Raw genomic sequence first — 144,179 nt, forward strand, 5'->3', positions numbered from 1 at the left:
TCAAGAACCCCTCACAATCACCACGATCGGAGCCGGAGACAATCACCACCCTCTGCTCGACGATCCTTGCTACTCCAAGCCGTCTAGGTGGCGGCAACCACCAAGAGTAACAAGCGAATCCCGCAGCGAAACATGAACACCAAGTGCCTCTAGATGCAATCACTCAAGCAATGCACTTGGATCACTCCCAATCTCACTATGATGATGAATCAATGATGGAGATGAGTGGGAGGGCTTTGGCTAAGCTCACAAGGTTGCTATGTTAATGTAAAATGGCCAAGAGAGTGAGCTTGAGCCGGCCATGGGGCTTAAATAGAAGCCCCCATGAAATAGAGCCGTTGTACCCCTTCACTGGGCACTGATCGGGCTAACCGGACGCTCCGGCCGAACTGACCGGACGCTGCCCTCAGCGTTCGATCGCCCGATGGCGGCCACGTGTCACCTACGTTCAACTATGAATGTTTGATCTTAACGGTTGAAACATTGACCGGATGCTTCGACAGACCTGACCGAATGCTGGACCCTCAGCGTCCGATCGTTTCCAGTAAGGGTCCAAATCCTATTTTTGCCGACCGGACACGTTCGGTCAAGCTTGATCGGACATAGCCCAGCGTCCGGTGCTCAACCCTAACCACAGTGCCGTCTGACAGCTCGATCGGACGCAGCCTTTCAGCATCCGGTCGCTGAGTGACCCAGCGTCCGGTCAGTAGACCGACGCCAGCATCATTGCGACCAACTCCATTTCACTTCTAACTTCTTCACCCTTGTTCAAATGTGCCAACCACCAAGTGTATCACCTTGTGCACATGTGTTAGCATATTTTCACAAACATTTTCAAGAGTGTTAGCACTCCACTAGATCCTAAATGCATATGCAATGAGTTAGAGCATCTAGTGGCACTTTGATAACCGCATTCCGATACGAGTTTCACCCCTCTTAATAGTACGGCTATCAAACCTAAATGTGATCACATTCTCTAAGTGTCTTGATCACCAAAACAAAATAGCTCCTACAAGTTATATCTTTGCCTTGAGCTTTTTGTTTCTCTCTTTCTTCTTTTCAAGTTTAAGCCCTTGATCATCACCATGCCATCACCTTTGTCATGCTATGATCTTCATTAGCTTCTCCACTAGAAGTGTGCTACCTATCTCATGATTACTTGATAAACTAGGTTAGCACTTAGGGTTTCATCAATTCACCAAAACCAAACGAGAGCTTTCAATCTCCCCCTTTTTGGTAATTGATGACAACCCTTTCACAAAGATATGAATTGAAATTCAATTGAATCCATGTTGCTTGCCCAAGCATATTTACCATTTGTAAAAGGATATGGACAAGTTTCATGAACCTTAAATGGTAGCAATTGCTCCCCCTACATATGTGCTAATAGTTTGGATTGTAGCTTGCACATATGCTTGGATAGGAAATATAGGAGTCAATGTCTACCAAATGATGCTAAGGTATAAAAGATGGACCTTTGAAGCATGATACCAATCGGAGTGCACCATTATACCGTCCTTAGCATCATGGTTAGCTTGATACAATTTGGAAACAACATTTTGGAAAAATAAATCACTATATAACCTATGCATGCTAGTTTTTCATTTCATCATTCAATCCTACAACTAGCATACACCACACAAGCATGGATATCAAAATTTAAAACTTGTGCCATGCAAGCAAACATATGAAATGCACATTCAAATGCACCATACAAGTTCATGAGCTTGCTCCCCCTACTTGTGTGCTCAAAATTTTAATTGGTTTCTTTCCTTTGTCATATCTCTCCCCCTATGTCATATATCAAGTATATCTTTATGTTTCTCTCCCTTTATGATATTTCTCCCCCTTTTTCACTATTTCTACTACTATCTTTGTTTCTCTCCCCCTTTGTCATCAATGACCACAAAGGTTCTAAAAATAGATAGTATTACTTGTAGGGTTGAGATTATCAATGTCAATCAATGGGGTGAGGATCTTTTTCCCAAATTTGGTCCAATCTAGATTATGTGCCAAAGATATTTAACTCGGTTTGATCCAAGGACAAGCTTCTTCACATCTCCAAATAAGAGTTATCTTATACCATGTTGAGTTAAACACTTAGAGCTCATATTCTAGATTAAACACTAGGTTTACCAGCCCATAAACATGTCATATGCTACCACTAGATCAAGTCAAGCATAGAAGCAATAGTGATACCATATAGACATCAAAATCATTTGATTTTCATGAATGAGCTTAATAAATAGAACCACTTGAAAGGTCCTAATAAAATTGAAAATGTGACTAGATGCACTAATCATGTCCTTAGCAAAGATGTATGTCATGCCAATCAACTTTTACCTTGGATTGCTCGAAGGAGAGGCATGTCATATAAGTGGGGGGTGCATCAACACATATTTGAGAAGTCCAATATGTTCAACTCATTCCTTAGCTTGCAAAACCTTTTCTCATCCAATGGCTTGGTGAATATGTCGGCAAGTTGATCTTCGGTGCCTACACTCTCAATGCAAATGTCTCCTTTTTGTTGGTGATCTCTTATGAAATGGTGGCGGACATCAATGTGCTTTGTTCTTGCATGTTGAACTGGATTGTTGGTCAACTTGATTGCACTCTCATTGTCACATAGCAATGACACTTTCTTGAACTTGATTCCAAAGTCACTCAAAGTGGCCTTCATCCAAAGTACTTGTGCACAACAACTACCGACGGATATGTATTCAGCTTCTACAATTGATAATGCAACACTATTTTGCTTCTTTGATGACCATGAAACAAGTGATCTTCCCAACAATTGACATGTGCCTGATGTGCTCTTCCTTTCAACCTTGCATCCCGCATAGTCCGAGTCAGAGTAACCAACTAGCTCAAACTTTGCTCCTTTGGGATACCACAATCCAACATTTTGTGTATGCTTCAAGTACCTCAAAATCCTTTTTGTAGCTTTCAAATGACTTTCTCTCAGTGAGGCTTGAAATCTTGCACACATGCATACACTAAACATGACATCCGGCCTTGATGCAGTCACATAGAGTAGGCTTCCAATCATAGACTGATACAACTTTTGATCCACCATGTTTCCACTTGCATCACTATCCAAGTTGCCATTTGTTCCCATTGGTGTGCTAATGGCTTTACTTTCACTCATGTCAAACTTCTTGATCATGTCCTTGATATACTTTCCTTGACTTACAAATGTACCATGTTTCAATTGCTTGATTTGAAGACCAAGCAAGTAACTCAATTCTCCAATCATGGACATCTCAAACTCATTAGCCATCATCTTTCCAAACTCATCACAAAAGTCTTGATTGGTTGATCCAAATATGATATCATCAACATAGATTTGCAACACAAATAGATCTTTTCCAATCTTCTTGATGAAAAGAGTGGTGTCAACCTTGCCCATTGTGAACCCTTTAGAGAGTAGGAAATCCCTCAATCTCTCATACCATGCTCTAGGTGCTTGCTTCAAACCATACAAAGCCTTCTTCAACTTGTACACATGGTTGAGCTTCTTGTCATCTTCAAAACCAGGAGGTTGCTCAACATATACTTCTTCATTGATGTAGCCATTGAGAAATGCACTCTTAACATCCATTTGATAGAGCTTGATGTTGTGGGCACAAGCATAGGCTAGCAAGATTCTAATTGCTTCCAATCTAGCAACCGGGGCATATGTTTCTCCAAAGTCAAGACCTTCAACTTGTGTATAGCCTTGTGCTACCAATCTTGCTTTGTTCCTTACAACTATCCCATCTTGATCTTGCTTGTTTCTAAAGACCCATTTGGTTCTAATCACATTGTGTCCCTTTGGTCTTTCTACCAATTCCCATACTTGATTTCTTGTGAAGTTATTCAATTCTTCATGCATAGCATTCACCCAATCAACATCCTTCAGGGCTTCATCTATCTTCTTTGGTTCAATGGATGGCACAAATGAGAAGTGTTCATAAAATGATGCCAATCTTGATCCTGTTTGCACACCTCTTGAAATATCACCAATGATTGTATCCAAAGGATGATCTCTTGCAATACTTGTTGGTTGGAGCAATGGAACTTGATAGCTTGCACTTGCTAGATCATTGGGTCAAGATGATGTACTAGCCACTTGCTCTTGTTCATTATCATGAGAGTCACTTGCACTAGCTTGATTTGTATCATCTTGCTCATTTGAGTTAGAGAGTACTTACACTTGATCATCTTCATCATCATTTACTTGCCTAGGCCTCAATTCACCAATATCCATGTTCTTCATGGCATTTGAAAGTTGAATGCCTCTAACATCTTCCAAGTTTTCATTCTCTACTTGTGAACCCTTGGTTTCATCAAATTCAACATCATGAACTTCCTCAAGAGTACCACTATCCAAATTCCATACTCTATATGCTTTGCTTGTAGTGGAATAGCCAAGTAGGAATCCTTCATCACATTTCTTGTCAAACTTGCCCAATCTTGTGCCTTTCTTCAAGATATAGCATTTGCAACCAAAGACCCAAAAATATGCAATGTTGGGATTTCTACCATTCAAGAGCTCATATGGTGTCTTCTCTTTCAATGGGTGACAATAGAGGCGGTTGCTACAATAGCATGCCGTGTTGATAGCTTCGGCCCAAAAAGATTGACTCACATGGTACTCACTAAGCATAGACCTTGCCATATCAATGAGTGTTCTATTCTTTCTCTCAACAAGGCCATTGATTGAGGTGTGTACTTGGCCGAGAATTGATGTCTAATTCCAAATTCATCACATAACTCATCAATTCTAGTGTTCTTGAACTCACTACCATTATCACTTCTAACTCTCTTGATGGTTGTTTCAAACTCATTGTGAGTGCCCTTGACAAATGATTTGAATGTTGCAAACACATCACTTTTGTCCACTAGAAAGAATACCCATGTGTATCTAGTGTAATCATCCACTATCACAAAGCCATATTTGTTACCATCGATGCTAGTGTATTGTGTTGGCCCAAACAAATCCATGTGCAATAACTCAAATGATGTACTAGTGCTCATCATGCTTTTCTTAGGATGGGTGTTTCCAACTTGTTTGCCGGCTTGATAAGAGCTACAAAGCTTATCCTTTTCAAACACAACATCTTTCAAGCCTTTAACTAAGTCATGCTTAACCAATCTATTCAATTGTTTCATTCCAACATGACCAAGCCTTCTATGCCATAACCAACCCATGCTAGACTTAGTGAACAAGCATGTAGATAATCTAGCTTCACTAGCATTGAAATCAACCAAGTATAGATTCTCATATCTAAAGCCTTTGAAGATCAAGTTAGAGCCATCTACACTTGTGATTTCTACATCATCTACCCCAAATATGCATTTGAATCCAAGATCACACAATTGAGCCATGGATAGCAAATTGAAGTTCAAGCTCTCTACTAGCAACACATTGGATATGCTCATGTCATTGGATATTGCAATCTTACCAAGTCCTTTGACCTTACCTTTGCCATTGTCACCAAATGTGATACTATCATAACCATCATTGCCATTGGTGTTGATTGAGTTGAACATTCTTGCATCACCGGTCAAGTGTTGAGTACACCCACTATCAAGAACCCAATGCCTTCCTCCGGTTTTGTAATTGACCTACAAAAGAAGATCAATTCTTTTTAGGTACCCAAACTTGCTTGGGTCCTTGAAGGTTAGTCACTAGGCTCTTTGGCACCCAATTGGCTTTCTTCTTCGAGCCCATCCATGGTTTGCTAATGAACTTAGCCTTTACACCATTTGTACCCTTAATAAGCATATATGAAGAATTAAGCTTAATGGAGGATACATTAGCATTTTTGCTTTTGTTGGTGCATTCTTGCTCTTTATGACTGTAACACCTCTGGTGTTTTGACCTAATACTAAAATTTGACATGTCATCATGTGCATTGCAAAGCATTCATATAGTATAAAGTTTTGAATGCATTCACTAAATAAGGTTTATTTCATAATGTTGTTATTTCATGTGATGTGTTTCAAAAACCCTAAATACAGATCATGACCACAAGGGTCAAATTTCATGTGTTCATGTGAGGCCATGTGTCATTTGACTCAAATAACCCTAATGGGCCATGTTACTGGTCAAAAATCAAAATCTAAGTGAAAGGATGACAAATCAAATTTGAATTCATATTCAAATTATAAAAGTCCTTTTTGCCCCTTTTTACTAATTCAAAATCCATGAGGAATTTGGGGTTGAGGCAAAAAGCAAAATTGGAAATTAATTTATATGGATCAACTTTGGTATTCAAAGTTTTTCAAGTTTACATACAAAATTTGGAGTAATTTTGGAATGATTCAAATCTTTAAATGTACCCCAAATGTGAAATTCAAAATGAGGGTAGAATTTGAAAAAGTTTCTTAAACCAAAGTTGTAGTACTTGAAAAGTTGAGCAACTTTCATTTTTGGAGATTTTCAACTTCTTTAGAAAATTTCTGAGTAATTTGAGATATGAATGTAGTGGCAGTTCTGTAATTATTTCAAAATTTCACCTCCACCTCACTGTTTGCCGCCGGCGCCACGCGGAGTTCACCGCCGATCGGTTTTCACCGCTTTCACGCGCAGTGACACGCCCAAACCTCCGTGGCGAGTTCGCCCGTGTGATGTCATCACCGTACGCCCTCAAGCTTGCTATAAATAGGAGTACATCGTCGTCAATCGGAGTTTTCTCGTCGACTGTTCGCCGCCGGTGACCTTGCTGCGATCGCCCAATTCATCCTCGTCGGACCACCTCAAGCCAATTGCGTTGGCCGGCAGCTCCGCCTTGCCCTGCCGCTCATTCCTGACCTGCTCGCCTCGCTTCTAGCCGATCGGCACCACCGTGCGAAGGCATCTTCTTCGGAGCCGGCCGAAGCTCCGCCGCGACTGCCTCACTGTGGCCAGGCTACTCCAGACTATCTCCGACTGCACCAAGCCCATCATCGTAATCCCGGTGAGCTCCTGAGCATGTTGCTCACTTTTCCTTTGACTCTACTGCACCGTAGCCCTAGTTACAACGATCACCGTCGGGTCCGAGCCGCCATGGCCGGCGTCGAGTTCCATCCGGTGTACCCTTTTCTGTTCTGAGGCTCGGGAAAGATGCGTGACTTTGTGTAGATCTTGTAGGAGCAATCCGTATCGTCGGAGAGTCACCATCGGCGCGTTTTGCTGGCCGGAACTGGCCGCGCCACCGTGCGGCTTCGTTGTGTCGCTGACAGCGGGCCCAGGCTGTCAGTGGAGCTGAGGAAGAAGAACAGTACTGATTTTTGTTTTCTGATTTTGAATAGTGCAGCAATTTGGCAATTTTGTAGGAATTTATTTACACATCCAAAAATTCTGAAAATTTGTGGGTAGCTTCTGTGCATGTTCTAGTATGATTTAAAAATTTGAAACATAGAATTTGAATATAGTTTTAATGTTCAAATATTTGGTCCTTTAATTGAAAAATGCAATTTCCATGATTTTTGTAGGTCACTATATAACTCCAAAAATTATGAAATTTATTTTGGTACACTAATTTATCATGAGGAAGCTTACATAAAAATTTGAGCTTAATTGGACAAAGTTTATTTTATGACTAATGTAGACTTACTTATTTAATTAATTATTCATTTAATCAATGTTTAATCAATTAAGATTGTTTGACTTTAGAATTGTTTGTTGACCTTGGGTCATTAAATTATAATGATCCTTAGTATCTTAATTAGTATTTGAACTAATATCTAATCTATAATTAGTAAATCTTAATGACATTTCATGTGATAACAAAAGTCATTAATACGTTAACTCGTCGAAACCCTAAGTGTTGATTAGTGTTGGATCTTGTTTTGGTCATGTTTTGTGACTAGTAGGGTTCTAAGATCCATTATGTCAAGTCACATGTGTGATTCTTAATGATAGGGTTACAGGTTGGTTTTGTTGGCTTGCAACTGTACCGCGAAATAAAATCGTTTGCGGGTGTTGTTTTTACATTTCATGTGCCGTGAAAGCATCATGTTTACATTATCATCATGTTAAAGCATATGTTATCATTTCGTGTAGAACCCGAGAACGAAACAATTCTAGTTGAGCAAGTTCTGGAAGAATCCCCGGTTGTCACGGGATTCGATAATTGTGGTACTGAACCGGAATTTGAGATCGTCAACGAAGGCAAGCCCCGGTTTATGCATTAAGCCATTACCTTGTTACTTTGAAAAGTTTATCACCTATGTTACTTATTGCATTAAGTTGATCGATTCAAATATTACCTACTTGATGCATTACCTACCTTGTTACTCGTTTACCATCCTTGAAGATGTTTTCATTTATAAAGGCGTAGATTGCTTAGTATGCTTTATGGTAGGCTTTCAAAGTAAAAGTTTTGATACAATCAAAGATGGCATACTGGCCGAAGAAAGAAAGAAGGTTGAATGAACTAGAGACTAGTCGGGTGACTTATCTTGAATTGTGGGTAATGTTGCCGACTATGTCGCTTAAAGGCCACTCATTGTGGATCTTTTGAACGAGACACTTTGTAGTACTGGTCACATACTCTGGTAAGCCTACTTCGATTAATCCGATACTAAGATGAATGCCCGTGCACTGGGAGTGGAGAGATGGCGGGAGTAGCGTGTACCCTCGTGGCTGGAATGTGGCCGGATTTGAGGTGTGCTGTGCTCTCGGGTGGCGTGGAGACGGCTTAGTATAGGAGGATCCAGTAGCGAGGTTGATATATGCAAGATTAAGTTCTACATATGTTGTGTGATAAGGAATCCCCAGCTGGGACTTGAATCAATTCGAATTGCCGGTGCTCCACGGATATGGAGACTCGATTCATTACAGAAGCAATGTAGTACTGGTGAATTACTAAAATATGAGAATAAGAATGGAATGAGAAGGAATGGAATATGAGAAAGGTACATTTAGTTTGAAATAATGAACAAAAGGTACTTAGTGGTAAAACTCGAAAATAGAATGAAGAATAGTAAGCTTTTGGCAAAGAACTTTTGAATCTTGCTACATCCTTACCTTGTCCCAAACCCCTGCATTTCTAAAGTCTTACACCCCGTTACGTCGGGTTAGTCTTGTTGAGTACTTTTGAACTCAGGGTTTGTTAACCCTTGTTGCAGGTGAGTCGCATGCGCAGGCTTGTTTTGGTCCCTGCTGCATGTCTGTGTTTGAAGTCAATGACGATGAGGAGTGATGAATGGCCTTTGGACAAGGCACTAGTTTGTTTGATAAATAAAGTTAATGTAATATTATCCCGCTACTATGGTTGTATGACACTTATGGTATTGTAACTTTGAAAACAACTGGTTTGTAATAATGTTATCTTAAGACTTCCGCTATCTTTTACTCTGGTATATATTTGAATAAACTGTTGTAATCTGTAATGACTATGATTGGGATCCTATTTGAAAAGAGAAACGTGGATGATTCGGGTTTCCCGAGGACACCCGACAGACCTGTTGAGTTGTTGGGAACTCGTGTACGCTATCTGAGGTCTGTTAAGACAACGGTAGGTGCATGTGGGCCCGATTCCTTAGGAGGTTCTGCCACAGCTGGTATCAGAGAAGTTCCCATCTAAGATCATTGTAGGTTACTTTGGAAAACCTTCAAAATGATTTGGATCAATGAAAGTAAACATGATATTTTGAAAGTTCAATTTCTTTCTTCTTACCTATGATCTAGCCTCAATCCTGTCTTATTTGAAAGTTTGTGGCGGATAATATGATTAGGTTTGTCCTATGTATTATGAAAATCTAGTGCTTATGATTATATCAATCTTTTGTACTTAGATTCGTAAGATCGATTCATGCATCATGCTTGAGCACTTTGCATAATAATTCCCCTTAATAGTGGTTGGGTAAGTAATGTCAATCCCATTCTTGCTAACCTCTGTTATCCTCAAGCTATTCTTATAGTTCTACCCTAAATTCTTCAGGCTATGGCAAAGACCAAGAAAACTGCACGCAAGTCCACTGGACCTCATGGAGTCCCTCGTCACCAATGGGCACCAAGAAATCACGAGCTTGGTGAAGGAAGTTCCAAGAACCCAGAAGAGGAAGGATCTTCAAGCAACCCCGCCAACGTCGAGAACCTTAACAAGGAGCTCAACACTCTTCGTCGAGCTCATGCCAAAGACCAAGAAGAGTTGGCGGAAATGCAAAGGGGTATCACCATGACCATGGAGCTACGGAATGAAGCCTGGACACGAGAAGATGCGGCCAATGAACACGTCAATGAGTTGGAGTTCTATGTAGAGGACCTGGAGATGGACAATGCCATCCTTCATGAAAATGTCCATATGCTGTATGCTCAACTTCATCCTCCTCATGGGGATGGTGAAGTTACCGATGAAGAAATGATTGTAGCTCCAGGAGAAGTCGAGAATGAAGAAGAGGAGGAGGACCCTGAGGAGTTAGTGTACTTCTCAGATGAAGATGAGGTTTCGTCTGATACGGGCACGGATGCCGAAGACTGAAAACTTGGAGTAGTAGTAGTTCCTTTACTGCTTTCCTAGAGAACCAGGGTTGTCTTGTGGGATACAAGACATGCAATTTAAATAAGAACCCTTTGTAGCATGCAACCTTTTAAAAGCTTTCAATAAAGAATAATGTAAGTAAATGTGTTTCTCTAACAGATGCCTCGTCCTATCACCCGAACTGGTGCTAGTGGCTCGCATGATGATGATGAGTGCCCAAATCCTCCACCAATGCCCTCGACTATGGCAGATGCCATAGCTGCACTCGTCAACGCAACGGCAGAGAATGCCAGGCTGTTAAGGGAGTTGGCGTAGAACCAGCAGGCACCATACCCTAATCGTGGCCGTCGTAATAATAGAAACGACGAGTCAACCTATGTGGATTTTACTGACACACGTCCGCCTGTGTTCTCAAAGGCAGACGAACCTTTAGAAGCTGATGATTGGCTTAGGACAATAGAGCAAAAGTTCGAGCTAATCCACTGTACTGAGGTTCAAAAACCAAGGTTTGCGGCACAGCAACTCCGAGGAGCTGCTGGTGCTTGGTGGGCAAATTTGGTAGCAGTACAGCCCGTTGGTCACCAAATCAACTGGAGGGAGTTCAAGGATGCCTTCAGGGCACATTATATTCCGGATGGTGTGATGACCATGAAGCTGGAAGAGTTCTTGGCTCTTAAGCAAGGGGAGCACCCGGTGATGCATTATGTTGGGCGTTTCAACCACCTGTCTCAGTATGCTATTGAGTATGTCATTACGGACAGGAAGAAAAAGAATCATTTTCTTCAAGGCTTCAACACTAAACTTCAGACAATGATGGCAGCCTGTGGTAATGCAACTTACCATGAAACAATCAACATTGCTATCGCTTTGGAAGAAAATTACCGCCGACACAAGGAGGCGAAGAAGAAGAAAATATTTGCTTCCGGATCATCAAGTGGCAAGCGTCAGAAGATAGTATACCATCCTCAGAATCATGGCCGTACGCCATTCCGCCCACAACAAGGCCAAAGCAGGCAGCAAATCTTCATTCGCCCTGCAACTAATACACCTTATACACATCAGGCACCACAGCAGCAGAACAATACAAATAATGCAAACCGCAATGCTACTCCCCAGAATCACAATTTTCCATGCTATAATTGTGGTAAACCCGGCATTTTTCCTGAGAATGTCCGTATCCTAGGAAGAACAATCCTGATGCAACCAAAGCCCCTGTTAATCAAGCTCAAAATCAGTACAAGGGCAATGCTCAGAACCATCAAAAGGGTCCGGCTGAGAAGAAAACTGGAAGGGTATTCTATACGCAAGTGGAATCTATTCTAGAAGGAGAACCAGTTATGATGGGTATGTTCCCCATTGCTAAGCATCCTGCAATTACCTTATTTGATTCTGGTGCATCCCATACATTCATCAATCGTACATTTGTTGTGAAGCATGGGATAGCTATTGGGGAAACAAAAGAACCCTATCATATACAGTCGCCTGGGGGACGAATCTGTATGAGGGAGGTAGTTCAGCGGGTACCTATTGATTTGGGAGGTTATGAGTTCCCTACCAATATGCTAATATTAAAGGATCAAGATATAGATGTGATCCTTGGTATGAACTGGCTAACTCAACACGGGGCTATCATAGATGTCCTACATAGAACAATAAGGGTAAATGCACCTGACAGCAAAACCCAACTTCTTATCCAACTTCCTTTTCCTAAGAGTACAGTGGAGACAGTTTGTGCAACTATTGTTGAAGGAGCCGAGGAAATTTTAGTGGTATGTGAGTTTACGGATGTCTTTCCTGATGACTTGCCTGGTCTGCCACCAGACCGAGACGTAGAGTTCAGAATTGATCTAAAACCAGGGACAGCACCAGTGTCCAGAAGAGCATATAGGATGCCACCGAAAGAATTAGCAGAATTAAAAATGCAACTACAAGAGTTGTTAGACAAGGGTTTCATTCAACCCAGTTCATCACCTTGGGGATGTCCTGCTATTTTCGTGAAGAAGAAGGACCAAACCTTAAGGTTATGTGTTGACTATAGGCCATTAAATGAAGTCACCATCAAGAACAAATATCCCTTACCCCGAATTGATTTACTTTTTGATCAACTTGCGGGAGCTAAGGTATTCTCAAAGATAGACTTAAGATCAGGCTACCACCAGATTAAGATCAGACATGAAGATGTGCCAAAGACAGCGTTTACTACCCGATATGGACTATATGAGTATTTAGTCATGTCTTTTGGGCTGACCAATGCCCCGGCTCATTTTATGTACCTGATGAACTCAGTTTTCATGCCTGAGTTGGATAAGTTTGTCATGGTGTTTATTGATGACATTCTTATCTACTCTAAGAGCAAAGAGGAACATGCGGAACATCTCCGTATTGTTCTACAAAGATTAAGAGATCACCAACTATATGCCAAATTCAGCAAATGTGCATTTTGGTTGGAGGAAGTACAATTTCTGGGTCATGTGCTATCTGTTAAAGGTATAGCTGTTGATCCGAGCAAGGTAGAAGAAGTCCTTAATTGGAAAGCACCTACAACTGTTCATCAAGTTCGTAGCTTTCTGGGGTTGGCAGGGTATTACCGTCGGTTTATCCCTGACTTCTCCAGAATTGTGAAGCCAATTACTGGACTATTGAAAAATCAAACAAAGTTTGTATGGTCAACCGAATGTGAAGAGGCCTTTCAGACATTGAAGAAGTTGTTGACAACTGCACCAGTATTAGCACAACCTGATATCGAGAGGCCATTTGATATCTATTGTGATGCATCTGGAATTGGTATTGGCTGTGTTCTTATGCAAGAAGGCAGAGTCATAGCATATGCTTCTAGACAACTCAAGAAGCACGAAGAACATTATCCCACTCATGATCTTGAATTAGCTGCTGTTGTCCATTCACTCAAGATTTGGCGACATTATTTATTGGGCAATATATGTCATATCTATACGGATCACAAGAGTCTGAAATACATCTTCACTCAGTCAGAACTGAATATGAGGCAAAGGAGATGGTTAGAACTTATCAAAGATTATGACTTAGAAGTGCATTATCATCCGGGCAAGGCTAATGTGGTTGCCGATGCCCTGAGTCGCAAGAGTCATTGTCATTGCCTAATTGTAGAACCTATGCAGCGAACATTGTGTCAAGTGATGGAGCATCTGAATTTACAAATCATAGAACAAGGTTCCCTGTCCAATATTGTAGTTGAGTCCACTATCAAAGATCAGATCATTGCTGCTCAACAGAAAAGTAAGGGCATAGCCCATATTAAGGATAAAGTCAGATCTGGAAAACCAACATGTTTCAAGATTGATGAATCAGATGTCGTATGGTTCAAGGATAGGTTGGTAATACCCAAAAATCCGGAGCTGCGAAAGCAGATTCTCGATGAAGCTCATTCTACAAGATACTCCATTCATCCGGGTAGCAACAAAATGTATCATGATCTGAGAAAGAGATATTGGTGGACCAAAATGAAAATAGAAATAGCTCAATATGTGGCCAAGTGTGATGTTTGCCAGAGAGTCAAAGCAGTTCATATGAAGACTACAGGTCCATTACATTCGTTGCCAGTTCCATCTTGGAAGTGGGAAGATATTTGTATGGACTTTATCGTGGGATTGCCTAGGACATCTGCAGGCTACAATTCAATATGGGTTATTGTTGATCGTCTAACCAAGATAGCTCATTTCTTACCAGTCAGAGATAAATATCGAGTGGAGCAGTATGCAAAGCTTTATCTTGATAGAATTTTCAGTCTGCATGGGGCACCCAAGACCATTGTCTCTGACAGAGGATCATTGTTCATATCCAAGTTTTGGAAAAGTTTACATGAGTCTTTAGGAACTAAACTTATCCGTAGTTCTGCTTATCATCCACAAACAGACGGACAGACTAAAAGGGTAAATCAAATTCTTGAAGATATGTTAAGAGCATGTGTTCTTTCCTTTGGTACTAAATGGGATGAATGCCTTCCCTTAGCTGAATTCTCATATAACAACAGCCATCAAGAGAGCATTAAAATGGCACCGTTCGAAGCACTGTATGGCCGTAGGTGCCAAACACCTTTAAATTGGTCAGAAGCTGGAGAACATTGGTTCTTTGGATCGGATGTGGTCAAGGAAGCTGAAGAGAAAGTTAAACTCATATAAGCCAATATGAAGGTAGCTCAATCCAGACAGAAAAGCTATGCTGATAAGAGGAGACGACCGCTAGAATTCAAAGTGGGAGATTATGTCTACCTCAAGGTATCACCGATGAAAGGAGTTCATCGTTTTGGGATTCGGGGAAAGTTGGCGCCCCGTTATGTCGGTCCTTTTCAGATCCAACAACGATGTGGACCAGTCGCCTATCGCGTCAAACTACCAGATCACATGTCAGCGGTGCGTGATATCTTTCATGTATCTTAGTTAAAGAAGTGTCTTCAAGTACCTGACCAGGAAATCGACTTTGGTGGTGTAGAACTAGAACCTGATTTGACTTATGCCGAGTACCCCATTAGAGTCTTAGATCAGAAAGGTCGAGTCACTCGGAGACGTACGATCAAGTTCTACAAAGTACAATGGAATCAACACACTGAAGATGAAGCTACTTGGGAGTCCGAGGATTACTTAGAAGAGAATTTTCCTAACTTCTTCGCTTCTATCTAGTTGCAATACCTTGTCTATATTGTAACTTGTCTCATTTGTCAGCAGAATGGAAAAACCCCCTCGCTCGCCTTTTTGAATAAAGTTCTAAAGTGTTAGCTTGACACATTTCCTTTTCCATTACTTAGCCTTAAGTTTTAAATCTCGGGACGAGATTTCTTTAAGGGGGAAGGGTTGTAACACCTCTGGTGTTTTGACCTAATACTAAAATTTGACATGTCATCATGTGCATTGCAAAGCATTCATATAGTATAAAGTTTTGAATGCATTCACTAAATAAGGTTTATTTCATAATGTTGTTATTTCATGTGATGTGTTTCAAAAACCCTCAATATAGATCATGACCACAAGGGTCAAATTTCATGTGTTCATGTGAGGCCATGTGTCATTTGACTCAAATAACCCTAATGGGCCATGTTACTGGTCAAAAATCAAAATCTAAGTGAAAGGAAGACAAATCAAATTTGAATTCATATTCAAATTATAAAAGTCCTTTTTGCCCCTTTTTACTAATTCAAAATCCATGAGGAATTTGGGGTTGAGGCAAAAAGCAAAATTGGAAATTAATTTATATGGATCAACTTTGGTATTCAAAGTTTTTCAAGTTTACATACAAAATTTGGAGTAATTTTGGAATGATTCAAATCTTTAAATGTACCCCAAATCTGAAATTCAAAATGGGGGCAGAATTTGAAAAAGTTTCTTAAACCAAAGTTGTAGTACTTGAAAAGTTGAGCAACTTTCATTTTTGGAGATTTTCAACTTCTTTAGAAAATTTCTGAGTAATTTGAGATATGAATGCAGTGGCAGTTCTGTAATTATTTCAAAATTTCACCTCCACCTCACTATTTGCCGCCGGCGCCACGCGGAGTTCACCGCCGATCGGTTTTCACCGCTTTCACGCGCAGTGACACGCCCAAACCTCCGTGGCGAGTTCGCCCGTGTGCTGTCATCACCGTACGCCCTCAAGCTTGCTATAAATAGGAGTACATCGTCGTCAATCGGAGTTTTCCCGTCGACTGTTCGCCGCCGGTGACCTTGCTGCGATCGCCCAATTCATCCTCGTCGGACCACCTCAAGCCAATTGCGTTGGCCGGCAGCTCCGCCTTGCCCTGCCGCTCATTCCTGACCTGCTTGCCTCGCTTCTAGCCGATCGGCACCACCGCGTGAAGGCATCTTCTTCGGAGCCGGCCGAAGCTCCGCCGCGACTGCCTCACTATGGCTAGGCTACTCCAGACTATCTCCGACTGCACCAAGCCCATCATCGTAATCCCGGTGAGCTCCTGAGCATGTTGCTCACTTTTCCTTTGACTCTACTGCACCGTAGCCCTAGTTACAACGATCACCGTCGGGTCCGAGCCGCCATGGCCGGCGTCGAGTTCCATCCGGTGTACCCTTTTCTGTTCTGAGGCTCGGGAAAGATGCGCGACTTTGTGTAGATCATGTAGGAGCAATCCGTATCGTCGGAGAGTCACCACCGGCGCGTTTTGCTGGCCGGAACTGGCCGCGCCACCGTGCGGCTTCGTTGTGTCGCTGACAGCGGGCCCAGGCTGTCAGTGAAGCTGAGGAAGAAGAACAGTACTGATTTTTGTTTTCTGATTTTGAATAGTGCAGCAATTTGGCAATTTTGTAGGAATTTATTTACACATCCAAAAATTCTGAAAATTTGTGGGTAGCTTCTGTGCATGTTCTAGTATGATTTAAAAATTTGAAACATAGAATTTGAATATAGTTTTAATGTTCAAATATTTGGTCCTTTAATTGAAAAATGCAATTTCCATGATTTTTGTAGGTCACTATATAACTCCAAAAATTATGAAATTTATTTTGGTACACTAATTTATCATGAGGAAGCTTACATAAAAATTTGAGCTTAATTGGACAAAGTTTATTTTATGACTAATGTAGACTTACTTATTTAATTAATTATTCATTTAATCAATGTTTAATCAATTAAGATTGTTTGACTTTAGAATTGTTTGTTGACCTTGGGTCATTAAATTATAATGATCCTTAGTAGCTTAATGAGTATTTGAACTAATATCTAATCTATAATTAGTAAATCTTAATGACATTTCATGTGATAACAAAAGTCATTAATACGTTAACTCGTCGAAACCCTAAGTGTTGATTAGTGTTGGATCTTGTTTTGGTCATGTTTTGTGACTAGTAGGGTTCTAAGATCCATTATGTCAAGTCACATGTGTGATTCTTAATGATAGGGTTACAGGTTGGTTTTGTTGGCTTGCAACTGTACCGCGAAATAAAATCGTTTGTGGGTGTTGTTTTTACATTTCATGTGCCGTGAAAGCATCATGTTTACATTATCATCATGTTAAAGCATATGTTATCATTTCGTGTAGAACCTGAGAACGAAACGATTCTAGTTGAGCAAGTTCTGGAAGAATCCCCGGTTGTCACGGGATTCGATAATTGTGGTACTGAACCGGAATTTGAGATCGTCAACGAAGGCAAGCCCCGGTTTATGCATTAAGCCATTACCTTGTTACTTTGAAAAGTTTATCACCTATGTTACTTATTGCATTAAGTTGATCGATTCAAATATTACCTACTTGATGCATTACCTACCTTGTTACTCGTTTACCATCCTTGAAGATGTTTTCATTTATAAAGGCGTAGATTGCTTAGTATGCTTTATGGTAGGCTTTCAAAGTAAAAGTTTTGATACAATCAAAGATGGCATACTGGCCGAAGAAAGAAAGAAGGTTGAATGAACTAGAGACTAGTCGGGTGACTTATCTTGAATTGTGGGTAATGTTGCCGACTATGTCGCTTAAAGGCCACTCATTGTGGATCTTCTGAACGAGACACTTTGTAGTACTGGTCACATACTCCGGTAAGCCTACTTCGGCTAATCCGATACTAAGACAAATGCCCGTGCACTGGGAGTGGAGAGATGGCGGGAGTAGCGTGTACCCTCGTGGCTGGAATGTGGCCGGATTTGAGGTATGCTGTGCTCTCGGGTGGCGTAGAGACGGCTTAGTATAGGAGGATCCAGTAGCGAGGTTGATATATGCAAGATTAAGTTCTACATATGTCGTGTGATAAGGAATCCCCAGCTGGGACTTGAATCAATTCGAATTGCCGGTGCTCCACGGATATGGAGACTCGATTCATTACAGAAGCAATGTAGTACTGGTGAATTACTAAAATATGAGAATAAGAATAGAATGAGAAGGAATGGAATATGAGAAAGGTACATTTAGTTTGAAATAATGAACAAAAGGTACTTAGTGGTAAAACTTGAAAATAGAATGAAGAATAGTAAGCTTTTGGCAAAGAACTTTTGAATCTTGCTACATCCTTACCTTGTCCCAAACCCCTGCATTTCTAAAGTCTTACACCCCGTTACGTCGGGTTAGTCTTGTTGAGTACTTTTGAACTCAGGGTTTGTTAACCCTTGTTGCAGGTGAGTCGCATGCGCAGGCTTGTTTTGGTCCCTGCTGCATGTCTGTGTTTGAAGTCAATGACGATGAGGAGTGATGAATGGCCTTTGGACAAGGCACTAGTTTGTTTGATAAATAAAGTTAATGTAATATTATCCCGCTACTATGGTTGTATGACACTTATGGTATTGTAACTTTGAAAACAACTGGTTTGTAATAATGTTATCTTAAGACTTCCGCTATCTTTTACTCTGGTATATATTTGAATAAACTGTTGTAATCTGCAATGACTATGATTGGGATCCTGTTTGAAAAGAGAAACGTGGATGATTCGGGTTTCCCGAGGACACCCGACAGACCTGTTGAGTTGTTGGGAACTCATGTACGCTATCCGAGGTCTGTTAAGACAACGGTAGGTGCATGTGGGCCTGATTCCTTAGGAGGTTCTGCCACAATGACCAACTTGCTTGCAACTAGTGCAAAACCGACCATTGTTCTTCACAAAACTAGTCTTGTGAGGAGCAAAGGCCGCCTTGCCTTTCTTGGGGGTATAGCCCAATCCCTCTTTGTAGAGAGAAGCTCTTTGGCTACCCAAGCACATAAGCAAGCGGTCCTCACCACCATAGGCCTTAGCCAAAGTGTGAGTGAGCTTGTTAACCTCCTTCTTGAGATTCTCATTCTCAACCATTAGTGAGATATCACAAGTGAGACCATCACTACTAGATGAGGTAGAAGTGGAAATGCTACAAGAAGGATTAGTAGGAGGAACAATGATAGGCATAGATAGTGATGTATCAATTAAATCACAAGTTAAACCTACATTGCAAGTTTCAACATGCTTCTTTTTAGTTTGCTCATCAAGCAAAGAGGAATGAGCTTTTTCAAGCTTCTTGTGAGCCTTGCCAAGCTTCTCATGGGCATCCTCTAGCCTCTCATGAGATGCGTTGAGCTCATCAAAGGCTTTCTTAAGGGCTTTTATCTCCTTACGCAAGCTTTTGCATTCCCTTCTCTTGATGTCAAAGTGTTCTCTAGCATCTTTTAGCATGTCAAATAATTCATCCTTAGTAGGTTCATCATTATCACTATCACTATCATTTTCATGATCACTTTCATTATCATGTTCCTCATCACTTCCATCATTACAAGATTGTACCTTTGTGGCCTTAGCCATGAAGCATGATGGAGAGTCGAAGAGAGAAGGCTTCTCATTGATTGCAATGCTAGCAAGAACCTTCTTCATGGTGATCTTGTGATCATCACTACCATCATCATCATCACTTGAGGAAGCATCACTATCCCAAGTGACCACATATGAACCACCCTTCTTCTTCTTGAATGCCATCTTGTCCTTCTTCTCTTTCTTTTCCTTCTTGTCCTTCTTGTTCTTCTTGTTGTCATCATCATTGTCGCTATTGTATGGGCATTGAGCAACAAGATGATGTTTGCTTCCACACTTGAAATATCTTCTTGACTCTTCCTTGTTCTTAGATGAAGACTTCTTTCTTCTTGCATGGTAGCCCTTCTTCACCATGAACTTGCCAAATCTATTGACAAAGAGAGCCATCTTCTCATCGTCATCATCATCCCATGAATCATCATCTTCACTTGATGTTTCTTGCTTGGCTTTTCCCTTGGATGATGTGGCTTTGAATGCCATACTCTTCTTCTTGTCATCTTCTTCTCATCTTTCTTCTCCCTCTTTTCTTCCTTCTCATCATCATCTCTATAAGCATCATCGGTCATAATATCTCCCAAGATTTGGTTTGGTGTCATTGTGTTCAAACCAGTCCTCACTAGTAAGGTGACCAACATGCCAAATCTTGTGGGCAAACATCTCAAGAACTTATTGGAGAAGTCCTTGTCCTCTATCTTCTCACCAAGTGCTTTGAGATCATTGACAATCACTTCCATCCGATGGAACATGTCCGGCACACTCTCATCTTCCTTCATCTTGAAGCTTGCAAACTTCTCTTTGAGAATATATGCCTTTGCACCCTTCACGGCTTGAGTGCCCTCAAATGATTCTTCCAATTTCTTCCAAGCTTCATGAGCCATCTCAATATTCTTGATTTGCTCAAATGTTCTCACATCAATTGCATCATGAATGGCACTTAGAGCAATGTCATTATTTTGGAGAAGCACTTCTTCAGCGGCGGTGGGTTTTTCTGGATCCTCAATCTCAATTTTGGTTTCTACCACCTTCCACACCTTTCTATTGATTGACTTGATATGTGTGGTCATCTTTGACTTCCAATAAGAATAATTTGAGCCATCAAATTGGGGTGGCTTCTTGGTGTTGTTGATTTGAGCCATTTTAACACCGAAGGTTGTTAAGCCTCAAATAACGGTGACCTCGGCTCTAATACCACTTGAAAGGTCCTAATGGCTAGAGGGGGGGTGAATAGCCTAATAAAAATTTCTATAACAACACTCAACAAAAGGGTTAGACAATTATGAGGCGAAGCAAGTGTTGCGCTAGCCTACTCAAAATACAAGCCACCTACCACAATTCTAGTTTAGATAGTGTCTATCCACACAATAGCAAAGACATTACCCTATGTTAGTGTGCTCTCAAAGTCTAACTAAAGAGCCACACCAACCAAGCAAACAAGCTCTCACAACTAGTTACACTAAAGAGCTTGACAACTAGTTTGCGGTAATGTTAAGAGAGTGATCAAGAAGGTTATACCATCGTATAGAGGAAGGAGCCAATCAATCACAAGAGAGAATTACAATGGAGACCAATCACCTCGGAATCAAATGATGAACACAATGATTTTTACCGAGGTTCACTTGCTTGCCGGCAAGCTACTCCTCGTTGTGGCGATTCACTCACTTGGTGGTTCACGCGCTAATTGGCTTCACACGCCAAACCCTCAATAGGGTGCCGCACAACCAACACAAGATGAGGATCACACAAGCCACGAGCAATCCACTAGAGTACCTTTTGGCGCTCCACCGGGGAAAGGTCAAGAACCCCTCACAATCACCACGATCGGAGCCAGAGACAATCACCACCCTCTACTTGATGATCCTCGCTGCTCCAAGCCATCTAGGTGGCGGAAACCACCAAGAGTAACAAGCGAATCTCGCAGCGAAACATGAACACCAAGTGCCTCTAGATGCAATCACTCAAGCAATGCACTTGGATCACTCCCAATCTCACTATGATGATGAATCAATGATGGAGATGAGTGGGAGGGCTTTGGCTAAGCTCACAAGGTTGCTATGTTAATGTAAAATGGCCAAGAGAGAGAGCTTGAGCCGGCCATGGGGCTTAAATAGAAGCCCCCATGAAATAGAGCCGTTGTACCCCTTCACTGGGCACTGATCGGGCTGACCGAACGCTCCGATCGAACTGACCGGACGCTGCCCCTCAGTGTTCGGTCGCCCGATGGTGGCCACGTGTCACCTGCGTTCAACTGTGAATGTTTGATCTTAACGGTCAAAACATTGACCGGATGCTCTGACAGACCTGACCGGACGCTGGACCCTCAGCGTCCGGTCATTTCCAGTAAGGGTCCAAATCCTATTTTTGCCAACCGGACACGTCCGGTGCTCAACCCTAACCATAGTGCTATCTGATAGCTCGACCGGACGCAGCCTTTCAGTGTCCGGTCGCTGAGTGACCCAGCGTCCGATCAGTAGACCAATGCCAGCATCATTGCAACCAACTCCATTTCACTTCTAACTTCTTCACCCTTGTTCAAATGTGCCAACCACCAAGTGTATCACCTTGTGCACATGTGTTAGCATATTTTCACAAACATTTTCAAGGGTGTTAGCACTCCACTAGATCCTAAATGCATATGCAATGAGTTAGAGCATCTAGTGGCACTTTGATAACCGCATTCTGATACGAGTTTCACCCCTCTTAACAGTACGGCTATCAAACCTAAATGTGATCACATTCTCTAAGTGTCTTGATCACCAAAACAAAATAGCTCCTACAAGTTATATCTTTGCCTTGAGCTTTTTGTTTCTCTCTTTCTTCTTTTCAAGTTTAAGCCCTTGATCATCACCATGCCATCACCTTTGTCATGCTATGATCTTCATTAGCTTCTCCACTTGAAGTGTGCTACCTATCTCATGATTACTTGATAAACTAGGTTAGCACTTAGGGTTTCATCAATTCACCAAAACCAAACTAGAGCTTTCACCCTTGCGTATTTCTAGCTCCAATGTAGGATCTGTCACCAACTCTACTGCATTAGTGACGAAACCCAAGTTTAGTTGTTTAAGTTTAGCACACAACTCACTTGACATAGATGCCACTTGCACCTCATTGGCGTAACTCTTCTTGCTAAGAGCATTGGCAACAATGTTCACCTTTCCAAGATGATAGTGTACTACCAGATCATAATCCTTAATCAACTCCAACCATCGACGTTGTCTCATGTTTAGATCTGTCTGAGTGAAAATGTACTTCAAACTCTTGTGATCAGTATAGATATCACTCTTATGTCTGATAAGATAGTGCCTCCATATTTTCAGAGCATGAACCACTGCTGCTAACTCCAAATCATAGTAGGATAGTTTAGCTCATGCTTTCTCAACTATCAGGATGCATAGGCAACTAGTCCTCCTTGCATAAGAACACATCTGAGGCCTTGACGAGATGCATCACAATAGATAGAAAAGTTCTTGCTCAAATCTGGCAAAACCAATATTGGGGCTGTAGTCAATCTTTTCTTAAATTCCTCAAAGTTAGCCAGACACTTCTCGAACCACACAAACTTAGCATTTTTCTCCAACAGAGCTATCATAGGCTTGGCAAGTTTAGAAAACCTTCTATGAACCTTCTATAGTATCCAGCCAATCCCAAGAAACTACGAATCTCTCCCACATCGATCGATGGCTTCCAGTTCAACACATCTCTCACCTTGCTTGGATCTACTGCTATTCCACCATTAGAGACAACATGGCCTAGGAAAAGAAACTTCCTTCAACCAAAACTCACACTTGCATCGCTTAGCGTACAACTTGTGTTCCTTGAGCTTCTGCAAGACCAACCTTAGATGTTTAGCATGTTCTTCTTCCGTCTTGGAGAATACCAATATATCATCGATAAATAGCACCACAAATTTATCCAAAAACTCCATGAACACCTTATTCATCAAGTACATAAAGTATGTAGGTGCATTGGTCAATCCAAAGGACATAATGGTGTACTCATACAAATCATACCTCATAGTAAAAGCTATCTTGGGTATGTCAGTTGCACGAATCTTCAACTGATGATAACTAGAATGAAGATCAATCTTAGAGAAAACACAAGCACCTCTCAACTGATCAAACAAGTCATCAATTCTAGGTAGCGGGTATTTGTTCTTGATAGTAACCTCATTTAGTGACCGATAATCAACACACAACCTCAGGGTATCATCCTTCTTGTCAACAAATATAACCGGTGCTCCCCAAGGTGACAAACTAGGACGAATGAAACCTTTCTCCTGTAACTCCTTTATTTGTTTCTTAAGTTCCCCTAGTTCATTAACCCCCATTCTATATGGACGCTTAGCTATAGGTGCAGTTCTAGGTAATAATTCAATAATAAAATCAATGTCACAGTCAGGTGGCATACCTAGCCAGTCATCAGGGAATACATCCGGAAACTCATCCACTAGTGGGTCCTTGTTGGCGCTATCATCAAGCTGGTTCACTGTGGCTGTCGGCTGCTTCTACACTACAACATCGACACTGATTCTATCCCCATTCGGTGCGGTCACAACAACTACCTTCTCCTGATACTGAATTACTGCCTAGTTCTGCTTCATCTAATCCATACCTAGAATCACATTAATGCTAGATGTTCTCAACACAATGGGGCTCACTTTGAACTCTACCCTCCTTAAAGATAGACTAGTTGAAAGACAATGATAAGAAGCTTGCATATTACCTCCTAGTGAGTTTACTAGTATAGGATTTTTCATGGCACATAAGGGTATGCTATGCATTCTAACAAATGCTTGTGATATGAAAGAATGCGAAGCTCCAGAATAAAAAAGAACAATGACAGGAGTGGAATGGACATCAAACGTACCGAGCATGACTTCTGGTTCTCCAAGCGCCTATAACACCCTGGTATTAAGCATGCATTTGGCATTGGCATTGCATGAGCACAAGCATCATTGAGCATTCATGAGCATGAGCATGTCAAATTTTATCTTCACTACCTTGCTTGTATCGCATGTGATGCCTCTTAAATTTATACCTAGGCTAGGGATTACATGTGATCAATGTGTGAAATGCTTGTGGGACCCTAGGAGTACCTTTAACATGTTTAGAGTGTCATATGGAACAACTTTGGTATTCATGACTTAGACCCAATTGGCCTCTAAGTCATGATTATAGTGTAAGCTATCATTTTCAAGTTGCATGTTTGACCTAAGTTGAACTATACCCTAGAGACTTTGCATGGCTGTGCACCCTAAAGAAAAGTTGTAGAAATCAACTAGGGTAACAACTTTTATTTTTGGGTCATGGTCTAATTTAGCTCCTAACTTGCTCTAAAACCATGCATAATTAGCAAGAAAATACTGTTCTAGCACTTTGAAAATTTTCTAAGTCTAGGAGTGATTTACAATTTCAATGTACCCGTGTTTGATGTGCTGTAGTTTGAAAATTAGGCTGATCCAGACCAAACTCATTTAAGCAAAGTTGGAGTACTCATGAAGCTCTACAACTTTGATTATTACGGTTTTCTCTAAATCACACTGGTTTGAGAGATAGAGAGTGAGGAAGAGGCGGTTTTAGTCCAACTGAAATGGCATTAGCCGATTCAAATCGGGCCAGTGGTGGCCGACCGTCATCAGGCCATGCTTGCCATCTGGTAGCCGTACACCAGCGCGGGCCCCACCAGTCTGGCTGGGGAGGTCTTCAACACCACCACGACGTGCCCGTCTGCTCTCTCGCTCATTTCCTCTCCCTCGCTCGCTCTCGCATCCGCAAAGGCGACGCCGAGCTCGCCATCGCCGTCGCAAGCTCCACCATCGTGTAGCGCCACCATCGCCACACCATTTTCCAATCGAGCATGCCAATAGCTCCGCCTTGCTCTGTGCTTCAATCGCCACCCCTTTGCCAAAGTCCTTCAAGTCTAGGTATGGGCGCATTGCCATTTCCACCATCGGTGGTCTCGCTGGAGTGCTGCTGAGCTCCAAGCTCATCGTGGCCAATGCAAGCTCGAGCCTTTTCATGATTTCTCTCACTCATCTTGTCACCTATATAGGTCATAGGAACTCACGCCGGTGACCATTTTGAAGCTACCGCCCTAACGGCTCCGGAACACGGCCACGCATTGCTGTGCCATCACCGCCGCCGCGGCATGCACGTGGGCAGATGTCACCGCCGCCTCACCGAAACCCTAACCCACCCTAGATAGCTTCATTAGGATTCTACAAAGCCATAGCGCACCTCACCAGAGCATGTGATGGCCAAAGAATGTCGGCGTACCGTTGCGCTACCTCCGCCGTCCGCCATTGCCACCGGTGAGCCATCTCCGGTGAACCCTAGGTCGCGTCGTCACCACTAACCGACGCGGCTTGATGAGGGGAACATGTTGGTGTCACCATCATCACCAGTGATCTTGCTGCCGGCAAGATAGGGCTAGCCGGAGCGCCTCCCCTGCCCCGGTATCACTGACCAACTGGTCCCAGCTGTTAGCGGCTGTAGTTTAGGTTTTCTTTTTATTCTTTTCATGAAATGCTTGTGAACTTCAAAAATTCATAAGTATAGTTGTAGATGTCCATTTTGGGTGAACAAAATTTTGTTGAGTTCATCATGAAGTGTACTATTTGATAAAAATATGAAACCTACTGTTTGGGATGTTTTTCTAGGAGAATTAAATGGAGCTAAATAAGTGCTTTTAAATTGTTTTCAATCTTGTAAAATGTATAACTTGAGCTAGGAAAGTGATAAAATTGTAAGTCCAATTTTGTTGATCTTGTGTTGCATTGCTCTAGTTAGGAAAAATGTTGAACTTGTAGTAAACTTGATTGGAGTAGGGTCTTTCTATTTATCTTTTAATAAATGGTGTTTTCTGAGGAAATTCATAAGGATAAAAATAAGTAACATATTTCCATGCAAATTTTTGTACAATGTTAATGGGTTTTAGGGAAGCTAAGAAAAATATGAAATCTATTGTTTGACACTTTTCACTAGGCTAAACTATTTTTGCTAAATAAGCCTATGTAAATTGTCATTTTTGTAGAGATGTTTATACTTATCTAAATGGCATGAAATTTGTATAGTAGACTTTTGGGGTCATATGTACGCTACTATAATTTTGTCAGAATTTATGGTACACTTTTGAGATATTTTCCTTATTTCACCTTTGTGTCCAAATAAATTAATAAAGGCATTTAAATAATTTATTTGGGCTTGATCATCATGTTTTCTAGAGTGTGTATGATGCCTATGAAATGTTGGTATCTTTGGTTGTACCCAAATTTGATTGCTTGTATGCAGTGAAATATTAATTGCTCTATAATTCAATTTTAGTTACTGTTTGGACAGTTTTGGTTGTTAAGTAAATTGCATGGGTAAGGTGGTGTTTTCTGTGAATCTTGTAAATAACAAAGTTGTAGACAACTTACTTATATTGCTTGTGTCAAAGTTTCATGGCAATAGGCTAAATGGTTTAGGAGTTATGGCTGTTAGAAGTTGGTCTCCCGAAATGCTTACTCTATGGAATTTCTGGATAGATCTGAGAAATTGTCTTGTTTGACTAGGATAGATGTTGAATCAACTTTTAGTGATTAAATTAAAGTTGTAGGAAATTTTATAAACTTTCCAGAAAGTCCAAGATCATAGCATTTGGTTGAGTAGAACTCCAGTTATGATCTAAACTTGTAGCTGTTGTGTTGTGGTCCAGAAATGGACTTAGTGTGGATTCTTGAAATTTCTAGAGAAGAGATATGCACCTACTCAGTAAATAAGAATTCAACTTTGTTATCATCCTAATGACCTAATATGATAGTCATCATTTAACCATGCACATTATCATGTCATACCATCCATGACCCTTCTTATGCATTCATGATTCTCACTTTTTGCATGTGCATGCAATAGGTGCGGCGGAAGAAATCACTGTGTTGGAGTACGAGGCCGATCCCTAGGAAGAGCATCAGGAAGTGCAGCAATAGGAGGCCCCAAGAGAAGGTGAGCCCGATGGCAAATAGTTGCCCGAGTGTCCTGATCATCAGCCCTCAACCTTTGTGAAAGGCAAGCCCCGGAGCATTCTAAGCCTCCTATGTTTTCAAACTATCAACTTGAGTCCTTTTATGTTGATGCATTAAGTACTAGGAGTTGATTGGAACCACTTGCTGCATATATCTTCTTTGTCCAGATATATATATCTTGAATCCTATGTAGGTTCAGGATCGAATATATGCTTAGCCATGCTTAGTCGGTAGAAGTCGGATGATTACCTGTCACTTGCATGATATAGGCTGATAACTAATCACGGTTGGCTATATTTGTTAGCGTGGAAATAACCATGTGTCAATGAATAGAGGAGACCGAGTGAGATCATGATAGAGAAGCAACAAGGCATGGAGGTCTTGGGTGCCTATCTATACCCATCTGTGTCGATTAAGGACCAATTTGCTATACGTCCTCATGTCATGTTGAACGCATGACTAGCACTTAGCTGGCCAGATCCGATGATACGACCATGAAGCCGAGTAATTCAATTTAGGCCGGGCCCTGATAAGTGGAAGTGCGCACACTGGAGGCAGTAAGGATGTACGGAGAGCCAATGGTGTGAGTCCAAGGGTGGGTTTGAGTCCTGATCTTCCTACCAGATTGGTAGAATCTCTGAGGGTGTGGCGCTGATCAGACCCATGACTGTATCTGAATTGTACCAAAGGTGACCTGAGGCTACCTTCGTGGGGTGTGCCTCAGTTTGTGTTAGGAATAAATTCCCTAGCTAGGTAGGAATCGATTCGAATCGCCGTCTCTATCGGATAATGAGAACTTGACTGAGCAGCGGCAACGTAGAAGCACTAATTGAAACTTGGTGGTTATGATGATGCTCAAATTATTATATCGGATATGGTTAATAATGCTTGTTAGCTTAATCTAGTGATTGCTCTAGTACAGGTGCTAATCTAGAGATGCTTAATTGAATACATATTCAAATTTATGCTAGAGGTACTAAATCTCCAAGTTATGTTACTTAAGCTGTTATGCAAAATGTTGTCAATCTAACTCCACCTTTAAAGCCTTGCATACTCCTTGGAGTCTTATTATTTTGGTTTATCACGGGTAAGTCTAGCTGAGTATATTCTCGTACTCAGGGTTTATTCCCATTTGTTGTAGATGATGTGATGTACCATGGTTACTGCAAGCATTGCATAACCCCTGCAGTTGATGGACAGTAAGACCAAGGGCATGGTCATTCTATATCATCTCATCTATGTGCTTTTGTTGGAGATGATCTTAAATTGGCTATGTATTTGAACTATCTTGATGTTGTTTCAAAACTATGTTGCTTCCGCTACTTCTAAATTTGGGTTGTAATAACTTTGTTGAGACTCCGATGTATGAGAACTATTTGTGAACCTGTTGTAACATGTGACTAGTTGTGTTGAACCATGTACGATCTTGGTTTGTACGTTGGTTTGTTTTAGATCCTTCATGATTTCATCAGACTACCGAGTTTATATGGGCTCAAGTATGACGGTTGATTGCTTTGGTGATTGCTATTGTACTTGTGCTCTTATAAATTGGACGGTTCTGTTATAGCATGATCTCTATAGACACATGATTCACCTTTCCCATGTTGGGTGCTGGCTTCTGAGGCGTTCCTTTTGGATTACTGTGCTGACCCTGAAGTGTTAGCTGATTCTGCTTCCTAGGGCAATGGTTGGCATAATGCCCAACTTCTCCACAATGATAGCATACATTGGGGGTGCTAGGTGCATTGGTCTTCATGGGAGTGTTGTTAGGTGCTCCCTATCATGGTGTCTGCTGGTCACTCTACTACTGGGGACGTTGATTGCCATTCTGCTGCTGGTATGGTGGACACTGCTGGTTTGGGTTGCGATTCCATTGATTAGGGGGTCCTTGGTACCTCTACTAGAAGCTTTGCTAAAGGTTGGTGCATGACCGAGTATTACTCCTAGAGGCCTATCCCTGAAGCCTCCTCTTCTTAGCCTCCATCTCTTTGCGCTTATTATCAATAACAATATCGCAATTCACCAGCGTCTGGAAATTAGGGTATGTATTGGATATAAGCTAGAGCTGCAGACCATCATACAGACCCTTGAGAAAATGGCATTGCTTATCAGCATCATTAGCCACCTCATTCGGAGCATAGCGTGACAACTGAGCGAATTTGTCATGATACTCAGCTACAGACATAGACCCCTATTTCAAAGCTCTGAATTCCTCCTGCTTCAGCTCTATTAATCCTTCAGGTATGTGGTAGGATCTGAAATTCTCTCTAAACTCCTGCCAGGTGATAGGAGGAGCATTAGTGGGATGTCCATACTCAAATGCCTCCCACCAGTCTTGAGCTTCTCCCTAGATTTGTCCTGACACGTACAACACCTTCTGTTGGTCGTCGCACTGCGCTATGTTGAGATGCTTTTCCACTACACGAAGCTAATCATCTGCTTTGTCAGATACCATAAAAAGGGGTACCCTAAGCAAGAACCAAAAAAATTGCTTAGACCTTATAAATATCGAAGCCAAGTGACAACCATGAGGCCTTGGCCGATTCTCCAATTCATCCGAGGCCCACGCCGCAAGGCCTTGGATGAAGTATCGATTCTCTGCTTCGCCCAAGGCCCCGCCCGTAAGGCCTCGGACGAAGTACCGATTCTCCGTCTCGCCCGAGGCCGGCTCGGCAATGACCCCATCACCGTTGCCTCAACTGACTTCTATAATGAAACGTCATGTCCAATTAATGCACCCAACCACTCCCGCTACGTTAGCCGCACGTCGGTGCAGTACAGCAGGGTGGCCGACGGGACGGGGGTCACATCGCGCCATGTAGTCTGGGACAAGACGGGGCAGGGGTTACCGGCCGCTGTGCTCACCCCTGTGCCCCTGCTAACACCCATGCTGCACTATGCTACCTAATCCTAGCCCCGAGGACAATGCGGCATGGGGAGTCAAGTCTGGGTCACTGTAGCCTCAGAATCAGTGTATAGGACCAACTGCTCCCTCTAAGCCTCGGCAATCCGCTTCAGGGTCTCGGTAGCCTCAGGATTCACGCCCGCCGAGCCCCCCACGATGGCTCAGCCTTGGCACCAACTGAGCCTCGGCTCTTTACACTATCAACACACAGCGACCGGCACGCCGTCGGCCATGCCCTGCATCAAGCTATCACTGGAGCTCCCACGTCGCACAAGATCGGGTGTGACCGGCACGTCCCTCCAGTGCATCAAGGACAAACCACTTCGTTGACCATGCCGTCATAGTGGCAAGCTATAGGGCTTAGACATGCCACCTCCACTCATAGGACGCCGTGTAGCGAACACATGTATCACCCCTGTCTCCCCTTCAACTATAAAAGGGAGAGACCGAGGCCATTTTTAGGGAGAGGAAGACAGATGAACAGATAGACGCATACACGAGCTCACGGGTTCACGAACTCACGCATAGGCTCATGTAGATTCAGACACACACGCTCCCCCGCTGCTTGAGATCAACATCTCAAGTAACCCACACCGCTCCACGCAGAGACCTGGGACTAGCTCCCTCTCTCGCCTAGCTTGTAACCCCCTACTACAAGCACTTCGGTGCAAGGAACATAAGATCGGTCTCTCAGACTAGACATAGGGCATCAATTGCCTGAACCAGTATAAACCTTGTGTCTCTTTGCATCAGCATCCGGGATTAGGGGCACGCAGTACAAATTCACTAGTTGGTTGAGGACCCCCCGGTCCAAAACACCGACAATTGGCGCGCCAGGTAGGGGGCTACTGCGTGTTAGCATAATCATCCCAACAAGTTCCGGATGGCAGACCCCATACGCCCACTATGTCTCAGCACAGTGATCTAGTTTGGGAGCCTAGAGTTCATGTCTCTAGGATGTGAGTATGATATGGTACTCCTCACGCCCAGAGCCCCACCGACCGATGATGACATCACGCACCAGTAGCCCAGGCACAGGTGGCGCCCGGGTCGCCGCTCTCGTCACGCTCGCCAGGCACGACATGGGCAGGACCACCCTGACACCCTACGAGCTTAGGGCAACACACCGCACTCTGTCAGCATCCCACACCCGGCTGTTGCTATAGAGTCCCTGGTTGGGGACCTATCCAGCTTAAGCCTGGGCAAGGGAGAGACGCCAGTGGTGCGCAGCAATGACCCGCCATCAAGCTCCGCCCCACCACCTCTTGAGGAGCCAACTCCGGTGGAGCGGGGCCCAGCGATGGCACCATCCCTGTACCCCTTTGGGTTGAGAAATGCCACCGCCGCCTTCGCTTCTGCCTATGCTTCCGCCCATGCGGAGCCCTTAGGACGCCACCAATGTTTCACCCTCGACCTCTTCGCCACAACCTCGGCCCACACCCACACTGACTCCTCGAAGGAGGACGACGCGTGGGCTGGAGCAGACTTCTCTAGGCTTTGCGACCCTGAAGCTATGCGCCACTTCTTGGCCACGAGTGACTACTGCTTTGGCTACTCCGACTCTAACGATGAAGGCACTTACGACCCCACTCGTGAGTGCTTCTACGTCAAGCTCGGGATGCCAAGAGCGGGCAATGAGGACAAAGGGGCAGGCAATCGCTCCCCGCCCCGCGAAGGGGTGGGTGATGCCACACCTCCACTCGTCGAGCCCCAGGTAGCACGGAACGAGAACCCCGCCCCTGAGGAACTTCGATGCCTAGACCTAGAGCAGCTCCGTGAGCTTCAGGCCAAGGTCGAACAGGACCGACTCCTCCTACAGCAGCTTTGAGACACTCTCGAGCGGGAGCAGTGAGGTTGCGGTGATGGTGGAGGAGCTCGGCGGAGGGCTCGCGACGTCCACCGCCGCATCAACAACAACGAAGGGGGCGACCAACCCCCTATCTTCAATCGTGTTAGCCAGAACATAACGGCAGCGGCGATGCTAGTCCGAGCGATGCCCGAGCCCTCTACCACGGAGGGGCGATGGATCCACGGCGAGCTCCGGGATCTCCTCGAGATTGCCGCGGTACAGCAGGCCGAAAGTTCCACCTCTCAATGGTGCGGAGGCGCCTCGGAACTACCCACGGCACCGCATCGGTAGGATAGAGAGGCCTCGGTTCGTCCCGAACTCGCTCGGGCACCAACAGCCAATAGGGCCCCCTCAATGCACGACCAACTCGGCGGCCGATACGAGGCACAAGGCGACCACGATGTTGTCAGCAGGCGACGGCGCCAGGACAACGATGGGCCAGCCCAAGGCTACCACCCGCACCGAGGTGGTCGCTATGACAGTGGGGAGGACCGCAGCCCTTCTCCTGGGCCACCTAGCCCTCAAGTCTTCAGCAGGGCCATCCGCGGCGCTCACTTCTTGACTTGGTTTCGGCAACTAGCCAATCTCACGAAGTACAGCGGTGAGACCAACCCCGAGCTGTGGCTGGCCGATTACCGTTTGGCTTGTTAGCTAGGCGGCGTGGACGATGACCTGCTCATCATCCACAACCTCCCCTTGTTCCTGTCAGACTCGGCGCGAGCCTAGCTCGAACACCTCCCTCCCTCGTAGATCCACAACTAGTGCAAATAGTGCAGAATTACATAATTTATTACATCGCTGCATTGGCGGAATCAAAAGTAGCATTCATTTAGAATAGCTTGAAGATAAGATCGCCAAACTCGAGCGTAGGCACGAACCCCTCAACCGTCAAACTCCTCGGAGCTATACTCCTCAGCAGAACCTGTGTGCCAAAATTTATCAGTACGATTTGTACTGGCCACTCCCACCCTATGAGCATTGCTTTGTGGAATTTGGATGCAAGTTGGATATATTCAAAAGGAACCTATAAGGCTGGGGTTTCCTATGTATTAGCATACCAAGAGTTTGATAATAATTGATCAAGTTTTAGCACCATTCCCACACCCATTCCACCCCATTCCCTTCTAGAGTCAGGTTTCGATCCTGGGATCGATACACCACCTTCTCCATATCATCACCATACCATCGCTCAGTCGATAGGCCAACTCCCTCTTGGCACTGTCTCATGGCCAGTAGCCCCTGGCTACGACCGACACTCTCTTACAGGGGAAGAAGAGAAAGACTCATCTCGCTATCTAGTTTAAGCGAAACCTAGGAAAGGTCCATAGCCGACAAGTCGGCACATGTATCGATCGATCAACCATACACTCTGCAGAGGTTTTACGTAACCACAAGATCTGCCTTCTTCGCTGATCGTCGTCAATTGGGCTGATTCTGGCCGCTTGCTAGCCTAGGATAATGCCACTCTACCATTCAGCCCTGGTACACCCCAAGTCTAGTCTGGGGCGGCTGAAACTGTGAGTCATGAGCTAGGTCCACAAGGTCTCCATGAAGTCTCGGAAGGGTGTGGGGGAGATCCTCTGCGCCCCATACCTCCTTACACTATCCGCTATCAACCTAGCAGTAGTGGCAATATCCTACCAAGTAGTCCGGCCGTCCCGCACCATATAGGGTGAGTGGTACGTAAGGCTTCCCAGTGAATCTGAGTACTAGTAAGTCCTTAGGTATGACCAAGCTAGAATGTCTTCATCAGGGTTTCCATTTACCATGCCACCACAGCACCTCCACCTTGGGCTCCTCCCATCACAGGTTCACACCCAGGGCCACCTCATATACCATTTACCCACCACAGGTATCCATTCCAGGGGTGCCCAGGTAGCACCCCATGGCAAGACTTGCCCTAGGCTCGTCGTATACTCCAACTTGGTCGACACAACCCTCACCCTCCACACACCCAAGTCACACACGCAGCACTCTCCCCATAGTCCAGATAACACCGGTTCCCACCACGCATTAATGTAGTATAAGCGTAGTAGAAGTATAAGCAATGAAATATATCAGCAAGCGTGTGTCTAGCCTAATAACAGAGTATGTAGGGGTAAGGTTGCGTCAAGGTAAACACCATGAAATAAGCATACTACCATGCAAGTCCTATCATAGTGTGAATATAACAGTAAAGTAAAGCAATAGTAGTTCTATATTAGCCATGCGTAATAGGTGCTACGAGGTTGGGTGGGATGTGGCACCTTCAGTGTAGTCATCTCCGTTTTCCTCACGGTACTCACGATCCTCATCCATCTGGTTCTCCTCCGAGTCTACAACGATCGCATTATAGTCGCGTTAGTGACGTCTATAGAATAGCACAAAGGAGCAATGAAAATTCAAAAGAGCCAAATGCACTCAAACATGGGTTCATTGCGTAAAGCTCGATTTTAGATGAATTTTGGTCCTAGTTTTGTATTTTTCTGAGGTCGTATGAATTAGTTATGAATTTCCAAAGTTTAAATCATCTATGAAAATGGAAAAAGGCTGAATTAATCCTGGGCTGACACGTGTCACACTGTGACTGGTCCATGTGGCATGCTGACGTCAGTATGACATCAACATGATGTCATCATCTCGGTTCCGAGCTGACAGGTGGGGTCCCGCTGACGTTAGCATGACGTCACTCAATGACAAGTGGGTCCATCGGCTCTATGTCGCTGATTTGTGGGCCCGGTCAATCGGTCAACGTTGATCGATCAACGGTCAATATAGGTTGGGCCTTGACTGGGCTAGTTGGGCCTAGATTTGGGTTGGGCTTGGCCCACCATGTGGCGCATGCTGGTGCGGCTACATCATCTTACTAGGCCACTAACGGGCCGTGGTCCACGGGCACAGGTGAGGCGTGGTTCATGGTGAACCCGCATGCGTTGGTCCATAGACCACAGAGCCAGTCTATGAAGAACTTGGTCCACTGACACCTTTCCAGGGCCCGGTTCACGTGCATGACATGGTCGTGGTCAAAGCTCGGTGGAGCTGCTCGGGATGTGGTCGACGTGGTCATGGTCGGTGCTCGGTGGAGCTACTCGGGACGTGGTTGGTGTGGTCATGGTCGGTGCTCGGCGGAGCTGCTCGGGACGTGGTCGGCGTGGTCATGGTCGGAGCTCGGCGGAGCTGCTCGGGATGTGGTCGGCATGGTCATGGTCGGTGCCCGGCGGAGCTGCTCGGGACATGGTCGACGAGGGGGAAAATCCCCTACTCTTCCCCGACGGGGCTCCCGCCGCCGGTGAGGTCACCGGCGAGCCTTACCCGCGGCGCTGGTGTTCAATTAAGGTAGGCAAAGGCGTCGCCAAGCCTCAGTGAATGCAGCGGTGGGGTCAAGGTAGCGGCTGGGGCTTCCTAGGGTCCCGGCCATGGTGAACGGCGGTGTGGGTTCATCGGCGTGCATGGACAGGGCTGCGGTGGTAGTGAGAGCCTAGTTGGAGGAGCGTGTGAGCTCCACGGTGCTTCTATGGCCATGGTGGGCGTGTTGAGGGAGCTCCTGGTGCTCCCAGTGGCTCCGGCCATGGTGGTGGGGGCAAAACAGAGGCGGTGGCGCTCTGACAAGGTGTAGTGCGGCAACGCAGGGCTCTGGTGGGCTTCTTCCTCGGCTAAGGTGAGCGCGGTGTGTCTCTCATCATGGTGGAACCAGTCGGGTGTCAACATTGCCTTTACCACAACGTAGAAGATGTGGTGGTCTCACCATGGTTGTGCTCTCGGCCATGGTGAGCGTGCCCATGTATGTGCGCTCCTGCTCTGATGGACAACATCATGGCTGGGGTCCTCCTTTTGGCTGATGGCAGCGCGCATGGCGCGTCCTAGGTCTCGGCAAGTGTGGCCATGGCGGTCTCCCTAGCTAACCAGTTGGGCTAGGCTAGAGCTCGAAGCTTCAGTAAGGTTTCGATCATGGCGGTGCACGTTCCATTTGGCTAGGGAGGTGGTCTTAGCAAGATGGCTCACCACAGGGTTTGTGGCGGTAGGATGGCGGTGCAGTGGTGAGGTGAGGCCATGATGAGGCAATGTAGAGCCGTGCCGAGCAGCTACATCGCTATAGCTGATCGAGGCGGCGCTCCTAGTTCCGGCGAGGTCCTCTCCACAGCGGCTTCCTTCTCCACCTTGCTTCTCCCTCCTCTCTCCCTCTCGGCTTGACGTTGTGTGGTGCTGTGCCACCAGCGGTGGCGGCGAACGGGCTGAAGGTTAGGGCTCACGGACGTTGGCTTTTATAGCCGAGCTCCAAGGGCTCCAATGGCGGACGGTGAACGGGCGGTGGTGATATGTGCGGCGCATCCGACGGCTCTCGTGTGGTAGCATAAGTGCGGCGCAAGGGGTTGCGTGGGTGCGGCGCCAAGGGAACAAGGTCATGCAATTTGCGTGACCCTGGGCCCACGCCTGCTCTGCGGTCGGGGCTCAGTCGGGAGGATAGGCTGGCGTGGGGAGGAAGAAGACCCTATTGCTAGGGTGGCTGACGTGTGGGGTCCGGTTGGCAGCTTGTCCTGTTGCGGCGGCGTGCGGTGCGTGACGTCTGATGGGCGGGTCCGGCTCATCAGCGGCTTGTGCGCGTGTGGGTGGCAGGGTGCTGCTGGGCTGGCTTCGTGGGCCACGTGCATGAGAGGGAGGGCAGGCGGGCTGGCTAGCTGGGTCGATCAAGGCAGGCTGGGCTGCTGCTGCTCCCTCTTCTTTCCTTTCTCTTTTTCTTATTCTTTTTCTATTTCATTTGTTGCCAATTTGGTTAGGGTTTATCATAAATATTAAGTAAGTTAGTTAAACATCACATAAGGCAAAAGAATCCAAATCACAAGTGGGTCTAAGGATGCATGCATGATTTATTTATTTAGGAATTTAATTACACATGTGGCATAAAACCAAACTATGCTTATGATTTTAACCTAGTTGGGTCACATCCAATCCAAAACTAGGGTTGGGCTTCTACATGTGTCACTCAGCATCACATAGGGCTAAAACAAAAATTTTGTAGTTGGGATTTTTGGGTTGTTACAGTCCTACCCCTTAACAGAATCTCGTCCCCGAGATTAAAGCGTAACGTACTCTTCGAAGAGATAAGGATATTGTAGCCTGAGGTTAGACTCTTTCTCCCATGTTGCTTCTCTCTCAGTGTGATTGCTCCATTGGATCTTGCACATAGGAATAGTTTTGCTTCGGGTCTCTTTGGTATCTCTGCCCAGAATTCTGATAGGATGTTCTTTATACTCAAGTGTATCTTGAATGTCAAGTGTATCAGTTGGAACTACTTCATCGAGCACTCTCAAGCACTTATGTAGCTGTGAGACATGGAATACGGGATGCACACCCGCCAATTCCTCAGGTAGCTCAAGTTTGTAAGCGAGTTTTCCAATCCTCTTGCAAATCTTGTATGGGCCAACAAATCTAGGGGCTAGCTTTCCTTTCACATGGAATCTGACAGTTCCACGTAGCGGGGATACCTTGAGATAGACGAAGTCTCCCACATTGAACTCAAGTTCTCTTCTTCTTTTGTCAGCATAGCTCTTGTATCGACTTTGAGCAATCCTCAAATTCTCCTTCACTTGAGCAACTCCTTCTGCATCTTGGATCTTAGCAGAATTGAAGAATGATCTTTCACCCGGTTGAGACCACATCAAAGGTGTCTTACAAGGTCTGCCATACAAAGCTTCAAATGGCGACATCTTGATACTGGCTTGGTAGCTGTTGTCGTAAGAGAACTCTGCATAGGGTAGGCATTTCTCCCAATCAGAGCCATAATTTAGTACACTAGCGCGAAGCATGTCTTTTAAGATCTGATTTACTCGTTCAGTCTATCCATCCGTCTATGGGTGATAAGCGGTACTGAAATCAAGTTTGGTTCCAATGGACTTGTGTAGAGCTTCCTAGAATTGGGACACAAACTGAGGACCACGATCAGATACAATACTAGAGGGAGCTCCATGCAGTCTGAGAATATGCTCAACATATAGATCTGCTAATTTTTCGGCATCAGTCTTGGTCTTAACTGGTACAAAGTGAGCAATCTTGGTCAAACAATCAACAATCACCCAGATGGAATCATTGCCTTTCTATGATCGGGGCAATCCAACTATGAAATCCATAGATATGCTCTCCTATTTCCACTCAGGAACATCAAGAGGCTTTAGCAAACCTGTAGGCCTTTGATGTTCAGCCTTGACTCTATTACAGGTGTCACACCATGCCACATGTCCTGCAATGTCTGTCTTCATGCCTTTCCACCAAAAGTGTTTCTTCAAGTCTTGATACATCTTTGAACCCCTAGGGTGAATACAGTACTTGGAATTGTGAGCTTCTGACAGAATTTCCTCTCGTAGCACTAGGTCAGATGGAACATAGATTCTGTTCTTGAACCAGATGGTTCCTTATTCATCTTCATGGTGGTTGGTCTTGTAGCCTAGTTTCATCAGACCACGGAGATATTCGATCTCTTCATAATTTTTATGAGCTTGACGGATACGATCTGTGAGATCATACTGTATGCGGAGCTCATTCAACAAGTCATGCGGTAGTATCTCAAGTTGGAAATCTTCAATCTCTTCCTTGAGCTTAGGTGGTACAGATTCAGTGATCAAAGTGTGACAGTAACTCTTGCGACTGAGAGCATCTACGACTACATTAGCTTTTCCCGGATGATAGTGAATTTATAGGTCATAGCCTTGATCAATTGTAGCCATCGGCGTTGTCTCATATTCAGATCTTCCTGAGTGAAAAAGTACTTCAAGCTCTTGTGATCCGTATAGATATCACACTTGTTGCCTATCAAGTAGTGTCTCCAAATCTTCAAGGCATGCACAACTACTGCTAACTCAAGATCATGAGTTGGGTAACAGTTCTTGTGTTCTTTCAACTATCAAGACGCATATGCTATCACTCTTCCTTCTTGCATCAGTACACAACCAAGTCCTTGATGGGATGCATCACAATAGACCACGAAATCTTTGCTGATATCAGGCAATGCTAGCATAGGAGTTGTGGTAAGCTTCTGTTTCAATTCCTAGAAGCTTTGTTTGCACTCGGGCGTCCATTCAAACTCCTTAGTCTTCTTCAAAAGGTTGGTCATTGGACGGGCTATCTTGGAGAAGTTCTCGATGAATCAGCGATAATATCTAGCCAATCCTAAGAAACTTCTGACTTATGTCTCATTACGGGGTTGATCCCACTCTTTCACAGCTTCAATCTTGGCTAGGTCAACTATGACACCTTCAGCTGATAGTACATGGCCTAGGAAGGCAACTTCCTGTAGCCAAAATTCACACTTGCTAAACTTTGCGTAGAGCTGATGTTGGGCTAGTTTCTCAAGCACCGTTCTCAGATGATGTTCGTGTTCTTCGGCGGTGGGTGAATAGACAAGGATGTCATCAATGAATACTACCACGAACTTATCCAGTTCATTCATGAAAACCTTATTCATCATGTTCATAAAGTATGCTGGAGCATTCGTGAGTCCAAAGGACACCATGGTGAACTCAAACTGCCCATACCTAGTCACGAAAGCTGTCTTTGGGATGTCACTCTCTCGAATCTTCATCTGATGATAGCTAGATCTGAGATCAATCTTGGAGAAATACTTGGCACCTCGAAGCTGGTCAAGCAGATCATCGATTCTTGGTAGAGGGTACTTGTTCTTGATGGTGACTGCGTTTAAGTTCCGGTAATCAATGCACATTCTCATTGAGCCATCCTTCTTCTTAACAAACAGAACAGGGGATCCCTAGGGTGAGGCACTGGGTCTGATATATCCCTTCGAGATGAGCTCATCAAGCTGTTTCTTGAGCTCAGCTAGTTCATCAACTGACAAGTGATAGGGTCTCTTGGCAATAGGTCCTGTTCCCGGCAAAAGATCAATGATGAACTCTACATCATGGTCTGGTGGCATACCCAATAATTCTTAAGGGAATACATCAGGATAGTCTGACCACAGGCACATCATGAACTATCTTCTCCTCTTTCTATGATTCTAAACTGGCTTTAAGGGCACACAGGATAGAGGTGGACTTTTCGGACTGGGGTTCACATCTAATGACTTGGCCTGATGGGTGGGTCACTTGGACATATCTAGGTGAACATGATATGATACCTTGGTGAATGGTTAACCAATCCATACCTAAGATGACATCTTGGTTTGTGGAAGGTAACAGGGTTAGGTCGGCTTTAAAGATAAGACCCTCAATGGTAAGACTCACTCCCTTACAGATGTGGGTGCATTTTAGGTCTCCTAAAGGTGAGCTGGTGATGATAGGCTTTCCACGTGGGGTTATAGGCAGGTCATGCTCTCGTGCAAACTTGGATGATATGTAAGAACAAGTTTCTCTAGAGTCAAATAGAACTGATGCAGTATTGCCATTAACTAAAAACATACCATACACCACGTCAGGGGCAGCCTGTGCTTCCTCGGCGTCCAGATGGTTGAGACGTCCACGGGTAGCTAATCCCTTGAACTGAGACTTCTAAGTAGCTGAGTTCTGTGGGCACTCAGTGGCTTTGTGACCCGGTTGGCCACAAGCAAAGCAGGTGAAAGGCGCACCGCCTGTAGGGGTTGGCGCGGGTGCCTTCCAGTTTCTAGTGCTTGGTGCAGGGCAGTTCTGTGCTGGGCGTTCATTCGCTGAGCGGGGACGGTTGACACGGTCCTGAGTGTTGCGGTCCTGAGCATAATGGTCCCAGGTGTAATGATCCTAAGCAGGGCAGGAGTATTTGGTGGTGTAGCCTCCACCACCCCTACTCGATCTAGGGTTGTCATCCCTGTTGTGGCAAGAGCGTTCCCTGGGTGGTGCATCTCTGTGGAACCTCTTGCGATCACATCCACAGAAGGACTCCTCAGGCTTACGCTTCCTCTCCCTGTACTCCTCTCCAGCTTCAGCATAGTCCTTCTCGATCTAAATGTAGCGATCCACCAGCGCACGCAGCGTGCTACTCTCAATACCGCCAAACTTTAGCTTGATGTGCGGGTTAAGTCCCTTGCGGTAATAGTATAGCTTCTCCTTCTCAGAGTTCACAACATAGGAAGGTGCATAGCGCAGAAGGTTGGTGAAATGAGTAGTGTACTCAGTCACCCTGTCCTTTCCCATCTTAATGTTGTAGAACTCCTCAGCTTTGGCCTCCATGATACCCTTGGGAATATGATACTCAGTGAATGCTTTGGCGAACTCATCCCTCGAGATGTTGGCAGGGTCCTCATGGGAATCACTGAAACTGTCCCACCAAGTGCGTGCTGCACTGGTGAGCTAGTGTGTAGTAGCTCCAACACACTCATCGTTAGTGAAGGTGGTGAGGTCGAGCTTCTTTTCCACCTCCTTGAGCCAGTCATCGGCTATAAGCGGGTCAGGGTCGATGCCATCATAGGTAGGTGGCCTTAGCTTTAGAAATCCTTCTAGCTTCCTTTGGAAGTCATTCTGCTGACCTCCCTGGTGACGGTTTGCTCCATTAACAAGAGCTGCAAGAAGTTGGGTCTGTTGTGCCATCACTTCTGCCAGGTTCGGTGGTGGTGGTGGCGGAATGTTCTCCTCAGGCGGCGAGGTATTCTCCAGGTTGAAGGGTATCCCTCCACGTCCACGGTCACAGCCACGGCCACAGTTGTTGCCACCATGCCCCCCATTTGGTTCGACTGGTTCAGGGGTGGGCACACGTGCACGGTTCATTAGGCGATCAGATCGGCGGTTCGGCATCTGCAATATGGATCATAGGAATTTTAGTGTTGGTGCCATAAGTGCTTATAATTTAGTATGATTACATGATTTTGATGATTTAAAGAAAAACATTTATTCTATCCAACACTCATTACAAAGAAGCAATAAGGTCCATAAAATGCAATAAGATCCAAAACATTCATTACATGGGTTTTGTTTCATAGCATCATCTCCAGTAGCTACACTTGAAGACTCATGAGAATCGTACTACGCATAGTGTCTCATATTACATCTCATAAGGGTACATCATGGGGTACAACCTATGGAAGCCACTGACACAACTTATGACCACGCAGGGTCATCTACTCTAGCTCGTACACCGCAGCTGGAATACGACTGTTCTCGATCTCGATCTCCTCGTCAAACTTGTGAAGTTGGGACACGTACTTCAAGGCCTCGGTGAGCTCCTTAGTAGGCTTAACTCTAGGTAGGGTAGGGTCGGCGTCTAGGTTGAGGTGAGTCGGGGCTAACTCAAACTCCTCTATCCTAGGCTTCGTCTTGCTATGAATCTCCTTGGGTAGCTGATCCCACATACCCTTCATCTCCCTGAGGCGCTTCCTATTAGACTTCTGCCAAGCCTGCCATGTCCTCTCACACTTGTCCTATAGATACTCGTTCTGCCTGAGTGCCTCGATTAGGTGACCCTAGTTGTGAATGGCCTTCTTCCTGAACTCCTCTAGATCCTGAGTCATGGTCTTGTTCCAAGATTGGATTTTCAGCATATCAATCCCCTTGGACCTTTCTTTGTCTCCTCTGCGGTTGAACTCAGCCTTCTTGTCGTCCAACTCTCTCTGCAACTCCAAGACCTTGTTGTCAAGGTAGCAGTTCCTATTGCATAGGTTGGTGGCTTTGTCCTATAAGTCTGCGACCTCGGTTCTATGGACTTCTTCACGACGGTTGAGCTCATCCTGTAGCTTGGCAACTGTCTCAAGTAGACTAGCTCACTCCTGTGCTCCCTATGAGTCTGGCTCCTGGTACTCCCATAGAAGGGCCTGGTCCTGACGTCTCCTCTGCTCTAGCTGGGTCACATACCTGTCCTGCTCTAGTAGGTGGATAGCCGAGACACGAAGGCATCTATCCTCCTCGGCAAAGATAACTCTGCCAGCTGCGAAACTCTGCTCACTAGGGGTAAGGCTAAGGTCGAGGGCCTGGGGAAGTAGATGGAACTCTATCGTCTTCAGGTGCTTGTAGTGGTCCCTCATCACTCTGCGAAGTGCCTTGTGTGAGATAGCTTGCAGTCCCTCCTCGACTGTGTCCTCTATAGTCATCTCGGTGAAAGCTAGGACAGAAGGTAAGGTAGTGCTAGCTGGGAACTCGACTGAGGTGACGATTGGTCCTTCAATTCCTCCTTCCTGAGCTAGCTTCCCGGTGCAGGTGACCTTGAGAAGCTCGTTAGGGACTCCTAACGTGATGAGAACTTGGTAGAGGGTTTGTGCAAAACCCCCGAGCTCATGTAGGTCGAAGGTAAGCTTGGCGTGGTCCAGAGGTAGCGGTCCTAGAGGCGGCCATTCAATGTTCGTTGCCATACGCATGTTTTAAGGAAGAGGTGTTAGCAGGTCAATAATAGATAAGCCTTGCATAAAAGTAAATGCAGGGTCGGTATATAACCGAAAGAAGGGCTGGTCACATCCTATTCTATCGTCCATTTCTGAGGGTTTTGTCCTATGGTCAAGTATGGCTCTAATACCAACTGAAGCGACCTAATTTTTGCGAAGGGAAATCCACAGAGTCAAAGTGTAATATGACAGATGTAGATCATATTACCCAAATTCCAGTCGAATACCACATCCATACAATGATAATATCAGAGTACAAATAGTGTGGAATTACATAATTTATTACATCGCCGCATTGGCGGAATCAAAAGTAGCATTCATTCAGAACAGCTTGAAGATAAGATCACCAAACTCGAGCGTAGGCATGAACCCCTCAACCGTCAAACTCCTCGGAGCTATACTCCTCAGCAGAACCTGTGTGCCAAAATTTATCAGTACAATTTGTACTGGCCACTCCCACCCTATGAGCATTGCTTTGTGGAATTTGGAAGCAAGTTGGATATATTCTATCGCAGAACCGACCAATTTATAAGAATACAAGTACAATGGCAATCCGTAAGCGGTCGTACTGTCATACTTGAACCCATATAAACCCGGTAGTCCGTCGAGTACCACGACGGGTCTCGATAAATGATTTACAACAACCAAGATCGTACAGGATTCAACATACATGCCACATATTACATAAAGTTCATAGATACTTTTCATCATCAGAGTACGAATAAAAGTTATTACAAACCTGAGTTTGATAAATAAAGCGGAAGCAAATAAGTTCGAAGATAAAGTTTCCAACATAGTTTGATACAGTGCCAAGCCAGATCACGGTCCACAAAAGCAAAGATAGGAATTACTAAAGAAGCCTGCCCAAGGCTTACTCCTCATCCACGGTGGGATAGAAGCAACTCTTGCAATACCCATGATACACAGTGCCATCTGCAACAATGGGAAAATAAACCCTGAGTACGAGAAGGTACTCAGCTAGACTTACCCGTCATGAACCAGAAATAAAATGACTCCAAGGATTATGCAAGGCTGTATAAGTGGACGTAACTTGACAACATTTTGCGTAAAAGCAATTGAGTCATGGTACAGTTACAATTTCTTTATCAAGTTAACTATAACTATCCATTTCTAGATTAGCAACTATCCTGTGCCAAACATGTGGTATATCATTTAGAAGCATACAATAGTAACCATAGCAGGTATTGGAATTCCATTTTCATCCGAACCATCATGTTTCATACACAGTTACTACGATGTTGGAGCTAGCCAAGTTTCTCACTATCCGGGAGAGACGGCGAATTCGAATCGATTTCAACCAGCTGGGAATTTATTCCTAACACAAACCCAGGTCTACCAGCCATGATAGCCTTAGGTCACCTTTGGTACAACTCCGGTACACATTTCACGGGTCCGTACTGCGCCACACAATCTGGAACACCAGATGCTAGGATGCTCAGGCCAAGCCTGCCCTTGGGCTCAGTCTGATCGTTCCCCGGAAGGAGCGCACAATAGAATGATTCCCGGCCTGAGTTGAATTACTCGGCTTCGCGGTCGGAACGAGTTATCCAGCCAGCTAAGTGAGAGGCATGCGTTCAATCTTGTCAGAAGTTCCAACAATGGTACGGTCCTTGATCGATACAGACGGGGATAGATCCACACCCAAGACCTCCATGTCTTGTTGCTTCTCTATCGACCTCCCATCCGGTCTTGATTTACTTTTACCTCATGGTTCTGTTCCACGATGGCAGATATAGCCAACCGTGCTCCGGTATCCACCTATATCTCGCAGGTGATAGGACATCACCTGACTTCTACCAGTCTAAGCATGACTAAGCATTTATTCGATCCTAGACCTATACCGGTTAAAGGTGCAATATCTGGACAAGGAATGTACATGCATCAAGTGGTTTCATTCAACTCTTATAACCTAATGCATCAATCATAAATACGTAAGTAAACATTCGTAAATTACTGGGAGACTTATAATGCTCCGGGGCTTGCCTCGCAGAAAGGAAGTAGGGCGGTGGTCAGGACACTCCGGAAGCTCTTCAGGGTTCTGCTCCACGCCTTCGGGAGCCGCGGCTTGCAGATCCTCCTGCTGGTTCCCTTCCTCTGCTTCTTCGAATTCCAGCAACGTGATCTCTTCCTCCGATCCTAGATGCATGAGTATGGCATAAGTATTACGAATGCATATATGTTAACAAGTGCATCATGTTTATTGAGTAGGTGCATATCTCTTCTCGATTATTACTTAACTACTCCTACCATGCATCGACCATGCCACAAACAGTAGCTACTTGTTTCACTCATAACTGGAGTTCTACTAATCCAAAAATAGTGATCCTGGACTTTCTGAAAGCTTATCAAATTCTCTACAACTTTGTTATTAACCATTTTTACAGTACACATCAGTTTCAACATGCAACTCATCAAACTCTAGAATCAGTCCGGAAACTATTTAATATGCAACATAAAGTAATAATACTTCTACTTCATGTAATCATTCAAAATTTGACAACATAGAATCTACCAACAGTTTAAGCATACTAAATACATTTAATATAATATAATGATGAAGCCCAAACTATTTATTTAATTGCCTTTATTATTTTATTTAGATATCTAGGTTAAATAATAAACATATATTAGATATACTTCATAAATTCTCAAAAATTTACAGTGCCTTACTAATGCTATCAAAGGACTACTATAAAAATTTCATGTCATTTTACTAAGTAGAACATTCTATACAAAAATGACAAGGAAGCAAGGCTTGAAATAGCATAAATGGAAAATCCTATTGAAAAGTGTCAAGCAACAGATTTCCTATTTTTCTTAACATCCATATGGTACTAGGATTACCTCCAACAAATTTCATGAATTTTGGACTCATAAGTAATTTATAAAAATTCATGCAAGGATTGACTATTCATAAAAGAAAAATCTATAACTATAAATCTACCCATGCACTAGTCCTCAAATTTTTACCAGAGTTCATATATGACAAGAATAGCTTACCACAAAAATTTCATAATTTTTGGAGCATAGGAACTCTAGATATAAAATAAACAAATTTGAATGCATTCAAAAGCACATTTCAAATCCCTATTTAAATCTCCAAAACTTTCTACTGTAAATGTTAAAAACATATTTTTCCTAAATACTACACTTCCTAAGGAACACTACAAAATTTATTTCACAAATTTAGGGTCTACCAAACTGAAGATACAAAAATAACAAAACACATGTGAATCTGCATTCAAACTGAACTGGATTTGAAACATGGAGTCGCTGACACGTGGGACCCACTGGTCAGCGAGACACAGCAGAGCACGGCGGCGCTGCACGACTGACGCGGCTAGAACTCTACGGCGGTGAGTTCGCCAGCGGTGACATCTTCACCAGACCTTCTACTCGACCTAGCGAATCTACTGAGCCACTTGGTCGCCCCTATTGACGGAGCTAAGTACGGTGGCGACGTTCATGGCGGCACGGCGGGGCTGGACTATGGCGGTACGCCGATGGGGGCTACGGTGGCTCGAATGAATGCTGCGCCGAGCATCACCGAGCTGCGGCGGAGCTATCTAGTGCCCTAACGCGGCCTGGGGTGGACGGTGGCGACGTGGCCACGGAGACGGGGCTCACGGCGGAACTCCGGCGAGCTCGCATGCGTTGCGGTGGCTTACCAAGCGCTGTCAGCGAGCACGGGAGGAGGCAGTGCGCTGCTGGGGTGGTGGTGGAGCTATGGCGGTGGTGATGGAGTGGCTAGACGTGAGCTGGCGCACGGTTATGGCAACAGCGGAGCTACGGGAGCTCGGCTGCTGCTGCGGCCAGGAAGAGAGGCCGGAAAAGCGAAGTGAGGGTGTAGGATGGCTCGGGCAGACGCTGGCGGGGTTAAGGCCGCGCCCAGGCACGTCGTGGCCTGCGCGATCAGGGCGTTGGCGACGCGCAGCCGTCGCCGCGGACACACGGCGCGCGTGCTCTGCCGCCGGTCGGCCACTGTGCCGGTTGATTCTGTTAGTTCAGACGCGATAGGAGCAGCCTGACGACGAGTTTCGCAAACGATTTTACCGAAAATCCGTGGCTCCATTGTGCAAACATCCTAAACCGAATTTGTAGACCTATGTACCAGCTACAATACTTGTTCAAGGCACTTGTTCTAATTCGCAACAGAAACAGAGAAAAATCGTGCTCAAGGTTGGCCTATCAGGCTGTCAGGGTTCATGACTTAGCAAAATTTGCTAAGTGTTGAAATCAGTGATTTGATGATTTTTGAAATCCAAATTCACACATGTTAGGAGCTGAATCAGTCAAAGACCCAAAAATCAAAGTTGTTCCTTATGTCAAACACTACAACATTGCTTTAGTGAACTCCTCCATGCAAGGTCTCTAGCACCTAGTTCAACTTTAGTCAAACATGTCACTTTGAAATCATGATACATACTCAAACCATGACTAAATGACCAAACTAGCCCTAGCCCTAAATACCAAAGTTGTTCATAATGATATCCTAAGCATGTTCAAGCAATTTGCAAGGTCATTCAATCATTTTATGTAGTAGTCACTCATAGAGTTAGTTAGTGCAATCACATGAAACATGCCTTAAAGGCTTGATTTAGAAAAGTGACTTTCATGAACAATGTTCTAATTGCTAACCCAAGTGTGGTTACATGTTTTTGTGACTCACTTCTACCAAGTACATGTTTTCATTCATGATCATTTGCAGATACACATGGAGACATGAAATAACGAGAAAGATTGCATATGATAATGAAACATGCGATAACAAGTAAATGTTGCAAATGTTTCAATCGTAAATGCTTGTTTATGAATGCGTGATGATCATGCTCATGTTATGCAAGTCAAGTTATGCAAGGCTAACACCCGAGGTGTTACAGCCCCTCCCCCTTATAAAAATCTCGTCCTGAGATTTGCAAGACCTACCATTCTTGGAAAAAAGGCGGGATAAACTTCTCGTAGATAATCTTCTCTTTCCCACGTAGCATCTTGTTCACTATGATTGTTCCACACCACCTTATAAGAACTTAATAATCTTACTCCTTGTCACTCTCTCCATCTCTTCTACTACTCGAATTGGCTTTTCTTCATAGGTCAAATCCGATTGAAGCTGCACGTTGGTGGGTGCAATAGCTTCTTCAGGTACTCGAAGACATTTCTTTAACTGAGAAACATGGAACACATCAAAGATTGCACTCATCTCTGGTGGAAGTTGTAACTTATACGCAACCTTCCCTTTTCGTTCCAAAATTTTGTATGGCCCTACATATCTTGGTGAAAGCTTCTTTTTCATCCCAAATCTTTTCACACCTTTCATGGGTGATACTCTCAAGTATACATAGTCACCCACTTCAAAAGTTAGTGGTCTTCTTCTTCTGTCGGCATAACTCTTTTGTCTTGATTGAGCTGCCTTCATATGTTGTTGGATGATACGTACTTGCTCTTCGGCTTCATTGACAAAATCAATACCAAAGTATCTCCTTTCACCGGGCTCAATCCAATTCAATGGAGTTCTGCACTTTCTGCCATACAAGGCTTCAAATGGAGCCATTTTGATACTCGCTTGATAACTGTTGTTATAGGAGAATTCAGCTAAAGGTAACCATTTCTCCCATGAACCTTTTGAAGATATAACACAAGCTCTAAGTAAGCCTTCTAGGATTTGGTTCACTCGCTCTGTCTGTCCTGAAGTTTGCGGATGATAAGCTGAACTTCTGATTAGCTTGGTTCCCAAAGCCTGGTGTAAGTGCTCCCAGAAACGAGCTATGAACTGTGGTCCTCGATCTGAGATTATGGTCCTGGGTACTCCATGCAGTCTCACGATCTGGGAAACATATAACTCAGAGTATTTCCCCACATGATATGTTGTGTGAACTGGTACAAAATGTGCTGACTTGGTGAGACGATCAACAATAACCCATATTGAATCATGACCTTGTGGCATCGTTGGAAGGCCTGTGATAAAATCCATGCTGATTTCCTCCCATTTCCATCCTGGAATAGGCAATGGCTGAAGTAATCCAGCAGTTTTCATATGGATAGCTTTTACTCTACTGCAGTTATCACACCTAGCAACATAGGCTGCGATCTCTTTCTTCATCTTAGTCCACCAAAAACGGGTTCTTAAATCTTGATACATTTTACTACTACCCAGATGGATAGACAATTTGGATGAGTGAGCTTCTTCTAAAATTTGATTCCTTAGCTCACGGTCTTTTGGTACCACTAGTCGGTCCTCAAACCATAATACACCTCTTTCAGTCCAATCTAAAATGTTTGGTTTCTTGCTCTTAGCATTTTTCTCTTGATGTGACTTATTCCTACATCTGTCTGCTGTAGCTCTATGATTTTGCTCTCAAGTGAACAACTGATTGTGATATTGTGTAGTACAGCAGGATGTAACAAGTTGAATCCATCTTCCAACAATGCTTCCACAGTGTTGCAATGGGACTTCCGACTAAGTGCATCGGCTACTACATTTGCTTTACCCGGATGGTAATGCACTTCTAAATTATAGTCCTTAATCAATTCTAACCATCTTCGTTGTCTCATGTTCAGTTCTGGCTGGGTAAAGATATACTTGAGACTTTTGTGGTCAGTATAGATATGACATACATTGCCCAACAAGTAATGTCTCCATATCTTTAATGCATGAACAACGGCTGCAAGTTCCAAATCATGTGTAGGGTAGTTGACTTCATGTTTTCTCAATTGCCGAGAGGCATATGCAATTACTCTCCCTTCTTGCATAAGCACACATCCCAAACCTATTCCTGATGCATCACAAAATACATCAAACGGCTTTTCAATGTCTGGTTGTGCTAACACAGGTGCTGTAGTCAACAAAGTTCTGAGGGTGTGAAAAGCTGCTTCACATTCTGGTGTCCATTTGTACTTCTCATCTTTCTGAAGTAGTCTGGTCATAGGCTTAGCTATCTTTGAGAAATCTGGAATAAACCGACGATAGTATCCTGCTAACCCTAGAAAACTCTGAACTTCATGAACCGAAGTTGGGGCTTTCCAATCCATGACCTCTTGTACTTTGGATGGGTCTACTGAGATTCCATCTCTTGATAAAATGTGACCTAAGAAAGGTACTTTGCTCATCCAAAATTCACATTTGCTAAACTTGGCATATAGCTTATGCTCCCTCAGTCTGGATAGGACAATCCTCAGATGCTCCTCATGATCTGACTCATTTTCTGAATAAATCAATATGTCGTCGATAAACACGACCACGAACTTATCAAGTTCGGGCATGAATACCGAGTTCATTAGGTACATGAAATAGGCTGGAGCATTTGTTAGTCCGAAAGACATAACCAAATACTCGTATAAGCCGTACCTAGTAGAGAAAGCAGTTTTAGGTATATCCTCCGGTCTGATCTTTATCTGATGGTAACCTGATCTCAAGTCAATTTTGGAGAATACCTTTGCCTTCGCTAGCTGATCGAACAAGATGTCTATGCGGGGCAACGGATATTTGTTCTTGATGGTCACCGCATTGAGTGGTCTGTAATCTACACACATTCTCAGTGACTTATCCTTCTTTTTCACAAACAAGGCTGGACATCCCCACGGAGATGAGCTAGGTTGGATAAGACCCTTGTCCAATAGATCTTGCAATTGAACCTTAAGTTCCGCTAACTCATTGGGTGGCATTCTATATGGCCTTCTGGATATGGGTGCGGTACCTGGCACTAATTCGATCTTAAATTCCATGTCCCTATCCGGTGGTAGACCTGGTAATTCCTCTGGAAATACATCCGAAAACTCACAAACCACGGGGATATCACATATTGTGGTGGTTTGGATAGCACAGGCTAAATGTTGGGGTTCGAAATCGTGGGAGAGTGGGACTAGAAAAGCATTCCCTCCCGTGGGTTCTCTCAACATGATAGTACGGGTGCTAGTGTCAATAAGAGCACCATGATACTTCATCCAATTCATGCCTAAGATTACACTTATCGACAACCCCGGCAATATTATCAAATCTGTGGTGTACTCCCTCCCTTGTATCGAGATGAGTACTATTTTTGACTATCTTTTTGGTAGTAACAGTTCCCCCTGCTGAACTTATGTTAAAACCCCCTTTGCTTACTTCAATTATTTCTTGATCATGTCTAGATGCAAATGCTTGACTCATAAATGAATGAGAAGCTCCCGAATCAAATAAAACAACAGCGGGATGCTTGTTGACGAGAAACATACCAGCCGTGACAACTTCTCCGGCGGGCACTTCCTCCATAGTGGTATAATGCACTTGTCCCTGATGTGCCCTGGCATTCGCCTGCCTCTGATTGTTCTAATTTGGGTTGCCATTCCTCTTGGGGTGGGGGCACTCCTTGGACCAATGACCCAGTTGGTTGCAGTTGAAACATGGTTGATTACTTCTGAATCCGGTGGAGCTGTCCTGATTGCCATTTCCTTTTGGTAAGGCAATAGTGAATGCCTTACGGAATGGTTTATGTGGCCTATTATTCTGAGCTTTCGGTGGTGGAGGCCTAAACTTGGGTGCAGGTGGACGGAATTGTGGTCTAGCTATGATAGGTGCTTTTGACTAGAAGGACCCGGATGCACCGGCCTCATATGTCCTTTTGCGACCTTTAGCAACTGCATGCATGTTGTTGTGGTTTTCTTGGGTCAAGGCATCACTAATAAACTCATTGTACGTGGCACATCGAGAATTTGCCATCAGTCTTCATCAGTTTAGTACCCAAACCTCGCTTGAAACTCTCTATCTTTTTCTCCTCGGTATCCATGAAACTGGGAGCATATCTTGACAAGTTGTTGAATGCGTGCATATATTCTATGAGTGACTTTGTTCCCTGAGTGAGCCTCATAAATTTGGCTGCTTTCATGTGCATCAGGCCTGGGGGAATATGGTGTCCCCTAAAAGCCAGCTTGAATTGTTCCCAGGTCACTCACGCATCAGCAGGCAGGGATGACAGGAAATGTGTCCACCAGATCCCTGCTGGTCCTTGCAATTGATGAGAAGCATACTCTGCTTTAGATGCTCCGTGACCCTCAACAGACGGAATTTCTACTCAATGGTATTCAGCCACTCATCGGCCTGCAGTGGTTCCTCAGCCACCTTGAAGATCGGAGGCTTTGTGTCCAGAAACTCCTTGAATGTACTGTGCTGATTTGGCTCGGCCCCTGGTTGATGTGGGTGGCCACGAGCAGTGTTTTGCGCGATAAGGCGCAAAGCTTCTTCCATTGTCCTCTGGCTCCCCAAGAACTGGGTAAAGAATTCCTGAGCAGATGGCGGCGGTGGGGGTGGCAAGTCATCCTGGTTGCTATCCTGGCTGCCACCAGCTCCAGCATGGGTGCGCGTCATCTGCCAAGTTGCAACAATAAGCGATTATTGGTGGATGTCAAGAGATTGCAGATGAATTAGGTACTCATGCCAAACTGAAATTACTGGAGAAAATTCCCAAAAGCACAATAAAAATAGAGGCATAACAATTCATTCTCGCAACATGACATCACCAATTTGACCACTTATCGCGCTCATAACGCATGCAATTTAAATCGTAATTATCGACAAAGGACTGGAATTGCACTGATGTTCATCCAAACGTGCGATTAACATTACATGATAGTCTGGTTACTAATGCCAAATTCGAACTACAGGTCCATTACATGAATAAAGGTGATACATTAGTCCTTCCACTAAGTGCTAAGCGATCTAATCCTCCTCATGATCACTATCGAGGTCAGACGCAGAATCATCTCCTTCCTCAGGTTCTACTTCTTCTTCAGGCTCCACTTCTTCTTCTTCCTCGTACCCTTCTAGATCCATTTCTACGGCTCCAGGTGGGACATAAGGGTGGAGCTGAATTGTTTAGTAGATGAACCTCTTCATGCAGATTATCGTTGTATTCTTCCGCATTGGCCAGCTGCTGTCCCAGCTCAAACTGTCGAGCTCTCAGGACATCTTCCCTGGACCAAGCTGCATTTCGCTGGTGAGTTAACCGAGTCATCTCTTCAGTGAGCCTCTCAATCTCGGTGTTGTGCTCCCTCTGAAGTTGACGTCGATCCTCATGGGCATGACCAAGAGCACCAGACACACGTCTGAGGCTACCTTCAACTCCATCTAACACTCTCATCATTGCGAACATGGCGCTCATGGCAGGGTTATCACTGTTCTGCCCTTCTGCTGCACCAATCTCCAAAGATCTTCCTCTTGCCTGCTGCCATGAGTCAGTGGAGGGGTTACCTCTTGGAAAGACTCCAACCAAAGCGGCTGCCAGCTCTTGAGGAAAACGATCCATGATATTCCTCAAGATCCCAAAGGCTGCCCTGCCAGCTGCTTCTTCAGCAGTCCTGCCAGTTGACTCATAACACCAGCCTGTCCACTCAGAATCGTCACCTCGGGATGAACAACGGCCTCCACAGTAACTAAGAGACCTTCTCCCAACCGCTCATTCGCCCTAGAAGTAGCGGGGTTCCATTCCATCAGGATAGCCTACATAGCTGAGCACTCTCCACAAGAGTGTAGGCATCCCAAACTCTCCAAGGAACGTGTGACGTTGACGGGTACGTGGAGCAAGCTGACGGCTAGGAGCTCTGCCTCCGGTGGACTTGCGAGCAGTCTGCTTGGTGCGTGCCATCTGCACCATTAACATGTACCCTTGGTGAGACAATGCCATAATGGATAAGAGTTACATAACCGAGTAAGAATTTTATAAGGGGAGGAACAATGTAATTATATGAATGGTAATTTAACATGATGCATGCTCGTGCCGTATGTCCTCACAAACTTAGGAAAAATTTGTTTCTAACGGTAGACACGGTGGCATACATACGTTCTCTCATAAATAGCGTAACTAGTCGAGCTACACGTTTCGTTGTTAGTGTACCTGCATAAAATTTCATTTCAGCCCTAAACCCATAATGAAATATGCAGAATGTAATTGTAAATACTTTCATATATGTATACCCATACATATACTTCTATATCAATCTACCCGACAATAATTTAAACCCACAATTAAATACGTACCATATACACATGCAAGCATGCATACATAGCCGTACCACAGCTAACTCTTCCCGACCGCACGCTCACATCTTGCGGTCATACACTCATCTTACCTTGGCGTAGAGGCATTTGATCCATACATTACCACTCAAGTGAATGGCATCCATACCATAGCACGCCGTATGGACGACGAAGTAAAAACCCCCATTGTTAGTACTTAAATAGCCACCTAATAGTCCTTAATTTGGGCATAAGGAAAGTGATCATTGGCACACTTTAGATTTCAAATACCTATTATATAACTAATAGTTGCTAGAGAAGGGTTTTTGAAAACAAAAACTTTTGTTTTAAATACACTTGTGACAATTAATGTTGAATCTTGCTCTAATACCAGCTGTCGCAGAACCGACCAATTTATAAGAATACAAGTACAATGGCAATCCGCAAGCGGTCGCACTGTCATACTTGAACCCATATAAACCCGGTAGTCCGTCGAGTACCACGACGGGTCTCGATAAATGATTTACAACAACCAAGATCGTACAGGATTCAACATACATGCCACATATTACATAAAGTTCACAGATACTTTTCATCATCAGAGTATGAATAAAAGTTATTACAAACCGAGTTTGATAAATAAAGCGGAAGCAAATAAGTTCGAAGATAAAGTTTCCAACATAGTTTGATACAGTGCCAAGCCAGATCACGGTCCACAAAAGCAAAGATAGGAATTACTAAAGAAGCCTGCCCAAGGCTTACTCCTCATCCACGGCGGGATAGAAGCAACTCTTGCAATACCCATGATACACAGTGCCATCTGCAACAATGGGAAAATAAACCCTGAGTACGAGAAGGTACTCAGCTAGACTTACCCATCATGAACCAGAAATAAAATGACTCCAAGGATTATGCAAGGCTGTATAAGTGGACGTAACTTGACAACATTTTGCGTAAAAGCAATTGAGTCATGGTACAGTTACAATTTCTTTATCAAGTTAACTATAACTATCCATTTCTAGATTAGCAACTATCCTGTGCCAAACATGTGGTATATCATTTAGAAGCATACAATAGTAACCATAGCAGGTACTTGTAATTCCATTTTCATCCGAACCATCATGTTTCATAACATAGTTACTACGATGTTGGAGCTAGCCAAGTTTCTCACTATCCGGGAGAGACGGCGATTCGAATCGATTTCAACCAGCTGGGAATTTATTCCTAACACAAACCTAGGTCTACCAGCCACGATAGCCTTAGGTCACCTTTGGTACAACTTCGGTACACATTTCGCGGGTCCGTACTGCGCCGCACAATCTGGAACACCAGATGCTAGGATGCTTAGGCCAAGCCTGCCCTTGGGCTCAGTCTGATCGTTCCCCGGAAGGAGCGCACAACAGAACGATTCCTGGTCTGAGTTGAATTACTCGGCTTCGCGGTCGGAACGAGTTATCCGGCTAGCTAAGTGAGAGGCATGCGTTCAATCTTGTCAGAAGTTCCAACAATGGTACGGTCCTTGATCGACACAGACGGGGATAGATCCACACCCAAGACCTCCATGTCTTGTTGCTTCTCTATCGACCTCCCGTCCGGTCTTGATTTACTTTTACCTCATGGTTCTGTTCCACGATGGCAGATATAGCCAACCGTGCTCCGATATCCACCTATATCTCATAGGTGATAGGACATCACCCGACTTCTACCGGTCTAAGCATGGCTAAGCATTTATTCGATCCTGGACCTATACTGGTTAAAGGTGCAATATCTGGACAAGGAATGTACATGCATCAAGTGGTTTCATTCAACTCTTATAACCTAATGCATCAATCATAAATACGTAAGTAAACATTCGTAAATTACTGGGAGACTTATAATGCTCTGGGGCTTGCCTCGTAGAAAGGAAGTAGGGCGGTGGTCAGGACACTCCGGAAGCTCTTCAGGGTTCTGCTCCACGCCTTCGGCAGCTGCGGCTTGCGGATCCTCCTGCTGGTTCCCTTCCTCTGCTTCTTTGAATTCTAGCAACGTGATCTCTTCCTCCGATCCTAGATGCATGAGTATGGCATAAGTATTACGAATGCATATATGTTAACAAGTGCATCATGTTTATTGAGTAGGTGCATATCTCTTCTCGATTATTACTTAACTACTCCTACCATGCATCGACAATGCCACAAACAGTAGCTACTTGCTTCACTCATAACTGGAGTTCTACTAATCCAAAAACAGTGATCCTGGACTTTCTGGAAAGCTTATCAAATTCTCTACAACTTTGTTATTAACTATTTTTACAGTACACATCAGTTTCAACATGCAACTCATCAAACTCTAGAATCAGTCCGGAAACTATTTAATATGCAACATAAAGTAATAATACTTCTACTTCATGTAATCATTCAAAATTTGACAACATAGAATCTACCAACAGTTTAAGCATACTAAATACATTTAATATAATATAATGATGAAGCCCAAACTATTTATTTAATTGCCTTTATTATTTTATTTAGATATCTAGGTTAAATAATAAACATATATTAGATATACTTCATAAATTCTCAAAAATTTACAGTGCCTTACTAATGCTATCAAAAGACTACTAAATAAATTTCATGTCATTTTACTAAGTAGAACATTCTATACAAAAATGACAAGGAAGCAAGGCTTGAAATAGCATAAATGGAAAATCCTATTGAAAAGTGTCAAGCAACAGATTTCCTATTTTTCTTAACATCCATATGGTACTAGGATTACCTCCAACAAATTTCATGAATTTTGGACTCATAAGTAATTTATAAAAATTCATGCAAGGATTGACTATTCATAAAAGAAAAATCTATAACTATAAATCTACCCATGCACTAGTCCTCAAATTTTTACCAGAGTTCATATATGACAATAATAGCTTACCACAAAAAATTCATAATTTTTGAAGCACAGGAACTCTAGATATAAAATAAACAAATTTGAATGCATTCAAAAGCACATTTCAAATCCCTATTTAAATCTCCAAAACTTTCTTCTGTAAATGTTAAAAACATATTTTTCCTAAATACTACACTTCCTAAGGAACACTACAAAATTTATTTCACAAATTTAGGGTCTACCAAACTGAAGATACAAAAATAACAAAACACATGTGAATCTGCATTCAAACTGAACTAGATTTGAAACATGGAGTCGCTAACAAAACACATGTGAATCTGCTACGGTGGCTCGAATGAACGCTGCGCCGAGCATCACTGAGCTGCGGCGGAGCTATCTAGCGCCCTAACACGGCCTGGGGTGGACGGTGGCGACGTGGCCACGGAGACGGGGCTCACGGCGGAACTCCGACGAGCTCGCATGCGTTGCGGTGGCTTACCAAGCGCTGTCAGCGGGCATGGGAGGAGGCAGTACGCTACTGGGGTGGTGGTGGAGCTATGGCGGTGGTGATGGAGTGGCTAGACGCGAGCTGGCGCACGGTTATGGCGACGGCAGAGCTGCGGGAGCTCGGCTGCTGCTGCGGCGAGGAAGAGAGGCCAGAAAAGCGAAGTGAGGGTGCGGGATGGCTTGGGTAGACACTGGCGGGGTTAAGGCCGCGCCCAGGCGCGTCGTGGCCTGCGCGATCAGGGCATTGGCGACATGCGGCCGTCGCCGCGGACACGCGGCGCGCGTGCTCTGCCGCCGGTCGGCCACTGTGCCGGTTGATTCAGTTAGTTCAGACGCGATAGGAGCAGCCTGACGACGAGTTTCACAAATGATTTTACCGAAAATCCGTGGCTCCGTTGTGCAAACATCCTAAACCGAATTTGTAGACCTATGTACCAGCTACAATACTTGTTCAAGGCACTTGTTCTAATTCGCAACAGAAACAGAGAAAAATCGTGCTCAAGGTTGGCCTGTCAGGCTGTCAGGGTTCATGACTTAGCAAAATTTGCTAAGTGTTGAAATCAGTGATTTGATGATTTTTGAAATCCAAATTCACACATGTTAGGAGCTGAATCAGTCAAAGACCCAAAAATCAAAGTTGTTCCTTATGTCAAACACTACAACATTGCTTTAGTGAACTCCTCCATGCAAGGTCTCTAGCACCTAGTTCAACTTTAGTCAAACATGTCACTTTGAAATCATGATACATACTCAAACCATGACTAAATGACCAAACTAGCCCTAGCCCTAAATACCAAAGTTGTTCATAATGATATCCTAAGCATGTTCAAGCAATTTGCAAGGTCATTCAATCATTTTATGTAGTAGTCACTCATAGAGTTAGTTAGTGCAATCACATGAAACATGCCTTAAAGGCTTGATTTAGAAAAGTGACTTTCATGAACAATGTTCTAATTGCTAACCCAAGTGTGGTTACATGTTTTTGTGACTCACTTCTACCAAGTACATATTTTCATTCATGATCATTTGCAGATACACATGGAGACATGAAATAACGAGAAAGATTGCATATGATAATGAAACATGCGATAACAAGTAAATGTTGCAAATGTTTCAATTGTAAATGCTTGTTTATGAATGCGTGATGATCATGCTCATGTTATGCAAGGCTAACACCCGAGGTGTTACATATTCAAAAGGAACCTATAAGGCTGGGGTTTCCTATGTATTAGCATATCAAGAGTTTGATAATAGTTGATCAAGTTTTAACACCATTCCCACACCCATTCCACCCCATTCCCTTCTAGAGCCAGGTTTCGATCCTAGGATCGATACACCACCTTCTCCATATCATCACCATACCATCGCTCAGCAATGAAGATGGCCGCCTGCGAAACGAACGGGCGACAAAATCGGGGAAGTTTCCCTCAAATCTGGCACAGTTAATCCAGATCTGATTTAACCGCCCATGCGCCCACCTTTTCCTCATTAATCGCACTCACAGTTATGTCCCATCCGCTGACACCGTGTCGCATCCGACCATAGAAACGGCAGGCGCCGTTCCGTCTCCCCGAGAAACAGCCTCAAAAAGCGCGCCCGCCGTTGTCAGCCAATGGGAAGGGAATATTCTCCACCCGATTCCTTTCAGGCTAAGGAACTGGGCGCCAAGCCCGTTATGGTCTAGGGGTTCGAAGGCTGGGCCCCTGAAGGTCTCAATAGCTCCCCTAGGACAATAGAGTCAGGGATGACTGTGGGCAAGCCCGTACATGGCTGAGGCCCGAGCAAGCGATTGCTCGGGATGCCCTAAGTTGTGTCCGAGACCGGTAGGGAAGTCTCTGAATAGGATCCCACCGTAGGGAGGCGCCGAGCCCCTAGGGCCAATCAAATGGCCCTAGGACCCACTGGAGAAGCCCTCTGGTACTTTTGGAGTGCGTCCCTGGACCACTAGCCGACCCCTATTGAATGGGGCATGGGCCTCCACTCGGACTTACCCGATAACAGCTCACCGGAAGTGTCACCGCTCGCGCCCACCGAGGGTAGCCTGGCACTCTCTACCCCTCCATGCGAATGAAAAGGATGCGTGAGGGTCATACAAAAAGCCAGGGGAACTCCTGATTGCCCTCTCGCTCTGTGCGGAGGCTCGGGGGCTCTTCCTACAACCAAGCCGAGACCCAGCGACCTAGGCTCGCACTCGAGGGCTCGGTAAACCACCCCTCCTTCTGAACAAAAAGGATGCGTGAGGGTCACACAAAAAGTTAGGGGAACTCCTGATCGCCCTCTCACTCTATGCGGAGGCTCGGGGGCTCTTCCTGCAACCAAGCCAAGACCCAGCGACCTAGGCTCACACTCGAGGGCTTGGCAAACCACCCCTCCTTCCGAACGAAAAGGATGCGTGAGGGTCACACAAAAGGCTAGGGGAACTCCTGATCGCCCTCTCGCTCTGTGCGGAGGCTCGGGGGCTCTTCCTGCAAACCTAGCCGAGACAAAGTGACCAAGGCTCGCACTTGAGGGCTCAGCAAACAACCCCTCCTTCTGAACAAAAAGGATGCGTGAGGGTCGCACAAAAAGCCAGGGGAACTCCTGATCGCCCTCTCGCTCCGTGCGGAGGCTCAGGGGCTCTTCCTGCAACCAAGCCGAGACCTAGCGACCTAGGCTCACACTCGAGGGCTCAGCAAACAACCCCTCCTTCTAAACAAAAAGGATGCACGAGGGTCGCACAAAAAGCCAGGGGAACTCCTGATCGCCCTCTTGCTCCAAGTCAAAGACCAGTTGTGGTAGAACCTCCTAAATTATAGGGCCCACATGCACTTGTCACTGTCCGATGACCTTTGACAACTATGCATATGTTCCTGGTAACTTAAGAAGTCTATCGGGTGTCCTCGAGGAACCCCGAATCATCCATGATTTCCGAGCAGGATCACATTATAGAGTCATTGCAGTATTACAACATTTATTCAAATTTATACATCAGAGTAAAAAAACAGCGAAAGTCTTACAATAACATAGTTTACAAGCCATTTGTTTTTAAACCATACAACTAAGTTCGGTAATTAATAAAAAATGTAGTAGTGGAGTGGCATTATAACGTAATACAAAACACACAATAGAACTGTCCTGCCCAAGGACCACACATTTACTTCTCATCGTCAGATCGAACAATAGTCATGTAGCATGATCCAAAACAGATCTGCTCATGAGGCTCACCTGCAACAAGGGTCAATGAACCCTGAGTACAAAAGTACTCAACAAGACTTAACCGAAATAAGAATTAATAATATGCAGGAATGCAGGCTCAGGGATTCAAGGTATGGCTTTAGCAATAATCAAGGTTATTTTGCGTAAAAGCTCTTTAAGAAAATTCTTTAATTCGACATTTAAAACTTCATAAAATCATATACAAAGATGACATGATCCGTATTGAGATCATGAAACTTCATATCCAACGTCTTCTCAAATTTCAGTTATTAAACTACGATGATGAACAGAGAAGTGAGTCTCCATAACCGAGGAGCAACGACGATTCAAACCGATTAAAACCCCAGCTAGGAATTCCAGACCACACGACATATGCAGGTCCCCGACCTACATATATCAACCTACTCTTGGATCCTCTGAAACAAGAACGGGTCCGCGCCACCCGAGAATACAGTACTCCACCAATCCAGCCCATTGCCACGTGGGTACACGCTATTCCCGCCATCTCTCCACTCCCAGTGTGCGAGTAGCCATTCTCGAAATAGAATAGCCAAGTTAAGGCTTACCAGAGTATGTGGTTAGTACTACAAAGTCTCACCACACATAGTTCAACAACGGACGGACCTTAATCGACACAGGCGGAAAGAACCCACTCACAAGACTTCCATGTCTTGTGGCTCACACACACCGAGTCCGCCCGGTCTTGATTTATTACTCCACATTCCCATATCACATGATAACATAAGTAACCATGGTTCCATTTAAAACTTGCAGATGACAGGTAATCACCCAACTTTCATCGTTCTAAGCATAGCTAAGCATAACTAGGCATATACGAATTAAAACTGGTAATAGGGTAAATATGGAAAAACAAGGTTGGTAATGCACCAATTCGGTTTGCACTCAACTCCTAATCACTTAATGCAATAAAGAGAAGCAAAAGCGAAATCAATTTGTAAAACACAAGGTAGGTTTTAATGCATCCAGGGCTTGCCTTCGTTGACGGAAAAGTCCGGTTCTTGCGACGTTCCACAAGTATTCGATCCGACCTCAACAGATGGATTAACCTCCTCCGCGACTTGATTAACTACCACGTGTTCACCTTTGTTCACTACACGTAGTAACAATGCCATGTTTAACATGATGCGGAACACGAAACATGATGCTCGATGATGGATGCAAAAATTAACAATTCGAATACAACTTTCCTTCGCGGTACAGTTGCAAGTCAAACTAACTAAATCTTTTCGCAACACCTAAATCAATTGCCAAGGATCATTACCAACTAATGACCCAAGGTCATCACTCAATCCAAAATTCAATCAAAACCTAAATCATAAAAGATTACTATTTGCTTTTATGAATTAATTATTTAATTCAAAATTATGAAATAAATCAACTTATTCTAATTGATCTCGACATTTTTTTAAATGTTCATTACATGATAAGTAAGTGGCAAAACAAATTTTATAATTTTTGGACAATTAAATAAGCCTAGAAAAATCGTGGAAATCCATTTATTAATAAATTGAGCAATTTTCCTCACATTCAAAAAGTGCTGAAAAATAACATTTCATATTTTTATTAAATAATATACATCACAGAGAGGTCACAAAAAATTTTCATAATTTTTGGAGCTCTAAATAAATCTATACAAAAATAACAAATTACATCACTATTCATTCAAATCTGAAAATATAAAAATTCCATTTGAACGCTGAGTCACTGACATCGGGCCCCACCTGTCATCCCTAACCTCCAGCTCTGACCGTGACGACGACGGCGCTGACCGACGCTAACTCACCGACGGCGAGTCTAACGGCGACGGCCAAAGTACCAAATCACTCGCAACAACAAGGCGCATCGATTGGAGACACTAGCTAACTCAATCACGGCACGATTCGAGGCTTGCGCCGGCCATGGCGGACGCGGTGACACGGCAGTGCTACGCCAGCAAAACAAGGCCGGTAGAGGTCAAACAAAAGACACGAGAAGGTTCAGCAGCTCACCACGATCACGTTGGAGCAAAGAACGAGACTGGAGAAGCTACGGTGACGTGGGTCGACGTTGACAGCGGTCACGACGAAGCAGACTTCGTCGACGGTGGTGTTTTGGCGACTGTATTGGGCAAAACGATAAATCAACGAGGTATTTAGCACCACGGCATCGAGACAAAGCCGTAGGTACACCAATCAAGGGCAACGGCTCACCGGAGGGCTCTGGCCACGATGACACGCCCGCGGCGGTGAGGTTGCCGGCCGCGAGGAAGAAAGACATGGACAGTGGGTTCTTGGCAATTTCAGGCGACCAAGGTTAGCTAGCTAGGTTCGCAATGAAGAGACGGAGCTGGGACAGCCTTTACCAAGATGGCAACGGTGCTAGGTCGACGACGAGAGCTCGACGGAGCTGCGGTGGTGGCGACTGGAAAACAGAGCAAGGGAGCGGGGGCAAACGGCGATGGCCAAGGCTAAATAGCGCAGCTCAGAAGCGCAAGGAAGCCACGCAGGAGACTTGTCCGCGCTAGTGCGAAGCCGAGGACGTCCACACGCATGCCTGGAAGTGAACCGAAGGTCGCCGGGAATGTAGCTTAGATGGTGAACACTGTTCACAGTAATTATAGAATTGCCATTCATTTTAAATTCCAAATTACTCCCAAATTTGTATAACAACTCAAAAATCTCCAAAAATAAAAGTTGTTCAAAATTCAAAGTTCTACAACTTTGCTTTTATAACCACCCCCTAATTCGGTCTACATTTTGAAATGCAAATTTGAATTCAAATAGTGGACATTTAAAGAGTTTTGCCTTTTCAATTTACTTCAATTTTTTCATAACAACTTTGAAAACTCCAAAAACAAACTTTGTACAACTCAACAAGCTCTACACTTTTGCTTTTGGGCTCAAACCCAAAATGTGCTTAGATTTTGAAATGGGTTTTCAGGGTAGAATTTAAATGCTGAAAATCAGGGTTTTTCTTGAAAAATCAAATCTAAACCAAATTTTGAACTTGATTTAAACAATACAATTCAACACATACCACATAAATGTAAACTTGTTTTAGTGAATGTATATCAAAGTTTGCAATATGACCAAATGCCTTGCAATGCATATGATGACATGTCATGTTTTTAATATTTAAACACCCGGGGTGTTACAATCCTTCGCCCTAAAAGAAATCTCGCCCCGAGATTCAAAGCCATAGGGTAAGTAATGGAAAAGGAAATGTGTCAGTCCAAAAACATCCAAAACTTGTCCATAAAATAGCTGAGGTCCCTTTACAAAACACAACTTGTACAACCGAGCTCAACTAACATTACTCTATTCTATATTGACGCTAGAAACTCTAGAAATTTTTCTAATAAGTAATCTTCTGATTCCCAAGTAGCTTCTTCTTCTGAATGTTGATTCCATTGTATCTTGTAGAACTTGATTGTCCTTCTTCAAGTAACACGATCTTTCTGATCCAAAACTCGGATAGGATATTCGAAATAAGTCAGATCTGGTTCAAGTTCCACTCCTTCGACCTCAACATTCTGCTTAGGCACTCGGAGACACTTCTTCAATTAAGAAACATGGAACACATCATGCACAGCTGTGAGATGTTCTGGTAATTTCAAGCGATATGCCACTTTTCCATACCTCTCCAAAATTTGAAATGGTCCAATATATCGAGGTGCCAACTTGCCTTTAACACCAAAACGGGTAACTCCCTTCATTGGTGATACTTTCAGATATACAAAATCTCCTTTGTTAAACACCAATGGTCTATGTCGTCTATCCGCATAACTCTTTTGTTGGGATTGAGATATCTTCAAATTACTTTTTATTTGCTTAATCTTGTTTTCTGTTTCTTTCACAAGGTCAACCCCAAAGAACCTTCTTTCTCTAGGCTCAGACCAACTCAGCGATGTTCTACATCTACGACCATAGAGTACTTCAAATGGAGCCATTCTAATGCTTTCCTGATAACTATTGTTGTATGAGAACTCGGCCAAAGGTAAGCATTCGTCCCACTTATTGGAATAGTTAAGGACACAATACCTTAACATATCTTCATGCACTTGATTGACTCTTTCAGTCTGTCCATCAGTCTGTGGATGATAAGCTATACTATACAGTAGTTTGGTACCCAATGAAGAATGCAACCGTTTCCAAAAACTGGAGACAAACTGTGTACCCCTATCTGACACAATAGTCTTTTGTACTCCATGGAGACTCACAATCCGCTCTAAATACGTCTTGGCATACCATATAGTGGGATATGTATTCTGGACTGGAAGAAAATGTGCTGACTTGGTTAGTCGATCTACAATAACCCATATTGAGTCAAATCCCTTTGATGTCTTGGGTAGACCAACAATAAAGTCCATACTTATGTCCTTCCACTTCCAAGATGGAATAGGTAATGGTTGTAATTCACCAGCAGACCTCAAATGTATAGCTTTCACCTTTTGACAAGTATCACACTTTGCTATGTATCTAGCAATCTCTATTTTCATTTTAATCCACCAAAATCTTTGTTTCAAGTCATGGTACATCTTGTTACTTCCCGGATGGATAGATAACCTAGTAGCATGTGCCTCTTCCAGAATTGACTGCCGCAACTCAGGAACCTTTGGTACCACCAAACGATCCTTGAACCATAACACACCTTCATCATCTATGCTAAAGCATTCCGCTTTTCCATTCCGGACTCTTTCCTTGATATGGTCCATACCCTTGTTTTCCTTCTGAGCAGCAATAACTTGATCTCGAATAGTGGCTTCAACAATTATGTTGGTCAAACTACCTTGCTGAATTACTTCTACATTCAACTTCTCCATCTCTTAACATAAAGTCAAACCCATTGTTCTCACTGCCAGACAATTGCAATAACTTTTGCGACTGAGGGCATCTGCAACCACATTTGCTTTACCAGGGTGATAATGTACTTCCAAGTCATAATCTTTAATCAGTTCTAACCATCTTCTTTGTCGCATATTCAACTCTAACTGAGTAAAGATATACTTTAAGCTCTTGTGGTCTGTATAAATATGGCACATATTACCAAGCAGGTAATGCCGCCAAATCTTCAGAGCATGGACCACAGCTGCTAACTCCAGATCATGAGTCAGATAGGGTTCTTCAGGTTGCTTAAGTTGCCTAGATGCATAGGCAATGACTCGGCCTTCTTGCATCAACACACATCCAATACCAATACCTGAAGCATCACAATAAACATCAAACGGCTTCTCGATATCAGGTTGGGCTAATACTGGTGCAGTAGTCAACAGTCTCTTCAAAGTCTGGAAAGGCTCTTCACAATCAGATGACTAAACAAACTTGACTTGGTTCTTCAACAATTTAGTTATGGACTTTGATACTTTAGAGAAATCTGGAATAAACCCACGGTAATACCCCGCCAATCCCAGAAAACTCCGAACTTGATGAACTATGGTTGGCAGTTTCCAATCAAGCACTTCCTTCACTTTGCTTGGATCAACTGCAACGTCTTCAGCTGACAAGACATGTCCAAGAAATTGTACTTCCTTAAGCCAAAAATCACACTTGCTGAACTTGGCATATAGTTGATGTTCTCTCAAGCGGGTCAGAACAATTCTGAGATGTTCCGCATGTTCTTTTTTATTCTTGGAATATACTAGAATGTCATCAATAAACACCACTACAAACTTGTCTAGCTCAGGCATGAACACTAAATTCATCAGATACATGAAATGAGCTGGGGCATTTGTCAAACCAAAAGACATTACCAAATATTCATATAATCTATATCTTGTGGTAAATGCCGTTTTGGGAATATCTTCAGGCTTTATCTTGATTTGGTGATTTCCTAACCTCAAATCTATCTTGGAGAAAACTTTGGCTCTGGCCAATTGATCAAAAAGCAAATCTATCTGAGGTAAGGGATACTTATTCTTGATGGTCACTTCATTCAACGGACGATAGTCGACACATAACCTCAGGGTCTCATCTTTCTTTTTCACAAAAATTGCCGGACATCCCCAAGGTGATGAACTAGGTTGGATAAACCCCTTCTCAATCAATTCTTGTAACTGAGTCTTCAACTCGGCCAATTCCTTAGGTGGCATCCTATAAGCTCTCCGAGAAATCGGAGCTGTTCCAGGTTGCAACTCTATGTTAAACTAGACATCCCTGTCAGGTGGTAGACCGGGTAAATCTTCAGGAAACACATCCGAAAATTCACACACTACCGGGATATCTCTAATCTCTTTGATGGTAGTTGCACAAACCTTGCCCACTGATCTTTTTAAGGTTGGATGTTGGATGAGAAGTTGAGAATTACTATCAGGCAAACTCACCCTTAATGTCCTATTCAAAGCATCTATAACAGCTTTATGCTGATACATCCAATTCATTCCCAAGATTACATCTATATCCTGATCCTTAAGGATAATCATGGTAGTGGGAAAAATATGCTCACCTAGGTTTACGGGTACCTGGTATACCATTTCCTTAGTACACAGACGTCCCCCGGGTGACTGTATAAAGAAATTTTCCTTTGTTGCCCCAATTGAAATTTCATGCTTTACCACAAATGTTCTATTGATGAATGAATGAGATGCACCCGAATCAAAAAGTATAACTGCAGGGTGATTGGCGACAAGAAACATACCCATCATCACTGGCTCTCCTTTTAGAATTTCTCTAGCTTGAATATAGAACACCCGTCCTGTCTTCCTCTCATCTTTGCCCTTCTGAGCATTCTGATTGGGGTTCTTGTTTGGTGCCTGACCCTGTTGTTGATTGGCAGGGGCCTTCTAATAATTTTGATTAGCCTGCCTAGGATACGGACATTCCCTGGAGAAATGACTGGTCCTTCCACAATTGTAACACGGATAATTGTGACCCTGGGACGTTGGAGCATTGCCACCAGGAGCATTGGTCTGCTATGGATTCGGTTGGGTTATAGCAGGACGGACATTTGACTGTTGCCTGGCTTGGAACTGTGGTGGACGATAAGGACGATTATGATTTACTAGATGATAAATCACCCTCTGCCTCTTCTGATTTCCCCCAAAAGATCCAGATGGCATACTCTTTTTCTTTTTGAGCTCCTTATGTTGCCGATACTTTACCTCTAAAGCAATTGCTATATTTACAGCCTCATGATAAGTAACATTAGTACAAGTTGTCATCATTGTCTGTAGCTTGGTATTCAGGCCTCTCATAAACCACCTCTTCTTCTTGGCATCAGTATTGACATGTTCAGGTGCATATTGTGACAGGTGATTAAATCTTCCCATATACTGCATCACGGTTTGATCCCTTTCTTCAAAGCAAGGAATTCATCTAGCTTCATAGCCATCACTCCTTTCGGAATATAGTGGGCTCTGAAGGCAGTACGGAACTCAGCCCAAGTTATTGGAATGCCAGCTGGTTGCATAGCCACTAAGTTTGCCCACCAAGCACTTGCTGCTCCTTGAAGTTGCTAGGCGACAAACGCAGGTTTCTGATACTCCGTACATGGAATAAGATCAAATTTCTGCTCCATGGTTCGAAGCCAATCATCAGCCTCCAATGGTTCATCTGCCTTGGTGAACATTGGTGGTCTTGTGTCTGTAAAATCAACATATGTAGCCTCCTGTCTGTTATGGTGGCGACCATGGTTTCCTTGCATCTGATTCTAATTACTCTGAGCCATCTCATGAAGCAAATGAGAATTTTCAATCGTCACATTGACAAGTGCGGCTATAGCATCAGCCAGATTTGTTGGAAGTGGTGGCGGATCTAGAATACCGCTCTCATCTTGTGAGGTACCAGGAATATACGATCCCGCATATGATGCATCTGCTCATAACAAACCAAACTTTATTCACAAGTCTTTATTGAATTGCACAAAAGCTTACTCAAGACACATTACATAGAGTTTACTAATATAAACACAAACCCGCAAGTACCAAAACAAGACTACTTAACTTAACTAGAACTAACTATTATATAACTCTACTCCTTTCCTTGATTACTTCAAACTTCAGGCTCGGTATCCATTCTGGAAATATTACCGCCTTCATTATCACTTTCATCGATCGTTACTAATTCTTCAGGATCTTCTTCTTCTTCCTCTTCTAATTCATCATCATCGGCAAGGATGACACCGAGGTCCATGGCATCAGCTTGAGGTTCATGATTTGGATCTAGTAGGTTGCTTAGCCTATGAACTTCCTCATGCAGATAAGTATTATGTTCTTCTAAATATTCTACATAGAATTCTAGCTCATGAGTTCTAGCTCTAGCTACATTTTCCCTATGCCAAGCTTCATTCCTTCCCTCCACCGTATGAACTAACATACGTTCATAGTTCCTGTGCGCGGTGGTGAGATGCCTCAATTGATTCTGTAATTCTTCTACCTGTATGGCATCCAAAGCTCTATCTCTAGTAGCTTGTGCTAACTCTGCAGAAATCCTCTGTATCTCTGCCTGGGAATCAGGCCTAGAGCTGCTACTGCTAGCACCGTCATTCCTAGGGGCAAGTTGGTGACGAGGAACTCCTTTGGGTCTAGTGGACTTATGAGGCATCTTCTTGGTACGAGCCATACTGTAGGAAGCCAATTTAATCCAAGTAAGACCATTTGATCAAAGTCTAAAGAGCAGCAAGGATGGATTACATTACTCAAACCAGACTCACTACTCAACTCCAGACTCAGAGGTGAAGGAAGTAACGAGTGAATTAATCATGATGCATGAATCGTTCTTACGAACAAAATCATCAAAGCTTACAATGCACATAAACAACATTTGTTTTTATATAGGGCATAGTAAGATTACTACTCCACCACACAAAACCTTTTTAATCAAATAAGGAATGGTGAGAAAGAAATAAGATAAGTCAGAAGCAATTTGGACCAAATTAATAAGTTAAATTTAGTCATCCCAAATCATTTTAAAGTTTTTGTAAAACAATACAACAAAAACTTTGTAACGATTGCTTCGATACCATTATGTGGCAGAACCTCCTAAATTATAGGGCCCACATGCACTTGTCACTGTCCGATGACCTTTGACAACTATGCATATGTTCCTGGTAACTTAAGAAGTCTGTCGGGTGTCCTCGGGGAACCTCGAATCATCCACGATTTCCAAGCAGGATCACATTACAGAGTCATTGCAGTATTACACCATTTATTCAAATTTATACATCAGAGTAAAAAAACAGCAGAAGTCTTACAATAACATAGTTTACAAGCCATTTGTTTTTAAACCATACAACTAAGTTTGGTAATTAATACAAAACGTAGTAGTGGAGTGGCATTATAACGTAATACAAAACACACAATAGAACTGTCCTGCCCAAGGACCACACATTTACTCCTCATCGTTAGATCGAACAATAGTCATGCAGCACGATCCAAAATAGATCTGCTCATGAGGCTCACCTACAACAAGGGTCAACGAACCCTAAGTACAAAAGTACTCAACAAGACTTAACCGAAATAAGAATTAATAGAACGCAGGAATGCAGGCTCAGGGATTCAAGGTATGGCTTTAGCAATAATCAAGGTTATTTTGCGTAAAAGCTCTTTAAGAAAATTCTTTAATTTGACATTTAAAACTTCATAAAATCATATACAAAGATGACACAATCCATATTGAGATCATGAAACTTTATATCCAACGCCTTCTCAAATTTCAGTTATTAAACTACGATGATGAATAGAGAAGTGAGTCTCCATAACTGAGGAGCAACGACGATTCGAACCGATTAAAACCGCAGCTGGGAATTCCAGACCACACGACATATGCAGGTCCCCGACCTACATATATCAACCTACTCTCGGATCCTCTAAAATAAGAACGGGTCCGTGCCACCCGAGAATACAGTACTCCACCAATCCAGCCCATTGCCACGTGGGTACATGCTATTCCCACCATCTCTCCACTCCCAGTGCGCGAGTAGCCATTCTCATAATAGAATAGCCAAGTTAAGGCTTACCAAAGTATGTGGTTAGTACTACAAAGTCTCACCACACACAGTTCAATAACGGACGGACCTTAATCGACATAGGCGGAAAGAACCCGCTCACAAGACTTCCATGTCTTGTGGCTCACACACACCGAGTCTGCCCAGTCTAGATTTATTACTCCACATTCCCATATCACATGATAACATAAGTAACCACGGTTCCATTTAAAACTTGCAGATGACAGGTAATCACCGACTTTCATTGTTCTAAGCATAGTTAAGCATAACTAGGCATATACGAATTAAAACTGGTAACAGGGTAACTATGGAAAAACAAGGTTGGTAATGCACCAATTTGGTTTGCACTCAACTCCTAATCACTTAATGCAATAAAGAGAAGCAAAAGCAAAATCAATTTGTAAAACACAAGGTAGGTTTAAATGCATCCGGGGCTTGCCTTCGTTGACGGAAAAGTCCAGTTCTTGCGACGTTCCACAAGTATTCGATCCGACCTCAACAGACGGATTAACCTCCTCTGCGACTTGATTAACTACCATGTGTTCACCTTCATTCACTACATGTAGTAACAATGCCATGTTTAACATGATGCGGAACACAAAACATGATGCTCGATGATGGATGCAAAAATTAACAATTCGAATACAACTTTCCTTCGCGGTACAGTTGCAAGTCAAACTAACTAAATCTTTTCGCAACACCTAAATCAATTGCCAAGGATCATTACCAACTAATGACCCCAGGTCATCACTCAATCCAAAATTCAATCAAAACCTAAATCATAAAAGATTACTATTTACTTTTATGAATTAATTATTTAATTCAAAATTATGAAATAAATCAACTTATTCTAATTGATCTCAAAATTTTTGTAAATGTTCATTACATGATAAGTAAGTGGCAAAACAAATTTCATAATTTTTGGACAATTAAATAAGCCTAGAAAAATCATGGAAATCCATTTATTAATAAATTGAGCAATTTTCCTCACATTCAAAAAATTCTGAAAAATAACATTTCATATTTTTCTTAAATAATATACATCAAAGAGAGGTCACACAAAAATTTTCATAATTTTTGGAGCTCTAAATAAATCTACACAAAAATAACAAATTACATCACTATTCATTCAAATCTGAAAATAGAAAAATTCCATTTGAACGCTAAATCACTGACATCGGGTCCCACCTATCATCCCTAACCTCCAGCTCTGACCGTGATGATGATGGCGCTAACCGATGCTAACTCGCCGACGGCGAGTCTAACGGTGACGGCCAAAGTACCAAATCACTCGCAACAACAAGGCGCATCGATTGGAGACACTAGCTAACTCAATCATGGCCCGATTCGAGGCTTGCGCCGGCCATGGCGGACGTGGTGACACAGCAGCACTACGTTGGCGAAACAAGGCCAGTTGAGGTCAAACAAAAGACACGGGAAGGTTCAGCAGCTCACCACGATCACGTTGGAGCAAAGAACGAGATCGGAGAAGCTACGGTGATGCGGGTCGACGTTGACAGCGGTCACGGCGGAGCAGACTTCGTCGATGGCGGTGTTCCGATGACTACAGTGGGCAAAACGATAAATCAACGAGGTATTTAGCACCACGACATCGAGACAAAGCCGTAGGTACACCGATCAAGGGCAACGGCTCACCGGAGGGCTCTGGCCACGATGACACGCCCGCGGCGGTGAGGTTGCCGGCCGCGAGGAAGAAAGACGTGGACAGCGGGTTCTCGGCAATTTCAGATGACCAAGGTTAGCTAGCTGGGTTCGCAAGGAAGAGATGGAGCTGGGATGGCCTTTACCGAGATAGCAATGGCGCTAGGTCGACGACGAGAGCTTGACGAAGCTGCGGCGGTGGCGACTGGAAAAACAGAGCAAGGGAGCGGGGGCAAACGGCAACGCCCAAGGCTAAATAGCGCTACTCAGAAGCGCAAGGAAGCCATGCAGGAGACTTCTCCGCGCCAGCGCGAAGCCGAGGACATCCACGCGCGCGCCTAGAAGCGAACCGAGGGTTGCCGGCAATGTAGCTTAGACAGTGAACACTGTTCACAGTAATTACATAATTGCCATTCATTTTAAATTCCAAATTACTCCCAAATTTGTATAACAACTCAAAAATCTCCAAAAATAAAAGTTGTTCAAAATTCAAAGTTCTACAACTTTTCTTTTATAACCACCCCCTAATTTGGTCTACATTTTGAAATGCAAATTTGAATTCAAATAGTGGACATTTAAAGAATTTCGCCTTTTCAATTTACTTCAAATTTTTCATAACAACTTTGAAAACTCCAAAAACAAACTTTGTACAACTCAACAAGCTCTACACTTTTGCTTTTGGGCTCAAACCCAAAATGTTCTTAGATTTTGAAATGGGTTTTCAGGGTAGAATTTAAATGCTGAAAATCAGGGTTTTTCTTGAAAATTCAAATCCAAACCAAATTTTGAACTTGATTTAAACAATACAATTCAACACATACCACATAAATGTAAACTTGTTTTAGTGAATGCATATCAAAGTTTGCAATATGAACAAATGCCTTGCAATGCACATGATGACATGTCCTGTTTTTAATATTTAAACACCCAGGGTGTTACACCAGCAACCCGAGCTCGCACTCAAGGGCTCGGTAAAATGCGATAAAGGGCATCGAGCCTATTACGGTCCAGGGGTTCGAAGGCTGGGCCCCCGAGGGTCTCGACAGCCGCCCCAAGACAAACAGAGTCAGGGATGACTATGGGCAAGCCCGTACATGGCCGAGGCCCAAGCAGGCAATCGCTTGGGATGCCGTAAGTCGTGTCCGAGACCGGCACAGAGTTCTCTGAATGGGATCCCACCGTAGAGAGGCATCGAGCCCCTGGGGCCAATCGAATGGCCCTAGGACCCACTAGAGAAGCCCTCTGGTACTTTTGGAGTGCGTCTTTGGACTGCTAGCCGACCCCTATCGAATGGGGAACGGGCCTCCACTTGGACTTACCCGATAACAGCTCACCGGAGATGTCACTGCTCGCACCCACCGAGGGTAGCCTGGCATACTCGACCCCTCCTTCCGAGCGAAAAGGATGTGTGAGGGCCGCACAAAAAAGACAGGGAAACTCCTGATCGACCTCTTGCTCCGTGCAGAGGCTCGGGGGCTCTCCCCGCGACCCAGCGACCTGAACTCGCACTTAGGGGATCGACAAACGTGGTAAAACTCCTCACACAATAGGGGAAAAGCCCCTGGAGGAGTAAATCCACTCCTCTAGGGCCTCGGGGGCTACACCCGGTGGGTGCGCTCACGCGCACCCACTGGAACCTCGAGCACAAAACACTGTCCCGACTCGAGCTGCTACGAGCCAAGTCTCGCCAAAACCTCAGAGAGAATGCTCGCACTCTCCCCGAGGTTCGGGGGCTACTGTTGGATACCATAAAAAGGGGTACCCTAAGTAAGAACTGAAAAATTGCTTAGACCTTATAAATATCAAAGCCAAGTGACAACCACGAGGCCTCTGCCGATTCTCTGATTCGTCCGAGGCCCACGTCGCAAGGCCTCGGATGAAGTACCGATTCTCCGCTTTGCCCGAGGCCCCGCCCGTAAGGCCTCGAACGAAGTACCGATTCTCCGTCTCACTCGAGGCCGGCTCGACAACGACCCCGTCACCGCTGCCTTGACCGACTTCTCTGACAAAATGTCACGTCCAATTAACGTGCCCAACCACTCCCGCTACGTCAGCCGCACGTCGGTGCAGTATAGCGGGGTGGCCGACGGGACGAGGGTCATATCACGCCGTGCAGTCCGGGACAAGACGGGGCAGGGGTTACCGGCCGCTGTGCTCGCCCCTATGCCCCTGCTGACACCCATGCTGCATTGTGCTACCTAATCCTAGCCCCGAGGACAACATGGTGTGGGGAGTCAAGTCTGGGTCACTGTAGCCTCAGAATTAGTGTACAGGACCAACTGCTCCCTCCAAGCCTCGGCAATCCGCTTCAGGGTCTCGGCAGCCTCAGGATTCGCACCCACCGAGCCCCCCATGATGGCTTGGCCTCGGCACCAATTGAGCCTCGGCTCTTTACACTGTCAACGCACAGCGACCGGCACGCCGTCGGCCATGCCCTGCATCAAGCTATCACTGGAGCTCCCATGTTGCACAAGATTGGGTGTGACCGGCACGTCGCTCCAGTGCATCAAGGACAAACCGCTCCGTTGACCATGCCGCCACAGTGGCAAGCTACAGGGCTGAGACACGCCACCTCCGCTCATAAGACGCCGCGTAGCGAACACATGTATCACCCCTATCCCCCCTTCAACTATAAAAGGAAGAGACTGGGGCCGTTTCTAGGGAGAGGAAGACAGACGAACCGATAGACGCATACACGAGCTCACGGGTTCATGAACTCACGCATAGGCTCACATAGATTTAGACACACGCTCCCCCGCTGCTTGAGATCAACATCTCAAGTAACCCACACCGCTCCACGCAGAGACCTGGGACTAGCTCCCTCTCTCGCCCAGCTTGTAACCCCCTACTACAAGCACTTCAGTGCAAGGAACATAAGATCGGTCTCTCAGACTGGACGTAGGGCATCAATTGCCTGAACTAGTATAAACCTTGTGTCTCTTTGCATCACCATCCAGGATTAGGGGCACGCAGTACAAATTCTCTAGTTGGTTGAGGACCCCCCGGTCCAAAACACCGACATGCTTCTAGTGGATTAGTGGCATGTAAAAACATCGAGGGGGTGTACCTTCATGAATTCACCAGGCTTATCACGTGGTGCTCCACCAATTGGTTGATTCTGTTGATTCTGCACCAGAGCTTGCTAAGCTATGTCTACACTGCCAGAAGCTGCTCAATAGTAGGTGGTGGTGGTGGTGGTGTTGGTGGATGTGGGGGAACACCTCCATGACCTCGGCCTCTTCCTCTTCCAGACATCTAACATCCAACACAAATATTCAAAATTTAGAGATTTCCATGTTATAGGCACTTATAGAGATATAGAATACATTCTAAAAATTTTCTGGACGAGTTCCAAGTATCAGCAACTTGGTAAAACAGTCATATCTTGAGTTCCAGATATCCAAAAGAGGCGTTCTTTATATGGTTGGAAATATTAAGAAATTATATACAACTTTTATTCAGATCACATGCCTAGATTCTGTCTTTAGGTTAATCAAAAATAGGACACATCTGAAACTGTTCTAGATTCTAGACTGCACAGAAACTTCAACTTGAAACAGCCATATCTCACAAACCAGATCAGATTTAGGGGTGATTCAAGCCGCATTAGAAGGATACTTAAGTATAATTATTACCATTAAAATTTCATAATTTTTGGTCAAGTAGATTTAGATTGGTATTGAGATAAGTGCAGACTGCTCCGAAAAACAGATCCGAGAGAACAAGATCTACCAAACCCAACTATTTATTTATTGACTCAAACTTTTAATATTCTTAACTATAGAACATGCGGACCTGCCCACAAAGTTCCAGCACTCATTACCAAAATTCAACTCACACATAAACATAATAATAAATTAATTAGGCACACCAAAGTTCACACCATACTACTAGACTCGACTTGACTCAACTTGACCCGTGCTACTAACGTCTTATTACATAGAAAGGAACTCCAACACCTATGGGCGATGTTTATGGGGAAGCTTCTCATAAATCCTTGGTAGGCTGAGGCACTTTCTTTGGTCATCTATCACTCATTGGTACCTCTTAAGGGTCTCCTGTTGTGCCTTTAACTAATCTTCCAGTCACCGAATCTTCCCTACTAACTCACGGCAAAAGTGTACCATCACTTGAGTAGTTGGATCCATGCCCTGAGAGTCCATCATTGCCCACTCCAATTCAAGGTGTTGGCGAGGGAGGAATTCACATTGGTCCTCCTTCATATCCTCAAAACAGCAGCCACGGAGACCCATGCAGGCTTTAGCGGCTGCGTCTTCTATGCTATCTTCTATGGTGGCACATTGAGCATGATGCACATAGTTCAAGTCTAGCAGATATGTTTCCTTCTCTTCATCCCTGATGTAGATGCACACCCTAGTCTTCCAATAAGTGTCCTCCAGAGGGTGCGTATGTTCTTCACAGACATACTCCACAGCTGTGTCCCATCAACGTAGTAGGTCTGAAGAATCCCCATAAGTCGGTGGTGTAAAATGGAGGATTTACACCAGGCTTGGACTAGATCTTGGTAGTCCATCGTATGGTAGGGGTAGGCTGCTCTTCTTGAATGGCCTCCTCCTCATCATCATCATCAGACAATACAACGACCTCCACTTCTTTGAGTTCTTCTTTGGGCTCTTCCTGGAGTGCCTCAGGCGTAGGTGCAGATGCAGGTGCTGGCGAGTCAACTTCCCGCTCCTAGGGTTCCTCCTCTTCACATGGCTCTATGGGCTCATACAAGCCACGAGGCGGGTAGTAGCCTCCGGTGCTGATGTGAGCGGTCTTATTGGCATGAGGCATCTATAGAATTAGATTTAGTTAGATTAGAAGCAATAATTTTTATAACAGAGTGAAGCAAAAGAAGCATAAAATTTAGCAAATAACAAGAGTAAGATGGGAAGCATTAAATGAGTGAAGCAAAAGAGGCTAGAACAGCCATTGCTAACTAGGCTTGCATCCTACAGTCAACACGGCTTTGATACCAATCTATCACACTCGATTTTAAGAATAAAATAGGATGCATAATCTTATGTGCGCCCAAAGATCAGTCACACACATAAGTCGACAAATTATAGATAGTATCATCACAAGTGTTTATAACATCACGTATAATAAGACAGAGTCTTCACATAAATACAGTGGAAGTACGAAGAAAAATCTCTCGTGGAAGCTCCATATCACAGGGACGTCAACTGGTTGACCACAAGCCTAGTAATCCTCAGGAAAGTCGTCATTGCCATAGCCATCTGTTACCCATCCGGGATTTTTATCCAAATAATGAAAATAAACAAGCGTAAGTACGTGTCGTACTCAACAAGTGTAACATGGGGTTCACGAGGCTCAAAAGGGCTTGACATGGGTTTAACAACATTTAGCTTTTAGTTGTCACAATTTTAGCATAAGAGTAGCAACAAGTTGTCATAATCCCAAAATAGAACACATGATCAATGTAAACATGAATAATGAATAGCATAAATAGATAATTAATAGTGACCATCTATTCCATAAAGGTCCAAGGCCTCTCATGACTATGAGCACGGCTGATATATCAGTTTTACACTTTGTAGAGGTTGTACACTTTTACTGTGAGTCATGATACCCATATGCCTAGGTTAATTACTCCCAAAACACTTCCAAGGTGAGAAGGTAGGGTTCACTATGAAGCCTTTCAAAGGTTCGTCTAACAAGTTAGGGCCATTAGATTCACTTGGCAAATAGATATAGGAACCCCCCTGTCGAATGGCACAATTCCATCACGGCTATACACATAAGAGTAGAGGTTGTCCTATACCCAATTTGGCAAGCCATTCTTACACCATAAAGGTAACCTCTAACAAGCTAGAAAAGGTCCTCATACTGAGCTAAAGCCAGAGCCATGTAGCCCTCACAGCTGTACTGTAAGTCCTAGATGTTCGCTTATAGATAAGTCCTTAGGGACAGGAATCTGAAGCATTTAGAAAGTAGCTAAACACTCTAGCCCCCTGTTTCCAAGTTGCTAAAAAGTCATGGTTTAATGTTTATTGCATATACCATTAGTCAAGTTATAAGATCATGGTTTGGTTGAGCACTAGCAAAGCTACCCAATGCATATCCCATAGGAGACAAGGTATAAGTTCAATTCTAGGAAATCCTTATCAAGGTGACACATGCAATATGAATTATATGTATTAAAGTTGATAGGAAACAAGGATGATCCCATACTATACTTGCCTTGAACAAAGTGTTCCTACTAATCCTACTCGTCAAAGTAGTACTCTTGTTCACCCATGAATGGTTCACCGTCTATACTCGATAATCATAGCAACATACAAGCATCCAGAAGCAATCATGCATAGCAAACAAAGGCTATAGATTAGAATAGTACACCAATTAGCATAAAATCAAGATGAAAAGTTTGTAAAACTAATCTATGTCTTGCTACGAACACACATATGTGAAGATCATGAAAATCAGAGCTAAAACAAAGAAGTTATAAATTAAACAAGACTTCCTTTAGTAAAATAATTGTCGGTGCAAAATGTGGCCAACAAGTAAATATTTGTAGTTTTGCCATGTTTTGTGATCGGATGTGGCCTAGCACTCAATGACATTGGATTTATACTAGTTTAGGCAACAGGCCCTACGTCCAGTTGAGGTCAGTTGGTGACTTTATTCCTAAGCCTAGGTGCTCGAAGTTTGCTGTGGGGTTACAAATGAGTGAAGAATGAGAAGGGGGTGTTAGAGGCCCGGTCGGACTCTGAACCAAGTGGCCCCACCATGTTTGCCTGGTATGGTAAATGATGACACCCACAATACTGTTTATGCTCTGACGCATCTGGCAGGCTCTACTGTGTTCGCCTATCATGCCCCGAGGGGACCGTCCTGCAGGTGCGCAGGGCATGGCAGGGTACGGTCCTCGGTATTGCGGTTGATTGGAGCGCCTTACCTTATCTGCTTCGCCTGCTCCCTAGGCCCACACCGAGAGGGCATCCCTGGTCAGTCGTTCCCAGTCGACCCTAACCGTGTTGGTTTGGGAAAGAGCAGCAAGCAGAGGTCCAGCGTATCCTCGGTCAGAGTAAGGGGGTCAGAGTTGGACTATGATCCCACCTCAGCTAAGCCTTCTGGTTGGGGTCCGAATCGTTGTCTTGGCCTGTCATTATGTATCTAGGTTGGCCCAGGTGCGTGCTATCACTACGTCGCCTGCTAGGCCGGGTTTTGTAGGGAAGCGGGTCCACTGGGCACCTCGGGTTTATGAACCCGATAGGAGCCCCCTAGCCACTTTGGGACTTTTGTGAAGCCATGAAGGGGCTGTTCACACACGTTTCACGTGATATTGTAAAAGCCAGGGGCTTGTGTTTTTAGCTTAATGAAAGCTTGTATTTGCTTTGTAATTCCTATACCCATCATGCCATGGAGGCGGGCTATTATTGGAACTTCAGTGTTTTCCCCCTCGATTTGTTGTACCGCATAGGGTAACCAAGTAGGATTTAGGTGCCTAGCCTCCATGTGGTGGACTAGCAAAGGCCGTGGAGGCACGCAGAGTGGATATGGGCGCCTAGCCTCTATGGGGAGGACCGGCGAAGGTCGCTGAAGCGACCTGATTTCCACAAAGGGAAATCCACAGAGTCGAAGTATAATAAGACCGTGTAGATCATATTACCCAAATTTCTAGTCGAATACCACATCCATACAATGATAATATCAGAGTACAAATAGTGCAGAATTACATAATTTATTACATCACCGCATTGGCGAAATCAAAAGTAGCATTCATTCAGAACAGCTTGAAGATAAGATCGCCAAACTCGAGCGTAGGCACGAACCCCACAACTGTCAAACTCCTCGGAGCTATACTCCTCAGTAGAACCTGTGTGCCAAAATTTATCAGTACGATTTGTACTGGCCACTCCCACCCTATGAGCATTGCTTTGTGGAAATTGGATGCAAGTTGGATATATTCAAAAGGAACCTATAAGGCTGGGGTTTCCTATGTTTTAGCATATCAAGCATATAATAATAGTTGGTCAAGTTTTAACACCATTCCCACACATGTTCCACCCCATTCCCTTCCCAGACCTAGGTTTCGATCCTAGGATCGATATACCACCATCCACACCATCACCATACCATCGCTCAGTCGATAGGCCAACTCCCTCTCGGCACTGTCTCAAGGCCCATAGCCCCTGGCTACGTCCGACACTCTCTCTCGGGGGAAGAAGAGAAGGACTCATCTCACAATCTAGTTTAAGCGAAACCCAGGAAAGGTCCATAGCCGACAAGTCGGCTCATGTATCGATCGATCAACCATACACTCTGTAGAGGTTTTACATAACCACAAGATCTGCCTTCTTCACTGACCATCATCAACTGGGCTAATTCCGGCCGCTTGCTAGCCTAGGATAATGCCACCTTACCATTCAGCCCTGGTACACCCCAAGTCCAGTTTGGGGTGGCTGAAACTGTGAGTCATGAGCCGGGTCCACAAGGTCTCCATGAAGTCTCAGAAGGGTGTGGGGGAAATCCTCCATGCCTCGTACCTCCTTACACTGTCCGCTATCAACCAGCAGTAGTGGCAATATCCTACCAAATAGTCTGGTCGTCCCGCACCATATAGGGCGAGTGGTACGTAAGGCTTCCCGGTGAATCTGAGTACTAGTAAGTCCTTAGGGATGACCAAGCCAGAATGTCTTCATCAGGGTTGCCATTTACCGTGCCACCACAGCACCTCCATCCTGGGCTCCTCCCATCATAGGTTCACACCCAGGACCACCTTATATACCATTTACCCACCATAGGTATCCATTCCAGGGGTGCCTAGGTAGCACCCTAGGGCAAGACTTGCCCTAGGCTCGTCGTATACTCCAACTTGGTCAACACAACCCTCACCCTCCACACACCCAAGTCACACACGCAGCACTCTCCCCATAGTCCAGATAACACCAGTTTCCACCACGCATTAGTGTAGTATAAGCATAGTAGAAGTGTAAGCAATGATATATATAGCAGTAAGCGTGTGTCTAGCCTAATAGTAGGGTATGCAGGGGTAAGGTTGCATCAAGGTAAAGGCCATCAAGTAAGCATACTACCATGCAAGTCCTATCATAGTATGACTATAGCAGTAAAGTAAAGCAATAGTAGTTCTATATTAGCCATGCGTAATAGGTGCTACGAGATTGGGTGGGATGTGGCACCTTCAGTGTAGTCATCTCCATTCTCCTCACGGTACTCATGATCCTCGTCCGTCTGGTTTTCCTTCGAGTCTGCAACAATCGCATTATAGTCGCGTTAGCGACATCTATAGAATAGCACAAAGAAGCAATGAAAATTCAAAAGAGCCAAATGCGCTCAAACATGGGTTCATTGCGTAAAGCTCGATTTTAGATGAATTTTGGTCCTAGTTTCGTATTTTTCTGAGGTCGTATGAATTAGTTATGAATTTCTGAAGTTTAAATCATCTCTGAAAATGGAAAAAGGCTGAATTAATCCTGGGTTAACATGTGTCACGCTGTGACTAGTCCACATGGCATGCTGATGTCAGCATGATGTCATCGGCTCGGCTCTAAGCTGACAAGTGGGGTCCTGCTGACGTCATCTTGATGTCAACATGACATCATCAACGTCATCGGTTCCGACAGGTGGGGCCAGAGGCTTTTGGGTCACTGACTTGTGGGTCCGGTCAAAGTCAACATCAAGTCAACGGGCGAGTCAACGGTCAACGGGTCATGGTCACTAATAGGTGGGGCTAGAGTTGCTGAAGTCAGCAGCTGATGTCACCGTGACGTCACCTCGGCTGTGTTGTTACTGATAGGTGGGACCCGTGTGACGTTGTCATGACATCAGCATGATGTCACTTACTGACATGTGGGTCCAAAGTCTCTGTGTCGCTTACATGTGGGGCCAGGTCAACCGTCAACATTGACCGGTCAACGGTCAACCAGGTTGGGTCTCGACTGGGCTTTGGTGGGCCTAGACGGGGCTGGATTTGGGTCAGGCTCAGCCCGCCACGTGTCGTGCTGCGAAGGATGCCATGTGGCGCAATTGGGCTCCCAGTGGGCCTCTATGGGCTTGGTTCATAAGCACGGTCCACGGTGACGCATGTGCCGGTCTACGGTGGACCGCTTCTCCTTCTAGTGAACCGCGTCCACCCTTCTCTTCTTCTCTCTGTGGTCTACATGTACCGGGTGTATGAGTGGGTGGTCCAGGGAAGAAATTTCCCCCCCTTCCTCCATGCGGTGGGTTCCCACCGGGGGCGTACCTCGCCGGCGAGCTCTTACGGCGGCGCTGGCGTCTAATTAAGGTGGGGGAAAAGCTTCACCAGGTCTCGGCGAACACGGTGGTGTGGTCTAGGTGGTGGCTAGGGCTTTCTAGGGTGTTGGCCACAGTGGTCGGTGGCTTGGTCGTGGCGGTGCCCGCCGGCGGGGCAGCTAGGGGCTGTTCTAGGGGTCTTGGTGCCCCGTTCCCATTCAGACGGCTATCGGGCGACAGGGTGAAGTGTCGATGGTGACGAAAAGGCGTGGCGAAGTCCATGAGCGGTGGTGGTGCACGGTGGAGCTCTGGCCAAGGTCCGGTGCTCATGGCCAGGGCGCTGTGGCCGGCTAACAGGGTCTCGGTCTACACGGCTACCCTCCGGTCATCGCGGTGGTGCTATAGCTACATCCTGGTCCGGTGAGGCGGTGGGGTGCGCAAGTGGTGGCCGCGCCATGATGGCAGTGTCATGAGTGTGGCATGCGCGTGCTCTGCTATGGCGTCCATGGGGCTACGAGGAGTCTCAGCAGCGAGGGACTCACCGTCGGTGTCGAAGGTGAAAGGATGGCGGTGCAGTGGAGGGTCATGGCCGTGTAGATGGAAGCAGTGCAGTGCCGACCCACAATAGTGATGAAGACAACGGCGTCGTCTTCAGCTCCAATGACTTCGGCAGCACGTGGGTGGCTCCGATCCTCCTCTCCTTGCTCCTCACTCGTTCCTTCTTCTTCCTCTATCCCCTCTCTCTCTTGGCTCAGGTGTGCGGTGGATGGCCACCAGGTGGCGGCAGGGCATGGGGACGCACTTGGGCAACCAGGGCTAGGGGTTTTATAGCCAAAGCTCAGCCAGGCATGGAGCGAGCAGCTGGGGATGGCCAAGGGGCGCGTGGAGGGCTATGATCGCGTTGAGGCTTGGGCTACGGGGTCGTGACACGGCCGCGGGTGCGATGGTGAAACCGTTTTCATGTTCCTTGGTCAGCAAGGCGGGGGACAGGGAGGCGACAAGGTCACGGCTCGGCCATGGCCATGGCAGGCGTGCGCGAGGGGGGGGGTAGGGTCACGCCGCGGGTGTGACTTCTGTCAGACTCGGTCAGTCCAGCTGGTGTCTTGAGCGCGTCTGATTGGTTGATGGCGTGATCATGCGGCCGAGGCGGGTTGCGTGGAGCTCCCGCTCCAGTCTCTGCTCTGTGGTCAGGAAAAAGCAGGGGGGACCAAGGTGGGTGATGACACCTGGGCCCCGCTTGGCAGCGGCTTCCGTCGGGCGTTGGCGAGCTAGCGTGCTGGCGTGTTGGGCTGGCGCGATCAGGCTAGGCCTGCTTGCGGCTGTGCGTGGGCCAGTGAAGTCGGGTGAGCGAGTTGGGCTGGCTGGGGAGAGAAGCAGGCTGGGCCGACCGGTCACTTGGGCTGCGAGGCTGGCTCCTCCCTTTTCTCTTCTTTTTGTTTTCTTTTCTTCTCCTTTGTTTGAATTCAAATTTGGTTTAGAATTTGAATTCAAAATTGGTGTACCTTATTCATTGGAGTTTTAGGAACTTTATTTTAGCTATTTAGTATAACAACAATAGGTGTAGTTTTGTTATACAAAAATGGAATAGTTTCCTCTTTAAGCATTTATTCTTTGGTTTGATTAATAATTTCTTTATGGTTTATTTCTTTTTAGGAATTGTTAGGCATTACATAAAACAATTGAAAATCCAAATCACCAATTGAGTTAACAATGTATGCTATATTTTATTTGTTAGTATTTGAATAAACATAATTAACAAATGACATGCCATGCTCATGAAACTGTCTAGTTGGGTTACTTCTAATGCAACACCTAGGGTTGGCTCCTACAGATATCACTCAACATTGCATGGGTGGTAACAACAAAAATTTTGTAGTTGTGATTTTTGGTGTGTGGATTTTTGGGTTTGTTACGGTCCCTACCCCCTTAACAGAATCTCATCCCCAAGATTAAAGCGTAACGTACTCTTCGAAGAGGTAAGGGTATCGTAGCCGGAGGTCAGACTCTTTCTCCCATGTTGCTTCTCTCTCAGTGTGGTTGCTCCATTGGATCTTGCACATAGGAATAGTTTTGCTTCGGGTCTCTTTGGTATCTCTTCCCTAGAATTCTGATAGGATGTTCTTTATACTCGAGAGTGTCTTGAATGTCAAGTGTATCAGTTGGAACTACTTCATCAGGCACTCTCAAACACTTGTGCTAACTGTGAGACATGGAATACGGGATGTACACCCGCCAATTCCTTAGGTAGCTCAAGTTTGTAGGCGAGCTTTCCAATCCTCTTGCAAATCTTGTATGGGCCAACAAATCTAGGGGCAAGCTTTCCTTTCACGTGGAATCTGACAGTTCCATGTAGCGGGGATACCTTGAGATAGACGAAGTCTCCCACATTGAACTCAAGTTCTCTTCTTCTTTTGTCAGCATAGCTCTTGTATCGACTTTGAGCAATCCTCAAATTCTCCTTCACTTGAGCAACTCCTTCTTCGGCATCTTGAATCTTAGCTGGAGTCAAAGAACGATCTTTCTCCTGGTTGGGACCACATCAAAGGTGTCTTACAAGGTCTGCCATACAGAGCTTCAAATGGCAACATCTTGATACTGGCTTGGTAGCTGTTGTTGTAAGAGAACTCTGCATAGGGTAGGCATTTCTCCCAATCAGAGCCATAATTCAGCACACTAGCGCGAAGCATGTCTTCTAAGATCTAATTTACTCGTTCTGTCTATCCATCTGTCTGTGGGTGATAAGTGGTTACTAAAATCAAGTTTGGTTCCAATGGACTTGTGCAGGGCTTCCTAGATTCAGGACACAAACTGAGGACCACGATCAGATACAATACTAGAGGGAGCTCCATGCAGTCTGAGAATATGCTCAACATATAGATCTACTAATTTTTTGGCATTGGTCTTGGTCTTAACTGGTACAAAGTGAGCAATCTTGGTCAAACGATCAACAATCACCTAGATGGAATCATTGCCTTTCTGTGATCGGGGCAATCCAACTATGAAATCCATGGATATGCTCTCCCATTTCCACTCGGGAACATCAAGAGGCTTTAGCAATCCTGCAGGCCTTTGATGTTCAGCCTTGACTCTATTATAGGTGTCACATCGTGCCACATGTCCCGCAATGTCTGTCTTCATGCCTTTCCACCAAAAGTGTTTCTTCAAGTCTTGATACATCTTTGAACCTCCAGGGTGAATACAGTACTTAGAATCATGAGCTTTTGACAGAATTTCCTCTCGTAGTGCTGGATCAGAAGGTACACAGATTCTATTCTTGAACCAGATGGTTCCTTGTTCATCTTCATGGTGGTTGGTCTTAGTAGCCTAGTTTCATTAGACCATGGAGATATTCAGTCTCTTCATAACTTTTTCTGAGCTTGACGGATGCGATCTGTGAGATCATACTATATGCGGAGCTCATTCAACAAGCCATGCAGGTAGTATCTCAAGTTGGAAATCTTCAATCTCTTCCTTGAGCTCAGGTGGTACGGATTCAGTGATCAAAGTGTGACAGTAACTCTTGCGACTGAGAGCATCTGCGACTACATTAGCTTTTCCCGGATGATAGTGAATTTCTAGGTCATAGTCCTTGATCAACTCTAGCCATCGGCGTTGCCTCATATTTAGATCTTCCTGAGTGAAAAAGTACTTCAAGCTCTTGTGATCGGTATAGATATCACACTTGTTGCCTATCAAGTAGTGTCTCCAGATCTTCAAGGCATGCACAACTGCTGCTAACTCAAGATCATGGGTTGGGTAACGGTTCTCGTGTTCTTTCAACTGTCGAGACGCATATGCTATCACTCTTCCATCTTGCATCAGTACACAACCAAGTCCTTGATGGGATGCATCACAATAGACCACGAAATCTTTGCTGATATCAGGCAATGCTAGCACAGGAGTTGTGGTAAGCTTCTGTTTCAATTCCTGGAAGCTTTGTTCGCACTCGGGCGTCCATTCAAACTCCTTAGTCTTCTTCAGAAGGTTGGTCATTGGACAGGGCTATCTTGGAGAAGTTCTCAATGAATCGGCGATAATATCCAGCCAATCCCAAGAAACTTCTGACTTCTAGTCACATTACGGGGTTGATCCCACTCTTTCACAGCTTCAATCTTGGCTAGGGTCAACTGCGACACCTTCAGCTGATAGTACATGGCCTAAGAAGGCAACTTCCTATAGCCAAAATTCGCATTTGCTGAACTTTGCGTAGAGCTGATGTTGGGCTAGTTTTCTCAAGCACAGTTCTCAGATGATGTTCGTGTTCTTCAGCGGTGGGTGAATAGACAAGGATGTCATCAATGAATACTACCACGAACTTATCCTAGTTCATTCATGAAAACCTTATTCATCATGTTCATGAAGTATGCGGGAGCATTCGTGAGTCCAAAGGACACCACGGTGAACTCAAACTGCCCATACCTAGTCACAAAAGCTGTCTTCGGGATGTCACTCTCTCGAATCTTCATCTGATGATAGCCAGATCTGAGATCAATCTTGGAGAAATACTTGGCACCTCGAAGCTGATCAAGCAGATCATCAATCCTTGGCAGGGGGTACTTGTTCTTGATGGTGACTGCGTTCAAGTTCCGGTAATCAATGCACATTCTCATTGAGCCATCCTTCTTCTTAACAAACTAGAATAGGGGATCCCTAGGGTGAAGCACTGGGTCTGATATATCCCTTCGAGATGAGCTCATCAAGCTATTTCTTGAGCTCGGCCAGTTCATCAACTGACATGCGATAGGGTCTCTTGGCAATGGGTCCTGTTCCCGGCAAAAGATCAATGATGAACTCTACATCACGGTCTGGTGGCATACCCGGTAATTCTTCTAGGGAATACATCGGGATAATCTCTGACCATAGGCACATCATGAACTGTCTTCTCCTCTTTTGTGATTCTGAACTGGCTTTAAGGGCACATAGGATAGGAAGTGGACTTTCCGGACTGGGGTTCACATCTAATAACTTGGCCTGATGGGTGGGTCACTTGGACGTATCTAGGTGAACATGATATGATACCTCGGTGAATGGTTAGCCAATCCATGCCTAAGATGACATCTAGGTTTGTGGAAGGTAACAGGGTTAGGTCGGCTTTAAAGGTAAGACCCTCAATGGCAAGACTCACTCCCTTACAGATGTGGGTGCACTTTAGGTCTCCTAAAGGTGAGCTGGTGATGATAGGCTTTCCACGTGGGGTTACAGGCAGGTCATGCTCTCAGTGCAAACTTGGATGATATGTAAGAACAAGTTGCTCCAGAGTCAAATAGAACTGATGCAGTATTGCCATTAACTAAAAACATACCGTACACAACATCAGGGGCAGCCTGTGCTTCCTCGGCGTCCAGATGGTTGAGACGTCCACTGGGTAGCAGATCCCTTGAACTAAGACTTCTAGCAGCTAAGTTCTGATGGGCACTCAGCTGGCTTTGTGACCTGGTTGGCCACAAGCGAAGTAGGTGAAAGGCGCTACCGCCTATAGGGGTTGGCAGGGTGCCTTCTAGTTTCCAGTGCTTGGTGCGGAGCGGTTCTGTGCTGGGCGTTCATTCACTAGAGCGGGGAACGGTTGAAACGGTCCTGAGTAGTTGCGGTCCTGAGCATAACGGTCCTCGGGTGTAGCGATCCTGAGTAGGGCGGGAGTATTTGGGGGTGTAGCCTCCACTACCCCTACTCGATCCAGGGTTGTCATCCCTGTTATGGCGAGAGCGTTCCCTGGGTGGTGCATCTCTACGGAACCTCTTGCGATCATGGCCATGAAAGGACTCCTTCAGGCTTACGCTTCCTCTCCCTATACTCTTCTCCAGCTTCAGCACAGATCCTTCTCAATCTAGATGCAGCGATCCACCAGAGCACGCAACGTGTTACTCTCAATACCGCCAAACTTAGCTTGATGTGCGGGTTAAGTCCCTTGCGGTAATAGTACAGCTTCTCCTTCTCAGAGTTCACAACATAGGAAGGTGCATAGCGCAGAAGATTGGTGAAACGAGTAGTGTACTCCAGTCACCCTGTCCTTTCCCATCTTGATGTTGCGGAACTCCTCGGCTTTGGCCTCCATGATACCTTGGGAATGTGATACTCAGTGAATGCTTCGGCGAACTCTTCCCACGAGATGTTGGTAGGGTCCTCATGGGAATCACTGAAACTATCCCACCAGGCACGTGCTGCACCTGTGAGCTGGTGTGTGGCAGCTCCAACACACTCATCGTCTGTGAAAGTAGTGAGGTCAAGCTTCTTCTCCATCTCCTTGAGCCAGTCATCGGCCACAAGCGGGTCAGGGTCGGTGCCATCATAGGTAGGTGGCCTTAGCTTCAGAAATCATTCCAGCTTCCTTTGGAAGTCATTCTGCTGACCTCCCTAGTGACGGTTTGCTCCGTTAACAAGAGCTGCAAGAAGTTGGGTCTGTTGCGCCATCACCTCTGCCAGGGTCGGTGGTGGTGGTGGTGGTGGCGGAATGTTCTCCTCATCAAGCGGTGGGGTATTCTCCAGGTTGAAGGGTATCCCTCCACATCCATGGCCGTGGCCACGGCCACGGTTGTTGCCACCACGCCCCCATTTGGTTCGACTGGTTCGGGGGTGGGCGCACGTCCACGGTTCATTAGATGATTAGATCGGCGGTTCGGCATCTGCAACACGGATCATAGGAATCTTAGTGTTTGTGCCATAAGTGCTTATAATTTAGTATGATTACATGATTTTGACGATTTAAAGAAAAACATTTATACTATCCAACACTCATTACAAAGAAGCAATAAGATCCATAAGATGCAATAAGATCCAAAACATTCATTACATGGGTTTTATTACATAGCATCATCTCCAGTAGCTACACTTGAAGACTTGCGAGAATCGTACTACGCATAGTGTCTCATATACATCTCATAAGGGGTACATCATGGGGTACAACTTATGGAAGCCACTGACATGACTCATGACCACAGCAGGGTCATCTACTCTAACTCGTACACCGTAGCTGGGATACGACTGTTCTCGATCTCGATCTCCTCGTCAGACTTGTGAAGTCGGGACACGTACTTCAAGGCCTCAGCGAGCTCCTCAGTAGGCTTGGCTCTAGGTAGGGTAGGGCAGGCAGTCTAGGTTGAGGCGAGTCAGGGCTAACTCAAACTCCTCTATCCTAGGCTTCGTCTTGCTACGAATCTCCTTGGGTAGCTGATCCCACATACCCTTCATCTCCCTGAGGCGCTTCCTGTCAGACTTCTGCCAAGCCTGCCATGTCCTCTCACACTTGTCCTATAGGTACTCGTTCTGCCTGAGTGCCTCGATCAGGTGACCCTAGTTATGAACGGCCTTCTTCCTAAACTCCTCTAAATCCTGAGTCATGGTCTTGTTCCGAGATTGGATTTTCAGCATATCAATCCCCTTGGACCTCTCTCTGTCTCCTCTGCAGTTGAACTCGGCCTTCTTGTCGTCCAACTCTCTCTGCAACTCCAAGACCTTGCTGTCGAGGTAGCAGTTCCTGTTGCCTAGGTCGGTGGCTTTGTCCTGTAAGTCTACGACCTCGGTTCTATGGACTTCTTCACGACGGTTGAGCTCGTCCTGTAGCTTGGCAACTATCTCAAGTAGACTAGCTCGCTCCTATGCTCCTTGCGAGTCTCACTCCTAGTACTCCCACAGAAGGGCCTGGTCCTGACGTCTCCTCTGCTCCAGCTGGGTCACGTACCTATCCTGCTCCAGTAGGTGGATAGCCGAGATGCGAAGGCATCTGTCCTCCTCGGCAAAGATAACTCTGTCGGCTGCTGAAACTCTGCTCACTAGGGGTAAGGCTGAGGTCGAGGGCCTAGGGAAGTAGACGGAACTCTATCGTCTTCAGGTGCTCATAGTGGTCCCTCATCACTCTGCGAAGTGCCTTGTGTGAGATAGCTTGCAGTCCCTCCTTGACTGTGTCCTCTATAGTCAACTCGGTGAAAGCTAGAGACAGAAGGTAAGGTAGTGCTAGCTGGGAACTCGACTGAGGTGACAATTGGTCCTTCGATTCCTCCTTCCTAAGCTGGCTTCCCAGTGTAGGTGACCTTGACAAGCTCGTCGGGGACTCCTAACATGATGAGAACTCAGCAGAGGGTCTATGCAAAACCCCTGAGCTCACGTAGGTCGAAGGTAAGCTTGGTGTGATCTAGAGGTAGCGGTCCTAGAGGCGGCCAGTCGACGTTCGTTGCCATCTGCATGTTTTAGGGAACATGTGTTAGCAGGTCAATAATAGATAAGCCTTGCATAAAGTAAATGCATGGTCGGTATATAACCGAAAGAAGGGCTGTTCATGTCCTATTCTATCATCCATTTCTGAGGGTTTTGTCCTATGGTCAAGTATGGCTCTGATACCAACTGAAGCGACCTGATTTCCACGAAGGGAAATCCACAGAGTCAAAGTGTAATAAGACCATTGTAGATCATATTACCCAAATTTCCAGTCGAATACCACATCCATACAACGATAATATCAGAGTACAAATAGTGTGGAATTACATAATTTATTACATTACCGCATTGGCGGAATCAAAAGTAGCATTCATTCAGAACAGCTTGAAGATAAGATCGCCAAACTCGAGCGTAGGCACGAACCCCTCAACCGTCAAACTCCTCGGAGCTATACTCCTCAGCAGAACCTGTGTGCCAAAATTTATCAGTACGATTTGTACTGGCCACTCCCACCCTATGAGCATTGCTTTGTGGAAATTGGATGCAAGTTGGATATATTCAAAAGGAACCTATAAGGCTGGGGTTTCCTATGTTTTAGCATATCAAGTATATAATAATAGTTGGTCAAGTTTTAACACCATTCCCACACATTTCCACCCCATTCCCTTCCAGAGCCAGGTTTTGATCCTGGGATCGATATACCACCATCCCACACCATCACCATACCATCGCTCAGTCGATAGGCCAACTCCCTCTCGGCACTGTCTCAAGGCCCGTAGCCCCTGCTACGACCGACACTCTCTCTACGGGGGAAGAAGAGAAGGACTCATCTCACTATCTAGTTTAAGCGAAACCCAGGAAAGGTCCATAGCCGACAAGTCGGCACATGTATCGATCGATCAACCATACACTCTGCAGAGGTTTTACATAACCACAAGATCTGCCTTCTTCGCTGACCGTCGTCAACTGGGCTGATTCCGGCCGCTTGCTAGCCTAGGATAATGCCACTCTACCATTCAGCCCTGGTACACCCCAAGTCCTAGTCTGGGGTGGCTGAAACTGTGAGTCATGAGCTGGGTCCACAAGGTCTCCATGAAGTCTCGGAAGGGTGTGGGGGAAATCCTCCATGCCCCGTACCTCCTTACACTGTCCGCTATCAACCTAGCAGTAGTGGCAATATCCTACCAAGTAGTCCGGCCGTCCCGCACCATATAGGGCGAGTGGTACGTAAGGCTTCCCGGTGAATCTGAGTACTAGTAAGTCCTTAGGGATGACCAAGCCAGAATGTCTTCATCAGGGTTTCCATTTACCGTGCCACCATAGCACCTCCATCCTAGGGCTCCTCCCATCATAGGTTCACACCCAGGACCACCTCATATACCATTTACCCACCACAGGTATCCATTCCAGGGGTGCCCAGGTAGCACCCCATGGCAAGACTTTCCCCAGGTTCATTGTATACTCCAACTTGGTCGACACAACCCTCACCCTCCACACACCCAAGTCACACACGCAGCACTCTCCCCATAGTCCAGATAACACCAGTTTCCACCACGCATTAGTGTAGTATAAGCGTAGTAGAAGTGTAAGCAATGATATATATAGCAGTAAGCGTGTGTCTAGCCTAATAGCAGGGTATGCAGGGGTAAGGTTGCGTCAAGGTAAAGGCCATCAAGTAAGCATACTACCATGCAAGTCCTATCATAGTATGACTATAGCAGTAAAGTAAAGCAATAGCAATTCTATATTAGCCATGCGTAATAGGTGCTATGAGATTGGGTGGGATGTGGCACCTTCAGTGTAGTCATCTCCATTCTCCTCACGGTACTCACGATTCTCGTTCATCTAGTTTTCCTCCGAGTCTACAACGATCGCATTATAGTCACGTTAGTGACATCTATAGAATAGCACAAAGAAGCAATGAAAATTCAAAAGAGCCAACTGCACTCAAACATGGGTTCATTGCGTAAAGCTCAATTTTAGATGAATTTTGGTCCTAGTTTCGTATTTTTCTGAGGTCGTATGAATTAGTTATGAATTTCCAAAGTTTAAATCATCTCTGAAAATGGAAAAAGGCTGAATTAATCCTGGGCTGACACGTGTCACGCCGTGGCTGGTCCACGTGGCATGCTGACATCAGCATGATGTCATTGGCTCGGCTCTGAGCTGACAAGTGGGTCCTGCTAACGTCATCTTGACGTCAGCATGACGTCATCAACGTCATCGGTTTCGGCAGGTGGGGCCAGAGGCTTTTGGGTCACTGACTTGTGGGTCCAATCAAAGTCAACGTCAAGTCAACGGGCGAGTCAACGGTCAACGGGTCATGGTCACTGACAGGTGGGGCCAGAGTTGCTGATGTCAGCAGCTGATGTCACCGTGATGTCAGCATGACGTCACCTTGGCTGTGTTGTTACTGGCAGGTGGGACCCGCGTGACGTTGTCATGACATCAGCATGACGTCACTTACTGACATGTGGGTCCAGAGTCTCTGTGTCACTGACATGTGGGGCCAGGTCAACCATCAATGTTGACCGGTCAACGGTCAACCAGGTTGGGTCTCGACTGGGCCTTGGTGGGCCTGGACGGGGCTAGATTTGGGCCGGGCTTAGCCCGCCACGTGTCGTGCTGCGAAGGATGCCACGTGGCATAGTTGGGCTCCTAGTGGGCCTCTACTGGCTTGGTTCACAGGCACGATCCATGGTGGATGCATGCGCCGGTCTACGGTGGGTCGCTTCTCCTTCCGGTGAACCGCGTCCACCCTTCTCTTCTTCTCTCTATGGTCTACATGTACCGGGTGTATGAGTGGGCAGTCCAGGGAAGAAATTTTCCCCCCTTCCTCCATGCGGTGGGTTCCTACCAGGGGCGTACCTCACTGGTGAGCTCTTGCAGCGGCGCTGGCGTCTAATTAAGGTGGGGAAAAGCTTCACTAGGCCTCAGCGAACATGGTGGTGGGGTCTAGGTGGTGGCCAGGGCTTTCTAGGGCGTTGGCCACGATGGTCGACGGCTTGGTCGTGGCAGTGCCCGCCGGTGGGGCAGCTAGGGGCTGTTCTAGGGGTCCTGGTGCCCCGTTCCTGTTCAGACGGCTAGCGGGCGATAGGGTGAAGTGTCGACGGTGACCAAAAGGCGTGGCAAAGTCCACGAGTGGTGGTGCTGCACGGTGGAGCTCCAGTCGAGGTCCGGTGCTCGTGGCTAGGGCGCTGTGGCCGGCTAATGGGGTCTCGGCCTATACGGCTACCCTCCGGTCATCGCGGTGGTGCTACAGCTACATCCTGGTTCGGCAAGGCGGCCAGGTGCGCAAGTGGTGGCCGCGCCATGACGGCGGCATCATGAGCGTGACGTGCGCGTGCTCTGCTACGGTGTCCATGGGGCTAGGAGGAGTCTCAGCAGCGAGGGACTCACCGTTGGTGTCAAAGGCGAAAGGATGGCGGTGTACTGGAGGGTCATGGCCGTGTAGACAGAAGCAGTGCAGTGCCGACCCACAACAGTGATGAGGACAACAGCGTCGTCTTTGGCTCCGACGACTTTGACAGCACGCGGGTGGCTCTGATCCTCCTCTCCTCGCTCCTCACTTGTTCCTTCTTCCTCTATCCCCTCTCTCTCTTGGCTCGGGTGTGCGGTGGATGGCCACCAGGTGGCAGCGGGGCACGGGGACGCACTTGGGCAACTGGGGCTGGGGGTTTTATAGCCGAAGCTCAGCCAGGCATGGAGTGAGCGGCTAGGGATGGCCATGGGGTGCGCGGAGGGCTATGATCACGTCGAGGCTAGGGCTACAGTGTCGCGACGCGGCCGCGGGTGCGATGGCAAAACCGTTTTCATGTTCCTTGGTCAGCAAGGTGGGGGACAGGGAGGCGACAAGGTCACAGCTCAGCCATGGCCTTGGCAGGCGCGTGCGAGGGGGGCGGGGGCAGGGTCACACCGTGGGTGTGACTTCTGTCAGACTCGGTCGGTCCGGCTGGCGTCCTTGAGCGCGTCTGATCGGTTGATGGCGCGATCATGCGGCCGAGGTGGGTTGCGTGGAGCTCCCGCTCCTGTCTCTACTCTATGGTCGAGAAAAAGCAGGGGGGCCAAGGTGGGTGATGACACCTGGGCCCTGCTTGGCAGCGGCTTTCGTCGGGTGATGGCATGCTGGCGCGTTGGGCCAGCGCGCGGTCAGGCCATGCCTGCTTGTGGCTGCGCATGGGCTAGCGAAGCCAGGTGAGCGAGCTAGGCCGGCTGGGGGGAAAAGCGGGCTGGGCCGATCGGTTGCTTGGGTTGCGAGGCTAGCTCCTCCCTTTTCTCTTTTTTTGTTCTTCTTTTCTTCTCCTTTGTTTGAATTCAAATTTGGTTTGGAATTTGAATTCAAAATTGGTGTACCTTATTCATTGGAGTTTTAGGAACTTTATTTAGCTATTTTGTATAAGAAAAATAGGTGTAGTTTTGTTATACAAAAATAGAATTTGTTTTCTCTTTAAGCATTTATTCTTTGGTTTTATTAATAATTACTTTATGGTTTATTACTTTAAATAAGTTGTTAAGCATTACATAAAGCAATTGGAAATCCAAATCACCATTTGAGTTAACAATGTATGCTATATTTTATTTGTTAGTATTTGAATAAACATAATTAACAAATGACATGCCATGCTCATGAAACTGTCTAGTTGGGTTACTTCTAATGCAACACCTAGGGTTGGCTCCTACATATGTCATCTCAACATTGCATGGGGTAACAACAAAAATTTTGTAGTTGTGATTTTTGGTGTGTGGATTTTTGGGTTATTACAGTCGCAGAGGTGTGTCGAAGGAATATTGGCGCCCAGTCCTTGAGGAAGAGACTCGCTGGTAATCCGTTTTCTGCCGGGTGCGCGTGAGCACACCCGACGTGTGTAGCCCCTGAGACTACGACCGACGGGGGAGTCGGTCGGAGGCTGAGCACCTTGGTACTCTTTTTTTGGGGCTATGGATTCTTGTGTCTCTTCTGGTTGGGGTGTTCGCCTAGGTCCATTCCGACTACAACCTGTGCAGCCGGTCGGGTTCCTGAGTTAGGACCTGGCAGCTCAAACCCCTCGAGCCACTAGGGGTTGGTCGCATGATTTCCTATGTCACCCCATCTGCGGTTTCCGCAACTAGAGGGGTTGAGCTGATGCCACTTACCTCGATGGCTCGAGTGGCAGGCTTCGGTGAGCTCACTAACGGGCATGTTCGAGTGGAATCCGGGTTCGTCGTTCATGATGGGGTTAGCATAGCCCTCATGTGGCACTCCACTTCTCCTTAACCTGCCTCTCAGTAGATGCCCGAGTCATTCTGGGGAGTGACTCAGGTGGCCCGATGGCCTCCCCTCAATGGAGATTCTGTGGGAACAACTCAAGGTTAGGATCGAACGAGAAGGTTGAGATGACCCTATCTGCTCTTGAGCAGGTTGGACGAGGGCCACTGGGGGCTCTTTTGTGTTTTCTCCCCTGGCTCTATTTGACACGAGGTGGCCTTGAGCCCTTCGTGGGCCGGCCTTCGAACCCTGGTCAGTCACCACTCATATCGAATGAGACGACTCCCACTTTGTGACGCTATGCGAAGCATTGTGATGCATCAATTGCATATGCAATGCTTGGGTGTACGGGATGAATGTATGACTGAATGTATGAATGCATGCATGGGAATGGATGAATGTATGCTCATGCACTAGAAAAGTAAAATGGGGGTTGGTAAAGTTACCTCAATGGCTAGAGTGACGGGTTTGGGGAGCTCCTATCGGATATGTCCGAGTGGAATCTAGGTCCATCGTTCATGACAGAGTCAGCATAACCCACATGGGGCATCCCACTGCTCCTTACCTATCTCTTGGTAGTTGCCCGAGCCATCCGATCGACCTGGGTGACCCGCTGGCCTCTCCTTGATGGAGATTCCATCGGTGGGCCCCTCCAAACCCTGCCTAGGAAGGTGGAGGGTCGTTTGTGTGTAGTTGTGCCTCATTTCCTATGCTCAGGTTGTGGTAGAGGTGGGCCCCACCCAAGCCACATCCCGTTAGCCAGGGTCACATCCAGCCACATGCCTTTCCGCATTAAATAGGGGGAAGGGAGAGGGTTTTCCTCCCGTTCTTTCGCCTTTCTTCAACCGCTGCCATTTCTCCTTCCTCCTTTTCGCCAAGCCTATTTGTGTGCCATGGTGGTTTCTAGGAGAGAGGAGGGCAAAGTGAGGGAGAGGAAATACTCACAAATTCACTTGTAAATCCAAGGTGCGATGTCAAACTGGAGGCCTTCCAACATGGATGATGTTGTGCTATCGGACTTCACCATGAAGGGGTTGCTTCTGTCGAAGGAGGTGGTGCACTAGAGGGCTCCTATGCTAGGGGAGGTTGTTCTGTGACCCTAGGCCAATGAGGTCATCTCCTTCCTCGCCTTCCATGAGCATGGGCTCGGGTACCCGGCACATTGGTTTGTGCGTAGTCTCCTTAATGAGTGGGGCCTAGAGTTGCAGCATCTCAACCCAACTAGGGTGCTACACATCGCTAGCTTTTTCACCGTCTATGAGGCCTTCCTCAGGATGGAGCCACATGTGGATCTATTCCGGCAAGTCTTCATCGAGCGAGCCCTATCCGAGGAGAAATCACCTAGAACCGCACCGGTTGGGGGGTTTGCCCTGCAAAAGAGGCCAAAGCCATCGGTCCCCTACCCCGCGTACTCCCCCAGTGACTCCAACCGAGGGTGGCATGGTGAGTGGTTCCATATCAGGAACCTGGTGGAGGTGCCGTTCCTGACATTTACTGGGGGAAGGCCGAAGAAGAGGGAAAGTTGGACGTGGGGTCCTTCCTATCAACAGAAAAAGCTAGCGGTCATCGAGCCAGAGCTTCAAAAGCTCATGCGGAATGGCCTTGATGGGTTGCAGGTCTTCCACACCTTCTTCCGCTGTTGGGTTGCCCCACTAGGGGAAAGGACACGACTGATGTGGGAATACTCTAGCCCGACGTATCCCAACCGTGCATCGCCAGAGGAGTTGTCGAAAGATGAAGTCTGGAGTTATCTTGGTCGGGCACTGTAGTTGAGGGATGAAGACTCCCTCGAAGGGACACCCAGACCCCTTCATGCTATGAAGCTATCCAATTTGGTATGCTTTTTTCCTGTGACCTTTTCCTTCTTGTTTTGATGTTTTGATTGATTTTGAGTTGCCCATTTTGAAGGGACTTACAGGCTATAAATCCCAGCTGCATCTTTCAAGGGGGCCAAAAGGCGTGGTTCGGCAAGCTGCCTAGAGGGAGGCCACGCTTGCCAAGAAGAAGAAGAAAGACGAGAAGGTTCGGAGGAGGTTTGATAAGGAGAAGGAGATCAACCGGTGGGTACGGGATGGCTAGAGCCGGAGCGACGTGGAGGCGGAGCTCAAGTTAGTGGAGCCCACGGAGATGGGTGATGACATGAGTGCCTTGGAGGATGAGGGAGATATGGGTGCTACCATGACCTGGGTGGAGCACCATGAGCCCACAGCCATGCCCGTCGGTGGTGGGCGTGGTACGGAGTCATGTTGCGACATTCCTGAGTTGAGGAAGTGCACTGCAAGTGAAGATGCCGCCCTTGAACGAGGGGCGAAGCGGGCACAGTCGCCGTGCCCTTTAGAGGTGCCATCGACTTCTCAGCCCCTGCTCCAAGTGTGAAGGAACACACCGGTCGGTCGGGGGAGTGCGATTGTCCACCCATTTCCTTGGGGTCGCCGTGCATGCATGGCCCTCAATGTGGAGATGCCCCACTGATTGCTCCAGTGGTCTTGCCATGAGCTAGTGGTCATGACCGTTCTCAAGCCAAATGGGGACCGGCCGTGTCGTCCCTATCCTCGGTTGGTCCGAGGGGGTGCAAACTATGACCCCTGAGCGATCCTTGTCCGGTTGCCTCATTGTCATCTGATCGGGGTTTCAAGGCCCTACCGTTTTCGTCTGGGTTTGTATTCATGCTTCCTTTTGCCCTCATAGTTGAGTTTTTGGGTGTGACTAACCTGCGCTTGTGCCCTTTTTTGCAGTGGCCAGGAGCTTGCAGGACTGGGGATCTCCCCACCTCCTGTGTGAGAAGAGTGGAGACCCAGCCTATGGTGGGTTGCAACGAATGAAGGGGGAAGCAGGCTGGTGGCGGCGCGACCTTCCTTAATGGGGGTTGTGTCTTCTTGACCAATAATGAGCACAGCAATGGCCATGATGGTGGTGATCCCCATGGTGATGGTGGAGGCTAGGTCGGAGGTGACTCTTATGGTCCCTCCCCCGCTAGTCGTGGAGGCAGAGAGGAGGGAAACTGGGCTCCCTATCTCGCCCGATGGAGGAGCACATGGTTCACCCGCCTAGTCAAGCTAGAGGGGTCTGGAGGAGGAACGGCTAGGTCAGAGGTAGAGCAGCCACCGGTGAGCCATGGAGTCCCGGCGGTGGACATCCCCTTCGACAGCAAGGAAGACATCGAGGTTGTGCCGCCAGCCATCCCGCCGTCTCGAGAGTTGGTGATGATTCGATCGTTGCTTGATACCACGATGGCTAGATCTTCCAGTGGGTTAGGGGCAACCCATGACCTAGTGTGGCCTTGCCCTAGTGAGCTGGGAATGGCTGGTTCATCCTTCATGACGTGGAGGAGGTGAAGTTTTGGCACCTGCTCGGGGAGAGAGGACTATCGATGGAGTCCGATCTTGCCCTTACCAAGGTAAGGCTGAAGGAGGCCTTGGAGAGGGTTGAACTTGTCCATCAGTCCATGACTGTGGACCTACCATGTGTTGTAGAGGTAAGTTTTGTGTGTTCCTGGTTTTGTTTTTGATTGCTTGGCATTTAAACGGTTGTCTCAGCACTCCTGCTTCTTGTCTAGCAGGACCTGGAGTTGATATCGATTCGAAAGTCCTGGTTTCTCCGAGAGGAGCACAGTTGAATGGAGCAATAAGCAGTGGCATCGTCGTGGGTCGACGAGCTTAGGCACCAGCTAGAGTCTGCCCACCATGAGTCCCAATACTAGGCGGCCGAGGCGACGGGAGCATGGTCGGTGGAGATGCGTGCGGTCGAGCAAGCGATTGCTGCCGAGCAGAAACTCGATGCAGCGAAGGTCCACTTGGAGAAGACCGACGCAGCACTCAAGGAGTCCCTAGAGGCTCTAGAAGTGGAGCAGAAGGCCTGGTCAGATGCCGAGCGGGAGGTCGTCACGCTCTAGGAGCATATGCTCGGGGTAGAGGAGTCGAACACTTGGCTGCTTGAGAGGGTGACCCAGCAAGAGGAAGGGCTTTCCATTCTTAAAAGCACCCACCTCAGTATGTACATGTTCTACCCTCAGTTGATGCCTTGAACTTTTCTTTTCCTTGCTCCTAAATTTGTTGTCCATTTCTAGAGCTGGGCAAAAAGATCGGCTCTCTGGAGCAAGAGCTGGAGATGGTCAAGGCAGCGGTTGGTCAGGGCATGTAGGCACTAGCCTAGTCCCTTGAGGAGCGATGCGCTCTCGAGGGAGAGCTCGACCAGATTCACAATATTGCACAGGTGGTGGTCTAGGAGGTGTTTGGATCGGGACTGAGCACCAGTACACGCACCGTCCAACTAGCGGAGGTCCCGAATGAAGTTCAGGCGCTCATCTCCAATGGCATGTTCTATGGGACGTCGGGGGTGCTGACCTCAGTGGTGACCCAGTATCCCAATCTAGACTTCATGGCCATCTATAGAGGATATGCCGACGGGTGGAGCGCTAACGAGATCCATGCGCTGGGGGAAAGTTTGGTGCCGTATGCCTAGATGGTCACTGAGCAGGTCACCATGCAGTGGGTGATGGAGGCTCGCTGTTCGACCATGGCCGTAGACATACGTCAGGAACACATCTTCCAGCCTATGGAGGCAGTAGAGGCTAGGTCAGAGGCGAGCATCGTCCCACCCCCAACCGATTCGAACGTCATCCTGACCAAAGCCGAGCCGAGCGCCATCGTCCCGACTACAACCGAGCTGCCTTCGTCCTCATCAACCGCACCGTCAACCGACACCACCGGGGGGCACAATAGAGTTAGAGTAGAAATAGTTAGTTTATGTAAAAGATGAACTCATGGGGGAGCCCCTGTGTGAATAGTTTTACATTCATGAATATTTTAAGTTCGTTTCTATGATGAGATCACTTGTGAGGGGAAGCTTGTCCCGTCCGCCCTAGTTTTTATCCTTGCGTAGCTTTGTTTTTGTCCTTTTTTTGCACCTGCCCATTGACCCATAGGCTACAACCTTAAGAACCCAGGCATGGCCTACGAGGCTCAGCTGCTTGTAACCGTAGGTCGTGGCGGGGCATGATCGGTCGGGAGGCTAAAAAGCGCAAGTTATGTAGGGTAATCAAAGGAACGGAATGCCCTTTTGTTTGGGTGATGCCCTCTTGTTTGGGCAAAAAGTTTTACTATATTATAGTAAAAAAAGGGGTGGTATCTCACCCCCGTGGAACCTCCACCGACGTAGGCTGAGAGTGCTCAAGCTAGGGAGCTGTAGGAGCAAGCATTGAATGGAAATAAATGGTAAGACCGAGCTTTAGGGAAAGAAATGACGTAAGTGTTCGATGTTCCATGTGTTGGTGAGAACGTTGCCATTGTCGTCCTTTAGCCGATAGGTGCCCAGTTGGATCACCTCGGCCACCGCATATGGCCCTTCCCATGGTGGAGAGAGCTTATGTTTGTCCTTGGTTGACTGGGTCCTCTGGAGTACGAGATCACCGACCTCGAGGATCCTCCCCCTCTTTTTCTTTTGTGGTACCTACAGAGAGTTTGCTGGTAACGAGCGAAGCAGATGATGGTCATCTCATGAGCCTCCTCGAGCAGGTCGACCGTGTCTTGCTTAGCCTCCATGGCTTGGTCTTGGTCCAAGGCCTTTACTCTTGGGGTGCCGTGATCGAGGTCGAAGGGCAGCACTGCTTTGGCTCCATATGCGAGGAAGAAAGGGGTGAACCCCGTGGACCGGTTTAGGGTCATTCTTAGGCTCTAGAGGATCGCTGGGACCTCTGCAACCCATCACCCGGCATACTTTTTGAGTCGGTCGAAGATGCAGGGCTTGAATCCTTGGAGGACCATGCCATTGGCCCGCTTGACCTGACCGTTACTACACGGGTGTCCGACTGAGGCCCAATCGATCCTGATGCCATATCCATTATAGAAGTCTAGGAACTTCTTAGTTTGTTCCATGGTCGGTGATGATATAGTTAGGGACACCAAGTCAATAGATGATGTCGAGGAAGAACTTGACTGCCCCTTCTGAGCGGATATTGGTGATGGGCTTCACCTCTATCCACTTGGTGAACTTGTCTACTGCCACAATTAGGTGAGTGAAGCCACCTGGGGCCTTTTTGAGGGGTTCGACCATGTTGAGGCCCCAGACCATGAATGGCCAGGTGATGGGGATGGTCTGAAGTTCCTGCGCTGGTAGATGAGTTAGCCGAGCGTAGAACTGGCATCCTTCACACCTGTGGACCACCTCCTCTGCATCTCATAGCACAGTAGGCCAGTAAAAACCTTAGCGAAAGGCTTTCCTGACCAGCGACCTTGGGGCCACGTGATGTCCACAGATTATGGCATGGACTTAAAGGAGAAGCTGTTTCCCCTGGTCGGTCGGGATGCACTTCATGAGCACTCCTGACGAACTTCGCTTGTAAAGTTTGTTACTAATGGCGATGAACATCTTGGCGCATCGAGCGATTCATCATGCTTCAGTCCTTTCCAGTGGGAGAACCTCCTCGAGGAGGTAGGTGAGTAGTGGCGCTCTCTAGTCGACCAGATCGAGTGACATCATGGTGATGTCACCGAGCGATGTTGCTATGGAGGCGCCAAGGTCAGAGCCCCTGAGTACTCGGTCGGGTCAGGGCACGTCGAGGGTCAGAGGCCTCGAGTGTCAAATTGGTGTTGGAGCTCATCTAGGTCGGATCCTCTCGAATGTGAGTAGATGGCTCGTGGAGGTCATTTACAAAGACCCCGTCAGTGGGTGGTTCCTGTCTAGCCGCTCATTTTGTGAGGAAGTTGGCAGCGTTGTTGTCCTTTCGAGGGACATGATGTAGTTCGATTCCTCAGAACTTGTCCTCTAGCTTGCGCACCTCCTAGTAATATGCCTCCATGAGAGGGCTCTTGTAGGAGGACTCTTTCATGACTTAGTCGATGACCAACTCTAAGTCGCCGCAGACATACAGCCACATGGCGCCTTGTACTCCGCAGCATTGTTCGAGGCTAAAAAATATAGACGGATCGCGTAGCAGAGCCTGCTCCCATCCGAGGAGATCAAAACCACTCTAGCCCCCAAACTGGGCACCATGACCGACCCATCGAAGTACATCATCTAGTACTCATGGGTGACATCCGGGGTTGGGAGGTGGACTTCCGTCCATTCAGCGATGAAGTTAGGAAAAGCCTAAGACTTAATTGCGGTGCAGAGGACGTACCTGATGTCGTGGCCCTTGAGCTCGAGAGCCCACTTGGAGATTCAACCGGTGGTGTCGCGGATATGGATGACCTCTTCAAGTGGGTACAAGGTGATGGCCATGATCTTTTGGTCGGTGAAGTAGTGCAGGAGCTTTTGGGTTGCCGTCAACACGACGTATAGAAGTTTCTGAACCTAGGGGTAGCAAATTTTCACGTTGGTGAGTACCTCACCAATGAAGTACACCGGTCGTTGGACCTTTAGGGGGTGTCCCAGCTCCTCCCTCTCGATGACAAGGGCGACACTCACAATGTGGTTGCTTGTCGCAATGTAGATGAGGAGGGGTTCTCCCTGTTTGGGAGCAACGAGGATTGGGGCCGATGTCAGTGACGTTTTGAGGCTTTCCAAAGCCTACTATGCGTCCTTTGTCTAGACGAATGTGTCTGTCTTCTTGAGAAGTTTCTAGAGAGGCATCCCCCATTCGCCTAGTCAGGAGATGAAACGGCTCAGGGCGGCCAAACCGCCATGGGCCTCTGTACGCCTTTGACATTGCATATAGGGCCCATGTTGGAGATGGCCGTGATTTTTTTGGGGTTGGCCTCGATGCCTATCCGAGCAGCTTCCCCTTCGGAACCCTGAAAATACATTTTTCAGGATTCAATTTGACGTTGAACCTTTAGAGGTTCACAAATGTTGCGGCCAAGTTTGCGATTAGGTCGCTAGCTTAAACCGTTTTCACCACTATGTCATCTACATAGACTACGATTGTTGGTTTTAGACGCTCGACTTGTTCAGGTTGGTCAGGCGAGTCGATTTGGTCAGCGAAGCATCGTTGCATGCACTGTTGATAGGTGGTGCCAGCGTTCTTCAGATCGAAAGGCATGATTACATAATAGTATGAACCATACGGGGTGATGAATGAAGTCATGACCTAGTCTGGCTCTTTCATCGTGATCTAGTGGTAGCCTGAGTAGGCATCCAGGAAGGAGAGGATTTTGCACCCTAAGGTGGAGTCGACTATCTGATCTATGTGTGGTAAAGGGAAGTGATCCATTGGGCATGCCTTGTTGAGGCCAGTATAGTCAACACAAATTATCCACTTCCCATTCTTCTTTTTCACAAGAACAGGATTAGCTAGCCAGTCAGAGTGGTATACCTCTTTAACGAATCCGGCTACCAGAAGTTTGGCGATCTCCTCGCCTATGGCCCTGCACCTCTCATCGTCAAAGCGACATAGGCATTGCTTGGTGGGTTTTGAGCCCAAAGTGACATGTAGTGCATGCTCGGCGACCTCCCTCGGTATTCCTAGCATGTCGGAAGGCTCCCATGCAAACACATCGTGATTTACGTGTAGGAAGTCGGCGAGCTCGCTTTCCTATTTGGCTGAGAGCTTAGTCCTAACCTGAACTGTCCTGGTTGGGTTGGTGGGGTCGATCTCCACCGCCTTGGTTTCCTTAGTCGGATGGAAGGCATTCGAGGAGGTTGGCCCGTTGCAGTCGGGGACTGCTAGAGTTGCTAAATTCCTAAGCTCCGAGAGCTCGGTAGAGTTGATGACGGTAGTGGCGAGCTCATAATGCTCGTGGTCGCACATGTAGGTGTGTGAGAAGGTGCTACCTATGGTGATGACGCCGTTTGGCCCTAGCATCTTTAGCTTGAGGTAGGTGTAGTTGGGGATCGCCATGAACTTGGCGTAGCATGGCCGCCCCAAGATAGCATTGTAGGACCCCAGAAAGTCCACTACCTCGAAGGTTAGGACCTCTGAGCAGAAGTTGGCATAGTCGCCAAACATGATGGGTAGGTCGATCTTCCCTAGTGGATATGCCTGCATCCCTAGGATCACGCCATGGAAGGGAGAGCTCACTGGGCGGAGCTTCGACCGAGGGATGCGCATGGTGTCGAGTGTGTTGACATAGAGAATGTTGAGGTCGCTACCTCCATCCATCAGCACCTTGGTGAGGCGCTTCTTGCGGATGATGGGGTCGATGATGAGCGGGTAGCGACCCGGTCGAGCGATGTCGGAAGGATGGTCTCTCTGATCAAAAGTGATCAGGGAGTCCGACCAGCTAAGGAAAGAGGGGATGGCTAACTCGGTGGCGCATGCCTCTCTGTAGCGTACCTTGTGCTGACGCTTAGAGTGGATAGCATCGGATCCCCCAAAGATCATGAGGCATTCCTTGGGGTCAGGGAAGCCGTCTTCATCCTTGCCTGCCATGCCTCCTTTCTTGGCCTCCTCCTCCTTGCCTTTCCCTTCCTTTGGCTTGGCGGCTTGCCATAGGAAGCACTTGAGGAGCTCATAGTCCTTGTAGAGGTGTTTGATGGGATAGGTGTGGTTGGTGCATGGACTCTCCATGAGCTTGTCAAAGTGGTCGGGTTAGCCCTATTGGGGCTGCTTGCCCGCTCAGTCGGCCACAGCGACCAAAGCTGGGTTGGTCGGTCAGCATCGATCCTTCTTGTTCTTCTTACCCTTTTGTGTGGAGGGGCACTCACCTTGGTCCTCGCTCTTGGCCTTGCCCCTGTCCCAACCGCTACTGAAGACCGCCCTGTCCGCCTCCTCACCGAAGGCATGGTTCATGGCAATGTCGAGCAGGTTGCGGGTGGTATTGGGCTTCACATAGCCGAGCTTGTGGATCAAGGACTTGCAGGTTGTCCTAGAGAGGAACGCGCTGATGACATCCGCGTTTATGACATCGGAAAGGGAGTTGCACCATTTTGGTTACCTACAGATGTAATCCCATAGGGACTCATTGGGCTCCTGCTGGTAGCTCTTGAAGTCCCATGAATTCCCAGGATAGACATACATCCCCTAGAAATTTCCAGCAAAGACCCTCTTGAGATCCGCCTAGTTGCGGATGCTATCGGGCGAAAGGAATTCAAGCCATGCTCGAACAGGCTCCCCCACGTAGATGGGGAGGTACTAGATGATGAAGTAGTCACCATCCTCTCCTCCAGCTCGGCAGGTGAGCTAGATGTCTTCGAGCCATATACCGGGGTTCATCTCCCTGGTGTACCTAGCGATGTTGGTAGGCGGTCGGAAGCGCTATGGGAACGGTGCTTTCTGGATGCGACGACCAAAGGCCCATGGTCTCGGGGAGTCAGGGCTAGGGCTCTAGTTGTTTGGTTGGCCACCATGCCTAGGGTGCATGTCCTCGCACTCCTCGATGGTCAGGCCAGGGCCTGCACTACCTGCTCTCACCGCCATTCGATGGGCGTCATCATCGTGCCAGGCGTGGCATCGATTGTTGATGACGTTGCGAGCATCATGGTTCTACCCAAGCCATTTGAGCACATGTGGTTAGTGTGGAGTGAGTGCCGGGTTAGGCTACGGTGTAGCCACAGCTTCCTGCTCCACTCCTGGCAACAGCTATGGTGAGCGAACGGAGCGATTCAAATGCTGCGGCCCTAGTCCCCCGGTTGGGCAAGAGGCCACGAGCTAGTGTCGCGACGTGAAGCTCTCCGCTTGCTAAATGGCGATGGTCTCCACCAGTGCCCGGAGGTTATGGTGGATTGCCTATTCCTGGGGGTCGGCAGGCTTGGGGAGGCTACGCAGAAGCATCACCGCAGCAGCGATGTTCTGGCCAGCCCGAGCAAACTAAGGGGGGTCGTCCCCTTCGTCCAATATGTTACTATTTATACCAAAATTTGGTAAGCTTATCCTAAAAAGGAAGAGATCGACCGATGATGTCAAAAGCAAGAAAGTCTCCTAATTAAGGGATATTTTCGAGCCAATCGTGAAATATTATTTAATATATTTTGGAGATGCATGGTGTCTAGGAATTCCACACGTGAAAAGCTAGAAGATTAAAGGAAAGAAAATATGCATGTTTAGCTATTTGCATGTACGGCCAATTGATATATTTGGCCAAATTTAATCTATTCGGTTGATATATGGCTATATGCTGCTAGGGCCAGAGTCCGTATGAGAAGCTAAAGCCAAGTCAATGGACAGGTTTGCTCCTCACGTGAAAGTATTGGAGAGCAATAACGTGCATACACACAATCAATCAAACACAAGTTACTTACTTTTTTCGGCTTTGGCCACCCCTTAGGAGTAGGTGTAGAGTATATCTCGGTGAGTTCTTTAGCAAGCAGGGTTGCATCGGTCCGGCCGACCTCCGGCTTGTCTATAAGTACTGTTATGGCTTATACTTCTGTTCGTACGGCTACATCAATCCGGTCGACCTCCACTACGACTTTGGTATAAGCTAGTTATCGACTCTTGTTTAGTTCAAGTAAGGCTGCATCGATCTGGTCGACCTCCACTGCTCGAACTAGATTAAGGTCAAGTTATCGGCTCTATCTAAGGGTGGCGTCCTTCGGATAGATTCATTAAGTTACCGATATTGCTTATTGCTTTCATTATTTATTTAATTACAGCAATATCACTTTGCCCGATTGGGATTGATCTAGATTGGCCTTATATCCTGTTTAACCCATCATTTATTAATCTAAACTGATCTAATCTGCACCTAAAACGATGAGTTTTGTTTTAATGGCTATTTTATGTCAATCTTGATCATGCATGGTGTGCGGTTAAGGCATGTCTGGTCTTGAATAGATCTATTGGCTAACGAAAACCATTCAATGGCCCGTTATCACGGCCTGTGTGATTCTGCCTCACACCCCACTGTTAGCACTATGGAGTGGGGATCATTATTTGGTAGATCTATTCCTGATAGGGCATGACCATAATTGTGCGCCATGCCTGAATTGGCTGTTTTAGCCGATATCGAGTATTTTCACATATGCAGTTCACATCACAAGACCGTTGAAGTAAAGATAGGTTGAAAGATGTGCTAGCCCCATGATCATATTATTGTATTATAGCCTGCATGATTCTGCCTCATGCCCCACTGATATTAGTAATAAGTTAGGGTCATCGAATTTATTGTTGTTTCTACGGCCTGCATGATTCTGCCTCATGCCCCACTGGTCATAGCGATAGATGAGATCTAATATGTTCATAGATTTATCTCTATTAAATGGTTAAATGATGATGGGCAAAATTTTTATATAAAAAAGGGATCCGGTTACTTGCAATCATTGGCTTAGCATAACTGATTAGTGTTGACATCCTATTGCCATTGACTAATATTTGTCTAAATAACGATACTCATCCTGAATGATAACCGATTTTTCTTCCATAACTCCATGAGCTTTAACTGATTTATTCTTATGAGTATGCTAGAATCGGCTATTTAGTCGATCTCCTTCCATGTCGGCTCTCAGAGCCGCACATTCAGGACTGTCTGGCAACACCAGCATGTTCCACCTTAAATTACTGATTAGCTTTCTCTCCTTATCAATTGTAGGGTCAAATTGACTGGCACATCTCGGAAGGAGTGTGTAGGATCGATAATCCCTGCGTTGAAGCTAGGTAGATCTCTAGCTCCATCGAGCAGACCCTTCTGGCTTGCTCGTGTGCCATGGCACGGGACAAAATTTCGTGCCGACAGTCACACTAGACCTGATGGGGGTGACCCCGAGTGTTGCTCGCTAGGTTACGCACATGTGGCGCAGCGTGATGCGCCGAGCGCTTCGGTGCAGGTGAAGGCTAGCTCTACCGCCTTTGCCATAACTCCTCACCATGCTGCTGCGCACGCGTCAGGGCCCACACACAGGGGTCCAGAGGGGTGTGAGTCTGTAGAGAGTCCACTACCTCTGGTGGCAATCCTAGGGTGTCCGCCATAGCGCACTCCCAGGACAGAGGGTGGCCAGGTGCCATGACATTGCCGATGCTGGAGCCATCACTTTTGACCTCATCAGCGATGAGGTCATGGAAGGAGGCAGGATCGTAGCCCCCCATCCCCACGAACTCGGACGTGAGAGGGGGCGGCATCAGCATCCTTCGAAGTCCCTGCACGCACGCGTCCATGGGGACGCTAAGTCATAGGGGAACCGGTCTTACGGCAGTCACGGTGGGGGCAATGGGGTCCCTCCAGAGAGTTGGTAGAAGGTGTTAAATAGTGAGTAAAGAACAAAATGTACATCACTCACAATGGGGTTTGAGCCCAGCATGGGCTCGAGGCGAAGCGCGGGTGTCTCGACGTTGAGGTCGTTGAGTGGCCCAGGGCCGATGGAGGGTGCTCCTCCTCCAGTGGGCGCTGGGACAAGCACCTCCTCACAGAGGCGGAGTACGCTGAGCTAGTCGGTGACAAAGTCCAGACTCCTGAAGAGGAAGGTCTGGAGTGGCATGAAGATGGGAGGAACCCACATCCTAGCAAGTGGGAGTGTGTGTCGCACCCAATTTTGCATAGCAAAACCAAGTACTCATATATGTGCGCCCAAGATGTCCAAACACACATATATCACAAATTGTAATAGCATCAAAGTAAAGTACTTATTACATCGCATATGTTATCATAATGTTAATACAAAGTTTGCTCAAAGGCAATATTATTACATACACAGCGGAAATACTAGCCCAATCTACCATAGGGACTCCAACTGGTGAACGTCTCCCTAGTAGTCCTGGACATCCTCTGGAAACTCTTCATATCCATTATCTGTTACCCATTCGGATTTTTCATTGGATGTAAAGCAAGTGTAAGCTCACCATGCTTAGCAAGTATATCAAAGGGATCTATGTGGCTCAAAGGCTTGACACGGTTTGACTGTAGTTCGCAATTTTAGTTGATCAAGTTTTAGCATCCTGAATCACTACTTTAGTGAACAATCCCAAATCCCAAGTAATATTAAAGTATCATCAAGTTTATACCAATTCCCAACCATCCACAGTAGCCACTAATCATGAAGGATCTAGACCACTCATATCCGTGAGCACGACTATTATAACAGGTCAAATATTTCTGTAGAAATTGTACAACTTTATCCACTGAGCCGTGATTCCCAATGTCAGGGTTTGCAAAGCCCACTACACCTCTACCTAGGAAGTGTGGCAGGGTTTCACAATGTAACCCTTATCTAGTTGCACTAACAAGTCATAGCTGCTAAGGTTTCAGCCATCTAGCCATATGTGGCCCTCCTCTAGGAGTGGCATGTGTGGGCACGTGTCACGGTACACACACCCTAGCAGGTAAGGACACATACCAACTAGTGCCCCCCTCTTGCCCTTATAGAAAGCTACAGATGAGCTAGTACAATCTAGTTAATAGGTTAAAGTCAGAGCCATATGACACTCGGGGTTGTACGAAACCTCCTGGGTGGCTGCTTCAGGATTAAGTCCTTAGGGAGAGGCACTAGAGTACTCAACCCCGTACTCTAGCCCCCTATCTATTGCTAAAAAGCTTCATGTTATCATATTGCATAATGTCTTTAGTCATGTTTAACTATTATTCTATGTTCAGCGCTGCAGCATCTATCCAAAATGCATACCCAAACCCTAGGTAACAAGGATATGTGGTACAAAAATTCATCTAGCTAAAGTCCTTAAAGGTATATCAAATTAGACAAATGCATGAATATGAAGTGTAATAATTCATAGGTATAAGGGGCCTTTGGTACACTTGCCTTCTTCAAAGTTGTCCTAGGAGTACTGCTGATCCTGTTGTGGGTCCTCAGCTACCTCAAAAAGCTCACCCTCTAATCGTGTTCCAAATCACCAATCAAGCATCAATCCAATCATTACATGCATACAAGATAGACTTCTATTAGAATAGTACATCAAACAGGAAAAACATAGGTTAAAAAGCTTATAAAACTATTCTACATATTGATACGAACACGTGAGCGAAAGAATCACTCAAATCAGACTTAAAACACAAAAGTTACACATGAATTAAGGCGCAATGGCATTTTTGTAAATAAACTGAACTTATTTTTGAATTAAAACAATTAAAATTATGAATTACACGGTTACTAGACTGTGGGTACTATTTCTAGAAAATACAGGGACATAATGAATAAAAACAGGACTAATTTGTATTTATTTTGAACGGCTACGAACTGCGGGTTGATTCACCAAAAACAGAGGGGCTTTTCTACAAAAAGGGCGCTGCTTGACTATGGTTGACCGCGTCGGCTGACTGGACTGACACGTGGCGCACAGGGACTGGCTCGATGCACCACACGTGGGCGGTGGACACACTGACGTAGCACCATGGGCCGGTCTATGGGTCCATAGTGGACCAGTTATGATCTGAACCGGTACGGTTAGATCATAGCCGTCCGTCCAGAACTAATGGTATTGGATGCTCGGCAGGTCCTTCACCGCTGCTCAAAACCACCGGCGAGCACGCCATGGCCGGCGGCGAGGCAGGAATGACGGCGAATGCTGGTACGGCGCTCTGGACCTCCCCGATCGAAACCGAATGCACTGGAATGACCTAAACGCGTGCGCGAACATGATGGACGCAAAACATGGGCGGGGAACACCCCGGTGGGTTGGTTCCGCGGCAGTGCCATGGCCGACGGGGTCTAGAGGTCATTGGTACGGCGCTCCAGTGCGCAAAATGATGAATGGAGGGCATGGGAAGGACGAGGATCTCATCGCAAGTCGATAGGAGGGAAGCGCGGCATCCAAAACGGTCTCCAAAGCAAGGGACGTCATCGGCGGCGAACTGGAGAAACGACAACGATGCGGGTTAGGGGAAATCCAAACAAATCAAGGACAAAACAATGAATTGGAGTCACCTATGGTTGTGGGAGAACACGGCGGAGCTCGAGGAGTCATCGGTGTCGGGGTCCAAGGCACGAGAGAGGTGAATTGATGGCGGCGGCGGAAGCTTGAGTGCGAGCAGAGGAAAGGGAGAAGGAGGGCATCGGCTTAGAGCTTTATAGGCAGGGCAAGGCGCGGTAGAAGGAAGGGGAGTGGGGCACTCAGGTGGGATTGGCCGCTTGCCTGGCATGAGCGATGGCGGCTGCTTGCCATCCTAGGCAGCGCCATCGGTGGGCGGCGAAGGAAGGAAAGAGCGCCAGGGAAGAAAGGAAAGGGAAGGGAAGGGCGCTGACGTGCGGGGCCAGCGGCGTAGAAAGAGAAGGGAGAAGGGAGCGCTTGCGGGCGGGCGGCTAGTGGGCGCTGTGGGCCGGGGTGCCGATACGGGCTGCGTGGCGAGGTGAGTAGGCGCGCGAGCAGTGGAAGGCACAGAGCAGGCCGCCGAGTGGGCCGTGCAGAGCAGGAAGGCGGGAAGGAGAAAGGGAGGGGCAAGCTAGGCCACCAAGCGGGCCAAGCCAGGAAAAAGAAAGAGGAGAAAGGCTTAGCCAGATCCTAGGGCTGGGCTGAAAAGGAAGTAAAGAAGATTTTTCAAAAACAATTCCTTTTCTATTTCTAATTTTCAAAACTAAGCCAAATTCAAACGAGATTTGAATTTAACTTCAAACCATCTAGCCCTACACTCAACGAAAAATAATATGCTTCAGCATGAATGCAACAAACATGTTTCTAAACCTTATAGTTTATTTTATTTATCCAAAATTTATTATTTGGCCTAAGTTAAAAATACATAGAAAATTAAATAAATGCTCAAAATTAATTGCTAATTTGTAGTTGAAATTTTTGGGTGTTACAATGTGGGAAACTCCAACAAGCTGAAGCAAATCATATCGCTCGAGCCCACCTTGCCAAAGATGGTGGAAAGGTGGGCCATCCGATGACCAAAAGCATGAACACACGGTGTCCTCCCCACGGACGGCGCCAATTATCGGTGCGAAATGTGGCCAATAAGTTTTGCCGTGCGTTATGATCGGATGTGGCCTAGTATTCAATGACTTAGGATTTATACTGGTTTAGGTAACAGGCCCTATGTCCAGTTGAGGTCGGTCAGTGACTTTATTCCTGAGCCTAGGTGCTCGAAGTTTGCTGTTGGGTTACAAACGAGTGAAGAATGAGAAGGGGGTGTTAGAGGCCCGGTCGAACTCTAAAATGAGTGGCGGAGAGTGATGGAGGCTCAAACGTGATCTAAGTATCAGAGCGTATGCTCTGTGTGTCTAAGCTTATCAGCTATTGAGAGCGTGTAGACTATGTAGCTATCGGGCTCTAGAGCTGTTGAGCTATTGAGTCATCGAGTCATTTTTTTTGCAGGGGAGAGAGCTCATCCCCTTTTATAGTTGAAGGGGATGGCCTTACAAGTCAGAGAGAGAGAGTGTGTGTGTGTATACGTGCGCTGCCTAGTCTTGTTGCCCACACCATCGAGTACGGGATGGCCGTCGGTGCCCATGATACTGTTTATGTTTAGACACATTTGGCAGGCTCTACCATGTTCGCCTGGTATGGGAAATAATGGCGCCCACAATACTATTTATGCTCTGACGCATCTGGCAGGCTCTACCGTGTTTGCCTGTCATGCCCTGATGGCACCGTCCTACAAGTGCACAGGGCATGGTAGGGTATGGTAATTGGTATTCCGATTGACTAGAGCGCCTTAACTTATCTACTCCGCCTGCTCCCCAGGCCCACACCAAGCGGTTGTCCCTGATCAGTCGTTCCCAGTCGGCCCCGACCGTGTCGGTTGGGGAAAGAGCAGCGAGTAGAGGTCCGATGTATCCTCGGTCAGAGTAAGGGGGTTAGAGTCGTACTATGATCCCAATTCGGCTAGGCCTTCGGGTCGGGGACCAGATCATTGTCTTGGCCTATCATTATCTATCTAGGCCATCCCTAGCACGTGCTATTGCTGCGCCGCCTGCTAGGCCGGGTTTTGCAGGGAAGCGGGACCATTGGGGACCCTAGGTTTATGAACCCGACAATAATAGATTAAATCTAACCTCGAATTTTAAAAGTTGAAAACATACCTAACAGTAGTACAAACATGTAGATTACGCAATTACGAATCTAACGCAACTTGAACGGATCAAATTGGAGTTAAAACAAAGATTTTATGGCCTAAATTAGACTAGTGGCAAAAACTATAAATAGATGAAAGCGTATTTTAGATCTAAGCGAAGAAACTACGTTTTCTGAAAAAGAAAACATTCTAGGAATACGCTTTGGACCGCGAGTTTAAACTTAGAAAATTATAGGGGCTCTTTTGTAAAATGGTCGGCCAAATCGGTATTGCGTGATATCGGCCGTTGGATCTAAGATCGACGACGCAGATCAGAAGGGAGGTGGAGAGAGACGGCGGCGTGGTCAGCGACGAGCTCCAACGGTGGCACCATGGCCAGAGACGGCGGCACATGTAGAACATGGCCTATGGCTATGATTGGACGAACCACGGGCACCGGGAGAAAGAGAAAGAAACGACGAACTCACCAAGGCAGTTTACCATGGTGCAGAGTGAACAAAGGCGACGTGGTGCTTGGTGGTGCGGCGGCTCGACTGCGGCCCTAGGGTTTCACGGTGGCGCGGCGATGCGGGATGAGACAAAGCTTGCTCTAGGGTTGGTTGGAGGCGGCACAGTGAGACTGCTATTTATGGCAGGGGAAGACTTGGAGGACACGCTGAACAGAGTTGTGGTGGTTGTGGAGTCAAGGCGGCGAAGTCTAACACGGGTATGATTCTAGGTTGAAGATAACACTGACATGCGGGACCCACCGGTCAGTGAGACCAAGCGGAGAGAGAGGGAGACGACGCGGGCAATGCTGGGCTGGCCTGCTGGGCCACTGCGGGAGAGAGGGAGCAGGCCACGTGGATGAAGGACTGGGCCACGGTGGAGAAAAAAACTAGAGCAGGCCAGAAGAAGAAGGAGAGGAAGAATTCTCTTTTTTTTCAATTTCATTTTCAAATCCAAATTAAAACCAAATTCAAATTCTTTTGCCAATTTTGATCAAACCCAAGCATCACAAAATTAAGTATGCATCAGCATGAATAAGCAAACATATGGCTAGACCTTATATTTGATTTTAACTTTAACAAAATTGTTATTTTTCTAAATTTAAATGCTCACAAAATACATAATTAAATCAAATTTACCTATTTTATGGTGTGATAGCTTCCTTAGAAGGGTCAAGAATTTTTTAATGGGATGATGATTTCCTAGGCTTCTAGGGTCTCCTCATTGTGTGATAATTCGAGGTATCTCCGTATTCATCAAAAAGCTCATCCTCGAATTCATGCTTAAAATCTAAAATTGGAGTTTCCTCCTTTTCCGGTGGTTCAGGATTTGGGATAGCTAAAGTTGGTGATGGGTTAGGCAATGATTCTGGTTTAGCTATCTAGGATTCTTCCTCTAATGGCTTCTTTTCTACTTCTTTAGGGGTATTCTCTAGAATTTTAGTAAGAATGCTTCACCCTGAATTGGCAGAAACATGGAGGAACGATCCTACTGAGACCGTATCAAGACGCTTTGAGGTTTTCCTATCAAGACCCATATAAAAATATTGAAGAAGGATGGGGTCTTGAGTGGCAAGGTCTGGGCCAGTATTAATGAGAGCATTAAAATGTTCCCATGCCATGCCTAGGGATTCTTTTTCTTCTTGTTTAAAAGATAGAACCTCTGAACGAAGGCTAACTACTCTAGAGATGAGAAAGAATTGCAAGCAAAAGCTAGAATATAAGGTTTCCCAATCTCCTTCTCTACTCCCTATGGTGAGCGTGTACCAACGTTTAGCTTTTCCCATCAAAGAGAATGGAAAAAGCTTCCATCATAATGTTTCATCTGACATGCCTGCTATGCGTAGGCATGTACAGGTCTACTCAAATTCATTTATGTGGGAACAGGGATTTTCATCATTTTTGCCTGAAAAGGATTGATCCTGGACCATGTAGATTAAACAGGGGCGCAGCTCATAGCCAGGTGTTAGGATAGGCTTTGCAAATTCTAATGGTTGTAAGCGTGCACTCATAGGTGCAGCGTATTGGTAGATAGCGGTGGATTCTAGATCCATGGTAAAAAAATATAAAAGATAAAAGAATAATGATACAAGGTTAAGCTAGGTTCGAAGTTAACTCAGCAACCGTTTCCCCGGCAATGGCGCTAGAAATGCTTATTGGTATAAATTAACGCACATAGAATAATCCACAAGCGCATGGATAATATACTGATGTAGCACTTCACAGGGAGTAACCCAGTTTTATATCGATCTCAAGGAAATGTGTATGAGAATAACCAAATCTAACTTAATCCAACTTCATAATCAAGGCTAAATAACAGGAGTATAAAGGAGATCACTAAGGTCTTCTAATTCTAACTTCGGTAAGCTTTGTCTTCCATTGTTAAATTTTGGGGATATTACTATAGAAAACACAGGCAGTGTATGTTTCCTATAGCAACAATGTCCTGCTAGGTCTACTAACAGGAGGTGGACTATAAAGGATTCAACGAGGCTATAAGAGTCACCCTCGTGAGCTAACACTGATTCAGAAAGTAGGGTACATCCACGAGTAACCGAGTCTAAGCACCACGCTTACACTATGAATACTACTTTAACCCAGAAGCTACAAGGATTAAAGTACTCAAAAGAGTCACAAACCTGAAGAACAATATGAATAAGATGCTTACTTAAATTATAAGTCGATTATAAGAGAATCTTAGAAGTAGTCTCAAGAAAAACTTGATTCCGCTAGGGTACAAGCTATAGTGAGAGCACCAATAGGCTGGCACTTCCCCAAAACTCTTCCCTCTCACTCTATCTCTCAATTTCTAATATAAGACTAGATCCTATTAAGGACTAATCTTCTCTTGATTGCTAGCTCTGATCCTAGTGGAAATATGAATTAGGGTTTCTAGCCCTCAGGCTCTCAGGATCATATGCATGGATTGATGCCCTGGAGGGGGGTACAGGCAGGTATATATAGGGCCCTTGAAGCATCTTGGACCCTTGGATTAAATTGACTTGAATGGATGGCGTAGATATGATCCTTGAGGCGGTGGAGAACTGGCATAGCAACGCAGAGATTGATGGTGGGCCCCACAGGCTAGCCGGCCTAACACTAGGGCCAGCCGGCCCCACATGTTAGTGGCTTGAGCTTCGCTTTGGTGGAGAGCCTCCTGGAGTGATCTAGAGTCTTCCCACATTATTTACGCGGTGAAATTTTGTGATTTTCTTTAACGAATAGACCCTCCTTGGTGGTTTTTAGTTTAAATCCTGCTGGAAACATAGATTCACCAAAACTCATGGAATTTATCAGTTAAGACCCCTAAGTCTATGTTGGTGATCCATTCTAATCATTTATGCAAGGTATATTTATGGTTTGTGATGAGTGTTAACTACCGTCAACAAACTCCCCCACACTTAGGCTTTTACTCATCCTCAATAAAAGAATGGATTACTCAAGACATAACCTTAGGACAAGACATCAATATAAAATTATTCCCACTCATATATGCACTATAGGATTCAAAGTGTCTACCATAGAACTTTGGGCAGTTGAAGAATGGAACATCTTGAAACAGATCAATATCTTCCTTCAGTCAAGTTAATTGGAGAAACGTTTTAAGATTTTGAGAACAAAACATAGCTTACCTTCTCCTTTTGTAGTACTCTCAAATCACTCAGTATATGTAGTATTTTTTTTGGATCCTCACCAAGGCATATATGACTCCGCCTTCTTTTTACCTACTTCTAAAAGCTTATGTGGAGCGCAGGTAGGGATGAATAGGAGAACATACTTGCATTGCATATATTGTAAAGTCAAAACAAGGATCCAAGGAGAAAAATGTCATACTCTTAGATCAATATGTGCATGTGTGGGGATATGTATATGGTGGCTATCCTAATTCTACTATGCTCTTTGAAACATATCTCTCTAGATTTGAAACTTGGAAAACTTTGCAAGAAAACATGGGCTATCTTATTCATCTTTCTTCTTTTTATTAAATGGCGGGCATCTGAGTACCCATTATTTTAGAAACATCTCAGACACTTGTCCATTTTTTCAATACCTTCTTTTTTTCTTCTTTCTTTCATGAATAACTCTTGCATAGCCCATGCCTCTTCTTCCGCAATTGAAACTTTTCAAGACAGGCATTTACAAGAACTTGGTGCATTCACCCTAATAAACTTATTTTGTGTCTATTCCCGGTGTAGGAGTTGAACATTTTTGGGTGAATGGAAAATAGGTTGTTGCATACCCCCAGTGTAGGAGCAGCAGATATATGTGGAGTGTACGTGATCTTGATCTTAGGAACATGATAAATTTCTCAACAAGGAGATGATCGAGGTCGAGGCTGGAGACGAAGGCGGTGGCGGAGATGATGTTGAGGCCAGAGATGAAGGCGCTGGTAGAGATGAAGGCACTAGTGGAGATGAGGGCGAGGCTAGAGATGAAGGCGCTGGCCGGAGACAAGGGCGATGGAGCCACCGTGCGCGCTGGGTGGACTGAAAGCTCTAGTTTGGTTTTGGGTAATTGATGAAACCTATGCACTAACCTTTGTTATGAGATGTGATATGAGCTAGGTTGGTGCAATCCAAGTGTGAAGCATGGTGGCACTCAAGAGATGGTGATGATCACATGCAATGATTAGATGACCACATGAGATGATGATCAAGTGCTCAACTTGGAAAAGAAAAAAGAGAAAAATAAAACCCTATGGAAATCAAGGCAAAGGTATAAATAGGGGTTTTGTTTCAGGGAGAGTGTGATCACATTTAGGATAGATGGCCATACTATTAAGAGGGGTTCTTAACTAGACAATTCGATATCTAGTGCCACAAGGTGTTGGACTTCATGCATTGCATTTAGGCCTAGTGCACTTCAGAGAGCAAGCAAAAATATATATTGAAAATGTTTTTAAGAAAAGCTAACTTGGCTCTAACATGTTTTGAGAAAACACTTTGAGAGTTAGCATCGCTTGTGGGGAGTAGCTCAAGTTAACATGGATCAAAATGCAAAAAAAGTTTGTAACTCGGAGAGCTAGTGGAGGCGCCTGGGTGTAACCGCCTCCCCCCTGTCCAGTACACCGCCACCCCTGTGGCAGTGCCCACTTGGACCTGACAAAGAAGAGCAGAGAGAGTGCAGTCACTAGTGTGTCTGGTGTACACCACTAGGTGTAGGGTGGTGCACCGCCATGGGCACCGCCTCCCTTGACCGGTGGCATCGCTGCTTTTCACCCGTGGCTGGTGTTTTGGACTTAAGCAAGGGAGGTCACCGCCATGGTCATCGCCATGGTGACGGCGTGCACCGCCCTATTTTTCTAGAGAGAGCCAGTTTGGAGGACTTGGCTGGGATGGTCACCGCTACCCCTAGGGCGGTGCCACAACCATGCCATGTCCAGTGACCAATGGCTAGTTTTCTAGCTATTGGAAAGTGACCATTGGGGCACCGCCACCCTTGGGGCGGTGGCACATCGCCGTGTCCGGTGCCCCCGCGTAGACAGCTCCAAGGGGTACAACGACTCTATTTGCTTATGTGGCTATAAATAGAGGGTGTGGCCAGCTTTGGCAACTCTCTTGTCACCTCTTACACTTGTGCACACCCTTTGGGAGATGAACAAACACAATCCACTCACTTGCACACTTGATTTCATCATTTGAGTGAGATTGGTGAGCCTCTAGTGCATTGCATTGAGTTGCATCATCTTGTGACACTAGTTGGGAGATTTGGGCTGGTTGTGAGCTTGTTACTCTTGGTGTTTGCTGACACCTAGATGACCCAGAGAATGGAGGATCATTGAGCGGAGTTGGTGATTGTCTCCGGCCTCGATCGGTTGCTTGTGCGGGTTCTTGACCTTCTCCCGGCGAAGAGCCAAAAGGTACTCTATTGGATTGCACATGTCATTGAGCTACCTCACTTGTGGGTAGGTTCTTATGGTGTCCAATTGTGTGGACGAGGTTCATGCAACACCTCTTAGCTGCTGAACCACAAGTGTTGGTCGACACAACGGGGACTAGCGTGCCGGCAAGCACATGAACCTCAGGAAAAAAATCTTGTGTCTCTTGTGTGATTGGATTTCTCCTGGTGATTGGTTGTCATCATATTGTGATTGGTTCATTCCTTGACATGGCGGTATAATCCCCTTACTCACTCCTTTACATTCCATGCAAACTATTTGTCAAGCTCTTTAGTGTAGTTAATCTTTGAGAGCTTGTTAGTTTGGTTAGTGTAGCTCTTCAGTTAGTCTTTGAGAGCACACTAACTTAGTGAGTAGTGACTTAGCTCTTGTGTGTTATGACTTGTCGGGGCCAATACTAGGGTACCCAAAGAGGAGGAGTTAATGACCATCAACATTGATTCATCTGCGTGATTAAGAGCGCGACTATGCCGCTTGCCGGGATCCACCTCGCTCGGCCACCGAGGCCATGGGCCATGCCTCGTCTAACCCCGAGGGTTGGCTCCACCTCGGTGGGTGCTGTGGCCATGGACCCCATGTTGTCTGACCCCCAAGGGTTGGCTCCGCCTCGATTGACTCTCGAGGGCTAGCTCCGCCTCGCCCGATGTCTGAAGGTTGGCTCCGCCTCGCCCGACCCTCGAGGGTTGACTCAGTTGGCTCCACCTCGCCCGACATCTGAGGGCTGGCTTCGCCTCGCACGACAATCACAAGGAGACCAAATGCATGGTCATAGTACAATAGCTCAGATACTAAGGAGGGGGTACGTGCGAATGCAAAAGATGCTTTCTCCTACTAACGTCGCTATCCTCTCCTCAATCTTCAATGACATCCGACCTCAGCAACGGCAAGGGGCCAGATCTCACTCGGGGGCTGATAAAGGTATAAATACACCTTTTTAGAAATAGTTGCCGCATTAGACCTCTTCCTCATGTTAAGCCTAGTGGCAAGGTTTGCAGAAACGAACAACTAAGCATCCCTGGTCAGACTGCAAAAACCTACGCCTCGGCGGTTACGGTGTCTTTGCTCACCATCATGATCAAAGTTTCCCTCTTACACCTCGGGCCCTACGATCTTAATGAACAAAAGGGTTGGACTACGAGAGCCCCTTTTTTCATACAAAAAGGGAGGAAAACAAGTTCAATCGAACAAAACAAAATGACAAAATTGTTTTTACGATACATAAGGGTCGGCACTTGTCCTTTGATTACAATAAATGATCATCCGACCTATTTGACTAACTAGCCCCAATGGGGGAGAACTATGTCTTCAATTCTATCCACCAGGTCCCATGAGAGAGGAGCCACCGCCATCTCTGTCTCATCTAGCTCATGGGCTTCATAGCCAGGAGTGAAGCCGACGCTCATCGTCTCTAAGTCAATGATGTCCGTGTAATGAGATAGGGCAATTGCAAATGCTTGGTTGATCCTGGCACAAAGGGCGTTCCTTTCAAGTTGATGCACCCACACCATGATCTCAACAACACGGGCCATGAGTGAACTGGTCCCCTTAGACCGCACCGCCTCCAGATCATCGCAGACCACTCCGAGGGCGGCGCTCAGGATACCGAGCTCGTCGCTCTTCGCCTGAAGGTTTGTCCTCGCCTCGGTGAGCTCCATAGCTAGCCCTGTGGAGACGACCTTAGCCTCTAGCCTCCGGGTTGTCATGGTTCTGAGCTTGGCCTAAAGGGAGCCGATCCTCTGCTACGCCTCGTCGTGCTCTCGGACGGCCTGGTCACGCTCCTCGTGGGCCATGCCACAGTTTGAGTGGAGCCTCCCCATGGTTTGGAGTAGCTCATCCCTCTCCTTTCATAGCTGGGTGACTACTTCGGCATCCAAACTCACCCTCTGCTCTAGGGCTGCGAGCTTCTCCTTGGCTACTAGCTTCAGTTCCCGCTCCTTCTCATCCTCAGCCAGAAGGTCAAGGGTCCGTTGGCTAGTCTTAGCATCCCTCTAAAGTAGCTCATCCCACTCCCTCCTGACTCTGGCGACCTCCTCCTCATCTTACCATGCCCTCACCGATAGGGCCTCGAACGCCCTCTAGGTCTCCTCCTCATGCCAATGGGCCTTGGCCTCTTGTAGTCGGAGACTGTCCGTCTCCTCGGCAAGGGGAGTCAGCTTGGCCACCCTCTGTTGGGTGGCAACAAGCTGGGCGGTCACATCCCCATGCAGCCACACCTCTTCGATGAGGCGGGCGCCGTCACTTGGGCCACCAATGGCGCGGATCATGCCATTTCCTCAGGAACCATCATGGTTGCATCCGGCTACGTCTCGCCTATCACAGTCGCTGCCACCTTCGCCTGCATCGGTATGGCCTCGACCGATGACATCGCACATGCCACGATCGGCACCACAAGCGCGAGCGAGAGCTTCGTCCATCCCATCATCGGTAGTGGAATCACCTCCATCGCCGACTGCTCAGCGACCTCCGAGGGCATCCCTCCCGCCCCGGCGCCTGCTTATCCTATCGAGGGCACAGACACCACCATGGGCGGCGCATGACCAGCCGACGATGCAGTCGCACCGATGCCGCTCCCGCCCAAAATGGGTGCGACGTCAACTGACGGCTGCCGCCTTACTTGAAGGGCGACGCCCTTTTTTGGCACTAGCGCCAAAAGATTGCGCCGCCTCAAGATGCTGTGAGAAAGAAAAACATGAGTCACGGTGAAAACAGAGAAAAATAGAGAAAAGCAGAGGAGTTGGTGACTTACATTGGTGTTGTTGGGCGGTGATATGTTTGGGGGATGAACCCTCAGGTCCCTTCTCCACCTCATTGGGGTGGGACTGTTTTGAGCCCGCCCCCTACTCCTAGGCAGAGGGGCTCACCTCCCTTGCATCTTGGGGTGCGACGGCAGAGCCACCCTCCTCCGCTGGCACCTTGGGCGCAGCAGTAGGCCTGCTCGCCCCTGTTGGCGCTTGGGGTAGACCAATGGTCCGGCCCATCTTCACCGGCCTCTCGGACGCGCCATCCCCTCCATGGTACGGGAAGGGTCCTGACCCCTACAGGGATGAGCGGATACCAGTCAGCATACCTCACTCTCCAAGTCATCCCACTCAGTGTCGGCAACTACCTCATTGTCATCCTCCTCATCGTCGTCGTCATCACTATTAGTGTCCTCCCCTCGCTCCCACACATGCAATTTTTGCTACCTATTCTTCCTCTTGTCCTCCTTCACGTTCCTCTACCACTCGGCCTCGACGCGGTTCACTGCCCTCACGGACGGATCCCTTGGCAATGGAGTTGGGAGATCCATGAGGACAAGGTCCCTCGGCTAGTCCCCCAATCTCAATGTCAGTATCAAGGGGTTGGGAGTTCAATTGAAGAGAATGCATGAGGAAGGGAAAACTTACAAGGGCGATGCATCCTGATTTTGGGCGCATCGGGGGATGCCTCATGTCGGGTTCATAAACCTAGGGTCCCTTAGGGACTGGCTTCCATGCCAGGGCTTGGCCTAGGAGGATGGCCTTCTTTTCTTCTGGACCGGCCCAAGAGTCTAAGTTCAACAGACTAGAGCACTCGCTTCAGGCCCTGGCCGCCTTCGGCCCATCTTTCTGATCAGAGCACCAGCTCAGGCTTAGGCCAACTCCAAACGGCCTCTTCGATCAGAGCGCTAGCGTCAGGCCCTGGCCGTCTTGGCATGGCCTCCACCTAGAAAGCCCGACCCAAGGATCGTCTCCGACTCCAACCCCGTGTCTCCGACCGAGGTTCATAGAAAACCCTACCCATTACTATTCTTTGACTGGCGCGCTAGTACCGACTAGGGCCATTCGACCGGGGATGCCCGCTCGGAAGGAACCAGAAGGTGTACGAAGGAAGGCAAGACAGGGCTCGCAAGTCAAACCATGGCACCAGGGACCATACCCTGTGGAACAGTACTTTACAACCGCCCTGCCATAAACAGTATTATAGGTGCCGGTCAAAGCACCTGTACGGTAAGACCCCCCATGCCTCTTGGCATCAACAGTGTTGTGGGCGCTGGAATTCACCATACCAGGTGAATTCGGTAGAGCCATGCCTCCAATCGGCAAGACAACATTTTTGCAGGTATCGACGTCCTCCGGTGTTGAAGAAAGCAGCTCAACCTCCCACATGTACCTAACATTCTATAATGACATCAACAGTATTGCGGGCGCCCACCATTGTCCCATCCCCATCGGCGTGGGCAACAAGGCTTAGAAACATCCGTACTCTCTCTCTCTCTCTCACTTGTAAAGCCATCCCCTTCTTCTATAAAAGGGGATGTGCTCCCTCCAAACACAGGAGAGTTCACCCAAGTTGACTTCTTCAAGTTCAGGTTTAGGGTTGGACACTTCATTCATAGCATAGCTCCTGTCGATCTCGGCCCTTCCGACCGGACACCCCATCTCTCTCTCCCTCATTTGTAACCCCACTACAGACTTCGAGCACCTGGGCTCAGGAATAAAGTCACCGACCGACCCACACTGGACGTAGGGCACGTTGCCTGACCAGTATAAATCCCATGTCATTGAGTGCTAGGCCACCACCAATCACAACGTACAACAAAACTACAAATATTTACTAGTTGGTCACTTTCTATACCGATAGTTGGAGCCATCCATGGGGAAGACGCTATTCATTCAACACTTTTTTGGTAATCGGATGGCCCATTTCTCCACCACCCCCACCATGGCGGGCTCGGGCGATACGATTCACTTTGGCTCGATGGATTTTCCCGCACTCTCACCCACCAGGATGCGGGTTCCACCCATCCTCGAGCCTCCCCAGGCCTTCCGCTTTGGAAGCCTAGACTTCGTCACAGACCGGCTCGGCGTACTCCACCTCTGTGAGGAGGCACATGTTCCGGCACCCATCGAAGGGGCGCCCTCCATCGACTCCGAGATGCGTGACATCGATAGCACGACATCTGCGCTTCTATCTGAGCAAACTCTCTGCTCAAACCTCGCTGTAAGTAATACGCGTACCGCTGGCCGTAGGGGAACCGATCGTGCGGTGTTTGCGGCGTGGACGGCACAGTCTCTCCGGGTGCTCGATTGGGGATTCTAAAGGGTGCTGGTGCCTTTTGCCCTCACATCCAAATTTATGGGAATGGCAGGCCGCGCTCCTGTCGCTTCCCATGAACCCTTGGATGGTGAGGGCATGAGCAACGATTCTAGCGTCGGTGACGGGCACCATGCCATTGTCTGTCCTGGGAGTGCGCCATGGCAGACGCTCTGGGACAGCCGCCGATGGTTGTGGAATCTACACAGACTCACACCCCTCCGAACCCACATGCAGAGGCCCTCGCATTTGCTCAAGCGCACGCTGAGCAATTGCGACAACGACAGCATAACCAGCCGCCACCTGCGTCGGCTCAGTCGACCCAGCACGTTGCGCCCCACGCATTTGGCCTGGCAGGTGGCGCCCGGGGCTGTGCTCGTCAAGTCCAATGTGACATCGTGAACGAGGGAAGCGATGTCCACAATTTGCCCGGGCTGGCCAAAATATCGTTGCGGCAGCAATGCTTCTACACGGTGTTCCCGAGCCCGTTGACCCTCAGGAGCAGGCAGTCTACCGGAACCTCTGGGTTTTAGTAGAAGCCGCCGCCGTCCAATAGGCGGAAAGCTCTACGTCATGACCCCGATGCACGCCCTCTCTCCCCACCAAGGGAACGGGGATGCGCCAGACGGATCGCTCCATTCGCTCGCCGCTATAGCCGCCAGCACCGGCTCGGAGTGCGGCGGTCACACCATGGTCCGACAGGGCGCCTGCTCTGCACCCACCATCGGTACACAAGCAGCCCGATCTACGCCAGGATGCACGTAGCGCCATTGGCGACCGGCATCGGTCCCAACGTAATAACACTATCCACCATACGGCAGCAGGTGGCATGAATCCCAGCCAAACCATTGAGGGAACTAGCGAAACATGCCCTAGGCGCAGCCGCCGGCCGGACGACTAGAGCCCTAGCCCCGAGGGCCTAGGGCCTAGGGCCTTCAGCCGGCGCATCCGAAAAGCGCCGTTCTCGTAGCGTTTCTAGCCGCCCACCAACATCACCAAATACACCGGGGAGACCAACCCAGGCATTTGGCTCGAAGACTTTCGGCTCGTCTGTCGGGCCGGAGGAGTGGATGATGACTTTTTCATCATTCAATATCTTCCCATTTGGGTGGGGGAACATGTTCAGGCATGGCTTGAATTCCTTCCACACGACAACATCCATGACTGGACGGACCTCAAGAGGGTCTTCGTCAGGAATTTCCAGGGGATCTACGTCCGCCCAGGAAACTCCTGGGACCTAAGGAGCTATCAGCAGGAGCCCAATGAGTCCCTACGGGATTACATCCGTAGGTTCTCCCAATGATGCAACTCCCTCCCCGATGTAGTCGACATAGACGTCATCAACGCGTTCCTCTCTAGGACGAACTGTGAGTCCCTGGTCCACAAGCTTGGCTACTTGAAACCCCGTACCACCCGCGACCTGCTCGATGTTGCCACCAACCACACCTCTGGCAAGGAGGTGGTCGGAGCTGTCTTTAGTGGAGGCTAGGACAAGCTCAAGGCCAAGCACGTGGACCTGGACCAAGGCCCCTCCAAGCAGAGGGGCGAGAAAAACAAAAAAGATCGACGTCGGTCGGACAGCTCCGCGCTAGTCGCCGCGGCCGATCGCCCGGCCAAGCAGCCCCAATAGGGACTGCCTGACCACTTCAACAAACTTATGGACGGTCCATGCACCAACCACGCCTACCCCGTCAAGCACCTCTACAAGGAATGCGAGCTCCTCAAATGCTTCCTCCGATAGGCCGACGGGCCAAAGGAGGGAGACGGCAAGGAGGCGGCAGCCAAGAGAGGGGGCGCAGCAGGCAAGGACGGAGATGGCTTCCCTAAGCCCGAGGAGTGCATCATGATCTTCGGTGGATCCAACGTAGTCTGGTCCAAGTGCCAGCACAAGGTCCGCTATAGAGAAGCATGCACCACCGAGACGGCTGTTCCCTACTTCTTCAGCTGGTCGGAATCCCCCATCACCTTTAATCAGAGGGATCATCCCTCCCACGTCACGAGACCAGGACGCTACCCGCTCGTCGTTGACCCTATCGTCCACAAGAAGCACCTCACCAAGGTGCTGATGGACGGAGGCAGCGGCCTCAACATCCTATACATCGACACCCTCGATGCCATGCGCATCCCCTAGTCGGAGCTCCGCCTGGCGGACTCCCCCTTCCATGGGGTAATCCCGGGAGTGCAGGCATACCCGCTCGGACAGATCGATCTACCCATCATGTTTGGTAGTCGGTCCAACTTCCGCTCAGAGGTCCTCACCTTCGAGGTGGTAGACTTTCCAGGGTCCTACCATGCCATCTTGGGGTGCCCATGCTATGCAAGATTCATGGCAATCCCCAACTACACCTACCTCAAGCTGAAGATGCCGGGACCAAACGGCATCATCACCGTGAGTAGCGCTTTCTCGCATGCCTTTGCGTGCGACCGTAAGAACTACAAGCTCGCAACCACGGTTGTCAACTCATCCGAGCTCCTGTGGCTCGGGGAGTCGTCAACCCCAGCAGTCCTGGACTGCAACAAACCAACACACCCTCTGCAGGTACCATGAAAGGAAGATAAGGGGAAGGGCTCTATACGGTGATTGAAGTAATCCGACCAGGCACCTACCGACTGAAGGACAACAATGACGACGCTCTCTCTGAGCACCTTTTAACAGCTATGTCGTTTTTTCTTTTCCCCTAAGTTTTAGTCTTACCTTTACTTAGTGAACGCTCCTACAAGAGCACCCCGACCCGAACACTTTTTGGCTCGGGGCGCTCGGGGGCTCCACTTGGGGGCTCTACTACCCCTCTATTTTTGTTTTTACCTTAAGTACTCTTTTACTTTTGTATGGAAAAACTCCTTCCTACCCGAGCAAAAGGGCAGTTTGTTCCTTTGCTTTACCTTACGTAGCTTTGCTTTGAAACATTCTGACTGATTGCACCCCACCTTTTCCTACGGTTACGACCGACCGAGCCTCGCGGGCCATGCCCTGGGCTCAAAAAGTTGCAGCCTACAGAACAAACGGGCAGGTACGAGAAAGAAAGAAATTTAAAACAAAATTATGCTAAGGGAAAACTAAGGAACGAAAGGGAACAAGCTTCCCCGAACAGAGCAACTCCATCACAAAAACAAAATACCATTGCAGTCATTAAAACACACATGAACATTTACACGGGGGCTCCCCCACTTCATTAAACTGCTTATATCTTACAAGCTATGAAACTGACCCAGCGATGTCTGCTATCGGTGCGACTGACGAGAGCACAGGCTGCTCACCCCCTGACGGCACGACGTTCGGCTCAACATGAAATCTCCGCCCAACCGATCCCCCGAGCCAATCGAATCACTCAGTATCCACACCTGAGATACAGGTAGGAAGCGAAGGGGCGCCCCATGCGGGCCATGCCGACTCCATCTCGAATGACAAGCATGGGTCCCGGTCGGACATTTCCGACTAAAGCTCTCCGAACCCTGTCTCTTAGGTCATCAAGGTGAGCATGTGTTCGTTAAATACAAAACTGTTCACATGAGGGCTAACCCACGATTGACAAGCGTAGGTCTCGGTCGGACATTTCTGACTGGAGCTCTCCGAACCTCGTCACTCCAGTCGTCAAGGTAAAACATTATCAAAGCCCGCCTATTTCAATTTAAAATATTCATACATCCATACGCGCATTTCATACCATACGCCTGAACCCCCCGAATGGTTAGGGCATGAACCGCCCGGGGAATCGATGTGGTAGAACCTCCTAAAATATAGGGCCCACATGCACCTGTCACTGTCCAACGACCTTTGACATCGATGCATATGTTTCCGGTAACTTAAGAAGACTGTCGGGTATCCTTGGGGAACCCCAAATCATCCACGATTTCCTAGCAGGATCACATTACAGAGTCATTGTAGTATTACAATAGTTTATTCAAATAGATACTCTAGAGTAAAAACAGCGGAAGTCTTACAATAACATAGTTTACAAAATAGTAGTTTCAAACCTCACAACTAAGTTCGATGATTATTACAAAACAAAATAGTGGACTGGCATTATAATATAATACAAAACACATAATAAAATTGCCCTGCCCAAGGGCCACACATTTACTTCTCATCGTCAGATCAAACAATAGTCATGCAGCATGATCCAAAATAGATCTGCTCATGAGGCTCACCTACAACAAGGGTCAACGAACCCTGAGTACAAAAGTACTCAACAAGACTTAACCGAAATAAGAATTAATAGAATGCAGGAATTTAGGCTCAAGGATTCAAGGTATGGCTTTAGCATTAATCAAGGTTCTTTTGCGTAAAAGCTCTTTAACAAAATTCTTTATATCAACATTTAAAAACTTCATAAAGATCATATATAAAGCTGACATGACCCGCATGGAGATCATGAAACTTCATATCCAACACTTTCTCAAACCACCTCAAGTTTCAGTTATTAATACTACGATGATGAATAGAGAAGTGAGTCTCCATAACCGAGGAGCAACGATGATTCGAACCGATTATAACCCAGCTGGGAATTCTAGACCACACGACATATGCAGGTCCCCGACCTACATATACCAACCTACCTATGGATCCTCTAAACAAGAACAGGTCCGCGCCACCCGAGAATACAGTACTCCACCAATCTAGCCCATTGCCATGTGGGTACACGCTATTCCCGCCATCTCTCCACTCCTAGTGCGCGAGTAGCCATTCTCGTAATAGAATAGCCAAGTTAAGGCTTACCAGAGTATGTGGTTAGTACTACAAAGTCTCACCGCACACAGTTCAACAACGGTACGGACCTTAACCGACACAGGCAGAAAGAATCCGCTCACAAGACCTCCATGTCTTGTGGCTCACACACATTGAGTCCGCCCGGTCTAGATTTATTACTCCACATGCTCATATCACATGATAACATAAGTAACCAAAGTTCCATTTAAAACTTGCAGATGACAGGTAATCACCCGACTTTCATCGTTCTAAGCATAGCTAAGCAAAACTAGGCATATACGAATTAAAAATAATAACCGGGTAGATATGGAAGAACAAGGTTGGTAATGCACCAATTAGGTTTTCACTTAACTCCTAATCACTCAATGCAGAAAGAAAAGCAAAAGTAAAATCAATTTGTAAATCACAAGGTAGGTTAAATGCATCCGGGGCTTGCCTTCGTTGACAGAAAAATCCGGCTCAGGAGTCACACCACAAATATCAATGCCAACCTCAACCGATGGATTAACCTCCTCAACCACTTGATTAACTACCACGTGTTCACCTTCATTCACTACACATAGTAACAATGTCATGTTTAACATGATGCGGAATACGACACATGAGGCTTGATAATGGATGCAAAATTAACAACTTGAATACAACTTTCCTTTGCGGTACAGTTACAAGTCAAACTAACTAAACCTTTGTGGATACTAATATCAATTGCCAAAGATCATTACCAACTAATGACCCAAGGACATCACTCAATCAAAAAATCAAACAAAACCTAAATCACTAAAGGTTACTATTTGCTTTTATGAATTAATTAATTAATTAAGAATTATGAAATAAATCAACTTGTTCCAATTGACCTCAAAATTTTTGTAAATGTTCATCACATGATAACTAAGTGGAAAAACAATTTTCATAATTTTTGGATAAATAAATAAGCCTAGAAAAATCATGGAAACTCATTTATTAATTAATTGAGCAATTTTTATCACATTCAAAAATTACTAAAAAACAACATTTCATATTTTTATTAAATAATATACATCACAGAGAGGTCACACAAAAATTTTCATAATTTTTGGAACTTTAAATCAATCTACACAAAAATAACAAATTACATCACTATTCATTCAAATCTGAAAAACAGAAAATCCATTTTCAACTACACAGTCGCTAACAACCCGACCCCACCCGTCATCCCCCACCTCCGCGCGTTGACTACGGTGACGACGGCGCTGACCGGCGATTCCTCGCCGATAGCAAGACCAACGGCGAAGACAAAGGCACCATGGTGATCACCACAACAAGGCGCAACGATTGGTGGCACAACCGAGACCAAACGCAGCCAGGACCGAGCACTACGCCGGCCATGGCGGCTCGGCCGAGCAGGACACAGCGGCACAGTGGTGTTCAAGCAACTAGAGCTTGCTAGAGCTCTCTAAAACTACTTGAGAAGCAACAGAAGCTCACAACAAACGTGTTAGAACGTGCGGTAGATGATGAGCAGCAAAGGTGGCGTCAGACGACGGTGACAGCAACGGCGGCGATGGCAAGCTCGACTCCCGGTGACTGCAGTGGAGGAATGGTTCAATCAAAAGGTCACAGAGGACCACGGTAACATGGTGAAGCAGAAGGGCTACAAATCAAGGACGGATACGCACCGTGGAGCACTGGCCACGGTGAGGCGAATGCGACGGCGACACTGCCGGCCGCGAAGAAGAACAACGATGAATGGTGACTCCCAGCGAAATCAAGCTACAATGGTAGGTCGGCTGAGTGCGCAAGGAGCAGGTGGAGTTGTGGAAAGCTTTGCTGAGGCTGGAGAGGCACTACGGCAACGACACGGACTCGCCGGAGATGAGCAAGGGCGACGGGAAAAACAGAGAAGAAGAAAGAACGACGGCGACGGTGTCTCGGCCTTATAGAGCAGCTCAGAAGCTCAAGGAAGCCACGCGGAAGCCTTTTCCCGAGCCAGCGCGATGCGCCTGGAAGCAAGCCGAAGGTCGCCGGTGATGTAGCTTAGGCGGTGAACACTGTTCACAGAATTTATAGAATTGCCATTCATTTTAAAATCCAAATTACTCCCAAATTTGTATAACAACTCAAAAATCTCCAAAAATAAAAGTTTCTCAAAATCAAAAGTTCTACAACTTTGCTTTTATAACTACCCCCTAATTCGGTCTACATTTTGAAATGCAAATTTGAATTCAAAAAGGGGACATTTAAGGAATTACGCCTTTTCAAATTACTTCAAATTTTTCATAACAACTTTGAAAACTCCAAAAACAAACTTTGTATAATTTGATAAGATCTACACTTTTGCTTTTAAGCTCAACCCCAAAATGTGCTTAGATTTTGAAATGAGTTTTCAGGGTAGGATTTAAATATTGAAAATCAGGGTTTTCGGAATTTCAAATCAATACAAAGATTTCGAACTTGATTCAAACAATACCAAGCAACACTTATAACATAAATGTAAACTTGTTTTAGTGAATGCATATCAAAGTTTGCAATATGACCAAATGCCTTGCAATGCATATGATGACCTATCCTGTTTTAGTATTTAAAACACCCGGGGTGTTACAATCCTTCCCCCTAAAAGAAATCTCGTCCCGAGATTCAAAGTCATAGGATAAGTAATGGAAAAGGAAATGTGTCAATCCAAAAATATCCAAAACATGTTCATAAAATAGCTAAGGTTCCTTTACAACCATGGTTTGCCACAACAGAACAAACTAACATTAATCTATATCGACGCAAGAAACTCTGGAAATTTTTCTAACAAGTAATCTTCTGATTCCCAAGTAGCTTCTTCTTCTGAACGTTGATTCCATTGTACCTTGTAAAACTTGATTGTCCTCCTTCGAGTAACACGATCTTTCTGATCCAACACTCGAATAGGATATTCGGAATAAGTCAAATCTGGTTCAAGTTCCACTCCTTCAACCTCAACATTCTGCTCAGGCACTCGAAGACACTTCTTCAATTGAGAAACATGGAACACATCATGTACAGCTGATAAATGTTCTAGTAATTTCAAGCAATATGCCACTTTTCCATACCTCTCCAAAATTTGAAATGGTCCAATATATCAAGGTGCCAACTTGCCTTTAACACCAAAATGGGTAACTCCCTTCATTGGTGATACTTTCAGATATACAAAATCTCCCTCATTAAATGTCAATGGTCTACGTCGTTTATCCACATAACTCTTTTGTCGGGACTGAGCTATCTTCAAATTACTTTGTATTTGCCTAACCTTGTCTTCGATTTCTTTCACAAGGTCAACTCCAAAGAACCTTCTTTCTCCAGGCTCAGACCAACTCAGTGATGTTGTGCATCTATGACCATAGAGGGCTTCAAATGGAGCCATTCTAATGCTTTCCTGATAACTATTGTTGTATGAGAATTTGGCCAAAGGTAAGCATTCATCCAACTTATTGGAATAGTTAAGGACACAACACCTTAACATATCTTCAAGTACTTGATTGACTCTTTCAGTCTGTCCATCAGTCTATGGATGATAAGCTATACTATATAGTAGCTTGGTTCCCAATGAAGAATGCAATTGTTTCCAAAAACTAGAGACAAACTGTGTACCCCTATCTGACACAATGGTCTTCGGTATTCCATGTAGACTCACGATTCGGGCTAAATACATCTGGGCATATCGGATAGTGGGATATGTATTCTGAACTGGAAGAAAATGTGTTGATTTGGTTAGTCAATCTACAATCACCCATATTGAGTCAAATCCCTTTGATGTCTTGGGTAGACCAACAATAAAGTCCATACTAATGTCCTCCCACTTCCAAGCTGGAATAGGCAATGGTTGTAATTCTCCAGCAGACCTCAAATGTATAGCTTTCACTTTCTGACAAGTATCACACTATGCTATATATCTTGCAATTTCTATCTTCATTTTGGTCCACCAAAATCTTTGTTTTAAGTCATGGTACATCTTGTTGCTTTTCGGATGGATAGATAACCTAGTAGCATGTGCCTCTTCTAGAATTGACTACCGCAACTCGGGAACTTTTGGTACCACCAGACGATCCTTGAACCATAACACACCTTCATCATCTACGCTGAAGCATTCCGCTTTTCCATTCCTGACCCTTTCTTTGATATGGGCTATGCCCTTGTTTTCCTTCTGAGCAGCAATAATCTGGTCTCGAATATTGGCTTCAACAATTATATTGGTTAAACTTCCTTGTTGAATTACTCCTATACTCAACTTTTCCATCTCTTGACATAAAGTCAAACCCATTGTTCTCACTGCTAGACAGTTGCAATAACTTTTGCGACTAAGGGCATCTGCAACCACATTTGCTTTACTAGGGTGATAATGTACTTCCAAGTCATAATCTTTAATCAGTTCTAACCATCTTCTTTGTCGCATATTCAACTCTGACTGAGTAAAGATATACTTTAAGCTCTTGTGGTTTGTATAAATATGGCACGTATTACCAAGCAGGTAATGCCGCCAAATCTTCAGAGCATGGACCACAGCTGCTAACTCTAGATCATGAGTCGGATAGTGTTCTTCATGTTGCTTGAGTTGCCTGGATGCATAGGCAATGACTCGGCCTTTTTGCATTAATACACATCCAATACCAATACCCGAAGCATCATAATAAACATCAAACGGCTTCTCGATATCAGGTTGGGCTAATATTGGTGCAGTGGTCAACAGTCTCTTCAAAGTCTGGAAAGCCTCTTCACAATTAGATGACCAGACAAACTTGACTTGGTTCTTCAACAACTCAGTTATGGACTTTGATACTTTAGAGAAATCTAGAATAAACCGATGGTAATACCCCGCCAATCCCAGAAAACTCCGAACTTGATGAACTGTGGTTGGTGGTTTCCAATCAAGCACATCCTTCACTTTGCTTGGATCAACTGCAACGCCTTTAGCTAACAAGACATGTCCAAGAAATTATACTTCCTTAAGCCAAAAATCACACTTGCTGAACTTGGCATATAGTTGATGTTCTCTCAAGCGGGTCAGAACAATTCTAAGATGTTCCGCATGTTCTTCCTTATTCTTGGAATATACTAGAATGTCATCAATAAACACCACTACAAACTTGTCTAGCTCAAGCATGAATACTAAATTCATCAGATACATGAAATGAGCTGGAGCATTTGTCAAACCAAAAGACATTACCAAGTTTCTTATAATCCATATCTTGTGGTAAATGCCGTTTTGGGAATATCTTCAGGCTTTATTTTGATTTGGTGATATCCTGACCTCAAATCTATTTTGGAGAAAACTTTGGCACCGGCCAATTGATCAAAAAGTAAGTCTATCTGAGGTAAGGGATACTTATTCTTGATGGTCACTTCATTCAACGGACGATAGTCGACACATAACCTCAGGGTCTCATCTTTCTTTTTCACAAAAATTGCCGGACATCCCCAAGGTGATGAACTAGGTTGGATAAACCCCTTCTCAATCAATTCTTGCAACTGAGTCTTCAACTCGGCTAACTCTTTAGGTGGCATCCTATAAGCTCTCCGAGAAATCAGAGCTGTTCCAGGTTGCAATTCTATGTTAAATTGGACATCCCTATCAGGTGGTAGACCGGGTAAATCTTCAGGATCTTCTTTTGATTCACTACCATCGGCAAGGATAACACCTGGGTCCATTGCATCAGCTTGGGGTTCATGATTTGGATCTAGGAGATTGCTTAGCCTATGAACTTCCTCATGCAGATAAGTATTATGTTCTTCTAAATCTTCTACATAGAATTCTAGCTCATGAGTTCTAGCTCTAGCTACATTTTCCCTATGCCAAGCTTCATTCCTTCCTTCCACTGTACGAACTAACATACGTTCGCAGTTTCTGTGGGCGGTGGTGAGACGCCTCAATTGATCCTATAGTTCTCCTAACTGAATAGCATCCATAGCCCTATCTCTAGTAGTTTGTGCTAACTCTGTAGAAATCCTCTATATCTCTGCCTGTGGATCTGGCCTAGAGCTGCTACTGCTAGCACCATCATTCCTAGGGGCAAGTTGGTGATGAGGAACTCCTTTGGGTCCAGTGGACTTACAGGGTGTCATCTTGGTACGAGCCATACTGTAGAGATCAAGATTAATCCCAGTAAGACAATCTGATAACAGTCTCAAAAGCAGCCAAGGTAGATTATACAACTCAACCTAGACTCACTACCCAACCCAGACTCAGAGACGAAGGAAGTAACAAGTGAATTAATTATGATGCATGAATCGTTCTTACGAACAAAAACATCAAAGCTTATAATGCACATAAACAACATTTGTTTTTATATAGGGCATAGTAAGATTACTACTCCACCACACAAAACCTTTTTAATCAAATAAGGAATGGTGAGAAAGAAATAAGATAAGTCAGAAGCAATTTGGACCAAATTAACTAGTTAAATTTAGTCATCCCATATCATTTTGAAGTTTTCATAAAACAATACAACAAAAACTTTGTAACGATCGCTCTGATACCATTCTGTGGCAGAACCTCCTAAATTATAGGGCCCACATGCACCTGTCACTGTCCAACGACCTTTGACATCCATGCATATGTTCCTGGTAACTTAAGAAGACTGTCGGGTGTCCTCGGGGAACCCCGAATCATCCACGATTTCCGAGCAGGATCACATTACAGAGTCATTGCAGTATTACAATAGTTTATTCAAATAGATACCCTAGAGTAAAAACAGTGAAAGTCTTACAATAACATAGTTTACAAAACAGTAGTTTCAAACCTCACAACTAAGTTCGATGATTTTTACAAAACAAAATAGTGGAGTGGCATTATAATATAATACAAAACACACAATAAAACTGCCCTGCCCAAGGGCCACACATTTACTTCTCATCGTCAGATCGAACAATAGTCATGCAACACGATCCAAAATAGACCTGCTCATGAGGCTCACCTACAACAAGGGTCAACTAACCCTGAGTACAAAAGTACTCTACAAGACTTAACCAAAATAAGAATTAATAGAACGCAGGAATGCAGGCTCAAGGATTCAAGGTATGGCTTTAGCAATAATCAAGGTTCTTTTGCGTAAAAGCTCTTTAACAAAATTCTTTAAATCAACATTTAAAAACTTCATAAAGATCATATACAAAGGTAACATGACCCGCATGGAGATCATGAAACTTCATATCCAACACTTTCTCAAACCACCTCAAGTTTCAGTTATTAATACTACGATGATGAACAGAGAAGTGAGTCTCCATAACCGAGGAGCAACGATGATTTGAACCGATTATAACCCAGCTAGGAATTCCAGACCACACGACATATGCAGGTCCCCGACCTACATATACCAACCTACCCTCGGATCCTCTAAACAAGAACAGGTCCGCGTCACCTGAGAACACAGTACTCCACCAATCTAGCCCATTGCCACGTGGGTACATGCTATTCCCGCCATCTCTCCACTCCTAGTGCGCGAGTAGCCATTCTCGTAATAGAATAGCCAAGTTAAGGCTTACCGGAGTATGTGGTTAGTACTACAAAGTCTCACCGCACACAGTTCAACAATGGTACGGACCTTAACCGACACAGGCGGAAAGAACCCGCTCACAAGACCTCCATGTCTTGTGGCTCACACACACCGAGTCCGCCCGGTCTAGATTTATTACTCCACATGCTCATATCACATGATAACATAAGTAACCAAAGTTCCATTTAAAACTTGCAGATGACAGGTAATCACCCGACTTTCATCGTTCTAAGCATAGCTAAGCAAAACTAGGCATATACGAATTAAAAATAATAACAGGGTAGATATGGAAGAACAAGGTTGGTAATGCAGCAATTAGGTTTTCACTTAACTCCTAATCACTCAATGCAGAAAGAAAAGCAAAAGCGAAATCAATTTATAAATAACAAGGTAGGTTAAATGCATCCGGGGCTTGCCTTCGTTGATGGAAAAATCCGGCTCAGGAGTCGCACCACAAATATCAATGCCGACCTCAACTGACGGATTAACCTCCTCAACCACTTTGATTAACTACCACGTGTTCACCTTTGTTCACTACACGTAGTAACAATGCCATGTTTAACATGATGCGGAATACGAAACATGATGCTTGATAATGGATGCAAAATTAACAACTTGAATACAACTTTCCTTCGCGGTACAGTTACAAGTCAGACTAACTAAACCTTTTCAGAATACTAACATCAATTGCCAAAGATCATTACCAACTAATGACCTAAGGACATCACTCAATCAAAAATTCAAACAAAACCTAAATCACTAAAGGTTACTATTTGCTTTTACGAATTAATTAATTAATTAAGAATTATGAAATAAATCAACTTGTTCCAATTGACCTCAAAATTTTTGTAAATGTTCATCACATGATAACTAAGTGGCAAACCAATTTTCATAATTTTTGGATTAATAAATAAGCCTAGAAAAATCATGGAAACTCATTTATTAATTAATTGAGCAATTTTTATCACATTCAAAAAGTACTGAAAACAACATTTCATGTTTTTCTTAAATTATATACATCACAAAGAGATCACACAAAAATTTTCATAATTTTTGGAACTCTAAATCAATCTACACAAAAATAACAAATTACATCACTATTCATTCAAATCTGAAAAACAGAAAATCCATTTTGAACTACACAGTCGCTGACAACCCGACCCCACCCGTCATCCCCCACCTCCGCGCGTTGACTACGGTGACGATGGTGCTGACCGGCGATTCCTCGCCGATGGCAAGACCAACGGCGAAGACAAAGGCACCACGGTGATCACCACAACAAGGCGCAACGATTGGTGGCACAACCGAGACCAAATGCGGCTAGGACCGAGCATTACGCCGGCCATGGCGGCTCGGCCGAGCAGGACACGGCGGCACAGCGGCGTTCAAGCAACTAGAGCTTGCTAGAGCTCTCTAAAACTACTCGAGAAGCAACAGAAGCTCACCACAAAACGTGTTAGAACGTGTGGTAGACGATGAGCAGCAAAGGTGGCGTCAGACGACGGTGACAGCAACGGTGGCGATGGCAAGCTCGACTCCCGTTGACTGCAGCGGAGGAATGGCTCAATCAAAAGGTCATAGAGGACCACAGTAACACGGTGAAGCAGAAGGGCTACAAATCAAGGACGGATACGCACCGCGGAGCACTGGCCACGGTGAGGCAAACGCGACGGCGACGCTGCCGGCCGCGAAGAAGAACAGCGATGAACGGTGACTCCGGGCGAAATCAAGCTACAATGTCAGGTCAGCTGAGTGCGCAAGGAGCAGGTGGAGTTGTGGAAAGCTTTGCTGAGGCTGGAGAGGCACTACGGCAACGACACGGACTCGCTGGAGATGAGCAAGGGCGACGGGAAAAACAGAGAAGAAGAAAGAACGACGGCGACGGCGTCTCGGCCTTATAGAGCGGCTTAGAAGCTCAAGGAAGCCACGTAGAAGCCTTTTCCCGAGCCAGCACGACACGCCTGGAAGCAAGCCGAAGGTCGCCAGCGATGTAGCTTAGGCAGTGAACACTGTTCATAGAATTTACAGAATTGCCATTCATTTTAAAATCCAAATTACTCCCAAATTTGTATAACAACTCAAAAATCTCCAAAAATAAAAGTTGCTCAAAATCAAAAGTTCTACAACTTTTCTTTTATAACTACCCCCTAATTCATTTTACATTTTGAAATGCAAATTTGAATTCAAAAAGGGGACATTTAAGGAATTACGCCTTTTCAAATTACTTTGAATTTTTCATAACAACTTTGAAAACTCCAAAAACAAACTTTGTATAATTTGACAAGATCTACTCTTTTGCTTTTAAGCTCAACCCCAAAATGTGTTTAGATTTTGAAATGAGTTTTCAGGGTAGGATTTAAATATTGAAAATCAGGGTTTTCAGAATTTCAAATCAATACAAATATTTCGAACTTGATTCAAACAATACCAAGCAACACTTATAACATAAATGTAAACTTGTTTTAGTGAATGCATATCAAAGTTTGCAATATGACCAAATGCCTTGCAATGCATGTGATGACTTGTCCTGTTTTAGTATTTAAAACACCCGGGGTGTTACACTCGGGAACTAAGCATCACACATGCAGCGAAATACATCAGAACGCTCCGTGTTGTGTCATGAAGCGGCGGTTGCCTCATTCGATATGAGTAACCAATAGAGCCAGGGGAGAAAATAGTAGATGAGCACCATGCGCCCCAAGCCCAGTCCGGCAGACTGGGTCATCTCAACCTTCTCGTTCGATCCTGAACCTCTCGCCAAGCCCACAGAATCTCCATTGAAGGGGAGGCCGGAAGGCCACCCAGGTTGGTCTCCGAAATGACCTAGGCATCTGTCGGGTTGTAGGTAAAGGAGTAGTGGAATGTCACAAGAGGGCTATGTCGACCCCATCACAAATGACAAACCTGGATTCCACTCGTCACACCCGTTAACAACTCACCGAGCTAGTCTTTCGAGCCCGAGCGATCGGGACAGGAGACGAAACTCAGCCCTCCTAGTTTGTGAGGAACTAGATAAGGTAACACACATAAACTCACATCGACCCCTGCGAAAGGCCCGATAGGGCTTGGGCGCTCAAGAAAAATGCTAAGGACGGCGACCTCGAACTCGCTAGATCCACGACTACAACTCGCCCGATCCCCGGCGCGCACTGACGCCAGGACCCATGAGCACCGCCTCGTCTGATCTTTAACTAAACTAACAATGTCTTCATAACGGCTTCAGACGGCTTCACTATGCTCCAAAGAAACCCTAGGACCGTGACTCCTAAACTCACGTCGATAGGATCGGCGACATCCGGCTATGGCTCTTGGGACCGCGACTCCTAAACTCGCGTTGACAAGATCAGCGACATCTAGCTACGGCTCCTGGGACCATGGCTCCTAAACTCACGTAACAGCTTCCTAAACTAACTAAACTAACTCTCTTGATCCACGGCGTGCACCGATGCCTGGGTCCGTTCATGACTCCGCCTCACCCGATCCCGCGGCACGCATCGACGCCAAAAGATCAGTGAGCTCTGACACAACTGAACCAAACTAGCTCCACCCACGGCGCGCACCAACGCCAGGGTCCATTCATGACTCCGACTCACCCGATCCCACGGCGCGCAACGACGCCGTGGTTTAACAAAATTCTATCTCAAACTAAAAAACATGCATACACGCCTGCTGAGACAACACCCCCAGCCGATTCGGCCCGAACCGCCTGGGTCTCGGGGGCTACACCCGTGGGTGCTTTTGTGCGCACCCGCCGACAAAATAGAAAAACATCCCCCGTTGACAAACTCAGAAACACCCCCTAGCCAGTTCGGCATGAACCGCCCGGGGGCTCGGGGGCTCCTATCGGGTTCATAAACCCAGGGTCCCTCGGGGACCAGCTTCCATGCCAGGGCTCGGCCTAGGAGGACGGCCTTCTTTCCTTCTGGACCGGCCCAAGAGTCTGAGTTCAACAGACCGGAGCACTCGCTTTAGGCCCTAGCCACCTTTGGCCCATGTTTCCAACTGGAGCACCAGCTCAGGCTTAGGCCAACTCCAAACGGCCTCTCCGATCGGAGTGGTAGCGTCAGGCCCCGACCGCCTTGGCATGGCCTCCACCCGGAAAGCCCGACCCGAGGACCGCCTCCGACTCTAACCCATGTCTCCGACCGGGGTTCATAGAAAACCCTGCCCATTGCTATTCTCTGACTGGCGCGCCAGTGCCGACTGGGGCCATCCGACCGGGGATGCCTACTCAGAAGGAACCAGAAGGCGTACGAAGGTAGGTAAGACAGGGCTCGCAAGTCAAACCATGGCACCAGGGACCATACCCTGTGGAACAGTACTATCCTGAGAAGGCTCCATCACCTCCTTGATACGTTGTGTGACTTTAGAGGGAGAGAGCGCCCCCTCGGCAAGCGTTGTCCCATCAAATGATGCCCCAGGCTCCATCGCGTATAGGGGAAGCGCGCACCTCATCAGTGGTGCCACCCTTCTCATGTGGTAGGCGTCGATGATGCCCGGCCCCATTAGCCCCTTCCCCTTCAGGAAGTGGATGGCAGCGAGGTGGTCCAGGATTCTCTTCTTGTCCTTCTCTAGGACACCCTACTTCCTCCATGCATCCAGGGCCTCTTCGATTAGGTGCCCGGTAAACTCTGGCAAGGGGTCGGTAGCGGCGTTCTTGAGATAAAACCAATGCGAATGCCACCCCTTGTTGGAGGTCGACAGTCACATTGATGGGTATTCGCTGACTCAGTTATTCCAAAGTTGGATATCAGCCCATCCCATCGGTGTATTTAGCTCCTGCTTCTTCTCCCTCTTCTTCTGTAGGGTGACGGTGAAGAAGTGCTGCCACAGATCGAAGTGGGGGCTGATCCCTAGGAATCCCTCACATAGGGCATCAAACGCTGCTATGTGTTGGATCCCGTTGGGATTAAGGTGCTCCAGCTATATCTTGTAGTAGTGCAGCAGTCCTCAAAAGAATATGTGGGTGGGAGTGGTGAACCAACGCTCATGGAAGCGCGCGAACGAGACGACATAGCCGTCGAGTGGCGATGGCACATCCTCCTCGTCGGGCAGCAACCACTCCTCGGCCATGGTCCACGCATAGAGAAGACCGTAGTGAATGAGGCCCTCCAAGCACTGGGAGGTGATGTCAGAGCGGCACCATGGCTCCATTGGAAGATAGGGGTGGGAGGATGCAAGCTCGACGACAGCTGAAATGCGGATGCGGGAAACCTAGGTGATTGGCTACGGAGGTTACAGTTACGAAGCCAAGGAGGCAAAGTATGAAACCCTGGGGGAAAACCTTTTGGTTTTATAGGGGCGATGGATGCGAGGAAACCAACTGTCTGCCAAGATATCCGCACCGGCCATGATCTGCCACAACGTCACGCCGTGGGATATGCGCACGCAATCCCTATCCTTTCCTTCGAAAAACTCACTAGACATTTCACCTCCCCGGACAGACCAGGACTCGTTACGAGTAAGAGGAATATGGATCAAAAAATGCATCTATGGCCCGTCTAGGCCCAAGAGTTTGATAGTTGGCCCATCAATGGGTCCAACAGCCGCTCCAAGCACCCCTACAAAAAGGGATGGGTCCCGCAAGCGGCCAGCGCATGAACGCCACAGGCATCTCAACCCACGATTGAGTCCTAGCCAGGCTAACCCTAGCCAAATCCCCGCAAATGGGATGCCGGGATCCCAATCAAACTATCTAGCTAACAGACCACCAAATCTCACGACCATACCCATAAAGGGTTCGACCTCAGCAAAAAGGAATCACTGTCTTTAGGACACGCCGTGGGCAACAATAGAGCTCCAGGGCCCTCAGAGTCCCCTCTTAGGGAAAACCTCCAAAGGAGTATTCTACTCCTTCGTAGGCTCAGGGGATACACCCACTGGGTGCGCTCGCGCACACCCACTGGAAAGTCAAAAAATCCCCCAGACGATTCTACTCGAATCGTCCGGGAGCTCGGGGGCTACTGTCGGGGACCAATACTAGGGTACCCAAAGACGAGGAGTTAATGACCATCAACATTGATTCGTCTACGTGATCAAGAACGTGACTACGCCGCTTGCCAGGCTCTGCCTCGTCTAGCCACCGAGGCCATGGGCCATGCCTCGTTTGACCCCCGAGGGTTGGCTCCGCCTCGGTGGGCGCTGCGACCGCGGACCCCGTCTCGTCTAACCCCCAAGGGTTGGCTCTACCTCGGCTGACTCCCGAGGGGTGGCTCCGCCTCGCCCGATGTCCAAATGCTGGCTCCGCCTTGCCCGACCCTCGAGGGTTGGCTCAGTTGGCTCCACCTCGCCCGACGTCTGAGGGCTGGCTTCGCCTCGCCCGATGTTTGTGCGTGACTCCTTTAGAACAACGCGTGGAGCAGATAAGGCAAGACGCTCAAAGTCAACTGCAATACCGAGGGCCATACCATGCACACCTACAGGACAGTACCATTAGGCCATGCTAGAAGGGTGCTTTGCGACCTTCCAGGCATGTCAGAGCCTAAACAGTGTTGTAGGCGCCGACATTTGCCTCACAATGTTGTGGGCACCGTCAATCGCCCTCGGGCATGGATCCTTATGGAAGCTCATGACAACCACTATGGTCCAGAAGGTGTGACCCAAGGTCAAATTTCTAGAGTCATACAGGGAGCATTCACACTAGTTCACCACGCCGCCCGTCGAGATGGAGTGAGATGTGACGACCCGCTGACAGTGCCAGGGCATGGCATTGCCAGAGGACAGGCGCCCGGCGTGGTCCTATCATGGTCAGTAGATAGGCGCCTGGC

Source organism: Miscanthus floridulus, chromosome 7, assembly GCF_019320115.1.
Source record: "Miscanthus floridulus cultivar M001 chromosome 7, ASM1932011v1, whole genome shotgun sequence".
NCBI lineage: Eukaryota > Viridiplantae > Streptophyta > Magnoliopsida > Poales > Poaceae > Miscanthus > Miscanthus floridulus.